We start from the raw sequence: 104,951 nt of genomic DNA, 5'->3' as shown, positions 1-104,951 counted from the left end.
AAGGCTTGTGTCGGTTAGTACATTAGAAAGACATCAGATTTTGTCATTAAAAATGCTACATTTCTGCCGTGTTCAACCCCAGCCCCCTAAAATGCGAAAAGCTTGTGGTCCCGGTGGCAGGGGAAAGTAAGAGCAGGGGGGAGGGGGTTAAGCGGTTAAATCAGCAACTGCTTCGTCCATTGCGGATGTCGGCAATATCTTCGTGCTTTTCCACCACTGGCTTGGCGCGTGAGAATCAACAGTAATGGTTTGTGTAACAGGGACAACCGCTCTCCCGCCAGAAAGCTGTCTTTCTTCTTCAGGATGCTCCACATACTCTAGATATAATCAAGTACATGTCGCATTCGACCAGATATATATCAGCAGTATTTTAGCATTTCCGCCCTCAGGGACTCTGGTATAAAATCACATCAATTTCTGCCGCTATTCTTTACAGACGCGGATGCCACTGCCACACCGCATTCCTCTGCTTACTTGAAAACACCCCAAGTTCACAAAATGCAGTGAACTTCTAGAAAGACATATTAGCCACCTACATCCCCAAATGAGTACGTATTGTTTCAAAGGGCACGACATTGCAGTTAAGGATCATGCTTTGATGGTGCCACTTGGCGTAGACACGATGACTTGGTCTGACCACGCTTTCGTTTACGTGTCTCCTGTCGGTTACATGCACGAAGGGTACATAATTCCACGTATGAGGGTATGTGACTGTACATGATCAGACTCAGTTCCCAATATACGGACGGGTCCCCTTTTCTGCGCAGATTTATTTGCTAAAATGTTAGACACGCAATTAATTTTTCGGTTCAGACCTCACATCATAAGCATAAAAGGGCGATTCGTGGGCATAATTGCTGTGCGTCTTTCGAAAAAAAGAGTCGCTATGTGCATGCAATTTAGGCACCGAAAAGACTGAATACCTCTGACTTCCTAATATGGGTTAATGCCGGGCCGGCACGTTGCGGAAAGAGGCACATGCAAATAAGATACGCTTACCTTGAATCGCTAAGAGGTTTAGTTTCACTTCGCGTGTATGCAGTGTTACTCGAAATGACTGGGCAACTCACCGACTTGTGGAACGACCGGCGCATGCCATGGGAGGGGGTTCTGCAGAAACAAATGTCGGAACATCAAACTTTTTGAGGATATCTTCGCCAAACGTCCATTCGCAGCCCCCTCCATACCCCAACTCCCCCTCCATCCCTTGACTTCACTCATATCTACTCATATTCTGCATTGGCTCTGTATGCAGGTGTGTTGTAGTCGGACCATCACCTTTTTTGAGAAAGAATGGCACAACCGACTGGCCCGGGTCTAGATGCAGGACTGCGTACAGATGGGTTTACAGGCATGTCACCATCATACTATTGGGCAAACGAGACCTCTTTCGCCCGACTTGCTGGGATTTCCATCTGTACATGGGAGAGTGAGACACGGCTTTCATTCCCCTTCCATCATTACGAAGCTATTACGGCCGGTCGCTCATCATGATGATCATTTCCTACACCAGCCCTGGAGCATAAAAAGGGCTACTACGTTACAGGTACTACTATGTGAGTAAAACAGATCCAAACACATGATCTGCTCTAGTCGCGCCCGGGGAAGCCCACTGGGATATTAATAGTCGACGGTTTTTCCTCTGCTTTAAAACTTTAAAACCTGGCCTCTCTGGAACTTCTTCGCCATTCCAGTAATTTCAATTGTCACTTTCAAAAAACCATGGTCTACCCCGTCGGCTTATCCGAAAAGGCTGCCGGCGAGCACACTTCTGTAAGAACGCCTTCAGAGAGCCATGACGACGCAGAGGCAGCCCACGACCATGTCATCGATCCGAAGGCCGAGGCCAAACTAACTCGAAAGGTGGACCTACGGGTAATGCCAATGGTGTTCGTCTTGTACTTCTTCACATTCCTGGACCGGACGAACTTGGGAAACGCAAAGGTGGCGGGCATGGAGGCAGACTTAGGGCTGGGGAAATATGGCTTCAACATTGGCGCGTGCCTGTACTTTGGCATCTACTTTTTCGTCGATATTCCCGCGTCTTTGAGCGTCAAGAAGTACGGGAACATCGTGCTGCCGCTGAGCTGCATCTCGTTCGGCATCGTCACCCTCTGCACGGCTTTTATCAAGAACGAGGCAAGTTTCTTCGCGATGCGGCTGCTCCTTGGCATCACAGAGTCGTTCCAGCTCCCTGGGCTCAACTACGTGGTATCGCGGTATTACCGTCGCGGCGAAGTGACAACAAGGATCTCTTTCTTCATGCTCTGCGCTGCTGGTCTCTCTAGCGCCTTTGGAGGTCTCCTGGCATCTGGCTTGTTGTCTCTTGGGAGCATCGGGGACGTTCATTCGTGGAGGAATATCTTCTTGGTTGAAGGGTTTGTCATTTGCTCGAGAGACGTGGTTTGTTATTGACGTTAATTATTTTCCAGTATCATCACGATCGGTACAGGTTTCATAGCGTTGTATCTCTTCCCTGACGACCCGTCCAAAACACGAATTTTCAACGAGGAAGAGCGTGCCCTTGCCATGGCCCGCATCTTCCACGACCAACCGGGCATCCGAGAGCACAAGGAGCGCATCACCTGGAAGTTGGTCAAGAGCGGCGTTCTCTACGTCAACGTCCTCGTCGGTGCCTGGATGTACACCTGTAACCAGGTCACCGTACAAGGTCTCTCCATCTTCACGGTCACTATCCTAAGGCTCAACTACCCTGGAAAATCCACTGTCGCCATTCAGCTTCTGTCAGTGCCGCCGCCGATCGTAGGCTTGGTCTTCGGCTTCTCCCTGGCGTACGTTAGCATGAAGACGCGCAGGCACGGTATCGGCATTGCCGGGTGCGCGGTGATGAACGTCATCGGGTACTCGATATGGCTCGTCTCGACCAATGTACAAGCGCGCTATGCCGCCATCTTCATCAACACAGCCGGTGGTTATGGCACCGGGGTGTTGGTCATGAGCTGGACGCTGGCCAACGCCGCACCGGATACCGTGCGCAACGTTGCGAGCGCCGCTGTATCTGCGATTGCTAATATCGGTAAGTAATGCCGGTTGCGTTAGTTTTGGCGCCATGCCACAATTTGAGCTAACGATTCTGATTATCAAGGTTCCATCGCCGCTACATGGAGTTACATCAACACCGATGCCAAGACTGGATATCGTATCGGAAACAGCCTGAACACAGCTACGGCGGCATCGGTAATTATTGCATCTCTCGGTTTAGTTGCCTATCAAACATGGGAGAACAAAAAGCGCGAACAAGGGGGCCGTGACTATAGGCTGCAGGCGCCTGAGGATGAGGTTGCAAATCTTGGGCATCGTCATCCCAAGTTCAGGTACATACACTAGGAGTCATGCTTATGGGAGAGGCTGGTCAAGAACGTTTGTTGCGAGGGTAAAGATATACTTGATGTTTCAACTAAGCTATTCCTGTCGCCGTTTCCATACTTCATACATAAGTCCAGCGAAAGTCTATCCGCTGCCTGTGGCCTCAGAAGCCCTTAACCTGTCTGCCAGCTTGTATTCTCATCCCGCAATTCCCATTGACCCAACAATATCACACCAGTTTCAAGACCGATATCATAACCTGGCATGTATCGTGTTAGTTTCACTGAGTGGCCGCTGCGAAGGCGGGCTGAGGATCCGTATTTGTCAATCGACCGTCTTTTGTCTACAGAAACACGACGACTTGATAGGGACGTCCGATACAGCCAGGGCCAGGGCCAACTGCGGCTTCAGAATCTTGGCTTCATCTGTTCGACCCAACTTCGTGAGACACTCGTAGAAACCGTGGAGGGCCCAAACATTGTTCGGATGTCTTAGGGCACGGGGCAAAGTCTCATCGATCCCGAGATCCGCACTGTAGACAGCAGCAGCCTCCTCTACGTGTCCTTGCTCCAAGAGTAACGCACCAAGCGCGTGGCGCGTCGGCTGCATCCAGCCCCATGGCTCATCATAGGGTAGTGCATCGTCTTTCTCCACAGACTTCCGCAAATATGCGAAAGCGGTGTCGTAGTTGCCCTTTCGATATGCCAATTCGCCATCTAGCATTGCCTCTGCAATGGCAAGGGTTTCTTGGCAAGGGTTGTTGAACACAATCCGTGAGGGAGGGACATTTTTAAGGGCTTTTGCGAAATGAGCGCGCTCTTTCTCAGCCTCTTCTACCCTTCCAGTTGCCGCAAAGGCGACACCCTTTGCGTAATGCGTCATAGCAGTTGTTGTACAGTAGAGAACAGGGTCGTGAGGAAGCTTGAGGGCGAGGATATCTTCCCATTTTCCGAAGCGGATGAGAGCGTGCATGCGCATGCCCAAAAAGCCTTCCAGCCAGTCCGCCATCGGCGGGGATCTGATCCGTAACAGGTCCTCCGAGATTGTTGACTCGAGCTCATCAATAGTCTGAAGGGCGACCTTTGACTGTCCGCACAACATGGCGGCATACAGCCTGAAATGAAAGTCGTGTGAGCGATACAGCGTGTAGAAATTAAGCGGTCCTTCTTTAGCAAGAAATTTGGAGTCAGCTCGGATAGCGTCGGAGTTTGAGGCAATAGCGCGGCGGTAATCGCCACACAGTATGTCAAGATGAGTAGGCATGTGCTGTAGGTGCCCGGCGTCCGGAACGAGACCTCGCAAATTGTCTGCTATTGTGAGTGCAGCCTCAGGGGTCGGTGACATCTCCATCAGATGGATATACAAGTGGAGGAGGCCTGGGTGTCGAAGGGAACCCTCAAGCTTGAAGGTGCGATCCATCACATCTTTGATTTCAAGCGTCCTAGCTCCAGGAGTGGGCTTTCCTGTCTTGTAATTCCACAATTTCCACGGTGTAACATTCATCGTGGCATCTGTCCAGATAGCGACAACATCAAGATCGTTCGGGTAGGCCTTTAGAACGGTGTCCATGGCCTTGGCGTAATCTTCATTCCATTTCGAGCAGTCATCCGCAGGCTCCTCTTGCGGATACCGGGCAATCAGGGCATTTATCATGGCGATCTCGACGGGTGATGCATCTGCAGAGTGGCCCTTTGCCTGCATAATGGTGTGATGGGCTCTTTTCGCTGTGGCGGCGAGGTCCTCTCCGTCAAATACTTTCCACGGCTTGTTGTAATTGGGGCCCAGGACGAAAGCAAGTCCCCAGTACGCCATAGCGCAGAAAGGATCGTAATTGATAGCCCTTTCGAAGCATCGTGCTGACTCTTCGTGGTTGAAGGCATATGCCCAAGTTAGGCCGCGATCAAACCAAAGCTGAGCATCCTTACTTTGGGTAGTCACTGGACGGTGGAAGGAACCAAGATTGTAATACACGGCGGTAGGAGAGATGACCGCCGAAGATGTCCCCTTGCCCCTCATATTTGAACTGCTCAGCGCTGAGTTTACGAGTAAAGGTGATCTTCAGGTGTGGTGGTGGTGAGCGCCCCCAGGATCTTTGTTGGGGAGGGATGACAGGGCAAGAGTCGATTGGCCGGGTCACGCAGTAGTCAGTGATGTGTTTTAGTTGACGTTATACACCGGACTATAGTTTGGCCGCGGGTTCCCCTCATTTCACTAGTTCCACCATACTGAACCTAAATCTTTTTGGCCTAGAAAAACCACTGAAACCTCCGGAAGTCAAAGCCCTGATTTGTTAAGCGCAGTCGTCCGAACGCATTCCATGCCATCACGAATGGCTTCTCCTGAGCTCAGAGATGAAACGAAGAGGACAGCTGCCGTGGCACTGTCAGATTCTATCACATTGCACGGAAGTCCTTGCACAATTTTTAGGGATTCTTTCCCTTTCTATCTGTGATCACAGATGGCCATTTCTTCCGGGGACGGGTCTCCGATGTCACCGGAATTATCGGCGACATAGTGGAGTAGAATGGCGGACTTTGGGCCGAAATGGAGTAGGTAGTGGAGCCAAAGAGTACACTTGAAGTAGACAAGCCACCGTTGACTACGGGTATTCTTACATCTTCTATTAGACGTCATTGTGAGCGGCAAATCTTCGCACAGCTTGTTGCATCGTGAACAACCGCATAGACTGTAAAGTAGGTCGCCGATCGTATAGTGTGAGCTGATCTAGTGCGTGTCTCATGATCAACCCCGCTAGTGTCAAAGCTATACATAGAACATAAGGCAAAATAACACTGGTTTAACTTCTGAGATGGTCAAATACCTACGTCATCTGCATTTAAGAGGCCAAATAGCTGCAAATGCTTTCGCATGCTCACGATGGAGATTTAAAAGAAAAACCAGTTGCGACAGCTGCCTCAGATCTTCGTAAAATCGTTGCTATGCTTCACAACTATATAACAAAGGATGATCAAGTCCTCGTTGAGCGTAACTACGCATATATAATGAAGGCATAAATTTACTAAATGACATTGTTTTGGAGCATCAATATTGCCAATTAGATTATTAGCTAGTTACTAGCAACAGCCCAACTCTTTGGGGCCACCAGTTTGTGAAACGGCTTCGGAGGAGATACACATTGGATATTGGTTTCCAGGGGTCTAGCACGTGTATGTTACTCATGTCTTATTATCAAATTCGCAGCGGTAAAGAGGCAGCGATTGATAAATGGTGCCTGATATAATATGCTGCAAAGACCCCTGACAAAGATTAACAGTGGTCTTATGGTTATGGGGCAATCTCAGCTATAGTCGAGTTACCAGTCTTTGTCTGGCCACTCAGCCGTAGCTCGTACCTATCTATGTGTAACGCAAGCTTGTCTTCGGCAATCGTTCCGCAAACTGACCCATTGTGGGAAGTTATACTACATCTTCTAGCCTAAGTCGATTGCCATCGTGGAATACCTGGGCACTGGCAGGACGCTTAATTCCATCCATATACTTTTCATGGTACATTGCTTTTCAATATTTAAACGAGAAGTGATGCTATTAAACAACTGTATATTGTTTGACTGCTTCCACAAAACAATGATGAAACTCCAATCCATGCCGTACAAGTCTGCCAACGAATCGAATTGGGAAACAGAATGTCACTCACTACGTCTGGACTTTGCAACCTTTTTCTTGTTTTTATACACCTCGCCACATCTAGGCGGACAAACGCATCGCTTCCGTCTAGTCTCTTTGCTCATTTCATTCGGTTAAGTCTCACGTTAAATAGACATTCCAAAGCGTCATCTATAAGCCTCTCTAATCCCCAAAGTCAACGCTAGTCTCGAATTTCAGACTCGACGCCATCTAGAACACTCGCTTATGCGACTCGGTAAGACACCTTACTTGTTCCCTTGGATCGAGAAATCTTCTTCACCTCGATCTTGCCCACCTGACTGCAATCCAAAACATGCGTTCCACCGCAGGGGTAGCTTCCCAGGCCCTCCATCTCAACCACGCGACCCAGAGTCTCTCCCTCGGGCAGTGTGAACTCCTCGCTAACGTGGCACTTCTTCAAAACCTCCTCCATGGGCCACCAGTGGATCTTGACGGGGCTGGCTGACTTGACAAACTCGTCCGTCTTGGCTTGGATAGCATCCTTGTGCTTGGCCTCGAGGGTGCCAATGAACACAACGGAGGCGGAGTCAGGGTAATGAGAGGCTTTGGACTCCTTAAGGGGAGGGAGCACGCCCTCGCGAGAGAGCGCATGAATGGCCAGACTCATGACATGTCCCGCTGTGTGCAGACGCGAGTGGAGACTGCGCTTCTCTGCATCGACGTGTTGCTGGAGTTCCTCCCCCGCATCGAAGCGGGCTGTGGCTCCGTTGGTTTGGATGAAACGGCCGAAGTGGAGGATTTGGTTACCCTGAGCCGGCTGACGCACCGACTTGACTTCGAAAGTTGAGTCGGCTTTGGCGGCCGTGGAATCGGAAGGGGCCATGGATCCGGTGTCAGAAGGCTGACCGCCGCCTTGGACGTGGAATATGGTAGAGTCCGTGATAACGGCGTGCTCTATCTCTGGCGCATCCTTCACGAGGGCTTGGTCAGGCGCCTCTAGATCGGCGACCGGGACTACGGAGAGAATCTTGGCGGTGTGAAGTAGCTTCTGCCCATCTTGTTGATAGACAAGTTGTGTTGAGGCGGCCATCTTGAGGAAGGAGAGGCTCGGTCAGCTGGTCTTGGTTTCCATGATTTCAGTGTCAATTTGGGGAGGCCTAAACGTACCTTTAAAACACGCTGGAACGCAGAACGCATTCGATTGTAAGAGTAGATGGATACTTGGGTTTTGTTTCGATGCAAGGTCAACAGAGGCTGAGCGATGTGAGATCCGAAGTCGAGGGTGGTGGGCTATTTATGCGCTTGTACATTGTGTAGAAGGTAGAAGGTACCCCCTAAGCGGGGCCGTCCCAGATCCACATAAAACTGTCACCCCACAGTTCACAGTGGAGTGAACGACAGTGGCCTTCGGGCAGTTCGTACTTTTTTTGTTGGTGTTGTCCAACGCCATTTTCGGTGTGGGGCCTGGACCCTTTCAGGGGCTAATAGCCATCCATAGGCCAGTAAGCACAGTTGGCAGCGTTGTGCATGAGCAGGGCCCAGGGCCCTATGTCGCCATTAATATGGTGTCTGCGGCTAGATTCAAATCTACTGCAACTCCCTTGGGCAGGGGGTTTTCCGTATTTGCCACTGAAATACGCAGGCAAGTGGCACTTTGGAGGGACAGCAGAGCCCAGAAGAGGATAAACGGGACCACAAACATTGAGAGTACTGTTTTATTCTGGAGATCCTAAAGAAGCTACAAAAGAAATAAGAGGCACTCCACACAATGGAGATTTCTGGATTTCAAGCATCTCCGCCGCCCCCACCCCCGCATTCCCCCCCACGCCATACGGTTAAATCTGCCAGATTGACTGCTGTGCTCGCTCCCAGTGGTCACGATCCCGAATGTAGCGAGGGTTCTGCGCCACGATAGAGCAGGGAAGGAAACGCGATTGATCGATGTCATAGGTCACGCTGCCGCTGACGCCTTGCAAGACGGACGTGATGGCAACGTCGCACATGGTGTGCAACTTGCCTCCCCAGTGGCCGGCGATGGCTTCCCGGACCCATCTCTGCTCCAGCTGTTGCTTCAGCTCCAATGTCTTGGTCTCCAGCGAGGCGATCTCGAGGTGGCGGAGCGCATCCATGATGATGGCGGCCGCCGGAGCCTCACGGATCTCCAATGCCTTGTCGTCAGTCGAAAGGGGCTCGAGTCCAACAAATCGGCCAAGACCGAATTTGCCCACTTCCTTGTTCAGCAGCGCAATGGCTTCAATGAGGGGGAGCTTGTCACCATCGACTGAGACAAGGTTGCCATTCTCGAAGCTGAGAGTGAGCTTCTGGCTAGGGTGGTCCGCGTAACGGCGTGTCCACTGGTAGGCATCTTCGGGGATGCAGAAACCCTCAGGATCACCGAGAGGACCATCCTCGAACTCCCTGCACCACAAGTTCTCATCACCGCTCAGCTTGCGCTCAGACATGATGGTCAGTCCGGCCCCGGCCAGTTCTTCCGCCTTCTTCTCTCGAGAGACGACAGAACGAGGGTAGGGGCTTCCGAACCGTCCAGGGAAGCCAAGGAGCTTGATGCAGTTGTTGAGACGAGGTAGGCTGTTCTGCGACAGGTTGGCCGTGTGGAGCAGTAAGCCTGCACTCACGTCTTTGGCGTAGTCCGTGATGAGGCGAGCAATGACCGGACGAGTGAGCGAGCTGCTGACGGGGAACAGGCCCAGGTACGTGGCGTGAGCACGGATGGCGGGCACGACACCTTCATTGACAAAGGCCTCGCGGCCATCAAGGAGCTTGAACTTGGCGCCAAAGTGAGCGGCATGCTTGGTCAGGCCATTCTCGTCTACAGGTGACCCAACATCTACGGCGACAGCGTGGATGTTGGTGAAGCCGAGCTGCTGGAGTCGGAGGAGCAGGTAAGTGCTGTCCAGGCCACCGCTGAACATGGTAACGACGGGAGTATCTCTGTTCTCGAATTTCTCAAGTTGCTCGAAGCTTTCAATGGGCCTCTGCGTTTGCGAGTGAGCGCCGTTGGCTTTCAGGACGCCATTGCCATTTGCTTTCAAGACGCCGTTGGAGACGCCGTTGGAGACTTTATTTGAGACGCCGTTCGCAACGCCGTTTACTCTCAAACCCTACTCTGCTTTAGCATGATGATTTGAAGATCGAGGAGTATGCACATACCATTTTGTTGGATTGTTCTTGACACAGGGTGTGAAAACAAAGTAGTTAGTCTGTATCGTAAGAAACAGAGCAAAGATGAAAAGTAAAGTGTTTTGAATGGACTGCGAATGAAGTTGTAAAGCGTGTTCGGAATGCAGATTCAGTTCATTATCCAGACGACTGACCAGACTATATACTTTGGAGAGCAGCACTTCTTCTTTGGACAGATATTGCTCTTTCTGCTAAGATCACGACGAGCCAGTGATCAGTGTCTCTCACGTCTCCCCAGTATGTTCGTGATGCCAAAGAACGTGCATGCTTTCCTATGGGTCACATTCAGCAAGGATACAACATCCGTAAAGTCCTACACCCCCTCCCTCTTCCCAGAATACTACTATACAACCGAAGAATGAAGGAGATACATCCAAATACATCAAGATACATCAAGAGACTTGGAGAGACATTATTCCTTCACGATCCCGCTGCGGCTCTTGGGACAGCTTTTCCGGCTGTGAAGTCGTATAGTCGGCTATAACGATACGGCGTTTCAGAAAATGACAACAATCACTTGCAAAAGAACTCGGCTTCATCTCCCCGAGAGATGACCTGCTGCATCATTTTCGCCACTCATTGCGAACACAGTTGCTGTTTCTGGAGTTATTCTTCACCGAAGATGTAGTATTGGCCGTTGATGCATCCTGAAGTGCCCTGTCGCAATACTGTCTAGATCCACGTGTGTGGTGATATGTTGTAGCAGCCGATAGCCTAATGCTGCACGTCGGCCTACATGAGTTTGAGATGACAACTAAAGCTTAGCTTAGCCTGCATTAAGGCTTAGGACCCTGTATCACCCACCATAGTGTTCTCTCTCTCTCTCAAATTACCGGCTGGCGGCCCAAGTATCCCCGAGACCCACGCCAAGCAGTAAGGCAGGGGGCTCCGTCGCCTATAGACCTGCTGGCTGCCCGGACACAGCATCCCCGGGACCCACGAGTAAGCAGCTAGACCAGGCCTGGCCTGGCCTGGCCAGAGGAAACTGAGTTTCGCAATACAGACAGCCTCGGTATGCTGTGGGGGGTTGTGCTTTCCTTTTCAGCCAATCATACGTCGACACCCTGCGCGGCCCGCGCGGGCCGCCCCGTTGGCAGCGGCTACCGCCAATAGCAGCGCAAAATCCTTTGGACGAACGCTCCAGCGAAACTCCACGGTTACTACAGCTTTTTAAGTAGTTTTATTTTTATTTTATTTTTTGTCAGAGAAGAAATCCTCAGGAACTGTAAATGATTGCGAAAGTTCAACAAAAACAGTGCTGCGCTCTAAAACGGCGATTAATTATACCGATTACATGAGCTTACTGTGTTTTACTCGTAATGAAAAATGACACCTTGTGCGACTCGACATGGCGGCGCGTGGGGGTACAGGACGCCGGAAGCTATACGCGCGGCTGAAGTTTCGTTTTTACGGCGGTTTGATTGGCTCCAAAGCGTATTACTGTCCGGAGAGAAAGCGGTGTTTCCCAGAATGGATAGCCGGCTTTTTTTCTTTTTTTCTTTTTTTCGGAAACCGGGGAATCTTCCTGTATCATTGGGCTTTCCCCCCGAAATAAGCTGACTAGTCGGGCATTCTGCAATGTAACGCTAAACAGCAGAATCTAGATCTTGCACCATTGTCGGAGAAACTGACATCAAGATCCTTCAAGCACCAAATACTCTGCCTGCTTATCCGCCTCGCTTACCCGCACCGTTTGGGCATTCTTGGGTGTGCAAGTCGGCTTGTTTTGCTGCAAGGCTTATGGAGCGCCTGGGCTGGCAAAGAGAGGCGGCCGATCCTCTTGGACTGGCGATGTAACGAACTCGGGGTCCAGATCTCTCGGGCCAAGGCGTGGACCTTCGTCTTGCCTCTCTGAAGGATTCTTGAACGTCACATCAATGGGTTGCATTTAGGGGTCCCTGCAAGAAGGATCTCTGCACTTAGGGTATCTGCAGTTTGGGGTTCCTGCAGTTACGAGTCCCTGCAAGTCACCGTCGCTGTGCCGCTGGTGCGCTTATACGTGTTGAGATGTTGGGCGGCTGACTTAAAGTTTGTACGGACCAATCATGCACACCATCACATATGTTGAAAGCCTATACTATACTGAAACGACTACTGTGGTCTAGAACATCCTATACACCTCGCTTTTTCAAAAGATCTTTTGTAAAACTAGCAATGGCGTGCGAGTATACCTTTGGCACGACAGAAGTCGCAACTTGGGATAGAAATTAGCGGATTTGGGAGTAGGCGCGGGTAGTCCCCTGCAAGCTCTCTTCGGCTAAGGTCTCACCCCAGCCTAACAGTCGTGCTGAAAGACAGATGTGAGGACATGTACTTACCAGCTCCAAGGCTTGGTGATACGTGTGATACAGGCCTCACTTTCCTAATTGGGAAGTAATATCACCGGTGGTAGTCAGCAGCGGATATTATCACCTGCATCTGTTGAGCTGGCCATGCAGAATATCGCCACTCGGAAACCTTCACTCTCTCAAGACTTCATCGGAGCAATTCTCTACTCACAAGTGACAAGGGAATTGAGAAATTAGGATTCAGAGTGCGTTTTTCATTGTAGAATCATACGATGTGTAAGAAACGATATTTTGAAGTATTGAGCCTCATGAAGAGAATGCCTTCTCTCTGGATATATAAGATGCATTGAAGCCGCAGATATTTCCATCTTCAAACTCACACTTCAACACAAGCTTCCCTTTCTACAAACACATTCCTAGCAAGCATCATTTCAACCTCCAATCTTTCACAATGGCTATCACTGAAAACATTATCGTTTCCAAGTCTCTTCCGACTATTCACCTCGATCTTCTTCGATCTGAGGACGTCCAGGAGAGCAGGAACTTGCTTGACGCTTGCCGAAGCCATGGTTTCTTCTACCTTGATTTGACCAGCGATGCTGAGCTTTGCCAACTTTGGAAAGACATGCTCGCAAACATGGCGCAGTACTTCAAGCAGCCCCTTGATGTCAAGATGCAAGATGCTCGTGGCAGCGACAACTTTGGGTGCGTATTCTTCTACATATCACAGCACGGTCTTTGATATCAATCGCTAACACTTTACCAGCTACGAGCCCATGGGCACTGAAGAGGGTCCCAACCCCAAGACAAGAGATGGATACGAATCCCTCAAGGTAAAGATGCATTCTTTTGCAACATGAAAATCCAAAGTTAACATTTCCCACCAGTTCTCCCGCCGAGAGTTCCTCAAGGGATCATCTGACCTGACCACCTCGGTCCGCTCCAAGGAAGACTGCTTCTTCTCTTTCATCAACCAGTCTCACAACATCACCCTGATGATTCTCTCGCGCCTCTCTACCGAGCTGGGTCTTACCGGCACCTCGCGCTTTGAGGCTCACCACGCGGACCCTGGTCCGTCTCTGTCGACCCTCGGTCTCCTGCGCTACCCCAAACACGACAAGAAGACTGACGTCACCAACGTTGGCCACAACAAGCACACCGACGTCGGCTCCCTCACCTTCCTGCTAGCCGCGCAGTGGGGTCTTCAGTACCTCTCGCTGACGAGCAAGCGCTGGGAGTTCATTGAGCCCCGCCCCGGCCACGCCATCATCAACGTCGGCGACAGCCTGCGTTTCCTGTCGGGTGGAGAGCTCGCTAGCGTCGTGCACCGCGTCGTCCCCCTCAAGAAGACGCAGGAAGAGGACCGCTACAGCATTGCGTATTTCCTGCGCATGAACGACGGCGGCATCTTCAGCGACACAACCGGCAAGGCCTGGACGGCGACCGAGTGGCACGACTTCAAATTTGGTGTCTTCAAGAACCCGAGTGTCTTGGACGCAAAGGGCAAGTTCCTCACTGGTATGATGATTGAGGATAGCGAGAAGTTCCTCAGGGGCGAGGGTCAGGTTGCTGTCCCCGCATAGAGGATCGGCTTTGAGTTTGTTTGCATAGTGTGTCCTAAAATGGTGGTGTTTTTTCCTTAGACGAAATCTTCCTTTTTTATCTTTACTAGTCTTTCAATATACAAGTTTGCTTTAAAAATTCTTCACCGGAGACAATTATGTGCTGTCACAATGGGTTTGGTTCATTAGGTGGTTGGTTCATGGTTATCATTATAATTGGCTCCAGCTCTGACTACCTTACCAACCAACATTGAGGCTTAAAAGATAGGCATGTTTAAGATTGTCCAAATCGGGGCTTGTGTAGGAAAATCTGGAGAACGACCACGAGCCATGTGTTCGTGATCCTAAAGTTCCAACCGTTTCTTGGCGTCTATTCCCCCACCAGCCGACCTGGGGTAAACGGCGGTGATGCAGAACAGGGTACGGATACAAAGCGGATTTTACACTACGACGGTTTAGTCAAGGTCAAAATGACCAACCAATCTGTAAGGCCCCCCCATGCAACACAAACGGGATTCCCAGGCGCGTTAGAGGTCTCCGTTAGTAAACGGAGTTTGATCCGATTAGGACACAAGAGTCGAAGTTGAATGCGACCCACTTTATTATTTGCGGGTTCTTCTGCTACAGGGTACAGGGGTCTTTATCACAAACTTAGCCTATCCTATTAGAACAAATCCATTACAGCAGGCTCTGCCTAACTCGATATGATATGATTGGTTAGATGGTACCCCCACGGATGAGTGGCAACGACCGTTTTGCTAAGGCGTTGGAGCATGGTTAGCCGCGCAAAACGGCTTGTAGCTTCCGCATCCTCTATTCTCAAGCAGAGCAGAGCCTTTTCCGTTCCATACAACGACAAATGTAGCCACGGTAGCCTATTACAGCAGCACTGCATCCCCCACGTCTGCTCAGAGGTCGAGCTAGAGCTGATCAACACTAGGTCCTTGGTCCCCAGCAGCGGGCCGGGCCATCATTAGACAATCCTACAGGATGGTCATGTAGGTCTCTGCAAGTTAATGCGGGTCCAAGATCTTTTGAAGTAGAGATGAGAGATACATGCATGGAGTAGGATGGAGTAGGTTTTCAAGTTCATAGTGTAAAGCCCTTATGATGCTACCGTCTGGGTGCATTAGTGCGCCAACAGCACCCTCCCTCGGTGAGAAGAGTGGCTTCTCATTTCCTAACTCCCACAAGTTGTATTTCCGATTAGCGGGCGTGCTGCTCGGCTGTCTGGCTTGTCACCTTCCACAGGGGGAAATGACCCTGTCGATCTTACGTAAATTAAGAGTTGAAGGCTTACGGTGCAACTGCTTACGCACCTGCTACACGCACACACAAAGCACAACAGAGAGACTGTATGGCTAAGGTGAGCCTACGAATAGGCGAGGCGCTTAGATGGAGAACAGCGTGGGGGGAGGGGCATCTATTGTGAATTGCCAATGCAACCTCAACCTCGTGAAGATGACCGGGCTTTAAGGCAAACACGTCCCCCCTTAGTTGAGGACTCCGGTCTAGATGCTTATCCTAGGCGTTTGCTGATGTCCACCTCGTTCTCGACTGGCCAGGATTTGATTTCGCTCAACAGCTAAGCCACTAGGATCACGCATACCAGAACGCGATGTGGAGCGCATAAAATCATACATTGGCGGCTCGAATTCCAGACCGCGACGGACGGACTTCTTTGCACCGCCTAATTACACGTCGCAAGCACGTTTTTTTTCTTGTCTCCCCCATTCAAACTCGTTCCCGAAGATCCGAACACATATCGTTGGCCGCCTTACGAGTGCCTCGGTGTGGTAATACCCCGGTGAATGTAAATGACACCTTTTTAGGCCGTTCTAGATGGGGGGCCCACCCATCTTGGCTATTGGCTAAACGAGCCCCGCGGAAGCGTCAACTTAAAGGGGGCATTCTCTGCGCTTGTCGGTGAGGAAGACGACGAAATTGGATCAGAACCTGCCCATGCTCATATGCGGGTTATGCTGCAGAAAGGGTCCCCTGGCCGCATGTGAGTAGAGCTATGAGTGCAGCCTTACCGTCCATGTCACCTCGCATGTTGCATTTGCAGCCTCCTTCTCCCCCGTGGGAAATCTCCGTTCGCTTGCGTGTCCCTTGGGGGAAGAGGGGTGTCGGAAATGGACGCACCATGTCCGGAGCAGGCTGCCCGTCTGCGTGTAACCAACATTTCGCCACTATGGGCTGAGATGTTGTTTGGGTCGAGGCACCCCCCGGCGTTGAGCTCCACAACAAGGGTCCAAACACGTCCTGTACCTGTTGGATCTCACCCTGAAGCGACATAACTTGAACTTCCTGATTACCCGATTCGGTTAATACAATCGGGAGCCGCGCCAGTATTCCAAAGGACCTCCTGCGCCGATGTCGGACGTTGGCAACCAATCTTGAATGAGTGGTTGACATTGATCATTAGGATTTCTGCATATTGCAATAATGCAAGCAAGGTCACTGGTGCTGGAAAGGAATGGAGATGTCTCTACGGTGGCGCAATATGCTGGTGAATAATGGGGTGTCCATTGAAAAGTAAATCAACCTGATTTTTCATTCAACGTTGGTAACTAAGAGACAACGATGTAGGGCAGTTTGAGTCACGATGAGTGATTGATGTGTGATGTTGATGGACGGTTCATGCTTATTATTCATCATCATATCACTAGCCGAGTATTTCTAGTAGACAAGACATAGCAGCAAAGGGCTCAACAATCTTGTATATTTCATCATCTTTTCTGAGACGTCACGCTGGAGCGTGTCCCATTTAAAGCTACTATCGTTGAGACCAATATGTAAGACGATACCAATACGTATTCAGATAGGGGGGTTGATATCAAGCCCAGTGACGGTCAATTTGAACGCATCGTTTCTTTGCAGCCATATTAGTGAAAATGCATCATAATCCCGATAAGGAGCATCAACATACCTCGAATAGCTCCCAGCGACATCCAAGTCCAATCTTCCTCTCACGCAATCATCAAAGTTGACCCCAACGGTCAACATGCCATCTTCATTCTCCCACAAGGGCCCCTGAAGGACTTCACCCAGCGGAGACACAATGCAAGAACCGCCACTGGACACAAACTCCTCACTCTCAGACTTCTCACCGTAAACCCAAGCCGGCTGGCTCTGCTTTTTGAAGCATTGATTGGCGCTCAGGACGAAGCATCTGCCCTCACAAGCTACCGTTCTCATAAGAGCAGACCAAGTGTCACGCGCATCCGCCGTCGGCGCTAGATAGAGGTTGACGTTCTGGCTGTAGAGAGAATGACGCAACAGCGGCATATAATTCTCCCAGCAGATTGCCGCTGCGAGGGTGATGTGAACGCCCTTAATGGTGGTCGTCACAGCACGGAGCGAAGACGGTTGTCCTTGACCCCATATCAAACGCTCGCTTCCCGTCTGCAAGGGTAGGTTCAGGTTAGAACATTCGCCAAGGAAATATATAGGGAAGTACTTACTGGCATAACCTTTCTTCTTTTGCCAATGACTAGCAGAATCGAGTTAGCTCCTGTCACTTCCATTTGACCCTCTTTCAGTCGGGGTGCATAGAGTACTCACCTCCAAGCTTGGGACAGACATAGACGACAGCACAGTAAAGAGTCCCCCCAGATCGCTCAACCAATCCCGTGACGATGAAGATGCCAGTCTCTCTAGCCACTTTTTCAAGCTGCTCTCGGGTACCGTCTCCACGTCGGACCCGGGTTGCATCACCTCCTTCTTGCCCCTCCAATTCTCTCCTCACCCACTTCTCCCCCGCACCCTCGGGAGTATCCCCCAAATCGACAGCATCCTTGAAGTAGTTCAAGAACTGCTCTCTACCTTCAGGGGTGCGACCTCCCACAGCAGCGCCAAAGGTAGCTCCTCGGGGATAACCACCGATGTAGGCCTCGGGGAAGAGGATCAGGTCTGGAGAGGGTTCCTCCTTGGAGGCTTTCTGGCATTGTTGGGACAAGGCCTCGAGCGTTTCTGGAGTGCTGGACAGAGTGTGCTTTTGGCACACTGCGAGGTAGATCGTCTCTGGTGTAGCTGCCATTTTGGATAATCAAAATACGTGTGATATAATGCTTTGGATAGTACAGATAGGCTGGATATGAGGAAGATGTCCCTCATCAAGCCAACGGGTCATCGGTTTATATGTATGCGCTTCTATTGGACCGTGTTCTGTAGCTCCGCAGCTCGGAGCTGGACTTCATCTTGAAACCCTGATATTGGACTACTTGATGTACCTACCCTGCTAAATGGCTATTGTAGAACCTCCAACACGTATACTTGATCATGAAGGACTGAATAGGGGTTCAACAGCATCAGAACGCACCCACGTTGCTCAGCGAGGGGGCAAAGTAGTACAGCTACGGAAAAGGAGAGTTTCGGCTTACCTCTAAGGGGATACCCCGGGGTCCGATTGACCCCTGGTCAAATGTGCTACGACCCAACTATACCCGACGAACTACAGCCCAAATTGGAATGATCACGGCCGTGGACCTTTACGAACTCTTCTAGACCCTTTTCCAGGGTCGCATATCGGTCCCCAGGGTCCATGTACCCTGTGTCAGATCCACAATGAATGGCGAGCGGTCAACTCCTTGGCGCCTTGAGTCACTGCAAGTACAGCCGACGGCGGAGCTGGGTACCTCTGTACTTGTCAGGTATCAGCCAACACGTTGCAGTTTTTAGCGCTGGTCCCCAAATCAAATGTCCCGCTAGGCCCGAACTCCCATTCGTCTGTATTAAATGTGCACAACAGGTGACGATGATGTATCTTGATTGGCTGAATATTTACTCCTACATATGTTTTACTCAGTGAAGGATAATGAACATGTACTAAGCACGGGGAATGAAAAAAGGGTCCATTAGACAGTCATATCCTAGTTCTCCTCCTTCGCCCCTTCTCTCCCATCTCTTTCGCATCCCTCATACGAGTCCCAAACGGATTTACGACTCCTACTTATCCATCGTGCATTTGCCACTAGATAGGTTGGCTGGATTTTCGTGAAAATTCAGGAAGAAGACCGATTTAGCCTGTAAGTTTCTTCATTTGGTCATCGCCAGACTAACAGACGATTGACGCTTTGAGTGCCTCGGAGTATTCAAGATTTAAAGTGCCTAATTGGGACGGGTTCGTCGACCAACATTCGTCAAGATGGCTGAAAAGAACGGCCTTGTTGAGGTGTATCCAGAGGCTGTGGATGACTCTCAAAGCGAGACTCTCCAAGAAAGAGATCGCGGAGTACTGGGGCGGCAGAAGAGCGCGGTAAGTTGGAAGGACCCGGGTCCTCCTCCAGATGGCGGAGTCCTCGCATGGAGCCAAGTCCTGGTAGGACATTTGGTCATCATGAATACCTGGTAGGTTATTCTCGCATCACGAGTGCTTTCACTGGCGGCAAGATTATGGAATGACGCTAATGTTGACAAAGGGGCAACATAAACTCGTTTGGTATCTACGAAACCTATTACGTTGATTTCCTTAACCGCTCTCACGCAGATGTGTCCTGGATCGGGAGTGTGCAGGTCTTCCTGGTCTTCTTCATTGGCACCTTTTCTGGTCGTCTCACCGATGCAGGCTACTTTCGTCCGGTCTTTCGTAAGCTCCAGTCCCTCTAACCCTCACTCCGCACTGATGACAGCAATGACGACAAAGCGCTTATTCATTCCAGTTTTCGGGACTGTTTTGACTCTACTCGGCGTGTTCATGGCATCCCTAGCTACGCAGTACTGGCACCTATTCCTAGCTCAAGGAATTTGCGTCGGACTTGGAGCTGGGTGTCTGTTCTGTCCAGCGCTAGCAATAGTATCAACATACTTCGCCAAGAGAAAAATGTTAGCCATAGGTATTTGTGCGTGCGGTAGTGCTACAGGAGGATTAGTCTATCCGGCCATGTTTCAACAGCTGCTCCCAAAGATCGGCTATGGATGGACCATGAGAGCCTTGGGCTTTACTACTACGGCCTGCTTGGTTGTATCTAATATCCTGGCAAGACCAAGACTGCCTCCTTACAGCACAGGACCTATCGTCGAACTCGCTGCCTTCACGGAAGCATCGTACAGCTTGTTCGCGGTTGGCATTTTCTTGGTCTTCTGGGGCGTCTATTTTGCTTTCTACTACCTGAGCTCTTTCGGTGTCGACATAATCGGCATACCTCAAAACGAATCATTCAACCTGTTTCTAGTGCTCAACGGTGTTGGTATAATAGGCCGCACTCTCCCTGCGTATTTGGCAGACCGCTATACTGGTCCTATGAACATTCTGCTCATGGTAACCATTGCGTCGATCATCTGTGCTTGGGCTATGGTTGGTGTCACCTCCCGAGGAGGGCTCTATGCGTGGACTGTGGTTTACGGTGTTGTCGGAAACGGTCTTCAGGCCATGTTTCCAGCCACGCTGAGTAGCTTGACAACCGATTTGAAGAAAGCGGGAGTCAGAATGGGGATGATATTTGTAGGTGTTCAACCAACCCGCGGAATGTGAAGGAGTAACCAAGACTGACCCACAATTAGACGATCGTAAGTTTCTCCGTGTTGACGGGTCCACCGATAGCCGGTCTATTGATCACGAGAAACGATGGCCACTATGTGTATGCGCAGATCTTTGCGGCCGCATCTATGGTTGTCGGGTTCGTACTACTCTGTGGAGCTAGACTTGCGGTTACTGGTAAAGTCTTGTTTTACAAAATCTAGCGACACGCTACGAAGATGTTTGAGGAGTATCACACGCCGGGACGCAGGACCACAACAACACATTCGACCGTCAACCTCAAATATGAAGAATGGAAGCATAAGGGAATCTTGTTTTCAGTACGGCTCCATCAAAGACTCCATCAAGGCCATGTGCGCGGCTGCTAGCGCCTGCATCCCGCTGATCGAAGGAGTCGTTAGTGCTTGTCCCCAAAGTCAAGTGAGATCAATACCAACTTTGGCTCAGAGCCGTTGCACCCGATGGCAACAGCAATACAAAACAAAAACGGAGGATACAGGCTAGGCATCAACAACTTATTGGTGTAGACCTGAGAGCGAAAGAGCCAGCCAAACAATATACATGTTTGGCTGCGTACCAACTTTTCTTTTAGTTAGAACGGATTCGTGGGAAACATCATAAAACACAGTCGCTACCAATACATTTGTTTTGCTTTGTTGTTGAAGTCCTTGCCTTAGTAACAACCTTTACATTTGGTAGCACTTCTGCTTCCTATACGAAGTACACAACGTATCAGTATAGTAGATCGCGCAGTCAGCGAACCACGGATCGTTGTTCAGCTGCACAAAAGATCAGAGTGAGAGAGTATTAGATGAACATCGCAAGCAATAGCTCATTATAGGTAGTTCTTTTCACGCTTCGTAACTTCCAGTTGCAAGTCGGTTCCTTTCGAAGGCTCGGGACCCACCTATCATAACAGCTAAGTCGGAGGTGTTGATAGAATATAGTAGCTGTTGGGCAACGTGCAGACGACCATTCTAACAAGTCGCCTGGATAATGTCCGTTAATTGCTCCTTTCTTTGGGGTATTATTCGCAACGAAACATACTAGTTACATTGAGAGAACAAGACACTTTTGCAGTGGAATAAGATGACTGGGGAACACGATGTAGTGCGGACGAAAATGTTTGCCAGAGAACGGACATGGCCGTCAAATATAACAAAAGCGTCACTTGCACGGTCTGGGGTTGAGAAGAAGAGCGTGTATAGAAGTTCTCTGGCAATCCTCATAATCCTCTCCCAAGCTTCATTTTTGGCGTCAAAAGAAGCATTGTACGAGTTGCAGGGAAACAGTTGTTGAGTTTATGGAGGGCAAGGGAAGCCGGAAGAGTTACAAGCGCTTTTGGGAAAGGTGATGGAAGTAGATTGATACAGATTTGGTACTTGATCTTTCCTCTTGATATGTCATCTGGTATTTCCTTTTTTGAACAAAGATAATAAACTGAATACCAACAACTGCACTGGATCGTTGCATTTTCCATACTTGTAGTTAACTGTTTTTGAAAACATCGAAAGCCTTTTGAGAAATGTTTCGTTTATTGATGAAACTTGACGTTGACGATAGTTCCCTCTTCGAATCAAAATTTCAAGGCCGTGGTATTTATGTCAACGACAAAAGAAGGAAATTGAACAAAATTTTAGTGTCTAATAACGTGTAAGCGCAGGAAAAAAGCTAAGTTCTTTGCTAACGGTTTACGGGAGAAAAGAAAGGTGTTCAGTATGCAAACATGTACTTGAGACATGTAAGATAGTAAAATGACGATACAGTCTTAATTCGTATATACTCTTTTAAACGTCGAAGACACTACTGCTAATTGACAGTATCAAGCCGCATAGTGATGATGACCTGAAGCCCCTTCAGCCTCAGTTCCACCTGTAGTTGTAGGACCTTGGTATCCCTTCCTGGCACCAACGAACCACCATACTCCAACAAAGAACGTGAGACCACCCCAAATCAGACACGCGTAATTCATGCTCTGAGCAGTGGTAGGGAGGGCAAAAGGGAAACTGTAGATGACAAACCACACAAGCATATATGTGCACGCCACACCGTTGATAACAAAGCCGACCCATCTACGCATGTGAAAAGGCCCATAATGAACTCGCTTCCTTCCTGCCAGGAGATTGGGAAGAATAGCTGCGAGGTACGAGCTACTAGATAGAAGAATGAAGCTGCCGACAAAGGCGTTGAAAGCCGTTGTGCTGCCCACATAAATTGCGCCAAGAACGGTGACTAGTAGAGCCGATGACACGGTGGACCACATAGGCATTCCTAGCCTGGGGCTTACCCGTCCCAATATTTCAGGTCGGGGACTTGCACCGTCACGAGCAAGAGCCCAAAGTGTCCGGCCACAAGTAATGTAGAGTCCCATTATTGTCAAGCCAATGCACATTAGTACGAGGGCAAGCAACCCGGTTGCGCCAGCAGGTGAACCAGTGGCCTGGCGATAGATTTCGGCAATAGGATACGGAGAGCTGAAGAGTGCATCGTAGTCGTTGATCGCGTACATGATGGTAACCAAGTAACAAAAGCCAGTCATGAAACCAATGCTCATTTGCAACCCAAGAGCGATGGGAACGTTGCGCTGCGGGTTGGGGATTTCTTCTGCCAAGTGCGTTGTGGCGTCAACGGCACCAACGCTGAAGGCGCCGTTAAGCATGCCAGCCAGAAACACGAAGCCATCCGGATAGCCGACGTCGGCGGTCCATTCAGCCCAGACGAAGGAGGAGGATGCATGTGGTGGTCGTCCGTCTCGGCCGGGCATGACGGCCACAACTATAATCGTGACGAGGAAACCTGCCAGAATCGCAAACACCCCGAAATCATTGATCCGCGGCATCGCGCTATTAGCAAGGCATACCATCGCACATGCAAGCCACGTCACGATCAGATAGACGACGAAGACGTGCCAGGGCTTCGCTTCAAACCCAGCATGGTTGAGCGCGTACATCTGCACGACTGTATTGCCGAAGATGGAAGCCATGCTGGCCGCGCCGAGGATCCAGGCCAGGTAATTCCACCAACCTGCGAAGAAACCGACGGCGCGACCCCATCGCCGACCAGGTGTAACGGAAGCCCAGTGGTAGACACCGGCGGAAGAGGGAATGGCACTAGCAAGCTCAGCAATGCTGGCGGCGACGGTCCAGTAGCAGACAGAGACGGCGATGAACTCGTAAAGGACACCTGGTGGTCCGCCGTTAAAGATTGCGACGAGGATAGAGCCGCCGATCGCGGGCCAGACGTTGCCGACGACGAGACCGACGCCGGCAAGGGAAAGAAGATTGAAGTTCCTCTGAAGCTCCTGGACGTGTCCTGACGCGTTGATCACGACATCCTTTTGCTCAGCCGATTGCGACGTGATTGCCTTGTTGATGTCAGACGTGCCAACATCATCAGCGTCACTAAGCTTTTTGGAACCACTCATGGTTAACTCCCGCGCGAACTCAGATGTACGCCAAGAATAGTGTGAATAGAGAAATAAGTTGAGGGAGTGATTGTACGCATCATTATCGGAAGGACTTGTTTCATTAGACATATGGAACATGTGCACCGGCCCGGTGTTATTTCGTATCAATACCAAGATAACGCGTAGGCCTGGTCTTTACGCGGCCGATTATCTCATACCCATGCTGCTGCATTTTCCTACGTCGCAGTCGGCGATTGCAGCCTTCTATCGCCTAGATGCACGTCGGCCTCTAGTATGCTACTCCTGCAATGGTGCGACCTTTTGCTGGGGAACCATCTCCTTTTGATACCCATCTCGCCACTAGCTCTGTAAAACCCCTGAGCGATCCCGGCCCGGACAGTGATGGCCATCGCGCAACTGACAACCTCTCCCCTGAGCTCAACACGCCCAGTAAGGGCATTTCCTCGTCAGGTGTCAGGATGTAGCATTGAGCTATCTGTGTCTGGTTAGAAATTTGGCCAAGCTTTTCGAAAGACCGGCAAGTATATGCCGTCATGAACAGCATTTACGTACAAGAAGTATGAAATGCCGTCCCCCGCAAACCTCAAGTCAATGGAACTACGTGTTGAGCTGGCTCGATCCACTGATTGCACCGGACGGGAAGAAAATCTTACGCAACAGCTTGACCAAGCAATGCGGGGGAATTGATACCCCAGGTTACGACATGTTATGCTCAATTACATACTCACCATGTATTTGTGTTGTGGGCAGAATCATTTACATCGATTAACCCCTTTCTTACATAACCTCACTACAAGCGTACATGCATATACTCACATCTCAAGGATTTGCAGAAGTAAATGTGTCAGGGCGTTTTGTTAGCCGACTCCGGAGCCGGTAGTCATGGGTGCGTTACTAGGCGCTTGGTCCATTTGATCACGCTTGATTTCTTAAGTTGCCGGTTTGTGGAGTTTCTGACAAGATTGGGGACAAGATCCGGCCCTTTCCTTTCTTGGGCAAAGTTGCCGACGAGAAGTTATCTCCGGCGAAAGAGGGCTTTAATTTTTCAGATAAATCCTTCGGCCACGAGGCTGTCTTGAGAATAATATCAATTACAACGACTTTCATGGAACGAACCAAACATCAAAACTTTCTCCATTAAGTAGCTAGTGTCAGGTTACCGAATCTAGTTTACCAGTCATTTCAGCCAGGGTTCCATAACAGCATTCACCAAGTAAAATGGGCTCCCAATAGGTTCACGGGTACCCGTGCGTGTAAAATTTCACGGGTACCCGTGGAAATGACTAAGCAACCTGCCCACGTCAATGAACGCGTCTTGTGTCATACACCTTTCACGCGTTATTTGCATCCAGCACTTCAGTCATATATTCTTAAAAATGGAAATAGCTCTCAAAGACTCAATACTCACATTCCCAGACGACAGTCTCCCCCCTGAAAGCGATCATAAATCTCGCGATGAGCTTTTTATGTCAATCAACAACTGGGCGGCGACAAAGGGATACGCATTCACTACCGGGAGATCAACAAAGGAGAAAAGCAGACGACGGACGATTACATATTCATGCGATAGGTCGTGTCATCCGCCAAGCACATCAATAGCGCGGCAAAGGCAAACTACTAGTAGGGGGACTGGTTGTCAATTTTCCGTCCTTGCTAAGGAATCTTTGGATAAGAGCACATGGAGCTTGAGACACCGGCCCGATAAGCGTTTTTCTTCTCATAATCATCCCCCAAGCCAACATCCGTCTGCTCACCCAACGCATCGCAAGCTATCTGAGGAGGATCAAGCCAAGGTGGCCGGTCTTTCAAACGCTGGCGTCGCACCCAGGGACATCAGAACATACATACGACAAACGACAGACTCTATAGCGACCCAGCAGGATATCTACAATCATATTGCAGCTGCTAAACGAGATGTTCGTGAAGGGCAGACCTCGATCCATGCACTTGCTAATCAACTTGATGAGGAAGGCTTCTGGAGTCGCATGCAGTTTGCACCAGATGGCCGAGTTACGGCTGTCTTGTTCGCTCATCCAGATTCCTTAGCCCTTCTCCAAGCCTACCCAGACATCATGTTACTAGACTGTACCTATAAGACTAATAAGTATGGTATGCCACTTCTTGATATAGTTGGCGTCGATGCTTGCTAACGGTCGTTCTGTATTGCGTTTGCATTTCTTAGCGGCGAGGCAGAAGATGACTATACCTGGGCTTTGGAGCGGGTCAAATCCTTGTATAGTCAGTGCAACGCTAGCCTACCTGCGGTTATCCTCACAGATCGCTGCTTAGCATGCATTAACGCTGTTGCAACCATCTTCCCCTCTTCTGCATCTTTGCTTTGCCTCTGGCATGCGAACAAGGCCGTTCTTCAACATTGTAATCCAGCTTTTGACTCTACTAAGCCAAAGATAGTCAACAATCCTGCAGCGCTCAAACCTTCAACTCAGAGCTGGGAAGAATTCTATAACTCCTGGCATTCGATCATCAGCTCGCCATCTGAGGTGGTTTTTGAGGAGCGCGTTTCCCAGTTTGAGGAACGCTATCTTCTGGACCATCTCGAAGAAGTCGGCTATGTTACGTCCGTTTGGTTGAAACCATACAAGGAGAAGCTAGTGAAAGCCTGGGTCGATCAGCATACCCATTTTGGCAATGTGGCTACTTCGCGAGTTGAGGGTATTCATGCACTACTTAAATCGCACTTGAAACGATCCACATTAGACCTTTTTGAAGCTTGGCGAGCAATGAAGCATGCTTTACTAAATCAGCTATCGGATCTAAAGTCAAATCAAGTTAAACAGCAAATACGGATACCAGTTGAGCTTTCAGGGTCAATGTACGGCGCAGTGCTTGGCTAGGTATCGCATGAAGCCTTGCGCAAAGTAGAAGAGCAACGGAAGCTGCTCACGAAGAAAGACACAAATCCTTCCACAGCCTGTACGGGGACGTTTTCTCGAGTATATGGTCTCCCATGCTTACACAAATTGAAGACTTTACAAGAACAGAATCTTGTTCTTCTACGTGAGCACTTCCATGCACATTGGCATTTGAGGCGTGATGGAGCGCCGCAGCTATTGCTGGAGCCTCGCCAGCGCATAGAGCCCAGGTTGCAATTAGAGAATCCCAGTATTCCCAAATCAAGCACTAGACGAGAGCCTAGCGGGTTCGAAGTTGTTGAAGTTGCTTCACGGGCCCCAAGCAAATGCAGTAGGTGTCATACAGTTGGCCATACTATGACTTCAAAGGCGTGCCCTCTGCGATACACGCATTTATTGCCTGAACCGACACCTACTCCAGATCCAGCTACAGTATCAACTGCGATATTTACCGGGACGACGACAGATACACAAGAACCTCCTTCAAACGCCGTGCAGGACGTACCAGAGTTGGTTCAACCGACTATTGCTATAGTGGTAGAGACCAGTATATCACCACCTCGGGTATTATCACCATTTGCGCATTCGCATTCACCTTCGCTGCCAGGATACGATTCACCTCAGGCGATATACGGACGGTACTGTGCAGCAAGAAGCGCCTGGTACGGTGCTCAACCTCGTGGGAGTGTCAAAACAAACCAGGAGTATCGAAGGGCAATGGGACTTCCGCTACGTTATGACAAAAAGTGTTATGAGTAGTGTCTTGACTATAAGCAGATGAAAGGACGCTGCACTACCTCACACGGGTCAAGGGATTGGACGAAGGAGGAGATGATGGCTTATCTGGACTGGGATAGGGCTGAACACAAACGGGTCGATGAGCTGATTATTGCGGAAGATGGACAAAACCCCTTTAAAAACAGTGAGAGAGGTATGAGCGAAGTCTGGAAACGAGTCGAGCAAGATAAGGCAGAGCAGGAGGCGTTATACGCTGGTAGTAAGCCCGAAGAGTGCATCGTAGTAAAGTCGTAAACTTTCCGGATAAGTTTGATGCAGGCCGTGCCTCTCATTGGCTCATGAGCCCCATATCAGAGTTGCTTAGTCATTTCCACGGGTACCCGTGAAATTTTACACGCACGGGTACCCGTGAACCTATTGGGAGCCAGTAAAATGGTTGGCCTTAGGTAAGCGTGAGCAAAGGATATGAAGAAGGTTTACCAAAACAGTGATCAAGTATTAGGTTTCTTTGTCAGAAACAATGCTTCTGAGACGGAAGGATCCACGAGAAGACTGAGAATTACGACACCAAGGCTGTCATCACAGTCGAGGGCATAAACTTGTGACGAGTATCTGAACAGTTTGAACTAACTTATATTAGTAAGAGGGTAAGACCAATAATAACACACAGATAAAATGAAACTACTTCGTACCAGAGATCTTAAGCTTTCAACTGTTATCTCCTGCTATTGCTGCTTCGGACATTCGACTGAGTGTTACTCCGTTTATTATGAACAAGGGCCTTTTTTTACAGGGTTGATTAACGGCCACGCGCAGCGGCGTGTTTAATGGAAGAAATGATCTGATATGTCATGTTCGAAGTATCGTCCGAGCCAACTACATGTAGCTAATCACATAAATGCTTGCGCTTAGGACTGTGTTTTGGAAACTCGGAGGAACCCGAGGAGAAAAATTCGCACCATCTTGTATCGGGTCGGTGGGATATTAGCATTCAGTGCTGGCAGCTACGGAGTTTTACATCCGTGTGCTTGCTCGACGGCTGAGCGGTCTGAACTTGACTTTAGTACTTCTAAAGCCCTCTACATATATCTGAGGGTATCAAATCGCGAAACTGAGAGACGAACTAGTACTCAATAGGTATGTCAAGTTTGGGGGGTGCGTTGGGTGATGACATTAAACTTTCATAGCGTAAACTCACACAGAAGTACCTATGGGATGGGTTTTAAGAGATCAATTAGAGAATCATGTGGAGCTCCTTTTGAGAGAAAAAAAGAGCGCTTAAGGTTGAATAAGCTTTTCGTAAGTGGACCAACCTCCTTCTTTAGAGCATTCTTTTACCGACGTAGACCCTGTCAAAGTCCCATGTGTGGCCATTGTTGACACATTGTAGTAAAGACATCTAGGTTGCTTTGAACATGTATGATGATCCCGATCAGTAAACCAGGTAGAGCCGAAAGTGCTTTTGAACAGGCTGTAATAAATAACCAAGAGTGCTGGGATTTAGATGACTGACAGCCTAACTCGCTTTGAAGATCACGTATATGCCAAAAGAACATTAGGCTCCTTTAAATAATGTGTACTAATGGAATCTTGCCGATGCGGAATGAGCTTGACTACCTAAATAGGCATTTCTTTTTGCGAGCCCCTATTTTACCCGCTTGGGATGTGCTGACGGGATACGTTTGTGTTGTGGCTTTGCACTATAATATCGATACGAGTCACAATGAGACGGTTTAGAGAAGAAGGATCCCTGCTAGCGTGACAGGATACTCAGCTGGCATATTCAGTTCAGGGGCTGTATTACACCGAGAAATAACCTTTCCGTCTCGAGAGTGCTAGCAACACTAAGCACGATCTCTTCACACATCCCTGAGCTCTACGACAGCCTTATTTAATTTACTTTGAGCCAATAGGGGGCTTCTGATGTTCCGTATTGATATTCACTTGCCCACGAACAAGCCACTCTGACTGTATACGCTCCAAACCCATATGATCACACAGTTATTCGCCAATAAGCTGTGTTCACTCACTTAAACCTCTATCCCCTTGCCGCATTGCTGTGGAAGCCCCCTGAAGCATGGGTAACGTAGGCTTGTCCACAGTCAGGGGACTACATAAATCGTTTGCAAATGTTCAAAAATCGTGTACTAGTATTTAGACACCAAACTCGTGGGCTCCTGATCCGGTTAAAAGTTGAATCAGGCACGGAGTACTAGGGCAAGGTACCGCTGACAATTCGGGGATGCGTGTCATGGAAAAAGCGGTGGTTGAATTAGCGCTAATTCTATAGTCTACACTCTATGCATTTTCCGACCCAGGATGATCGAAAGCTGATGCTTCTCGTGGACCTAGCAAGCTTGAGCAGCAGGAAGGTAGCCAGGGTAACCAGCTGGTAATTTCGGTTTTTCACAAGCATTCTTGAAATTTTCAAAGTTGTCGGTGACGCAGCACTTAAGATTGCCTTTCAACTGAAACTGAGGGTCGATATTCCCCTTTACCGTTTTACAGGCGTTTATCGTCAAGGTGGCCGTCAGAGTTCCGGAGGGCTCATATCGCAGTGTGTTGCCGTTGGTTCCTGCGCACTGGAAGCGCCCTGCTTGGCTGCCCGATTCATTAGCTTCGAGTGGCGGTAACGCTAGTTGAGGATAACCAAGGCGTAACTTACGCGAGGACAGCCAGACTTGACAGAATGATGGAAGTTAGGGCAGCTTTCATTTTGATGATAGAAGCTAATGTGATTCTGAAAATCCGCTTGATGTAGTTTGGTAGACGTAATCTTCGATCTAGACAGCAGTACTGACTCTTAATAAACCTCAAGTAGGAAGAATGAGCTGCTCAAGGAGATGATATCGTTTGGATCGAGCTATAGAATGCTCTTTAAATAGTGAAGCCTCACTTACACTGATCCGGTGTATGCAATGTTGACTAGAGTAGACTAGAGTGGGCCGGAGTAGGCCGACGGTAGTGAGTTATCTTATTGGTCAATTCGGTACTACTGATTTAAGTAAAACTTTAAGCGTCTCGCCTCGTAAACTTGCACAATGATGCCTGACTCGTACATGAGACGAACTACTACTGAACTATCTTACAAATTATGGTTCATGAGACGAATGAAAAAGATCTAGCCTCTCGTAATCTAATTTACTTCTGTTAGAGTCATGCTGTATGCTTAAGTCTAAGTGGCAATTTCTCTATTTCCTGAATGTTATTGGCTAGGTACGTATGTTAAGGTTTCCGTAGATTTCAAACTGACTTTGGCTGACTGTGATGCCATATTTCCGGAACGGATGTAATTACTTCCAGTTAACGACTCTGTACAGAGGTAAGAGAATGGCAGCCTCAGCAAATCACTATATAATCCCTCACGAGCACCTTTTGCACCTAAGGGACTCAACAACATCTTTGACATTGTAGTTGCCAGCTATCTCTCGATTCCTCATAATGAAGTTAACCGTCATCCTGCCCATCATCGGCGCAGCCCTAGCTGTTGCATCTGCCATTCCAAATGACGCACTAGGTATGATACGACGCTGGATAACGTATTCTACAGCATCCGCTGACTGGATTGCAGAAAGTCGGCAGGCCAAGAGGTGCAAGATCTTCCAGATCTTCAGAACACCGGATACGACTGCGGGTGGCCGGCCAGGATTTGTCGGCACACCCCAGTGCTGCTGCCAGAATGAGCAGTGTCATGTCATTGATAGAGGCAATGGCATTAATACGTCAGCGAACTTGAACATCTTCCTTACCGGAGACTTCACAATTATCGACGTCCGCAGCCAAGACAAGGGGAAGGTTGGGTCGAACGATATTCGGGGTGCTACTTACACTGTCGCGTCACAGGGAGGTTGCACTAAATAAGGGTGGGCTGTCAACAAAGCCTGTCATCATACAGCTGCAGACCTCACCAATACTCGGAAACTATCAAGTTACCATAGCTAAGTAGTCAATAAGGATATCAGGTCACTATACTTAGTTTATATAGACCAAACGATAACAGTCAAGGTAGCAGATCAATGAGCATCGTTGCGCGTTAATTCACCTTCTTTAGTGACTACTTAATATATATCCGTACTTAAATCGCCTGGCAAACACGCCCAGAAAATTGCACTGATATTTCCCAGTGAGCTATAGCCTCTAAGCAGCAGGGGGTAGCCACACATACACTGCCACGCTGACAGGGATCCCTTCTTAACAAGCTGTTACATCGTGATTCGCATTAACCCCATAGCGATAGCTACGACATAGAGACATCCGACCGTCACGAGTAATGGACGAGACTAGTTTTCTTGTTATTACATCAAGCTTATGTAGGGAACACCGGACAAAAGGTTTATACCTCAGCTATGATAGACATTATTAGCTGTCGAGTCACCTTCCACAGCTACCTTCGAGCTGTTTTGACAATTTACGCTTATATTACTCTTACTCTACACATACACTGCATACTGGGTATGGTGCAGGAACAGACACTGCAGTTACTGTTCTTTCCTCAGCTGTAGAGGTTGTCGTCCCTGCGGAGAATGCGTTAGTTGCTGCAATCAGTGTTGGGGATGAGCTTATGTCGGGAGAATGCGCGTCCAAATTCTAGTAGTTAGATGTCAATGATCAGTCTGGTTCATCTATGTTCAATTAGCAAAAGCCTTCGCCGCTGCATTTAACGCGAGGGGCGGAGGAGCAGCACCAGGTATATCCTTTACCGTCTTAGGCCGAGATTTTGGTATTAGGGACATGGGTTCCGAGATAGACTTGTGCACAAACATAGTTGTGTGTAACTTGATGCGTGTATCGATTTTAGGTAAGGTAAGAGAAATACAAAAACTAAGTATGACATATCGGGCTATCACCACCACTGCGCCGACGGATGATCAAACCCGCCGCCAGATAATATAAGAACTCGTTGCCAACAATTCTGGACCAAACACCAAAGGGGTAAGCTGTCCAGCATAGGCATAAGGTAAGGTGGGTTCGGGTGGTTGTGGTAACAACAGAATGAGTGCCAGGAATGAGCTATCGCCATTGCAATAAGCGGTTACCCCTTACTTCTAAGAAGAACGAACGCCAGAGAGGCAAGCTCAAGGCAGGGCGCCCTTCCGTAGGGGGCACGGCTGAGCAGAGCCGGACCTTCTTTCTCAGGAGACCCGTCAGCCGTCTCAACCTGACAAATATGGAATCTCCGTTATGGCTGTTAGCTGCTAGGTGTTCTGAAATTCGTCCTGTTGCTTTCTTTCCTGCGTTACTGATGTCTCGTTTCGTGAGCTACAGTCGACGAGTCACCCGGAAAAATGTATAGAATCTCCAATGACACTATGATAACGTGCCCTTGTTCAAACGCATCCTCAAAGGCAACATGTGGATAATTGAGGTTTCGTCTTCGAGGTGGGCACTCGGAAGGAAAGGAGAAATAAATCCCAAATGTATGCAATTCAACGCCTCACTAGTCCATAGTCTATCACCCTCTTTCTAAGGAGCCTTACCTTGTATCGACACTGATGTTCCGTTGACGTGGTACAACCTTTCCACCATCCATTTACTTACTCTGACTTCCGCCCGAGATATCAAAGAAGCTGACGACAAATCCGTAGAATCCTGATATATCACGAGTTTTGTGTCTTTAAGGATCTAAAGGTCCTTAAGGCGGCGATAAGACTTCAGTACCAGACATTCGATTTGCGATTGATTGTTTCTTATTCAGAGACAGATAATAAGTATGATGCAACCTCTTGGGAACTTGTCGGGGAATAATAATGATGTCAATCTCCATTCTGATATAAAAGAATTACATCGGGGACAAGCGCTAAATTAAAGGCGACTTGGTTATTATCAGCGATAAAACGCTTCTTCAAGACAACAACGAACCTTGATTATTGAAGGATTGAAAAAGGCGCGAACAAGAATATTACTGAATCGGTCTGATACGTAACTGCTGGAGGGAACGTGGCATCTGGCAGTGATCGTAGGCAAATAAATGGTTGCCAAAACATCTGGAGCAACGAAAACAGAACTAAAGGTCTCGAATCGCCGATTTCAACTTTGACTACGGTTTCTTACTGTTGGTATCACAGGATACCCGTGAAGGGGGATAACTGATGGGGAAACTCTGTCTGTTGTTCTGTATGTCTATGGAAGAAGTTCCAGCAGAAGTGCTGGAGGAAGTGGCTGTCGGTCTTATAGCCGTCAGCCGGCGACGGAGCCACTTCAACCCGGAGTTCCAGAGTTCCGGCTATTCCACCACTTATCTCATAGAACAAGTGGCACAGTGGAGGCTCATGGCAGTCAACGAACGGAGATGCGGCATACTGAGTTTCTGCCTCAAGTCCGCCGCTGATACTTGGCAACAAAGCCTCTGATCCTGAAGGATGGCACTTACGTCCCCTCCGGCACAAAAATGGAACTTCCGACCAGCGCTATCAACTTTGATCCGTCTATATACCCAACTCCACAGAAATTTAATGGAATGAGATCCTATCGTCAATAACAAGAGGAGAAAAAATAACAAAAACATTCGTTCGTCAGTGTACATCGCACAGAGCTTGGCTGGGGCTTTGGGAGGCACGCTTGCGCTGGAAGATTCTTGGCTGATGTTGAGATCAAACTCATATTTGCCGAGTTTCTTCTTAAATATGAGATCAAGAATCCTGACGGTGAACCTCGTCACAGAAACGTCGAATTCGCAACCAACGTTCTTCTAGGCCCGACAAAAGATGTTTTAGTACGATTGCGTAAATGCTGAACATATTCGTTTTCAAGACTTCTTCCAGCATGCATAATTCGTATCACATGAAAACGAAATGTCAACAAGTCTCTCGAACGAAATTAAATCCCTCGAAAATATTAGATATGAACTTTTGGACTGTTTCTCTTTTATGAAGATATCAATTTTCTTGCTAATTTAATTGCTAGGTTTGAATGCGCAGATGTTAGCTCTTGACTTGTTCTCAATTCTATGACTCTTGTGAATGTAAGTCCTCGTTCATTCCTTTAATCACATCGATTCTAATACGACAACAGTGTAACAAATTAGTCTTTGTCGCATGGAAGATCTTGAATTGAAATAGCAGAAGTTCCATTTTAGTTCAGACCAAAAGATGCTTCTTGAGAAACCTTTCCTGTCGCTTGGTAGCGAATTCTGATCTCCCACAGCCATGCTCGCCTCCAGGAATGAAAAGAAGCTCATATTCCTTGTCAGCATCATTCAGAGCCTTAACCAACTGTAGAGTCGAAGCAGGGTCAACATTGTCGTCTAGATCGCCCACTATTAGCATCAAAGCTCCCTGTAACTTGTTCGCATGAACCACGTTTGAAGAGTCTTCGTATGACTTGTCAACCGGGTACCCCATCCACTGCTCATTCCACCAAATCTTGTCCATCCTGTTGTCGTGGCATCCTGAGTCCGCAATCGCCACCTTGTAAAAGTCGGAATGGTGAAGAAGCGCAGCGACAGCATTCTGTCCACCAGCTGAAGCACCCATCACACCAACCCGAGATGTGTCCATCCAGGGACGCGTCTTCGCAGCGGCCTTTATCCATGCAATTCGATCCGGAAAACCAGCATCTTTGAGGTTCTTGTAGCACACGTCTTGAAACTTCTTCGACCTCCAATTTGTCCCCATCCCGTCAAGTGCGACGACAATGTATCCTTGATCTGCCCATTTTCGATACCTAGAGAGGCTAGAGAATTTCTTAGGAGTATGAAAGTCGTGGGGACCGGCGTAGATATCCTCAAGAACAGGATATATCTTGGAGGAGTCGAAATCGGATGGTCGGATAATGATTCCGTAGATCAATGTCCTGCCATCGCGCCCCGGAGCTTCGAATCTCTCAGGAGCTACCCAGCCGTCCTGGACAAGCTGGCTGGTGTCATTATTTTCTGCCCTTAGGTGCAAGACTAACTCCCCGGTCTCCATGTCTCGTAGAGCGGATTCTGGGACAGAGTCCACACGTGACCATGTGTCAACAAAGTACCGTTTAGCTGGGGAACATGCCCATATATGTGTTCCGTCACCTTCAGTGAGAACTTTAAACCCACTCCCATCAAAGTTGACATGAGCCATGTGTGCGTGGTACGGATCCTGACTAGCTACCATGCCGTATCCTTCAAACCAGATCTCCCTTTTATCTTCGTCAATAGATGTCACAGAGTGGACGTTCCACTCCCCTTTTGTTATTTGATTTTTCAGTTCTCCGGTCGTCAAGTCAAATAGGTACAGGTGGTTAAACCCATCACGCTCGCTAGCCCATATCAGCTCGTTGGTCTTCTTGAAGAATCGATGGTAGAGCTTGGAAGAATAATCGATGAATGTTCCGCTGCTGTCTTCAACAAGAGCCTTTACATTGCCAGATATGTTGATGCCGATGACGCGAAGGGTTTGATGTCCGCGTTCATTGAACACGAAGTAATATTCGGAGCCGTCGGAGTTCCAGCCGATATTCTGAATTTTGTACGGGTTCTTGAATACGGCGTCGTCGGTGGGGACTTCTGACTTATATTCTAGGCTGAACAGCCGAGGCCTGTCGACCCGAACACGGTCACCCGGTTTTAGATACCGAACGGTCCGCACTTTTGGCTGAAGCTGGTCGGCGGGGGCTGATTCCCTTAGATGCAGTTTGTGTTCCTCCTCAGGAGTGAATTGCCAAACAACAGCAAACTTCAGATCGCGGGACGTGAAAATCCTAGAGCCATCGTACTGATTTTCCACTGTGTCATTGGAAGATACTGGCGACTTTGTACCATCAGGATCCGTGGCCCATAGCTGATAGTCTTGAATAAACAGTAAGTCGGAAATTTTCGGGTTGGTCTTTTTCTCCTTCTCTTCTTCTTTTTCCTCTTCTGTGCATTCTTTCTCATCTTGGCAAGCTGCTTCTGCCATGGTATTGTCGTCAATTACAAGAGTGTCTTTGCCTCCATCAATCGCAACAAATATTGCTTTCACATCTTCTGTTTTGTCATCGACTAGTTTCCAGACATGTTCTGTTATGGTCTGCTGTCGATCAACTTTTCCTGTACCTATTTTGTTATAAAAAATGGGCTTCCCATCCCAGCCGATCCAATACTTTGACAGAACTCCACCAGTCTGGTTGACAAAGTTTACTGCTACATGCTGATGTTTTCGCCGCGAGGGACGTTCCTTGGTCAGCAACTGGCGTTTTGATTGTTCGAAGATGCCATCCCATTCTTTGAGAGTGCAATCGGACTCGTATGCCCATTTCTTTCCATTGCAAGTGAAACGGGTTGACGTTCCATCAGGGGAAAGGTCAATCCAGGTGAAAGGCAACTTATGAGATTCGACATCTTGAATGCCTTGTTGTCTTAATGCTTCTGCAAGCTTGGTATGGTCGAAGGCGGGCTGGCGCTTCTTACTCGCAGCATCCACGAACACAAATTCGAATTCTTCGGGTGACAAGTAACGACGATACCAGAAAGTGTTGCCACCAGGAAGCCAATGAGGTGAGACGGTTGCCCTGTTGGTGTATATGTCCTCTATTTTAGGATTATCCATCTTGCGGTCGGTTATAGAGAACAATAAAAGAGAACGGGAAGACGCTGTCAGCAATCACAGTTAAGGGCATAGGTGAGATTTAAGTAGCTCTTCTGGTAGCTCTGCTGCCTGCAACTCCGCCTTACATCGACTACCTTACCTACATGTGTGCCGATCAAAGCCGATAGGTCTATTGACTTGGACGACGGAATGCACGTTGCTAAACCGAGTTACTCGTATCATATTGCAAGAATTGAAGGCGTTGAGTAGACCAATCATATCACCAACACAAATCGACAATTCCCTAAAGGTTGTCGCATGACTTCAGCCATGATGCGATCCTCCAATATCCTCTGCAGGGATCTTTAGTCTAATTGTAATTTACCGACTGAGCCGTCCGCTCAGCGGAGATCGGCCGGTTGCGCGGAAAACAGGGAGTGAACGGCCCCGCATTTGACAAAAGTTTCAAACAGGAGCCCAATGACCGGCTTGTGGTTGCCTCAAACCTCTTCCTGGTGCAGAACTGTTACGCGCATAATGCCGTTGAGAGGAAACAAACGCGCTGCAAATACAAATACTTTGGCAGCAGGATCAAACCCCCAGAAAGGTACAATCTTTGCTACACTCCATACTGCCTTGAAGGCTGACATCTGGCAGGTTGCGCAAACTGTGAGCGACGTCGAATCCGTTGTGATTTGAAGCGACCAACATGCCACAAATGCTCTAAGAAGGGCCTAGAATGCCCTGGCTACAACCGTCAGCTTCGATGGGTAAACGGTGTAGCTGCCCGAGGGCATCTTCGGGGCCAGTCGGTTCCAACTAGACCACCTCGCTCCGAACCCTTGCAAGCACCAGCTCTCGCAAGCCATTATCCACCTGGAATGAATTTAGAGCGCAAAGACTCAGATGGCGGATCCATAATATCCTCTTCAGGGCCCGGTCCAGTTGGCTTCACAAAAGCTCTGGGCCTAGATCTGCCAGCACCGAGTATGCATTTCGTGGATTACTACAGAAGCAACCTAGCAGGTCTTATGGTCTGGTTAGACTCTGAAGAGAATGATTACCGAAAACGTGTTGTACCACTCGCCCAGCTAGTTCCGGCCATCGGATTCGCAATCATGGCATTTGCGGCGCAGCACGGGGCGACGACCTTTCTTCATGAGGATATTGCAACTATTGCCCAAGGCGCCCGTGACAAATGTCTGCAGCTGATCCAGCACCGTGCTCAAGAAATGACCAACAGACTTATCGGAGGCCAAGACTTGAATAATGATTCTGATATAGCGGATGCTGAATGGATGTTGGCATCCATTCTCATCATCACCAACTATGAGAATGCTCGGTGCTGTCCTGAGGTCGCCGACGAACATAGGCGAGCCGCTCGGACAATCGTTAACTTGTTTAAGGGCTCTACAGCAGTAGAAAGCCGGGAACTCTTTGCTTTTCTACGCAATCAGCTTGCAATTGACGGCGTGCTGGCGGCCACCACCTCATTTAACCCTTCTCTCATCAGGGACGCAATCACGCCTGGTCCAGGGTCAGATTCTCTGTTGTTTTCCAAGTATCTCACCTTCCTTCACAAAATTACGCTCACGACCATCGAGTCTGCGGATTTGACCTGGCCTATCCATCCTGGGAGAGACAGCCTCACCTTAAGGATGGTTCAATCCGAGTTTGAGCAGGCACGAGGAGCGACGCTGATAGCGGCGGGAAAACTTGGCCTGGAAAGATCCTCATTGACTTCCGACTTCATTCGCCTGGTGGGGGTGTATCATAATGCTGGGCTCTTGTACTCGTTTAGATGTCTTGGATGTACAAACAAAGACAGTGCTGAGTGGACGACGGCATGCAATAATTTGTTCGACCAGCTTACAGGGTTCGAGGATCAAACCGCATTCATTCAAAACCTGCCCTGGCCGGCGTTCATCGCCGGAACGGTGAGCCATGGAGATGAGGAGAGACAAAAGACAGTCCTAGCATTGTTCACTGCCATTCATCAGGCGACTAAATTCAACCATTTCCTTGACGCGGTCAGCTTTTTGAAGGACTTCTGGTCCGGAACGAATGATGACTGGCGTCCTCTTGCGAAGGATAGGGAAGTTTCTGGCAAAAGAATTATTGTTTCTTGAGTAACGACGGAATATCTTGGTTCGCACATACGAACAAGCTGTCTTGCACAGCCCTCACGTCAATCACCTCAAAAGTCGACGGTCTCCTCATCCTCAACCCCAAAAAGGACTCTCATAGGGTCCTGATACTTCATGAACCCAACACCAGGCTCACACAAACCGTAGCCTAACAGTCTCTGGGCCTGGGGTTTCATTTTTCTGACCTTCTCTAAGGGAACCATGAGAAACTGGTTCTCCGCGGGGCGTAATGTTGGCTGGCACAAAAAGATCCCAACAGTTTCCCGGTACTCATCTCTATCAAAACGACGCATCGATCAGTACATAACTTGGAGAAGCTTCGCCGTAAGCGCCGGTTTGATTGAGGGAAAACTCACTTGGTGATGTTCCCGCCGCCTGCGTGATAGGTATTTCCAAGGAAGATCAGCGCATCTCCGGGCTCAAGCTCAGCTGGAACAGTCTCGGAATCCAGCGGTCGACGTTCCGGCCCCCAGAGGTGCGATCCTGGAATGACAACGGTAGCACCGTTGGCAGCTGTTGTCTTGGTCAACGCGGTTACGCAGCCAATCATTACCGGGAGTGTCTTGTCATGGGGGTGGTAGTCGCTTCACATCACATCAGCCTCTTGCAAATCTCCAGACGGGGATGGGTCGCTTACTTATCATCGCGGTGCAAAACCTGTTGTGTTCCTCCCGGATTCACTCTGAATCCAACTGTAGAGGAAATAATCGGCTTTCCGCTAACCGTCTTCTGTTGATCGCCTCTCCAGAAGGTATATGACGAAGAGACGAGCATGTTTGCGACGTCGGTATAGAGCTTGTTACAAGCGAGTTCTACACATCCATCTGAGATACCCAACAAGCCGGATGCCCTTTGGGTGGTTGGCGGAAAGAAGCCGTACTTATCCGGAATGTCCTCGTCGAAATATGGTTTCAGGTCTTTTTTAATGGACGCCGCTAGCTCGCGGGGGATCAGATTCTCGACAATGACACCACCATCACGCTTGATGATATCGGCCAGCGCCTCAGGAGTGGTTGCAGGGTCCGTAGCGTCGTAACGGGCAATACAAGGATGAGCGCCGGATTCTTTCATCATGGACATGATGTTTGTGGTTAGTTGATATGTTCGGGCGAAAAAATCCTTCATGAGCTGCTGGAATAGTCTCTTTATATAAGTATTGATCTCGCCTTGGATCTGTTATCTTCATGTTTGTATCTGATGAACCCTAGCACAGAAACGCGTTTCAATTCTAGATTCTCAACATAATGCCCATCTTGGGAAAGTTTACTGGGGTCACAAACACACCCGTGAGTGGGCTTCGCCGCTTGCTGTTAGTTCAGGGAGGCCCCCTGCAAGTACATTGGCAACGTCAGGGCCACTACAGGATAGTTCACCTCCACTCTCTCATTCGCACCTCACCCACTCAGTCACCGTGAAGTGGCTGCTTGGTTCGATAAAATGATGTTGGACGGGAGCTAAGGAAGAGAAGGGCGAGCATGGTAAACGAAACAACTGTATGTTCACCCGCACTACCTTCAGCTCGAGAGTCCCAATAGGTCTTCTTTTGTACTAGAGTGGTGGAACATCCTGCTCTGGTCACCTGCTACAATAGTACAGGGCGAGCTCATAATAGGGTGCGACCTGGGATCAGGGGCTAGCAAACTGTTGGACTGCTTAGCTTGTTGAATGACTGGTCTTGAACATCAAGCCCTCTGCACAATGGTTCGAGTTCGACTTCATGCTGCCATAAAGGACGTGCACAGCCAGCAGCAGTGCTTCTGTTGCTAAATGTTCTAAAGTTTTCCGTTGGATGCATAGGCCTGAGACTATTCTTAGAATCTGGTACCATTACAGTCCCCAGATCCAAGGTGCAAAATACCGGAGGATGAACTCGGTGACGTTGCGGATGCAATCCACAACGACATCAGTTAACCACCTTGCGACAATAACTACGACAAAAAATGGCTCTCAGCACCGGATCTCAAATGCAAGAGAATCCGGTGGACAATGCAGTGGAGGAGACAAGGAACGGTGAACAGTTTTGGTTAAAAGGTAACTACCACGAAAAGCTGAGGTCACTGATTCATCTGATATCCACCCCTCCACCCCTGCTCACTAGCCTTAAAGATGTAGCTGATTGCGCACTAACCCAATATGGGCATTATTTTGAGAATTGTCCAGCAACGTGGATCCTGTGGGGAGCCTGTTCAGGTGCATCTCAATCATCCACCAGTCGAGGGTCGTACAATGCGAGTTAAGCAGGGTGAGCTAGGCACTTCTACAGAATACTGGTCAATAAAGCAGAACTTTTATTGCTATCGATAGATATTACTAATGCATTAGTGATTTGTTAATTTAGCATTACTACATATTTACCTCTCACAATTAACAATGAATTGATTTGTATGTTCGTGTAATGGGCGTCCGAGTCGAACGACACCATTATCGTCACCCGGATTCGCTTCTTGAAGGTAGTGCAGAGCTCAGAGGTTACGTCAGTAATTATTTGATGTAGGTTAAGCAGTAACTTAAGACAGTCTCAGGGATGATTGGTTCCTACCTACCTAAAGTAACTATTATGTCAGTGTAGGCAACATTTCAAACAATCTACATTTGCACGAAGTATCAATTCTCTCAGGCTTTTTACCAGCGTCGACTTCGACAACGAGGTCTTCCATTTACTTAAACTAGGTCCGAGTATCGAGTCCTACGATATCTGTCGCCGTCCCAAATCCACTGAGACGGGAAGTGTATTGAACGAAGTGACCTGCTTTGGGCACATCAGAGGGTTCTTAGGACCAAAAGTTGCTACAATCAATGAATCATGCTGTAGGTTTCACAGGGGGTGAAACGGAATTCCGTTCGTCAATAACAAATAACAGTAAATTGGTTCTAATCGATGGTTCATGATAGTTGAAAGTGGTGTTGTTGACTAGAAGGTGGGGATATTCCCCCTTGGCCTGTCACGTGGGTCTGGGAGGCTTGGGCCTCTCAGCCTGGCGGGCGTGTGGCTGGAAGTGCCACACGACTCCGTATTCCAACTATCGCAACACATGCCCTCCTTTTACTTGGACCTTCTGTGTTGTACTTTGAATGAACATCCGTCCTACATCTAAACTGGGCAGCGGCGAGTGCCGCAAGATTCTTTGTTCCCTGATCATAAGCTTTCCTTACTCTGATTTGAACTTTGTCTTAATGTGATCAGACTAGAATAGGATGATTGTCCCTCAATAAATCTACGTGGGTGTCACTTGATTAAGAAATCGAGGAACATTGAATTGGACGAATAAAAAATCGTTTACTTATATTGAAATACCATTTCAGTCTCTGGGTTTGTGTCGAAAATCTTGAGAAAATTGCAATGGAGTATGACTCCATTATGATGATTACTGAGAGGGCATATCTCTCCCATTCACTTCAACCTTTACCTCTACAGCCTTTTCACGAATACACTCACAAGAGAAAACTCCTCAACAGTTGGAAAAGAATCCTTCTTTTCTAAGTCCGTAAGGGTATCTCGTGATCCCAACTTTGTGGTCGATTCATATCTGGTTAAACATCTTACATTTTACCACCTGAGAAAGTCATGTGTTTAGGGCCTGGGAATTTTCGAGGTGAAGAATAAAACAGTAGGTGAGGTTCTTCATTCATGGCTCTTATTCCCTCAACGCCCCCTTGATTGCCGTAATTTCGTCAAAGAAGGCATAAAGCTACTACGTAGTACTAGGTCAGGTATTCTTCGATTGAAGGCATTTAGTTTGCGGACAGCGGAGCGAGCGCATTGCGCACAGCCCAAAACCTTAACAACTTGGGCCAGCACGCCACCAAAGTCCGCAAAGGTGGAGAAGACCTGCCGGCCATTATTTCCTGAAAGAAAGTCCGCAGAACTCCCAAAAAGGCAAGTCCGCAAGATTTACAGTGTAACAGGGCCTGCAACACGCTAAAGGCACTCATCTTGCTGTAAGTATCCAAGATGTTGAAGCACGTGGGAACTCACTACCATCGTTTCGCATAGGAATACCATTTTTCTAGCGGAAATCATATTTCAGCGGAAAGTAAAGGTGGGACTTGACGTTTGATCTAACCGGCGTCTTAGCGAAGACAGCGAAGACTGACATATGGACCCTGTTCAGCCCCCTTAACCTCAACTGACAACTAAGTATAAAGAGCCTCGACAGCCAGATGAGATGGAAATTCTTCTCAATCTCATCACTTCATAAGCAAACAAACATCTACAACTACTTCTTCCATGCACATCACTTATAAACATTTCATTGTATAACGTCCAAAAGCAAAATGTCTCCTTCTACCCCCATCCGATTTGATAACCGCGTAGCCATCGTCACTGGCTCTGGTCGTGGCCTTGGGCGCCAGCACGCGCTACTTCTGGGTAGCCTTGGAGCCTCCGTAGTCGTCAACAGCACCACTCCGCTTACGAGTCAAGCCACCGTCGATGACATTGTCAAAGCTGGCGGTAAAGCTGTCGCATGTGTTGGTAGCGTCTCGGACGAAGCTGTTGCCAAAGCATTGGTCAAGAAGGCCATCGACACTTTCGGTCGAGTCGATATCATTATCAACAATGCTGGTACCTATGAATCGATACCGTATGATCAAACTACTTCCGCTGGGCTGCGCAACATGCTTGCCATTCATGTTGAAGGATCGGACAATTTGACGCGTGCAGCTTGGCCCTACATGCAGAAGCAGAAGTATGGCCGAGTTGTCATGATCACGTCTCATACAATCTTTGGTATGGCTGGCACCTCCGCCTACGCTGCCGCCAAGCTTGCCGTTGTTGGTTTGGCCAAGACCCTTGCTGTCGAAGGAGAACCGTACAACATCCACGTCAACGCTGTTGCTACCACAGCCTTCACGGATACGACTGAAAAGAACTTGCCCAACGAAGAGTTCCGACAATTCATGAAGGCAAACTTGCCTTCTTCGGAGCCGGCACGTGCAGTAGTATGGCTCACACATGATGATTGCAAAGCAAACGGGGAGACCCTTGGTGCCCAAGGGAAAATTATAACTCGCATTTTTCTGGGAGAAACCAAGGGTTACCAAGGCTCGCCTCAGGATAAATGGGATGTCGAGACTGTCAGGGATAACTGGGATCAGGTGGTCGATGAGAATGAGTATGATGCACCCCCCAACGGTAATGCCCTTGGCACGGTGCTCTTCCAGAGATTCTCTGCTGGCTCATCCTAAAAACGGGATAATTGCTTGAACTTCACAATGGGGTTGTAACTTTTGTCTGTAGCCATCATTTATGAGCTATCTGTATCAACTGAATCGATATAAACATGAAATACTAAGCTGCCTTTTTTGTCCTTTATCAGCCTTACGGACTAACAATCTCAAAAGACCGTGACACACAATGAGTTTGATTAATTCCAATGGCACTGTCTCTTTAAGCTGCTTAGTCATCCCTACTTTGAGCAGATACTCCACCCAACTTCAAAGACAACTGTGTTGATAGTAGTTCTCTAAGACGTCCTTGGATACCTCTCACCTCAGATGTGTTGTAATGCAGCGTCACTTCCTGTCAGCGTACTTCATCCTTGTTGCTACTACAAGCTAGTCTTTCAGAAGCAGGGTCGCACACTCTGGGCATGGGCAGTCTCTGGCGCCTTCAGTTGTTTCGAGATCGCAGCAAATTCATTATTTAGTACTAGGGTAGTAAGAGAAAGCACAAATTTATCTCACCTCCTCCCAACATGGAATTTAAGTAAGATTTCCTGCATCAGCCAAGTATATGACGAAGGGCCTTGGACACCTCCTTATCAAGATAAAGAAGGATGTCTGAGGCATCTTTGCGAGTTTCCTAATAAGATCTGATGCCAAAGTAAAAAAAATTTGGTGAGCCACCCGAGTTGCAAGAATTCACTGCAACAGGAAGGAGCCACTGCCTCCTCATTTGTACGCCCCTTCCTGCTCAATAACTTACCTGGGGGGCTTCTCCCAAGCCATTTTCATTTGGCATTTGAAAGAAAAAGACAAATCACATTTCCATGTCACATCACAAAGTAATTTGGGAAAGAGCAGGCTTTTACAAACATCGTCACATGCCGTTTCCATAATTAGCAGCAGCCCAAGTTAAGTGTGTGAATTTCTGTCGCAAATGTGCTTGATTAATTTCACTAAGGTATTAATATCTATTCTTCGTGAAAACTGATTCATTCTGTTTGTACCTAATTTCCAGTAAGACGTGAATGTAGTAGTAGAGTGTGCACCCGTGAAGAAGGTAATTATGGGTTTTTGCGTCTACCGTATCACTTCCGCGGATCCTCAAACGCCGTAAAGTCAACCAAGTTCCAAACCAATATCGACAAGTCTCTCAAACACGGGTGAGATCTAGTTATCTTTGGCGTCGTCCAGCCACTCCTCGACAAGACGAATCTGTTGAAGTTCGGAGAGGTCTTCCTGGACATCGTCTTGATGCTGGCCACAAAGAGCAAGGAGGCGGGCCCGACACCAATAAACAACAGTTGTCCAGTTCCACTTGCCAACGCGTTCTAGCTCGTTGGAGTCATAGTGGTCGGCGACAATTTCCTTTAACTCTTCTAGGCTAAGGTCGCCATCGTGATCAACGGAAGTAGCAGGGATCTTCTGGCCTTGCTCATCGATCCAGAAGAAAGCCAGTTGGCCATTAGCCTGGAAGCTAGCTTTGAACATAACAGGATGGCCAGCCCGTCGGTGAATAGGTACAGCACCACCTTTGGTTTTGATGGGCGCATCCTCATTCAGAGTGCCAACAAATACACCAGACTCGTCGTTGGTGCGCTTGGGAAGAGAGGCAGGAGCTGGATTGGCCTTCTTGGTGGTCCAGCCATTCTCAAAGACCTTGACCCACAGGTCGGCTCGAAGTGAATCAATGGTGGGCGCATTAAGAGGGTAGTTTCGCTGCATAAGCGTAGTGAGAATAGCATCACACATATGCTTCTGCTCCTTGGTGAGGTTTGCAATGCAAGTAATTACAGCCATTTTGTCTGTCTGTACCGGCGTTAGCCTTCGGGTATTGTGCTGTATGCAAAGGACCGGACAGTTGTGATTGAATTGAAGGACAGCAGAGGCGGAGAGAAAGTGTGTGATGAAGATGGTTTCTCAGGTGTGTAGAATGCTGAGTTTGGTGTTTTTGTGACGTTAACCAATTTGTGAAAAGGCTGGTATTGGTGTTTGTTTGAATTGTGAGGAAGTGAGTGCGAATCCGTTGAGTGATGGATGGGCCTTCCGAATTCGAGAAAGAGAAGTAAAATGGCCAGTCTTTATACTAGATTTGATTAAGGCTGCCTGGCATGAACTTCTGTGAGAACATTAGCAACATGAAGGTATAACGAAAAAGAGACAGAACAGCAGCCATGTCGGGTGCAGAACTGTCAGACTGTACCATCACAACGAGGTTCAATTAGCATTACAAGCACATTCTATATCAAACCAATGTTACAGAAGATGATTCTCTGTGTTCTGGTTATTACATACAAACTAATCAATAGTTATATGCTTGTTACGCAACAATACATGCTATTGATCAGCCCTTTCATGATCGGAGCAAGGCAGCCCTAGCAACACAAAGTCAAAATCGTGAATAATGTCTTCTTCAAATCGAACCTGAGCTTGACAATCTAGTCTTCAAACTTCCAACACAATATTGCTGTCCATTGATTAAGCACAATATCTTGTATATACAACTTTTCCAGCTGTTCAAACTCCGTCGTCAGATTTGGTGATGCCCGAGCGGAGCGATCGCAAACAAACCTCGTGATGCCTGAGTGCTGCTGTGGGATCAATCAAATTTTCATCCACCCACTGGGCCACGAATAGGGCCCGCGGGGTGGCTGTTGACTTGGGAATTCCCTACCGACAGTCAGATGGCTGCCAACATATCACAAACATGGCAATCTGGTATGGAACACATTTTTTTCATAGTGTCAATGAGAAAGGTTACTCAGTTCAACCGAGGAAAGGAAAGCGGTTAGTCAGTATGTATGTGCTAGTATTTGGATCCAAATAATTCGTGGTTAGCTTGTCAGGTTGCCGCATTACGAATCTCTGAAGCACCACGACAATCTGAATTATGGAGGGAAAGTGTGTTGAGCATGTGATATAAAGTTTTACATTGCATTACTGCCATCGTTTTGCAACAATTCTAATCGATAAAAGACTGCAAAATGGTAGGCAAGAGCAATATTGGAATCTCTCGTGAACCAATTTCGCATCTACTCGCTGGGCATTTTGGCATAATGGGGTGTGATGGTGATGGCCCTATCGCTGCACAGATGTTCTTCTTCAAAGGAATCGGTAGCCAACCATTAGTGACGGAATAAAAAGCTGTAATTACGCTATTATCACGTAGAAATCAAATCTTATATTTCTATAGTATCCAGAACCGCTTTATTTTAATATTCTTTCGCTTCAGAAGATCATTGACTTAAGCACTCGGAGAGCGATATCGCCGGGCACCCACTATGCAATCTCCACGGACAGCATCAATTTATCAAAACACTAGATGTTTCTAGGGTAAAAAGATATGACTTCATATTGATTCGAGTCTTTTTCAGATAACACTTTTGTTTGTGGGCAGAACACTGTCAGCACAGGCTCGTAAGTGGTCGGAAAATGCTTGATTCCACTATGGCTGACCACTTAAACAGAGAAATCAACAGAATGGTGAGATCGACATGTCCCTGAGTTCATTGATAGACGTTCTTTCAACAACATATTGTAAAGTCCTGCCTTTGTATTTCACAACGGCAATGTAACCTTTATCCCCGCCCGCCTCATTATACGCCCTGGCCGTAGAGAGCCATATTGTACCTTTGAAAGAATATTCACTGAATGAACTTTGCCTTTGTTAACTCGCTCTTATTTCTTACTAAGAAACCCTTTTGGATACCTCATGCCACAATCCCCAGCCCTTTCGCCATTCCCGAAAGTATCTCGTACAAAGCCCACGCACCAGGATCAGGTAACTCCTGCCCCGCCGCCTCTCCGACGTAAGTCGCCCGGCCAAACCTTGCTTTGAGATACCTCGTGGCCTCCGCCTTCTCAGCCGCCACCTTAACGGAAGCCCCGAAGTCTGCAGTTTTTGCAAAGCTGTCCGTAAATGGGATCAAAACATCCATAACGGTACGGTCACCTTCTCTCGCTGGCGTGTGGGACTTCAAAGACTCCACAGCTGATGCGAGAGACTTGGCGTAGAGGGCAGAAGACGAACCGGCAGCAACATTGCCATTTTCTTGTGCGTTGGCCCTGAGGGACGAGGCAAAAGCAGACAGCAGGATTCCTAGAATGGCACCCAGAGTGCCTCCCATGTCGTCTACGGCGTCGATGGTAGATTCCAAAAAGTGAAGGACTGAACCGCTCTTCGCAACGCCGTTGTCCAGGTTACGAAGCAGCGACTCGCAGAGACCCTTGACAGCCTCTCCGCAGTCGCCATCGCCCATAACCATGTCCCACTTTGTCAAATTCGGCTCTGCTGCAATCGCGCTTTCGCAACCTGATCTCACTGAGCTCTCAATCAACTTAGGATCAGCCTGAATTTTAACAGTCGACTTGGCGTCTGCTGCGTTGTTCTCGTCTGCGTGACCGTTAACAGCAACGCCATTCGTCTTCTCGTTGTTCGCGGTCGGGCGAATGATATTAGGCCATGATACAGCTGTCGTTTGGCGGTCAAGAAGGTTCAGCAACTCTTCTGCGCTCGTTTTCGATTGCCTGGCTGCCGCCGAGATGTTCACCAGGGAAATAGAGAAGCCAGGCGCGTTCAGGGAGGTCTCGAAAGCACCGGTTAGTGTACGGCTAGGCTTGATGTTCCACGTTGAGGCCAACTGTGTTTGGACCTCGTCCGTAAGCGCGCCTAGTTCCAGGACGGAGAGACCGCCGTAGTTGTTGATGAGTAGGGTGACCACGTCATCTTTTTCAAAGGTGACAAATGCCCTTTCAGCATCAGCCGGGTCGCACACCAACTTCAGCATTTTCTCAACCAGGTCCTTCACAGACGGGAAAGGAGACAGCAGCTGCTGCGCAGGTTCATTGTGGATTCCAGCACCGAGGGCACAGGAGTCCTCCGCAATGGAGTGGAACTGCCTGCCAGGCACATGGCAGTGGTCCAAGGCAGAGCCTATCGACACAGTCTGGTCATTGACTGCCCTGCCGATGTCGACGCACCTCTCGAAGGAGTACTTCTCAGCTGCTGCTGCGGACAGAATCTTCATGGCTGCAATTTTATCAGACTCGGTTTCTTCTTGCAGAGAGGCAAAGTAGGAGAATCCTTACTGAAGATGTGGCCGGGCATTCCTCTTCTGCCCACCCTGCTGCTCCTGCTCCTACCAATTGATACATCGTCTGTGGCGGGGAGGACGACAATGTTATCCGAAATTCCAGCAGCCTTTGCCCTTTCGGCGGCGAGGCCGAAGTGTAGGCGATCTCCAGTGTAATTTGTGATGAGAAGAATAGTACCGGCGTTTGAAGGAGCTAGCCTCATGGCCTCCAAGACCTGCTTCGTGCTCGGAGAGGCAAAGATGTCACCACACGCAACTGCCGAAAGCAGACCCTCGCCGACAAATCCGCTCCATGCCGGCTCATGCCCGGAGCCGCCACCGCCGATAATGCTAACGGTTGCAGGGTCATTGTGGGAATTTGCGACAACACGGTCAGCCTCGCTGAGGGTAAGGTGAGGGTTGGCTGAGACGAGAGCACGGAGGGCTCTCGGGACAAGCGTATTCGCTGCGGTATCAGGGAAATAATGCTTGGTCGCCATGGTTACGTGGTATAAGGGAGGAAATTATCAAAATTGCCCTTCAGCTATTGCTAGAACGGCTGCAACTCCTGGATATAAGGAGTGCGATGGGGATACCGAACCGCATGGCATCGTTGCGAGGTTTCTCGCATGCCGTCCATAGGCGCAAGACATTGAAGCGCAACGCGCCTCGATTCCATGCAATATTATCCATAGGTAGTCTTCGTCTCTGCAACGTCGCGGCTATTCTGTCGATATGTGAGTCCGCTGGCTGGGGATGACAGTGAAGCTGGGACGTGGCCCCGAGACGCGGGCTTCACCCCGAGCCGCGGACTACCCCCTTGTTTTACGCACGAGACATCCAACTTTTTCGATTTTTCTGGGGGTGGTTCGTTTTCCCCGCGCGCAGTTCCGATCAAGACCCCAGTTCGACTCCGCAATTAATGAGTAGCACAACATAATCGGACAAGTGCCGACTACTAATTCACGAACTACAAGCCGAAAGGGAGTTAGGGATGTCAGTTACATAGTATGCTCCGCTTCTAACGGAAATAACCGCCACGACTTCGCATTTCCTCTGGGTCACGAGTGATCCCCGGTTACACCCCAGACTCCCAGACTCACACAGACTCTACGGTGACTGAAACTGTAGATCCTAAAGTGCTGTTTCGTCAAATCTCATCTCTAGCCCCAAAGGTTTAACCAATTAACCCCCCCAGTTGAGAGCCCGCGTCTCGCAGTCTTTATGCTGGACTCCCGCATGCAAGGTTTCTCTGTACATTTGGGACGACCGCAGCCTGCCATGACCTCATGGACGGAAGACAGAATGCACCCGCAGCACCAAAGAAGCGCGTCAGAAAGCCCAGGGGTCGCGGTTTGCGCACCAAAACGGGCTGGTGAGTTGAACCTAGACCTCCACCTCCAGCGGTCTCGAGGCGCGATCACTGACTGACCCGCGCGAAATTTGCAGCTTGACATGCCGCGAACGGCACAAGAAGTGTGACGAAAAGCAGCCGGTATGTGGCCCATGCAGCATCTCGTCTCGACATTGCGTCTTTCCCCAGATCGCCCAAGATGCAGGCGGTAAGCAGGCGAGCCCAGCCGCCCCGGTGGTGGCCAACTCTCCTCGGACGCGGTATCGTCGCGCTGCGGATGTACAATCTCGCGTAGATCAGGATGCAGCGAGGAACTCAGCAGCCGAGTCCACTACTCCTGTGTCCCTCGTGACGCAGACCTCGGTGCCACCGTTGACCCAGTCACCACGCGACTTTGAGGCTACCCAGTCGTTGTACGCGAGCCAGCCGCCCGTCTCGGCAGGGCTGACGCTCGGCGATGTGTACAGTTACTCCCCCGAGACCGTCGCATCCGAGCTGTGGACCACCGACCTCGCCTCGACCCGATGGCTCGGCCTGCTCGCTACGGACGCCGCGCAGGCTGACAGCGGCTTCTCGCTGGCCCCCAGTCCCGCTCCGGAAAATGAGGAGCAGCGACGTGCGGCCTCCTTGCACGGCCCACCTGATGCGGGCAACCTGGAATCTCGTCTCAACGATGTCTCCGACCCGGAAAGAAAAGCCTGGCAGGCGGACAGGGACATCAGCTTGACCAACCGCGAGGCCGTTCTCTTCCGGCACTTCACCGAGCGATCTTCGCGTTGGCTGGATTTCTTGGATCCTTTCATGCTTTTCTCCACTTATGCAGTCCGCTTGGCCTTGCGGAATGCAGGTCTCATGAATGCCATCTTGGCTTTGTCGGCCAAGCACCTCTCCAAGTTGGAAGGGGCGCACTCGGGCCGGGATACGGCTGGTGGTAGTCCTGCACAGGAATCTGGCGGCGAGTGGATTCGGTACTACTATGAAACCCTCCGCTACGTCCAGGAAGCTCTAGCTTATACCAGCTATACCAATTCGGAAGAACTAAACGCCACAGCCATTGTCATCTCGGCTTACGAGATGCTCGATGAGTCGGATGGCCGGGGAAATTGGCAGAGACACCTGAAAGGCGTCTTCTGGATCCAGCGGTCTCAGGATGTCAACGGGTCGTCCGGTGGCCTTCGTCAGGCAGTCTGGTGGGCTTGGCTCCGTCAAGACATTTGGGCCGCCTTCCGAGAGAAGAGACGATGTCTAAGCTTCTGGGCTCCGTATAAAGAATACCATGAACTAGATCAGAACGGCCTCGCGCACATGGCCATCTATCTCCTCTCTCAGGCTGTAAACTTTTGCGCCGACTCCCGCTTGGCGGATGCGTCACCTGCGCCAGACGCGTCTGCCGTGGCCAACAGATCTCGCACTGGGAGCGAACTATTGGCCAATTTAGAGCGATGGAGGTCATATCTGGGCAGCGAATTTAAGCCTCTCCCAACGTCGACTAACCCTTCTGACGTCTTCACTCCGCTCTGGGTTCATCCTCCCCAATTCGGCGTTGCTCTTCAGGCTTACTGTTTCGCACGTATACTCATCCTTCTACACAGTCCTATACCCTCGGGATTCAATGGCTTCTTGAAAATGCAGCGGTCTCTCTCGGAAGCCGTTGACACGATATGCGGAATAGCAATGGAGCTGAACGACGAAGGCTGTCAAATCCTTTCTGCACAATGTCTGTATGGCGCTGGACTATGCGTCCAGGAACCCGTAAAAAGAGAAAAAATATTATCCCTCATCGAAAAAAGTGAAGCAAGAGTTGGCTGGACGCCGATGGCGACTTGGCGGGAGGATCTGAGGCAGGCGTGGGCGGATGCTGACACTAGGAGCCCGGATGCTACGCGTTGACGATTTCCGCGCGGTTTAACATATACCCATGTCTATTTGGTATCACTACATCTATTTCTAAGATAAATATGAATCATGAGGGGATTATGCCTTGCCAGTCGATTTGCATACATCCATCTGCCACTCCATTAACTTCTGAGCTTCCTTGACACCCTGCTCCATCAATGTCGTCAAACTAAGAGTCGGGGCGTTCTTTTTCAGATGGACCAGGTAATCGTCTAGCACCAACTTGTTGACGTTGACCTTTGACACACCCCCGCGGATGCAAGTCTGCATCAAATCCTCGGGGAAATCGTTGGTTCCGTGGAGAACAATTCGCACCCTACCAGCAGCCTTGGCCCGGATCTTTTCTAACCTGTCAAATCGAGTAAGTAACCGTGCTACCACGTCAAAATCTGATATCCTTACCTATCAAACTCCAAAACGGGGCCTCTAGCACCGTACTCGCCGTGTACGTTTCCGAAAGCGGGTGCCAGGAAATCAATTCCTGTCGCGACAAAGTCCTCAACCTGCTCCTCTGTCGTCAGAGCGCCCTCCAGGTCTGCCGTGTCTGCGATACCATCCTCGCCGCCCTCGATCCGCCCCGGTTCCGCCTCTGTCGCGATGCCCCTCGCATGGCAGTATGCCACGAGCTCCTTTGTCTTGGCCAAGTTCTCTTCCATCTCGTAGTGGCTCATGTCAACCATGATGGAGTCAAACGGCAGGTTATCAGCGGCATGACGGATCATCTTCTCGTCTTGCGCGTGGTCGAGGTGGATGGCCACCGGTACCGAAGCCGCTTTCGCGGCATGTGCGGCGGCATGCACGAGGAGGCCATTGGAGAAAGTAATGGCCCAGGGAAACACTTGGATGATGAGCGGGCTGCGCTTCGCCTCGGCGGCGCGGATGAAGGAGAGAATGTTCTCAATGTTGTAGGCGATGGGTGCGACGACACCATACTGACCCTCCTCGGCGGCCTTGAGGATTTGATAGGTCTTGTTCTTGGAGGGGTCCCAGCTCGCCATGGTTGCTATAGATCAACTTCTAGTATTTTTGAAATGTCGTTCCAGAATTGTCGTCGGTAGAGATCCTGAGATAATGCGCTTGATGGGGTGATATCTAAAACCTGAGTATTCAAGTACCATGACCACCTTTCTAATACCGGAGAGATTATTGGCAGTTCCTATGAAACCATGCTTAATCAGGTATCACAATTTCTGTATCTAAATGCCTCCCTACGACCTCGCGACGCACTTTACCCCGCGTCACGTCTGATACTTTGAGTGTGGCTCACAGCATTGAAGCTCAATTGCGGAGGTTGACCGGGGCACGACGAGGGTGTGGTCAAGGCGACCATTGGGGGGGGGGGATAACCTGACCAATTACCCACTTATTTTGTGATTTATGGGGCTACCCTGAGATCAGCTGACCATGGTCAGCTAGTTAGCTATGGTCAGGTTGAAATTCCTTAGCGCGGTTTGAAACCTCACCCTTGACATACTTTTTGTAAGAACATACGACATTTAAACGCTTCCAAATCCGTTCCGAATCGATTTACAATGGCTCTTCAATCGATTGAAAATCTCTTCCCTCGCCTAGAGGGAATAAGTCCTCTATTAGAACCTACTAGTCTTGATGCAGAAGCTGAAGAAGACTTAAATCTTTACTATCAACTACCAGCCCAGGCCCAGTCTGGCTTACCAGTAAATGAGGAGGTAGGGATATATGAGAACGACTTTGGAATTAGTTCTAAATCGATTCAGGATCAACTCGAAACCGATTCAGAAATACCTCCAACACTTGTTTCATCAGAGGCAACCCGTTCTGGGCATAATAGCCTCAGGGATGTTCATGTACTTGCTCAAAAAGTAATCTTTCTACCTACATTTATAGAATATCCAGAAACAAGTGAGAATGGAGTCCTTTATGTTATTGATATAAGGACTTTAAATGAGGAGGATATTAAATCGCCTTGGAGAATGGTAAACGAACTACTTTTGAATCGATCCGGGATCGATCCCGAACTACTTCAGAACTAATTACATCACAGATTCAGTACAACCATGCCCGGCAATTCCCACCAAAACGGACGACTTCAGCATTCCTTCAAAATGCTGTTTGTTTACGTTCAACTTACACTTGTACAGGTGGAAAGGCATGCTCTTATTTCGATCAGAATCTTCCATGCTGGAAGCATCAGAAAGTTACCCCAGAAATCTTGCAAAGTATTGAAGCATTACGAACAGAGGTACTACAGTATGATCTCAAACGGAAAGCAGTTTCGTAAGCATTCAGAATCGATTCCGAACGGGTTCGGAACCCTTTTAGAAATAATATACTAATACTTATAAATAGATGGGCACAAGCACAGATAAAACGTTTCCAACAACATACCGCCTGCCGACCGTTTACAGAAAGATGTAGTCTTGAAGTAGTTAATACAGAGTATGGGGTAAGAAGCCTTTCTGAATGGATTGGGAATCAATTTGGAACTGATTCGGAATCACTTTAGTATATTCCAGGAACTTCCCAGATTACAGCCCGCTGCATCTGCTGGTCACAAAGTCTCCAAGGAGAAAACCATTATATTGGCTTTCCTCCAATCGAATTCCAGCTATATTTACCTCTAATCAAAACTATACTTCAAGGGGGAAGTATAGAAGAAAGCTCCCCTACTGATAGCTGTTATCTTTTTGCTAGCAATAAGAGGAGAATTACACGATGCGGTAAGTAAATTAGTATCGTATCGATTCCAAATGGGTTCCCAACTGATTCTGAATCAATCTAGACGCTAATCATATCGTTCCTGAAACAATTCTTCAAATTACGTGTTCAGTAAAATGGAACTTCTGGGTCCCGCTTGATCTAGAAGCTACCCCAGTTATTCTTCTAACTTCTCATGGGGTCCATTTACATCCACCACCACCACCAGTTAGAGCCCCAGCTGGTATTATATCTGGGCTGCAACAGGTAGTCCAGAAGATCAATCAACCTAGAACGGGGTTAAGTGAGAATCCTTTTAGAATCGTTTCCGAACCGATTCAGAACTAATCCAGTATTGATTCTAGATGCATTCCTACAATCTCGCGAACTTCAGGAATTCTGTGATACTTATAATAGCCAGACTATTACAAGCGTTCATCAAAGTCTAGCAAATACAGACTTCTTACGCTCAATTATCCGTAAACAAGAAGCAATTAGCTTTCCAGCAGGCTGTTCACGTCTAGCGATTTGGTATGAATACCAGTATGCTCAAACTAGGCGTCAAATTCGGGTATGAAGTGATTCTGAATCGGTTCTGAGCGGGTTCAATACTAATTTACTTATAGTATATTCAGTACTTTAATGATGACGGCAATACATACCTATGTATTGTATTTCATGCAGAGCAAGCTGAATTATGGAAGAAAGAGGCTTTTAATACTTTCCAGGTAGATACAAACTATAAACATCTAGCTGGAAAGGAGGAAGTTGAGGTTATTTGGGGATGGTATAATTCGATATCTTCGAAAGGTGCGTAATCGCTTCTAAATCGATTTAGAACGGATTCTTAACAGATTCCTAACTATTTTAGCAATTCCACTTATCCGAGTTTTTACCAATTCTGAAAGTACAGAAATGTATCAGCAGATGTATACAATTGTGTTTAAACTACTTTATAAGAAATTTGGATATAAAGTCAAGTGGAAACACCTTCATGGTAGGGGTCTACTAGGTATTACAGTTGATCAAGACCATAAAAACCTTATTGGTATGGGTTCTTAATAGTTTCTAAACCGATTCAGAACCGATTTATAACTAATTATCTAGGGTTTGGGAAATATCTATCTCTGGAATGTGACCCAGAGCATAGACCATGGGCATGGCAGGTTGAACGCTCTGTACGCTTCTGTTTAATTCATTTCCAACGAGGGATTGAGGCATACTGTACAGAAGACCGTAGCCCTGACTCTCTATGGAATCAAATGCGCAGCCTACTATTCTGCCGTTCCTCAGAAGACTACTTCGCTTTATGTCAGGCATTTGAGAGTAAGGATCAATTCTATATCGCTTCCGAATCGCTTCAGAATCACTTGGGAACTAATTTACTTAGCTGAACCTCAAATAAAAGCATGGGCTCAACATAAAGCCCGAAAAACAATTGCAGCTGGACTTAATCAGAACTGCTCTAAAATCCCCTTATCAGATTGGAGTCAATTCATACCTAATACAAATACTGTTGAGGTTTTACATGAAGCCTCATATACTTGGAGTAATCGGTATTTACCATTACTTACATGTATCCAGAAGTAAGTTTGGAATCCCTTCTGAATTGATTCGGAGTTGGTTTGGAATGCGTTGAGAACTAATTCAAAAGTACTTAGATGTGCAGAATACGATCGCCATCTTTTAGAGCAGGATACAGTGTTTACAACACTAGGAATCCGGCTTTCCTGGAAAGATGTTTCTATTATTAGCCGTTATAATACAGCTGCAAGCCGTTTACGTAAGTTAAAAATACTTTAATATTTATTAATAATTATTTCTAAATTATTTTAGAACTTAAACGCCAACGCCAGAGGGAATCCCGTGAGCAACTAGATAATGAACGTGTTGAAAGGCTTTTATCAACCCGACTCTTTACGTCTAGTCCCTCAAGGGGTACTAATTCAAGAAGTCCATCCTCAATTCCGAATCGATCCCGAAGTCTTTCAGAAGCGATTCGGAATCGATCCCCTCGTCTTTCCCATGCTTCATCTTCTGGGGTTATTAGGTCAAATACTCTCCAAAGAACATCTATTTCTAACTTAAGAAACGAAATCAGACAGGGACAACAAGATGACTTTGACTTACAGAAGCAAAGTCTAGAATTAGAAGAAAAGCGATTAGAATTAGAAGCAAGAAAACTTCTAGTTGAAAAACAGAAGCTTGAACTACAAGAAAAGGAACTAGAGTTAGCAGAGCGGCGGAGAAGGTTAGGACTTTGATAGCATATAGGATAGGTAGAGAATCGATTCTAAATCATTTCTATATTGATTTAGAAATGCTTTTTTAAAAAAAAGCTTAAAAACCGAACGCCCCGGGTATCTATAAAGAATTGATTCTAAAGCGGTTCCAAATCGGTCCCGAAAGAAGTCCCAAACTGGTTCCAAACCGATCCTGAATTGATTCAGGCCTCATCTTCTTCATCATCCTCAAAGCGGGCCCAGACCTCACATTCCTGATCGCGAAGGGCGGGAGGACATTCTGAATCGATTCGTAATTAGTTCTGAACTGCTTCAAGACTGATTCTAAACTTACTAGCATTGCGGGCAGTGGTGCAGTAGGTGCACTTGCCCTTGGCAGGGAAGCCGGCGGCGCGACGCATTTCGGCGAAGTTGATCTGTTGCAGAATCGATTCAGAATGGGTTCCAAAAGGATTCTGGATCGATTGAGAATCACTTACCACAGTTTGGTTGCCCCGCTTGCGCGTGGGCACGGCAAGAAGGGGGGGAGGGGTCTGCGCCTTCCGTTTCTTGGAAGGAGTCTGCAGCTCGCTGTCATCGCGAGCGCCGATGGCGATGCCGTGGATGCGGTCGTAGAATTCTATTCATAATCAGTTTAGAACTAGTTCAGAATCGGTACAGAATCAGTTCAGAATCACTTACCAGCTGCATCATCGTTCTCCTCGACGGAGTTCGCGCCGGACTTGCGGCTCTTAACCTTGGCCGGGACCCCGTCGAGCTTGTGCTTCTTGATGTGGTTCTTGAGGTTCGACTCGCTCGAGAACCGCTCCGTCTAATCGATTCGAAATTAGTTCTGAACTGATCCGGAACTGATTCTGAATTACCTTGGTGCACGTGATGCTGCTGGATCTACCACCCCAGCGGCAGTAGAGTTGACTTCGCCAGCCTGAATCGATTCAGAACTGTTTCTGAATCGTTGTGGAATCGCTTCTGAATCACTTACCTCGTTGAACTCGAAGGGAGGAAGATCCTCCATGCGGTGGTTCTTGCCGCCCTGGAGAAGACCTTCTTTGTAGGTCTTGTAATCGTCCTGATTCTGAATCAGTTCTGAATCGATCCTAAACCGATTCCATTGTACTTACAGAATCCTTGTATGAAGGCATGATGTCGGACTTCTGAACTGATTCGGAAGTAATTAGGAATCGGTGCGCCAGGGGGGGGGGGGGGGCGCATACGATTTGAAAGGGTTACGGAGGGAAAAGGAAGAGAATCAGAATAGAATAGGGATTTAAATATTAATATGGGGTATGCACCCTAATCAGTAGTGGGACGCAATCAGTAACTGGTCCGTGCACCTGACCGATTAAAAATTCCATGGTCAGGTGGACCCACTTCACCTCAATACAGCCAATCATAAAATTGGTCAGATAGACCCATAATTCATTTAAATAAGTGGGTAATTGGTCAGGTTATCCCCCCCCCCCAATGGTCGCCTTGACCATACCCTCGGCACGACACGCGGCCGTCGAGCCTGCATTGGCCCCACTGGCCGCGATGCGCGGATGGCTGATCCCTGCCTCGCAATAGCGGTATCTAAATCGGGCGGATCAAGGAAACTTCGTCACGAACATTGGACATGGGCAAGTAGAGCCTGCGGGTGCGTTTATGTGGCTCGCTAGATAGATTAACATAGAAAAATACATGAACAAGAGCTATGGATTCAAGTTCCGCCATACCAGCTTTAAACTAAGATAGATCAAAAACTCCCACCCACGATTCTCATACAATTCTGCCAAACAACCCCAGCCAATCCTGTACAGCATTCGATCTTTTTGTATCCCCCATCTTCAAAATGGCTGGTCTTAGAATTGCCCTTGGAGGTGACGACGCCGGTTTCAACTACAAGGCTGTCATAGCCGCAGACCTGGCCAAGGATCCCCGCGTCGCCTCCGTTGTCGACGTTGGTCCCTCCTCGGAGTCGGACAAGACAGCCTACGCACACTTCGCCCTTACTGCGGCGGAGAAGGTCGCAAGCGGCGAGGTCGACCGCGCCGTCCTTATCTGCGGCACCGGTCTCGGTGTTGCCATCTCCGCGAACAAGGTCCCTGGAGTCCGGGCCGTTACGGCGCACGACAGCTTCTCCGTCGAGAGGGCCGTCAAGAGCAACAACGCCCAGGTTCTTTGTCTCGGTCAGCGTGTGATTGGTATTGAACTTGCAAGGAGGTTGGTCGCCGAGTGGTTGGGTTACCAGTTTGACCCTGTAAGTTTTCTCTACCCATGCCGAGAGCAGGCCGGATGATACTAACCGAATCATATAAAGAACTCGGCTTCAGCAGCCAAGGTCAAGGTTATTGATGACTACGACGCGAGGCAGTCGAGTGGATTGAAGGCTTCTAACGGGATTGCGCAGCAGGCATAGCTTGATAAGATAGGCCAAAATGAAGTAATGAAATGAATTTCTTTTTTTTGTAATGTTATGTCCTCCATATTCGTTTTCGCATGCCGACTTTGACGTACTGCTTGTATGCTTCTCGATTATTATCATACAATGGCCACGAAAAGAGGCAGAACACTGCCTCTTCTTCATATGCTCGACGAATCTTGTCGGAGTTAAGACGCCTAGGAAGGACTCAACGTCGAAACCATAAGTTATTTGAATATATTATGAGACAAGATTATTAAGATGGTAATGCCAGCTATCTAAGGTGCTAATCCACGGAACCCATCGCTTCTTCGATCATTAATCTCTCTTAATCCTGAGAATTCACCACATACACTCTCTTACAGTCGGAGAAACTATTTGAAGTATGTAGAAAATAGGGATAAGAAGATCAACGGCTAGGAAGTTCGCAGGAGTAGGTACACTATAACGAACAGTTACAATATCTTTACCTCACTCAACCAGGACACCCACTGGGCTACTTCTATTTGCTGAGAAGAGCGGGACATCGCACAACCTACTTATGCTTGATGCGCTAGGGTACTTTCCAGGGTGTGTGCCACGTGGGTGCCAAGCAGAGCCCTGGCATATTCAAAGCTGGCCGGCATCTTGTCACTGTTACTCTACCTTATAGTGGTATGATTAGAAAGGATTCAGAGACATAAAAGTCACAGGAGCAGCAAAACAACCATTTGTTCTGCTAACATCGCTTTCAGAGTCAATCTGAGCATGGTGATAGACGCCATGAAAATCCGCTACCCAAGGAAAGTTGATATGTTCATGGGAACAAAGCTCAAGGCCCATTGAATGATGTCAACGATAACTGTCATTTAGTCTATTGATTTCATGTCTACATTTTTTTATGCCTCCAGCCCCATAAGTGGTATCATTAAATTCGTTTACCAAGCGCCAACAATACCCGCAATCGGGATATCAATACCGGTAGTGTAAGTAGCAGTCTCGCTCAACAAGTAAACGTAGGCGCCGCCCAGCTCCTGGGGCAGAGCCAAGCGGGGCATACCGCCGTAGTACTTCATCTTGGTGTCCCAGTCAGGGGAAGTCTCAACGTAGTAGGTCAATGCGGTCTTGACAAAGCCGGGAGAGATGGAGTTGACACGGATACCGTGTTGCGCCCACTCCATGGCAAGTGTGTGGGTCATGTTGCGAATGGCGCCCTTGGTAGCGCCATAAGGTGCAGAGGGGGCAGCCTATCAAATAATACCGTTAGTCCCATAAGCTTCTCGGATACCTAGTAAGGAAGACCACTTACCCGGTTAGGTCTGTAGGAAGTCATGCTAGCAGTGAAGACGATGCTTCCCTTGCTGCCGAGTCTGATAAATGTCCTCGCGGCAGCGGTGGCGCAGTTCCAGGAGCCGGTCACGTTAAGCTTGAAGAGGAAGTCGAATTGTTCGGGGGTGAAATCCAAGGCGGGCTGATGCTTACTTTGCAAGCCGTCAGCATCAAGGCTCTACCCAATTCAACCAACAATGGTACTTACGTTGCGCCGGCGTTGGCAACCATGCCGTCGAAGCGGCCCTTAGCATCAACAATGGCGTTAAGTGCGCCTTCGACGCTCTTGTAGTCCGTCACATCGCAGTGCTGGAAGTCAAGCTTGCCTGGGAAACGCTTGCTCAAGGCAGCGAAGTCATCGCCAGGCGAAGAGATATCCAAGCTGTAGACAGCGGCAGCATCGTTAAAGAGGCAGACCTCAGCAATACCCAGGCCGATTCCCTGGTTGGCACCAGAGACTTTCGCAGGTGTTAGTGCTTGGGCGCTTGGGATTGGTTTGAGTAATCTTACTAGCGATGACCTTGTCCTTCAAGGAAACCTTCCAGTCATGGTCAGGCTTAGGAAGAGTGCTAAGGTATGTCGAGCCATTGGCTTCGCCGTTACCGTTCTGCTCACCGGCCATTGTGAAAATAGGTTTTTGTGATAGGTATAAAGAATTGCAAGCTCTCTAAGTGATTCAGGCTGCTTATTAGAATTGCAGTCCGTAGCTTACTATGGGCGTGGGTACAAAACAAGTATTGTTTTCGATGTAGCTATGCTTCAGTGTCACCATCACTGGAAAGTTTTCCGTGTCTTAAGTATGCAATCGTAGGTTCCTAGAAACACCCGTAATCCGCAGTCGGCGTTTATGCCGTGGGGCGATCGCATAATGGAGGGCCCGAAGCCGTATGGCCCGCGACTCGCGATTCAGGAAGAATGGTAATATGCCATCGGCACCTTGGTTGCGTCCAATGTGACACGCCGCTGCATGTGGCTCCCTAGGTAGTCAGTTCAGATAGAAATGTTGGCTCCACGTCAGTTCTTCAAGCAGCATCCGTGCGGGTAAATGACCGCGGCTCGCGGCTCAATTCCTGCAACGGCATCTAAGCGCGGCCAGCCCACGAAACGCGGTTTCTCATCAACTCCACGTTCAGCCCCTGCTCAACTACCTCACTTGACGGAGAAAAAAATGACTCTTGCAAAGCCCCAATTTTCCCTCTAGCCTCGACACGCGGTAACACATTCCCTTCAAAAACTTGCCAGAAACTTGCGCTACTAGATACTAAGTCCGGATTGACTCCCCGGACCCCGCAGAAAGTCGAAAGTTCAGTCAACCCCAGTTTCCCCCAGACTGGGGGGTTCGGGAGAAATTCTACCAATTACATTGGCCTGGCACCCAGGATGCTCAAGCCCGGTTGGGTGGTACGATCAACGCGCATAAGCTGGCATAAGAGGTTGCCTCCATGTTATGTGCAAAGCAAGCATAGCCGGAGACGTACAACACTCTGACCAAGGCAGCAACCTCGCCATTACGAGCACCTTGTATCCGGGCACCCGTACGTAATACACTCCTCGGCCGAAGGCAGAGCAAGTTCATCAACTCTCTTCTACTTAAGAACACACATTATGCCAATTGGCTCCTGCGCTTGAACCCTTAGTTCTCCGTTGACAACCCCTTTCTTGCCAGCGCGGTCCGTTGTTTCTTCGACAACTACACCGATCTCCAGTCCACGGTTTCCATCATCAGTGTTCACTCATCCCTTTCTCAGCTTAGCCCACCATGGAGAAGAACGAGACCTCCAGCAATGAGCATGAGCATGCCATTGGCAAGGAGATGGAATATCCGGTCGACGACTACGTTCCAGGAAGTGACGAGGAAAAGAAGCTCGTGAGAAAAATAGACATGGTCAGAAACCCCAATGCTCTATGCAATCATGACTGACTTCTACCAAACAGTATATCTTGCCCTTGATGTGGGTTATGTATCTACTTTCCTACATGGACAGAACCAAGTATGTTGAATCCAATCTTTGTAGAGCTCTATGTTTGGCTGCATACTAACCCCTTTTCCCTTGTCTTCAGCATCGGCAACGCCAAGATTGCTGGCATGGACAAAGACCTCAACCTCGATTCTGGAAGATACTCCATCGCCCTCGTCGTCTTTTTCATCGGATACGTCGTCTTCGAAGTCCCCTCCAACATGATTCTTACTCGGACACGACCTAGTATTTACCTACCGGCCATCATGGCACTGTGGGGTGCGGTGACAATCGGCATGGCTTTCACCCCTAGTTATGGAGCTCTTGTTGGCTTTAGGGCAGTCATGGGTTCACTTGAATCAGGATTTGCTCCTGGTGTGTTACTTCTGCTCTCTTCATGGTATAAGAAGGAGGAGCAGAGCAAACGTTTCGCCGTCTACATATCCGCTGCCATTCTGTCGGGCGCTTTCGGTGGCATCTTGGCCGGGTCAATCACCAGTGGCCTTCATAATGCGCACGGCATCGCGGGGTGGCGTTGGCTGTTTATAGTCGAGGGTGCTGCCACCGTTGGTGCTGCCATAGTTGCATCTTTTATCCTTCCTGATTTCCCCGAGAACACGTCGAAGCTTAAGTTCAATGACAGGGAGAAGGCATTGGCAATCCGAAGACTCAAGAGCGATGAACAGTCTAGGCGAACGGAGGAAGAACCACGACTTGGCCACTGGGCAGCCTTCAAGCTTAGTATGGTCAACTGGAGGACGTGGCTCTTCGTGGTTGGTTACATGGTAAGTCGGACAATCGACATCACCCACAGTGTCGTCGCGATAGCAGTCCCAACTGACCATCGATTGCACAGGCTATTGTCGGATCCTCAACCCTGTCCTATTTTTACCCTACTCTCGTCAAAGGCCTGGGGTACGAGTCGACGAGTGCACAGTATATGACGATTCCCATCTTTGGTGTAGCGTTCGTGTGCACCGCTATTACCGGATACTTCGCCGATCAGCACAGCAAGTGGCGCGGTCTGATACTCGGTGCTTGGATGACCGTGGCTATGCTGTGCTCCATCATTATCTGCGTCGTCTACAACTTCAAGGCCCGGTATGCCCTTCTTGTTATCATGGCCTCTGGCCTCTGGGCTTCCAACGGTTTGGCCCTTTCTTATGCTTCCGTCAGCTTCGGAAACATGCCTACTGAGACAAGGGCCATTTCCCTCGCATTCGTCAACGCGATGGGAAACCTTGCCCAAATCTATGGCGCTTATCTTTTCCCCTCCACAGATGCCCCCAAATACCTCATGGGCTTTGGTGTTATTAGTGGTCTGTGTTTCACAGGTGTGGCTTCTTACATTGCCCTCCACGTTTTCTTGAGGAAGGAACGGGAGTAAGAGCGGTTCAGATGTGTAAAGATCATTCAGAATCAAACGCCGCTAATATAGTCTCGGGGGCTTCATTGTCATTATTTAAGTTGATACCCAACTGCAAATACCAGCAAACAATCATAGCTGAATCAATACACTGCAAATTTACTCGTCAGGGTCGTTATGTATGTACCTTATCTCACGGCGCTTGCACTGATCAACCACACCTGGCTTCTGTCTGGCGCATTTCGGAGTCAAGCTACTTGTCACATTCGATTTGCGACATGAGATTGGGAGGCTGCGCTACCCTCGTCAATAATAACCGCCTGGCTATGGAGGTGAGACTTTGTCTGCACGGTCTTTCAGACCCCTCAGCTTTTCGACCCAACCGCCTACCTTAGTCTCCGTTGAGGAAGCGAGGCCAGAGTTAAGCCCAGGCGGCCAAGATATTTCGCGTTGCATGCGTCGTCAACTGATATATTCTTTTGTAAATGTATTAAATCTGAAGGCCGTCCTTGCTGTTGTCCATGGAGGTTCTGATACAGCTCTATGGCTCAGTAACTGGGCGCTGCTCATCCCTTTCCAAAACCGACTCATTCACCCTCTGGCGATCCTGCGTGCCCTTCCTTTTCTGGCAGCATCTAGGAACGGCCAATACATTTTTTCCTGTGTAATCCAATGCATTGACCGAGAAAGGTAAGTATGTATTCGCATACTGGCCATCGTCATTGTCAGTCTCTATAATATTAATTTGCAGCACTTCCGGATCGGCATCGTCGGTGGGAACTAGGTGATCGAACGTCACGCCATAATAGTCGATGTCCCTATTTAGAAACACGTCTTTCAGCTGCAAGCATGCAAGACACTAGATTCAGTCAGGAAGATACTCATTCTTACTCTAATATTCCGTTATCTGATTGAACCCACCCCAGGTATTCGTCTCGCACGACCATATCATCACGGACGTCTGGGCGGATGTCCATGCCGTAGATGTGGCGGAACGTCAATGCTGCAAGTGCTGGGCCAGCTGACTGGGGGAAAATATGGGAAAGCAGACTGGTTTTCCATACAATAGACGGGAAAAGCTTTTCAATTGATTCACGAGGACCTTCAATTTGGACTCGAAGGGGCTGCTCGATATGCGGCGGATGGAGACTGTTGGCAGGGGTTTCAATTCAGGGTTGGATATAGAGCTCAAGAGCCATGACGATGCGTTTGTGTTTTTGGAAGTGTTGATGTTCGTGAATGCTGGACTCCGAAAGAGCAGTAATGTAATTGCTTTAAGGATAATCTTATAATCAGGACTTCGAAGTAGGCGGCTGATTTCCTTGATTTAATTGCGCGGACTCACACCGCCTGGCGATCGGAATTACCTTTCCCGCGTTGTCCACTAATATTCTGCGTACACATAAATCGGTTCCTATGTGCTTTCCTAAGCAAATCCCCTCTTCCCAGATTAAGTTACTATTTTACACCTTTCCTAGCCTGATTGCTATGTACCTAGTTCGTCATACATGTCAAGATACTATGCGGGGACTCGGTGAAACAATGACTTTCTTCAGAATCGGAAGCTGGTACTCATTGATGACGGCAAGAAGCGGGAGCCGATACTATTCACGGTCTATATCTATTCTATTGCTTATTGAATGAGAAACTAAATTCGCTGCGGCCCGGCACTTTCTACGTCACCTTTCCGTCGTGGACCATTGTATTACGTGTAGAGTCAACCTCGCTGGTAACGACGAAATTGGTAGTCCGCATAATACCCGTACCCTTCATCAACTCTTCATCCGAATCATGCGGGAACGGCCCAGTATTAGACCGTACCTCAGTCTGGACCCGTCTTCCACTCATATTATTCATCCCGATAGAGTCCCCAGCATCCGGCACTGTGCTGGGACCATCGGCTGTTCTTATCCAACCCTGCTGACCAGTGTGGTATTTGCGGTTATAATACTCGTAATCTTTCGTAGACTTAAGTTGTGGCATCCATCGACGGACGAGGGGCCATAGGGCAGGGGCGGAAGCGGTGATAATAGCCAGGCTGCACTCGATCTGTGACACGCAAAAGCCAAGGGAGAAATTCTTATCTGGGCTCATGTCGGTAAAATTTACGGCGAGGAAATAAAGACGAACGACGCTGACGGCGGTGACACTGTGATGAACTTTTGTCAGATGGAGAGCCAAGGGCTGGACTAGCTCTAGAGGTTGACTCACGCGATACCCAATGCGAACACTACCATCAACCCGATCTTCTTTTTCTTGTTCATGTTGAGCCCAAGAAAAACATAGAACGGAAGTCCAACAATGATGATGTCAGTGAGGACTGTCAAGCTTCCCGCTGTAACAGCGAAAGCGAACCCGTCAATACACTTGCCGGCGATTGCCTTGTTCCAAGTCGCCTCAACTGGCGTACATTGGAAGATGAGGACCAAAAAAGTAGCAATCATCAGCGCAATGTTGAAAGTTGCGGTGGCCCAGATGACATTCCGGACCACATTCTTTACTCCAGAGAATCTCAGCAGGAAGATGAGGACCGACTGCTTCGCAAGAGCCAGTATGGGGTTATATATGGTGCCGACGATGAAAATCCACAGCATACCCTTCCTGGGGTCCATGGGCTGTGGGACATCCCAATAGTGTATGCCGATGTAAAGCTCTTTTATGCCTGGAAGACGGTAAGCATTCTTCAATTTGGGATTCCGCACTGCCAGTTGGACATACATATGATGGAGCCGACGCCCAAACCAACAGTTAGGGCCACTGCAACGCAAATGCACGCATCATCTACGAAATAGATGTTAGAAAACTGCCTCGAATGTTTTTTAAAAAGACCCACCCCATCCAAGATTCTTCGTGTCGATTCTGATATACAGCCTCAGGGCAGTGACGATGAGGGAAAGGGCAGGACAGAATATCTCAATGGCGATGCCCAAGTTTTGGAGCCAGCTAGTCGGTTCTCCGGCCATGATGGGACTGCGGATATGTCTGCACTGACCAAAGGTTAAAGCAATTCACACTGAAATTGAAGAGCGGCAGTTGACCGCCTAGATATCGGCCGGGCAGATAGCCGTGGCCCGCCATATATGATATCTTTCAGGGCCAGACCAGATGTAAGCGACCGGGTAGGTGGCGGTGGGCTAGAACGACCGACAACAGCGATTTACTTGATATCGAACCAAGACGTCCATTTCTCAAAAAGACATCAGGGAACCTAATAATCTTCAGCTCCCAGGATATTTCGAGATGCGGCGCAGTGTGGCACGGCTAACTAGCAAAATTTGATCCCGGAGACATGGCTCGGAGAAGGAAATTTCCGCCTGTTGCCTTCAAGAAGGGTGTACCGACTTCGGGAGAAAGGTCAGTAGAGAAAACTCCCCTGTCCTACTCGTTTAATGCCCAAGGCCTGGATATTGATGTTCAATTTCGTTGCGTGGCATCCCTGAGCTCATATTCTCGCCGCAGCCCCTCGACGGCTTTCCGGCCTGGTTTCCACTCACCCTGACCTTTTTTGTGCCTTTCAGCCTCGTGGATTTCTGTGTATTCCTAACGTATGTTATTCAGACTTCTGTTTGTGTCTCTGGCTCGATTGAAGATGAAGCAACAGAGCCCCACCTGATATGCTTGCGCGTCTATTTAACTCAGATCAGAGAGGTCACTCAACATGCCATTCTCTGTAGCACTATTACGATTGCCTTGAGCCCTAGATGAACACCCACAGTGTGAAATATCGTCTACACAAATTTGAAAACATTGTCCGCTTCAGTAGGGCTAGAAGTTCTTTATGGATAGTAACAAACTCCATTGGAAGAAAAAGCAATGAGCATCGGAGGACTTTCCCGGATCAAAATGAGGAATTTTGTGGAGATGCTGGGGGGATTCAAGACTGAACCAACATAATTACGAGACGAATTGTGAGGGCTTTTGAAAGGATTGAGGTCAGTTCCACTGCCTTGACCAATCATGCCCAAGTTGGTGTGAATATCAACGGCCACATCCGCACCTTTGAGAGCTTTTAACCTTGCGCTTTATCCATGGGGTTCCGTAAACGCATGGGTCTGGTCGTATGAAACTCCATGGATCTCCTCCTCTTAATCTATTACCCATGGCATATGTTCCTTGCCACTTGTTGGTGCAGCACTCCGTAGCTAAAGGTAACCCTCATCCGATTCCCCAGCGGCCCTGTTATTGTATGGGGACTCTCCATATCCTTGCTCCAAGCCGTACCGAAACGGGAAAGTCGAGCGCTGAGCCCCACTGATGGTCTTGTTGGCTCTTCGATGTGCAAACACAGGAGTCTGTCAACCGAGACTTGTTGGTACGAACTCTGACAGAATGTTGTTGCAAGAACATGGATCCCGAGATGAAGAAACGAATGCAACACAGCGGCGCAGTGCAGGACAGCAATTTCCGACTATTGGGTGCCTCAAAAGCATTCTTAATCCCCCTTTTACGACTTGTGATGAACAGGTATGTGCTGTTGGTTAAACGAGATCGACTTGCCAGCATTCAACATCTCGGCGGGCGGTAGGTGCGTCTGGTTCTGAATTGGGAGGTGGAGTCTCTTCGGCCTGTTTACGGAGCGAGCCTCCGACAGTGGGCGGCTAATCCATGATGAAAGCCACGCCAGCTCATAACATTGCCAATGAGTCTGTTTACTATTTGCGCTCAGAACCCAGGCTCTTGGTCAGCAATTTTGCATCTCTAGACCCTGGCGGATCATTGGATAAGGAGTGGGCTAGGCACTCGTGAACCACCTCATAGAGGAAATTGCCGGAGTCTCGCCCCTCGGCAGCTGTTATTTAGCCACCTTGCAAGGAAGACGAAGTTACGTATAAAGATCATGGGTTTCTAGCACCAGAGGTTAGCAAATTGGTTTTCGCTTCCTCAGCCATCCTGCTCCGTGCCGTCTGTCGCCTGGCCCAGTCATTCGTTTCAACGTCTTCCATATTGATTTACGATATTTGGACTTCAGGACATTCGCCACAATGTCACGAGCTGCGATTCTCGCGGCCCTGTCGCTTACCAACCTAGCACTTTGCCAGATCATCCAGGGTGACGGTATGTTGTTCTTGATCTGTCACATGCTGCTGCCCATCTCCTTGCATCTTGTCTAGGACTTCTGGGCTACAGCTGTATGCTTATGTGTCACGCCAACTAATCCTTGTGCCTTGCAGCTATTACCAGCGACACGGTCGCCCCTGCAGTTGAAGAAGTTGCTACCACGGCCGCGGCGTCGGGAATCAGCTACTTCGACTTTGAGGTGTCTCAACTTACCACGGAAGTGATTGCCAACCTGACAAACTACAATCTCAGTGACGTGAGCCTCTTCGAGTTTGGCGATGAGGATGCTGCTGTTGCCAAGAGAGCTGCCCGCTCGTGCAAGGTCTTCCCTGGTGACCGTGCCTGGCCTTCGCCTGCCACATGGTTCTTATTCGACTTGCTGACGGGTTTGGCTTTAATCGACGGTGTCCCTTCCGCGGCTGTGTGTTACAAGGACTGGCCTCAGTACAACAAGGCCAAGTGCGATGAGGTCACTGCCAAATGGTCGAGTCCTTTCTACCAGTAAGTTACGAAAGGTATAACGTAACAAACATCCCTCTGTTAACCTAGCACAGGGCATCTGAGCCTACTGGTCTGGACTTCCCCATCTATGAGGGTGTGAGCTGTCTGCCTCCTAGCTTTGCTCGCTCCAACGCCACCTGCACTCAGGGTGGACATCCTTCCTACGTCTTGAAGGCCACCAATGTCGCTCAAATTCAGCTCGCTGTCAACTTCGCTCGTAACCTCAACTTGCGTCTGAACGTCAAGAACAAGGGCCATGACTTTAACGGCAAGTCCACCGGTGCCGGTGCTCTATCCGTCTGGACCCATCACCTTCAGGGCATTCAGTACCTTGGCGCCAACTACAATCACCGCGCCTCTGGCTACCGGGGTCCGGCCTTCAAGATTGGCTCTGGTGTCACCATGCTTGACTTTTATGAGGCGGCTGATAAACAAGGCCTGCAGGTTGTTGGTGGAATCGCCCGTGTAAGTCTTTTCCGACACCCTTTTCACCTAAAACATCAATTAACCGTGAGCAGACTATTGGAGTTGGAGGAGGCTACATCGCCGGTGGCGGTAACGGACCGCTGATTTCCGCGTACGGTACAGGCGCCGACCAGGTTCTTTCCATGGAGGTTGTCCTCCCGAACGGCCGTTTCGTGTCTGTCGACGAGAAGAACTATCCTGACCTCTTCTTCGCTCTTCGCGGCGGTGGCGGCAGCACCTGGGGTATTGTGACCTCTCTTGTCGTCCGAGCCTACCCAAAGACACCTATCACGTCTCTCAGCTATAGCTTCAAGACCGGCAGCAACGTTTCTGTTGAGACCTTTTGGTCCGGCGTCGATGCCGTCTTCGCCGTGTTTCCCGAGTACGCCGATGCCGGCATGTTCAGCCACTGGTCCCTTATGTGTGCCGGTGCCTCAGACTGCACCTTTTCCATGGCCCCCCAGCTGGGCATCGACATGAGCGCAGACAAGCTCCGCACCGTTTCGGCCCCTCTATTCTCCAACCTCTCGGCCCTGCACGTTCCGGTCTCGAACGTCAAGTATACTGAATTCAACGGCGTCCGCGATACCGTTCTCAACACTTGGAGCGCGGAGGCAGAGGCCGGCGGTGGCTGGGGCTTCCACACTGCCTCTCGTTTCTTCCCGCGTTCCAACTGGGAAAACCCCGCTAAGCTGGCTGCACAGACAAAAGCAATCCGTCAGAGTGCCGAGGAGGCCGGCTATGTGCTTGGATACAACATTAAGACGGGAGTCAACCCCTCCGTCAACCAGACCAATGCAGTCAACCCGGCTTTCCGTGCCACGCTGGCACACGTCATGTTGGGAGCCACTTGGGGCCAGGAGGCGACCCCTGAAGACATTGCTGCCGCGAGCAAGAAGCTTGTTGATCAGCTGCAGCCCTGGCGGGAGGCCAGTCCCGGTGCGGGAGCGTACTTGAATGAGGCGGATATCAACGAGCCCGACTTGCAGCAGGCTTATTACGGCAGCAACTACGACTATTTGTACCAGCTCAAGCAGAAGTATGACCCTTGGGGAGTCCTCTACGCCGCCACTGCTGTTGGTAGCGAGGACTGGTATATCACGGGCCAGATCGATTACTACCCGACCCAGAACGGTCGTCTCTGCCCAAAATAGGATAGACCATAGATGAGCCAGTGGGTTAGCAAGTAATCAAGAAATTATATCACAGAACTTAAAAACAGTTTTTGATCAAACGACACAAGATAAACGTCAAAACTTATTCCAATACAGTAGTAGTATCGATAATTGGCATGGTTCTTTCCATTTTTGGTTTACTTATAAAGTGGGAAGCGCCAACTAAGCCGCATTCCAAGGTTTGCCGTTAGAAACCTGGAAAGACAATGAGACCAGCTTCTCTTAGAAATAAATTCAAGTGTTATATGTTAGATAGTGTCTTTCGCATAGTAGTTGATTGTATTGGATATTCGGTTCTCTACACTCTTCGTTCCTTTATACCAGCTTCCCAGCTTCTTTCCTTACCTTAGTCGACTTTAGTCTGTTCCTACCACCCTTAACACTATCTAGCTTACTACGTATCTTTAAAATAATAAGTAGGACATCACATGTTACCTTTAATATTTATGCCATCACTTTGTGACATGATGAGTCTAATACTGTGAAAGTTAGTGCGGCAAGTGCTTCTCAAGATGTAACCATAGTCCGACAATGCATCAACAGATTGCGATATTACTTCTACTTCTGATGCTAGTAGCATACGGGGGGGGATAGGATAAAAGTTGGAAGGTATGGCGGGTCAGTTAACTACAACGATTGCATTAAGCCTTCATGTTTGACCACCCAAGAACCATCTTTAGGGAAGCCAGGCGCGTGGCCTTCGGAACCTTCCCAACCGGCCGCCATGTAACTGATCGCCAAGAGAAATCCTCCGTTTCCAGGGAAATACGGGGGCGGCGATGGGTCTATAGAGCGATTCTTGTTAGCTCACGTTGATCCTAGAAAAGTATTGAAGATATCACTAAGGATAATGCGGTTGTGGAGGAAGATTGTAACTCACTAGGACCCGAACGATGGGCAAACCCTTCATCACCAAACTTCCAGTAACCAAAGTTTGTGAGATGGTAGATAGCCCGTTCGGGATTACCAATTCGTGCGGCGTGGATAGCCAAAAGATTACGGCCCCAGCCTCTGATCTGCTCATCACCCCAGACCTCCCAGACTTTGTCAGATGTTTTCAAACCTACGGCAGGGTCCACCTGTTACCCAGATGCGTGATTAGCTGGCTTTCAATTGTAGTTTTTAGGACGTTTATCGATCAAATAAGAGATAGGAATCCTTACCAAGGGCGTATCCGGAAGGATTCCTTGGAGCATGATCACACTTCGGGGATCTTTCCTGAGCGTCGGATCATCCCACCAAGATGCATTCAAGCCGCCTCCTACCCAGGGGGCGTATAATCCGTTGAATTGTGGTGGAGGAGCAAGGTTGTCCGCTACCATCGTCCAAGCTTCTGGACAAGATTGTCCCAGCTTCTTCTTCCACTCGCAGGCGGATTTGAGAGCCCACTGCCAGTAAGCAAGTTCGTAAGCCAAGTTGGATATCTCCGTCGGTGACGAATTCTCAGTCACACCTTGGATCGGTGGACCAATATCGTATTTACCGGTAACGTTATTCAACCAAACAAAAGATGCCATATAGTCAGCAGTTGAAGTCAAAACACGGTCCCATCTTTGGAGTGTCTCTTTCGTTGGTGTAGCTTTGTATGCCAACTCAGCCAGGTATATTGGATGAGGTTGCTGCCACTGGAGAAAAGCGCGAGTCTCGCCAGGCGCAATACCCTTGGTGACAAGTTCTGTCATTTTGGGCCATCGGGCTCCTTGCCAGCCCATCCGTCGAGCCCTTTCTACCGAGCTGGGGAGAAGGCTTTCATAGACGGCTGGGAAGATTCGATCAAAGTATCTCTGTCGCCCCCAAGTCGCCCACTGCGCGCAGTGCCAGACAACCATCTCCAAGTGAAACTTACCCCACCAACCATTGTATACGAGTCCGCTTTCTTGTGGAGGCTGACCAGTCGCTGCACTGTTGATCCTCATCACATACTGAGACAGGATGATACGACGTTGCAGCTCTGTTGCGTTTGGATTTGTTGACTCGGTGAGATCCACAAAGCCCCCTTCTTCCCAATACTCATTCCAGCCTATTCTGTTACGTCGACGGATATCCGATGGAAGTGATGGCTTTGTGAGTTCCGGGCTGTAATGAGCGGTAAACGATAGGGTTCCGGCGCAGGTTTGATTCTGTTGACTGACAACCGGAGAGAGCGTGTAACGATGTGCTGTAGTTTTATTCGAACCATCAGGTTCATTGCGCCTCAAGGACAGCGGTCGTTCTTGGGGCCATCTTAGGTTCAAGTAATAGGCTGTGTCTTGCATCTCGTGATGAACGTGTGCAGTATCTATCCAGGGGCTTGGATGTTGAACAATGGAGGTGGTATGGTTTTGCGGGAACTGGTATGTTCCCATAAAAATCTCAAAATCGGTTGATTTCTCAACTTTGTGAATGGGAGGAAACGGAAAATCAAACACTACTTCGAGGTCCCCAGACGCAACACTGTCTGATTGAATGTTGAACGTGACCGAATCAGTTTCAAAGTCCCCTTGCGTAACGACTTTTACGTCGTGACCGTTTATTTTGAACACTGAAGTGACGATGCCATTCCACAAGTCCAATTCCTGACGAGGGTCGGTTATCTCTGTCAGCAAGCTGTTCTTGTAACTCAGCGCGATGCGACCTAGGTTAATACGGTTAGGGTTTGCGCTGAGCCATTTTGATATTTCAGGTAGTTTTGGGTCTTCGATATCATAATTGACCTCTCTTCCGTGAGTTTTAATTGGAACACCTTTGTAGTCCTCAGGCTTCTCTCTGAACGTTCCCATGTCAGCTGTGTCATTTGACGAATTGCTCGAATGATTGACAACCATATAATGAACACAACCTAGGTACTCACCCATTGTCAGGCAATCTGTCTTTGTGCCAACCCCAGCTAGACAAAGTATTGAACGGTATCAAAGACTGCGTGCCAGTGATGTCAAGATTGAAGGCAAAGTCTCCATTTCCAACCTGAAGTGGTGTTGTTGTATTATCAATTACTTTAGGTACCTCAGTTCGCACAACGTTGAATGATTGGACTATAGCACGCCTGCGTAAGAAAGCGTCAGTCGGACCTTCGGAACTTTTTGCTTTAAACAGTTGCATTTCTCTTAGATGCCTACTGACCTATTGATGGCTGCCGCTGCCAAACTTGGCGCCAACAAAAGCGTCGTCCAGAGGTACATGATGCCACAGGGGGTGCTGTACTCCCTAATGGTCAAGTAGAGCTTCATGTAATGGTGAGACTGAATAGTGTATAAGTACTTTTAATTATACGAACGGATAAATGCCAAGACATATCCGTAGGATTGGGTTTGCACTACTGATGCTTCGGTCGAAGAATCTACCGAACGTGGGGTAAACCCCCGCTTCCCACTATCGCGTTCTCGGGCCCCGAGCGAATAGGATGGCTTGGGCTATGAGGATCACCAACCCTGGATGTTTAGACAACTATACAGAGTATCTGTCCGGCATCTCGGTTCCGGCCAGTCGATCGGTAAGCATAATTCTCTTTGATGAAATTGTATGGGCCTAATCAATCTCTTCACAAGGTAAAATGTCGTTGGTTAAATGAGTTTAGTACGCCCTCGTATGCCCCATGAATCATCAACGAACTTTAACCAGGAAAGCTGAGATCCTCAAGTTCAATGCATAAAGAGTGTTATAGAAACAGGTTGCTCGACTTGAGAGTGAACCTCACTGCACTGCACAGGATGGAATTGAGTGGAGACAACGCGTTGCTATCCTCCTCTTATCCTATCGGCTGCAGCATGTCAACAGGCACAAACCAGTCCATTTAAAGAGCCATATTTCTCAGCCGATGGGATAACTGTAAGTTCTAAACTCTGAAATATCTGGCATTGGTGAGAGGAAGGTATCCCATCGGCTGCGGTATGGCACCAGGTACGTAGCCCGGAGGGGGACTAGCTAAATGAAATACGATACTGTAACTTTCGCTCAAATAGCGAGCATTAAGTGATTCAGTATTGAGAGAAACGTGGGTCTTGAAATAGATTGGATTATAACTATTGCCATGCCGCAGCCGATGGGATAAATTTGTTTCTTTGATCTAAAGGTTCGCACTTTTGTAAATGAATTCGGCAACGCGGGTGTTGAACTCTGTTTCTCTCTCCCACATTGGTATGTGTCCACACTCCTCAAATACATGATACTCTGGTCCGTCGCCGAAACCGACCTTGAAAAAATCAACGTGTGAGAAGGCAATAGTCTCATCATGAGTGCCATGCATTACCATGATCCTCGACCTTCCGACTAAATCACCTATTTTGCCCAACTCTTCTGAACTGCGATGATGCCACCCAGCAGCGATAGCTTGCAATACGATTCCTTTCCTGCGTACCAAGCCATCGGATTCCTCTCTCTCTGCTAGATCTTCCGCCACGAATCGATCGTGGTTATTTGGGAATCTGTTGTTTGGATCCAGAGACCCGTTGTCCGGAGCCTCTAGAAAACTTTTGGAAAATATTCTGCGGGCTTTGTGATCAAGTTCCGAGTCCACTCCAGTGGGGAGGAACATCAAGATACGTTGTAACACGTGTGAATGAATCGGAGCTGTCCGTATCAGCCTCGGTGCGGTACCTATCAATATCAAGGACTGAACCCGTTGTGGTATGAGTAAAGCGAGCTCTTGCGCTATCATGCCACCTAGGCTGATGCCCGCAATATTTATGTCGTTCGGATAATGCGGAGAATCTGAGTCTAACCAGCCAATCTGTCTCAATAAGTCGAGAATATCTTTGGCCATTTCTGTGGTGTTGTATCTGCAGTTAGGAGTAGCTGTCTTGCCTACTCCACGGTTGTCGAAAACAAGGCAGCTGTAACGGTCACCATTCTCATGACCAAAATAACGAGTCTGGCGTTTCCATAGATTGCGTGTTCCTCCGAGGCCCATAATCCACACCACTTTCAAGGGTCCATGGCCATGAATCTCGTACCACAGAGGAAAGGGGCCCCCAGGCCTGGACTCTGCCACATTAACGAAGCCCGAACTATCCGGCTGGAGATTCCATTTGGTTGTCGCGTATGCGGGGTGCTGGGATATCTGTAATGCTGACAGATTGCTATGACGCTCAGACATTTTGGAGTGATTCTAAGAATTGTGAGGGCGGTTGAGTGTATGCGGCCTGCGTTTCCGAACCAGCCAGTAGTCATTCGGTTGAGGGTGGCCGTCTCCTGTTATGTTTATTTTGACGAAATAAAAGGAATTGACTTTAAGTAGACTTCTTCGGGCTCTTGACAGCTTGCTTCTTATGCCTGCACGGGGCACAGTCACATGAGCCGAGGTCGCAAACTCTTTGTAGCATGATTGTATCAATGCCCGCTTTCCAGATTTCTTTGTTAACCACACCGGTGCGTGATACAATTGGGCGACAAAACTATTTCAGTGTCAACTAATTTATGGTAGCAATTATCTACTGTCCCGGCTACTTGTCACTTCGTACGTAGCTTATTAGACAGAACCACGGAATGTCGTTATGGCTTTCGACAGCGCGTCAAGTTAAAAAGCTGCTAATTAATAGAATCGCGAAGCTGAATCTCTTGAATCGGCTTTCTGTATTTTGTTTCGTTGTTTTCAAAAACTACTAGGGGTATCAATTAGGTTGTTTAGTTTGTTCCTAATGTTTGGTAATGGGCCGTAACCTGGGAGTGCTCGGTTCCGGCCGGTAAGCCAGTTTAGTCTTCATTTACCGTGGCCATTTCTTTTTGGCTCGAACGACTAACTAACTTAAGTAATGCAAGCATTCTAACTTTCCATAAGATCGGCTTATAAGTTGGAGGTAGGGAGGTATTGAATTGCATTTGCTCAGGAGCTCTGCCTATTCGAGTCTTCAACTACCTTGAGATTAGGACTTAATTTCTTAGCATCATTCGGTTTGATAATCGTAAAGTCATACAAAGTTAAGATTCACAGTATTTTTACGTAGTTATCAAGTAAGTTATCTGCTAATTTGTGATGTGACTGTAGACTCCAATCTCCGTCAAGCTAGTCTGTAGCAGTAACAAGCTCCTCCAACCTTCACAGTTAAAGCAAAGCAACTAAAAGCAGGCGTCCAACAAAATGAATCCAAAATACATCAAGGCTGGCTAGTTAACCACAGCAAGAATGAAACCGTCAAGAATCGTTCGCCCTTCCAATTTCGTGTGGGCAGTCGATATCATCGGGACCAACGTAGCTTTGACCCTGTCGTCCTTGCCAACATGCGTCAGCAGAGACTTCTTGCCCTCCTCTGCCAGGCCACTGTCCAAAAGGGGCCAAATAACATTGTCAATGTAAATGCATCCCTTTGGCCTCGTCAACTTCACTGCCCAATCGAAGTATGTACCCTGCTCTCCCCAAGAAGCATCCACAAGGACCATGTCGAATTTGCGACCCTCCTCCGCCAGCTTAGGCAAGACATCCAGTGCATTCCCCAGGATGATTTCGACATCGAGACCAGCGACATTTTTTAGCGCAACATCGCGATGCTTGGGGTTGATCTCGATGCTGGTGACTTTGGCGCCCGTCTCTGCGAACCAAATGGTTGAATATCCCCCGAGCGTCCCAATCTCGAGGACTGTCTTGGCGCCAATAAGTTGACACTGGATGGCAAGGAAGTGGCCTTGGAGGGGAGACACAGTGATGGCGGGAAGTCCGTTCTGTTCGGAGCTGATGATTGCCTGATCGAGCTTCTGGTTAGGACGCAAGAGGCTCTTCTCGGCAAGTCTCTCGACTGCAGTCGCAGCAGCAACGGTAGCGTTCTCAGTGGATGACATTTTGGTAATATGCAGAAGGTCAAAATGGTATGATGGTAGTTTCAGTCGATCTTTCGTTTCTTAACCTGATTAACAGTGTCTCGTATTGGCACGTACTGAGCATGTTTATATAGACCATCATGCTGCACATGTCTTTGTCGGATTACGAGTTTCTCAAGTTATCATGAGGGGTTAAGCTCGGAAAACGAGGTGGGAAGTAGACGCTTTAACTTGGCTGCCTGAACTGTCTTAATGCTGTTTATTGTGCTAAACTCAATCATTGGCTAAGGCGGATGGGCAACTGTGTCGTCATCCCGAGAACTTAGTTCGGCACCGAAAAAGCCGTCCACGGCTGCTGAAGGTATTAAGCGAAGGTTACCATTTAGGAAAAGCAGGGGATGGATACTTTAGCTGAAGAGGGGAAAGAAGTTACTGTCAGCCCAAAAGTGTTCCCATGGAACTTGCCTGTAAAACACGTCTGGCTTAGGCCATCAGCGATGGAGGGGCCGAGACCGGGGAAAGTCCGACACCGATGCCGGGGCCGATGCCGAGGCCGACAATGCCATCTCGCTCCCTTTTGTTGAATTGGTGTAGTTATGGTCTACAATTGAGGCTTTATGAGGTATGATCCGCTCCTTCCTAAGCCTCTTTGTCGATCAAGGAATACTTCGAGCTGGAGTGCCAGGCGATGATGGTCCGAAGCAAATCAGACTCGACGGGAGTTATTCAGCTGATGTGTTATAGATTGATGACTTTATTGGTGTCTATCATACTGCAACGAAAGAAACCTCGTTACAAAAACAATTCTTTCTGCTTCAAGACTGCTCTTTGTTGTACCTAGAATATTGATAACCAATGGCGGCTTCGCAGCCACCCTCGCCATACCGCGAGGCATTTAAGCTGGTTGCTAAGAACCAGGAGAGACCGGCCTTAAGCTGTAAGTCCTACTGTCAAACCTGTAAATACCATAAACCCATTCGTATATATTAGAGACTAGTGCAGACCTTTGGTTCCCCCCTCGTGTAAGATACCTGAACCGACTGCAGCGGACGAAATAGACGTAATCAAACAGACAGATGGGTAAAGAAGATTTTCTTTGGTTCCTCTATATTGAGCCTGCTGGCACATAGCTCAAAAACTCTTAAACCTGCCCACCATAAGTAATTCGGTCTAGTACAATCCACTGCGTCCCCGCGGCTCAAGCCATCTTCACAGATGCCCTCAGTGACGAGCTTATCAACGCAACTCTTTCAGTGCCATCTTTCTATGAGATAACCAGCGCATCAAGGCTGCGAGAAATAGGACCATCAGACTCCCCACAGGCATGTATCTGGACGTCGGCGGAGCGCTTGAGGTGAGTCATTCTAAGAAATCTCTCTCATCCGGCTTCCCGTCAAAGAGCCTCTCGTTCGCGGAAGCACGGCAATATGTACTCAGCTCCTGATAATTCCGTATTAGACCTTGTCCGTAGGTCCCTACGCAATGTCTGGAACGAGTGAAAATGCAGAGGTTTGTTGTCTTTGGCTTCGTAGTTTGTGTCCCGTTTCCTCCGTTGCCTTGTCACATTCTAGTCTAGCACTTGGAGTTTGATGTCGACCATTGAACCTATTACAGACTATCCTCGTGCGCGACGCTCATTCTTCCTAACGTTCTCTACATCTACTCTTTAACCTTCCCTGGATTGTGATCTATGAAGACACGGCTTTGCAATAACTGTTTTGCTTCCTTACACCGACATGCCTACGCCGACGTAACACATATTTATGAACCTCATTGCACAAAGCATCCCGTAAGACGTAAAACACAGCTCTGGGCCAACCCTAGAAATTCTCTCACGGAAAGGCAAGTCCAATGCCACACCAATGCGCAATGCCGTAGGGCTCATAGCTGGTCAACAAAGGGGGGATAATCCCATCGCAAACCATCTCAACTCTCACAGCACACGAAAGCCCGTCACTAAAGCCATAAAATGAGGTGTCGAGAGCCGACAAATCCCAGGTACACCTACGCCGCACGCATCCCGGGGGAGCCAAGCAACGATACATACCTTGCAGTATCCACACCCTAGCCCAACGACTGCTTTTCCCAACGCGCATGCGCGGCGGGACCCGTAACTCAGCTGGTTAGAGTATTGTGCTTATATCATGTGATCTCACATCCGTATGCACCACAAAGGTCGAGAGTTCAATCCTCTCCGGGTCCATTTTTGCCTGTTCTTTTTTTTTTTTGTTATTCTTTTGCTGCTTTTCAAAGCCCCTTGACTTGCGACGACAGTCATAAAAATGCCACGTTTCGGGGATGTTGCAGTTGTGCGGGTTGGTATAGTGCATCCCACAGTGGAGAGAGTGCCACTAACGGACCCAACTGACTGCAATAACGAATGCCTCCAAGAAACGAATACCACGGGCCCCAAGGGAACTGTAACCGGGGGGTGTGGTAGGAAATATCATCAATATGACACGGGACTACTTAGTTTTACGGCGTCACAGTAGACGAGGGGGAGAAAAAAAAGTGAGCGGCAGAGGAGAATACGCGACTGATACATGCCAAACCTGCTCTACACAAAGGATTGTTGCTCTAAAAACAACGCTGCGAGAGGTGGTATGCCGAGCAGACGTGGTGGAGTGACAATTTCATCCTACGCTTCCATGTAATTCAACATCCTGTCGCGTAAAGACCTGAGAGTAGAGTAGACTCAAGCAAAACAAACAACCAACATGTCCCTGTCGAGCCCGTAAGGCATCATCACGATACAGACGGTGAGAGATACATAGCTGCTGTCTAAGATTGATATGAAACAATGCTCCCAGCTTTGTAACATTGCTTCTTGTATCAAGGTCCTCGAAAAACCAGCCGGATAAAGAAAACCTAACCACCGACCAGAACTCTTCGGTACAGGACGACCCAACAGACAGCACTTAAAAAGATTCAATGAAATTCGCATATGCTATTCCACCCAAGCCCTGTTTGCTCGTCGGCAGCGCTAATGAATATGCTACAATGATGACAAAAAAGAATAACACGGTGTGTAGTGTCGTACCTGACTTTCTGCACTTTTGCCTCCCGTTTTTTGGGTATTTCCTCAACCGACTATCGGCTTCTTCTTATCCATAACTCCCTTCAACACCTTCAACTTCTCCTCCGTCACCTTGATCGCCTCTTCAATGTCCCTCTCATCCATGCGGTCCTCTCTCAGCCTCTCCTCTACCGTGCTCGGCTCGATCGCCCTCTTGCGGGTAGGGATGCTAGACTCGTGCAATCGCTCCAGCCCAACTCGCTCTTCCAACCAGTCCCACAGCTCACTCTCCTCTCGTCTCCAAATCTCATCATATGCAGCGAGACGGTCGGGATAACCGTACATGCGCACGTTGCTCGATGATTGTCGCCCGGGAAGACCGAAACCAAACCACGTGGCAACAAGCAGGCCAACCAAGAGTCCATACATCATGTTGCCTGTCATCAGGGGCTTGAGAATATCGAGGATCGGCTCTAAAATACCGCGGACGGGTTCCAGAGGCCCCCAGTCCTTCTTGGGAACATTTTTAGGCCGAACTTGCTCATCCTCGACGTCAGTCGACGAGCCAGTGGCCTTGCCCTTCTTGCCCCTCCTCTTGCCCTTCACACCACCTCCGCCTGCACCATTGGTACGAGTCTTGGAGGAAACAGCCTGCTTCAAACTAGCAAATAGGTCTTTGCAGTATGCGGTTTGACCTTCGTTAGCACCCTTTTCAATGGGACCTGTCACAGCGTTAGTTGAATTCTTCCTTATGCACCTTGATTGATCCTTTGACGTACCTCTCAACCAACTCTTGCCCGTCCACTCAATTGTGCAATTGGTCTGGACTCGAGTCGAGTTGTTTTCCGCCCAAGACAGACAGTACTTGGTCTTGACGCTGAAGATGTTGCCGCTCGGAACGTCAGGTGTCTGGGTGACGACGTTGAAGTTGATGGCCTTCTCAAAGTCGAGATTCTCCAACGTTTCAGTAACAAGACATTTCGTCTGCTTCGGGCCGATAGCTCCGTTCAGAGGCTTGATATAACTGAAGAATCGCGACTTGTTTTCCAGGGTCAGGCCCTTCTTGTCTTCCATCTGCAGCTCGGTACATTTGCCCTCGACAGTGAGCCACTTGGACATCCATGTGACCGAGGCCGGGCCAAAAAGCAGGTTGTAGACCTTTCCTATCGGCGCCGGGATGACATCGTCTCCGACGACCTTTTCATAGTGCGTCGCCGAGTCTCCACAGTCCGTGGGTGCGTGGGTAGCTGGTCCTGGGAAGTCGTCTCCGCCGGCGGGTTGACCAACAGCGTCCTTGACTACCTCGGAAACGGCGCCGTTCGCTCCAGCGCCAGATACCTTCCGTGAGACGGTCTTCTCGGTTTCAGGCTCAGCGTTCATTTCTGTTGGCTGTGTTACTTCCTGGAGGTCCTCGTCGTCGTCGTCCTCGTCGTAAACGTCATCATCATCGCCTGAATCGCTTTCTTCCTCGGTGCCGGACAGGCTCTGGTCGTCTACTTCTGGGACCGCCGTGTCTACGTCAACTTTCTCCGTTTTGTCGCCACCTGTGCCCTCAAGTTGCACTCCATTCAAAGAGCTGCGGAGAGTTGGGTGTCCAAGTTTCCAAATATTGACAATTAGGTCATAAGTGGAGTCGCGACTGGTGAAACTGGCAAAGATGTGTTTCGCATGCAAGGTTGATATCATCAGGCCGTTCTTGAAAACGAGGGCCGTGCTCCGCTTCTCGACGCTCACGATCTCGTCAAAGCTCATGACGAGGGTCGTCGACCAGCCGAGGATGTTGCTGCTAAAGCAAAGGTGGCCTTCGGATACGTACAGCCGGCCGTGCGCCAGGATCTCACGCTGCAACGCACAGCTGTAGTCTTCTATAAGGTAATCATCGTCGGGCACGCTCTTGAACAATGCGTGGAAATCACGGTTGCGCTTCTTGCTCGCAACGGCGAATCCGGTGAGTTTCGGCACGCTCGCATTGGCTTGAGGATGAGCGACTGACGCGTTAGCCGCAGTGATTGCAGCGCCTACTGTGGTTGCCGTACCTCCAGAAACAGCGGAACTTCCCCGTTTGCGATGGCGTCCAATGGCGCTTCTAATACTTCCGCTTCGATGGATGCCGGAATTCTTGTCCTCGTTGATACTGCTCGTGGGAGGCGTGCGGTCGCCTCCACTTCCTGGGTCGTACAGCGACTGGGGTCTCGTAGCCTGCCGGTCGTCAGGTCCTAGGTCACGGGTAGCGGCTGCGTATGCGTTATCGGTGGGAGCTGATTCTGATCTGGTGCGCGAGTCGGAGGTATCGGGGAACTTGGCCGTGACGGGAGTTCCGGCGACGCTGCCTGTATCTGTTATACCGAGCTGGCTGAGGCTCAGCTCGCCAGAGCCAATGGTCTTGACTGCTGGTTCCTTCTCCATGGCTGATCCTGACAGGGACGGCAGGGGTGGTTCGACTTCGGGATGGTCCTGAATCCTGATGTCGGGTGGTTTTTGGATGTTCTTGTTCTTAGGGGGGTTTGGTCCAATGCCGGTGTTTTGAATGGTGCTGCTGAGCTGTGTTGCGGCGTTCTGCGCGGCAGAAAAGACGGATGAGAAGAAGCCACCTCCCGCGGCGGGGGTACCCGGGTTGCTGACGGTGCCGTTCTCGGGGGTGGGTGTCAAAGGAGCGTTGGTGATGTTGGAGAGCTTGCTAGGCCCGATACTGCCAGATCCTGACCTTCCCCTACGGTGAGCAATCATGTTACCCGGGGGAGAGCCACCATTCGCGTCGCCTGGGGCGGCTGCAGCTGCATCAACAGCGGGCTGCGGACCGGGCCCCGGCGAAGAGCGGGCAGAGGGGTTTTTGTGATCGGTCGGGGTGGGAGGGGTATTGACGATAACGGGCGTGCCCTTGTCGGCGTTGGGCGGGGTTTGAGGCACGATAGAGGTGTCGATTTTGGAAGTTGCCGTGGAGGCTCTCGAGCGACGTCGCTCAGGAGAATGGGAAGAGGTTACACGGGAGGATGCATTCGTGTTGGTTGTCGGATTGGGTTGTGGCGTCGACGCAGCTGACACCGGTGGCGGCGGGTCTTGGAAGTGAAGTGGCTTTGTGGTGGTCGAGATGAGGTCAGAGGTCGACGCTGCAGCTCTGCCTCGGTAAGGATTTTTGTGGTTGTCTCGGTCAAGATCGGTGTCGTCACCGGCCACACTTCGCTCCGGACTGGTGGTAGCGCTGGGAGTCTTTTTTGACTTGAAAACACCCCTAAGACGGCCGACGGGCGAGGGCGACCGCGTGGTGTTTTTCTTGGGTGGTACAAGACTGGTCAAGCTGCGCTTGGGACGCAGAGACGAATCTCCCGACTCAGCTGATTGCGTCCGTTGAGCTGGCTGTAAGGTGGATCGCGCCGAGGCGATCTCGGTGAGTTGTTCGTCCAGTATCTGAGGTTGGGGTTCAGGCAAGTGAGTTGCCTGAACGATCGGAGAGGAAGTTGTCAAATAACCTATTTGTGAGGGATGGGTCGAGATTGCATTTGGGCGGGAAGATCTAGAATTGGAAGAGAAAGGACAGAGTCAGTTTGGTTGGAGTCGCCGAGGGTTCGAGACTGTTAAGATGCGAAACGGAGGAGTCGGGGAAGACATGGACGACCCTGTGTTTCTCCCCCTCTCTCGCTTGAAATGGAACACTCGTCAGGAACATAAACGATGCTGAAGGGACCCCAGGCAGTGTCATACGGCGATTGCCGCAGAGTGGATGAAGGAGCCCAGACCCAGCAGAAAGGGCGCGGCGGTCAGCCCCAAAGACCCCGGACCACCAGTCAGACTGTCAAATGCCAGGATAGGTAGCCTACTGCGAGAATGGGAGACCGAGCTTTGGTTCGGGGGGGGTGGGTGGTGGGGTGAGTGCTGGCTACTTTGTGCATTTCCCCCCATAATCCCCCTAAACCATAGAAGGGGGTGTAAGAAAAGAGAAGATGGCACGCCGTTAGGTTTGTCCAGCAGGCTGGGACAGAGCATGACTGTCCGCCTCGTCATTTGATGGAGGCACCCAACGATGGCTTTTTACTAGTAGGAGATGCGCCACGCCATCCATAGACGTGGCCTTGCGAGGCAGATGATGATGCAGCGGCATCAGTGCGCTCGGATGCATGTGTACGGGACCGGTGCATATGAAGCCGACGGGGGAGGGGAATGGACACAAAGGTAAGATGAATGGATGATGAGGTAAGGGAGGTGGGAGGTAAGCAGGTGATGATGATATGCAAACAACAAGAGTGACACTTGTTTGTACTGGATTGCAGCTGCACCTAAAGAGCATATAACGATATTCAAAGGACAAAAAGAAAAGAAAAACAAGAGAAAAAAAAAAGGATAGAATAAAACTCACTTGTCATCAACCTCTTCCAGCGACACCATACTCGTGGCTTCAGTGCTCGCGTCGTCGAGGCCGCTGGGTTCGTAGTCTCGGATACTAGTGTCGTAGTCGTAGTCTGGGTAGGGAATGCCTGTCGAACTCTGTCTTGTGAGGCTGTCCGTGCCATCAACGTAGGAGCCGCTGTCGCGTCTACTGGACAGATGGCTGGAGGCTTTGTCGTGTTGGTCGTCTTCTGTTAGTGGTGCAGCTGGGGCTGTGACATCTTCTCCCTTGACGCCAATGAGCAAGGCTGCCGTCGCTGCTGCTGCGTCCTCTTCTCTGGCCTCTTGTTTCCTGCGGCGTCGCTTGGCTGCGATAGACTTTGGAAGTAATTTTCCCAGCGCTCCTCCACTTCCAGCCGTGGTGTCCATTGTGGTTGGCCCGGTTTTGCTGTCGTAACGCCGTACCCTTTACGAGGATATGCGGGTTCGTCAAGTGGGCAGGACCAGTCACGACAAATACGCGCGTTGGACCCGAGATGGGGGCATGAAGATCACGTTTCCGAGGGTTCAGGGGAAATAAGGAGATTAAGGTCGAAGAAGGTAGGGATTTGACGGGGTGGTTGGTATTGGCGGGAGGTCCGTCTTGTTTGCTGGATAATTCGCCGGGTTTGTCGTTTCGTTTGAGATGATACCCGTAAGTAGTAATGTTGCTATGCTCGTAATATCAAGGTGGAGAAGATGAAAAGAGTAAAAAAATGACTTTTGCAAGTACCGATGCAGTCAGTCACCAAAAGTAGTGGTAGTAGTAGTGATAGTAGTAGTAACAGGTAAAGAACTTGTTTTTTTTCCTGTCAGGCACAAAACACGATACAGCTTGTCCTACGAACTTGATTTACGGATCTCGGGTCCCTAAAAAAGGGAGTCTTAGGGGGGGCAATTGCTCCAAGGTAGTTCCAAGGCAAGGCAAGGCAATGACCCAGACGAATCCAGTCCCACCTTTTGCTCGCTTGGAAGCTCAAGCTTGACCAACCCAAGCCGGAGTTTTGTCTGCTCCCCATAATCGTCATCGTCACTTGAGGCAAATAGCTTGTATGGGCTGGGCCGGCAGGTTGAGGGCTGGCACCTGGCTGGGGGGTAGGGGGGAGTGAACGGCCACTACGGGAGAATCCTCTTGGCCCAAAATGGGAGGAGGAACGCACCAGTTTACCAGTGAGAGAAAGGGAGACGGTGGGAGAAGGTACTTGTTTGCGTTAGTGGGTCCTTTGCGACTGATACTACGTATGTAAGGGCGGAATAATCAATATTCGGGAGTTGCTCTGCCCTGCCACAATGCCGTTGCACCCGATGGAACAATCACAATCTAGAAGGATGCAAACATATTCCCCAGCGTGCTCAGTGGTGGTTTTCGTTTCGTTGGAGCCTCGCTGGCTTTCCATTATTACGAGCGCCCTAGCCTCTTGAAGATTTTGGGTATCTGGGGGCCCATCGACCACGCCAAATGCTATGGGTCTTTGTCTGACTGTCCATGTCAGGTGGCTTTAATTACTATCTGCCTATCCAGTACCCCAGGTCTAAACTGCTATTTTTGTTTGATAACTTCTTTCGCTTACGTAGATCAGGACGCCTATTGCCGCGCTGGCCCCTTTTACCCAAGTAGCAAATTCGGTTTGGCAATCCTTTCCATAACTAAGATATTCGAATCTTCCGAGTAGTAGCTCCCCCCTTAACGAGATCATGTACCTCCCCTTGTCTTTCCTTGGATGGCCATCCCCCACCTCCTCACCTTTTTTGCCAGGCAGCTGGCTTCCTCCGCTCCCTGCCATTCGAGGGAACTCAACCCACACACTGCAGCTTAGCTGCAAGGCGCTTGTTGATTGAGCTAGCTAGGCACCCAAGTACTCCTTAGCAAACACACACCAAATCTAGCCTTCAGGGCCGACCATGCACTTATCTCACGGCTGCCTCGGGAGGCCGCTGCACAGCGGTCATCCCACCTCGCCACGTTATCCTTTCTGACAATGTATCAAATTTTGTATGTGTGGCAGGCGGGCAGGCGGGGGGATCTCAAGTATGATTTCGATGGCTGGCCCGATCGAGGTCTGCTGTGGCTGGTGGATTACCTCTTTAGTCCAGCTAGTCCGTACCCGCGGAGGAATCCAGACCACAGAACGAACCTACTACGTCAGGGGGTGCTGGGAGCTGCATTCCTCGCCTCTGTGTCTTTGGCCAAGCGACCCTCCCGGAGCTCGTATGATAGGTCAGTTCCAGCAGCGACAAGACAAATAAGACGCCGCGCCGCTGGGCATTGGACAATGCTTGATTGAATCTCTGGGTCCTCTGTCGCCCGACCACGACCAAGTTAATCCCGCGCGGTATGCATCTTCCGTCATTCTGTTGGCTTTCCCGGTGACGATGACTTAAACACTGCCGTTTGCCATCGCCGTTTTCCATTTGTCTCGGCAACTGGTGACACACGACATCCAGGGTACCGCTACCGAACTTCTCGGGGCATCAATCAATTAACGAACCAGCGCTACCCACCGCATGACAAAATTACCAGCATCTGCCTGGGCGTTGCGGAGGCGTCGGTTCGCTGAAGGGATCATGCTGACTGCCCCCTCATTCCGGGTAACAGATGACATGCCTTTTTTTCCCACGCCTACCAAAGTATCAATTATACACCAAAAGTCTAGAAGCCTGTCATTTTACCATCTACTGTGATTCAATAACTTGATTCAGCCTTTTTGGCATAGAATCGATCCATCTATCAATCGTTTCCGGCTTTATAGTCTGCCACACAGCCTCTGTAAGCTGTTTAAGGGTTTCATAGTCCCAATCGGGTGTGTTACGAACCCAATGCTTAGGTATAGACCATGCGTTCTCGATAGGCGATAGCTCTGGGTTTCGAGGGCAATCAAAGAAGTAATCTAAACCGTTTGTATCCTTCCAGGTCCTCGCTTTAATAGGTAGGCCAGGGCCATGGCCAGACTCATCGTCTTCCTCAAGCACAAAGTACTGGCCTTCTGCCTCTGCCTCTTGAAGCCGCTGCTTAACGTGAGGCTCTAGAATAGCCTCGATAGCGACCTTTTGGTTCATCTTCCCATTCTGGTTGGTAGGCACCTCATACCAGACAAGAGAGCTCTTGAATCCATAGCCAATAGCAGCCCAGCAGTATATAGCCTTTCGTTCGCTCTCATCTGGTTCCTGGCGTTCCTCGAGGTTGGAGGGGTCGCTGCATGTATTAGGCGTCCTCGCAATATGCGATGGGCGCTCGTCAGCAAAGCCAAAGTGGCACTCGTCAGAGAAAACAACATCATGCCAGTCAGAGGCTAAAGGTCGTGCTCGAAGGGCACTTTCGGTGTGCTGTAGACCCCTTGTAGCGGTCTCTTCATCGATATGGGCAACTTGCTTAGCAATTCGCTTAGCCCTCCCTCTTGTATGGCATGCCTTCTGGGTATCTCGGTTTGCAGGCATAGCCTCCCTTGGTAATCGCTTTGCTTCAAAGCCCTCGGTATCAACCAATTCCTCACTTGAACTAAGAGCTTCGTTACTGGAGAGCTTTTTGCGGCCACGAGTCTCTGGAAAAGTTGGGTTGTTATGGCGCCGACGGTCGGCTGTAGCGTCTGAGATATCCTCAGCAAGAAGTCGACGCCCAATCCTCTCGGACACGCCAAAATGGCTGAAAAGCTCTTTTTTCTTGTACTTGAGGCCTTTCGCTTCGAGGAATTCATAGGCACCTCGTAAACGGGCCTTTCTGGGCGTATCGTAATGTGCTGGCATAGTAATGGTATGGTAGTGGTGGTGGTGCTGGATTTGGGAGATTGGGGTGTGCCTGCCCCTCAGTCTCCAAAAGTGATCCGCCCCGTAGGCGTCAGATCAACCTCTTAGTTGAGGCTACATCATCCCTATGTCACCACAAATAATTGACTCTCAGCGTGCAGGTGACGTGGGTTGGGTGAGCACAAACACTACGTAGTGAGGTACCCAAAGCGACCGTTCCAGGCCCTTTTCTTTCAGCCATGTACCGCACTGCCGGAGACTGCAGAAAAATTCCAAAATCATTCTTCCAAAACTCTAGATTTCTCTTTAAGCGAGGAGATAAGTACTGGAGAGCTTGACAGATTGATAATTCAATATATTTACCTCTGTAATAAACGTAGACTTTGGACAAGAGAGCGAGCATTACAAGCAAGCATTATAGGCAGGTAGAGGCCGTTTTCTGCGGCCTCCAACGAAGTCATACAAGTATCCGCCTCCATGGCATTCTCTCTTTTCCAGCTCGTATTAGCGAACTAGGTAAGTACTGGAAATGAATTTCGTAATCCAAATAGATGTTTATTGCTGTTGTAGAGGGCGAGGATATGCACACCATTGACATAAGTGCGCATGAACTTGACCCGCATGCAAAATGCAGCGGTTCACCAACTGAGCCTCAAGTGGACGAAGATAGTTCGACTTGCTTTATGTTTTCTTTTCTCTCTGGTAAAAATCAGATACGACATTCTTCCGCTGGGCATGAGATAGGTCAAGTGTGGTATGAGAAATGAGCGCGAATTTGAGCATGTTAAGGAAGGTATGGCAATGTCATGGAAAATGTCGCTCTTTCTCAAGCCCTAGAAACTGAGTTAACACAATCCCTGTGTGTAATTCAAAAAATTTCATCAGACATCATTCCATCTCGAGGCAACATCTCATTCAAATCTCCTCACCGCACTCTTGCAAAGGGTTGGGCTGGAGACTCAGTAAGCACATCGAATGTTCTTCAACATGAGGCTTCTGATATGAAGGCATTGCAACGCTTCTATCTATCCCTGCAAGTTGACCGCCAACTCAGCTCCCAGAGAACTCGCGATTTACATGGCATACACATCTACTCACTTATTCGCCAGAGCGCCCATAACGAGAACCTTGACTCGTTGTCTCTATGGCCCTGTGATTCTATAAATATCAAGCTGTTGTCGAGGGTCTAAGGCAGCGTACCATTCCTTTTTTACTGTATCTGCAAATTAATAGGCTGAAAAGATCATCATAATCGCAATCACGCGCGTATGGCCTTTCCACAATGCCCATTGCCCTTGGCGTCACGGATGTTAGGCTGAAGGCACGATGGGCCTTCCTAAATGCCCAATATGGGCGGACCATAGCAAGCCCGCCCAGTACAGCAGCATGAAAAGAGTCACAATAACAAAGCTGGTTCGCGATGACTTAACATCGTTCAAGATTAAACTTCTTGGCCTCTTCAATCATCCTGGAATGATCTCATCTTTCTAGTTGTGATGGCACTATCGAGTATACTCCGGGTCACAAAATTCCATCCGCGCCGCTTAAACACTGACTCCAACTGTACTTTGAAGTACTAAAAGTCGTGTATAACCTCATGCAAGAGATGCACCTCTCTCTGTTGCGATTATCCATGGATAATTCTATATTTCTTTTTTGACGGTTCTAGCAGACGGTCCGAAAACTGCCTGTTTCCTTTGCTGGTTCTGTGTCCGTTTTGCGCCTACTAAATCAGCTGCCTAAAACCAGACCATTGAAGTTGGGAAACGGCTAGATCTGGGGGTTATTAGTTATCCGAGCTTATATTCTATAGCACCTAGAGACAACAAATACTTCTCTGTTCGGGTTGATCTCTAGTCTGCTTCATCAAGTCCGCAACCATAATGTTCTTCCCGAGGGAAAAGACTCGACAAAGGGGTGTCTCTATGGGCTCACCCGCCTTCATATGGGTAGCCGGTGACTGAAGGGGGTTAACTGAGTAACATTGCCATGTTAAATCCTGCCAGTACGTAGGAATATGCCCAGTTGTCGTGACTGGAGAAATGAGTCTGCGACACAGCATCTTCAGGGCGTTTGGAAACTAAACAAATTTGATTCGGTGCCAGAACAACATGAACTCCAAGAAACTGCAACTAATATCAGTTGTCATCGAATTAAGTATCCCTCTCCATCTTGGCCTCAACGTCAACGATTGTGGCTTGACTTAGGAATCGAATAGACAAAGACCTCAGGTACAAGGGCGTTCATATTAATTTGTGACATAATGATTGGGTATATGTTGTGGTGAGCATTCTTTAAAGTCTATATACCGGGCTATAGTAAATTTGATTACAGTAGGTATTTTACACCATTAATATGTCACTAGGAATGCTCCCGTCTCTACCCCTGCGTCGAGGACTGATGCCCGACATGTTCTTCCCTTCTAATGTCTCAAACTTCTGCTACCACACTTTGGCTTTTCATTTGCAATGATCTCAGCAGCCTGCTCGGCGAGGGCGAAAGTAGCCACTTGAAGATGTGCAGAGATCACGACTGGGAAAACCGAAGCATCAACGACCCGCAGTCCTTGAGCTCCTTTAACCTTGAGGTCAGTATCCACGACCTTGCCCATTGCGACTGATCCCATGGGATGATGGACAGACCTGAAACCAAATTAGCAAATATCTTGGACACATCGCTGAAGTCTACGTACCGAACAGCAGCGCGAATTCGTGCATCAATGTACTCATCAGTTGAGTTGACGCTGTATGGCTCGTCGAATCCTGCCGGGACAGCCTCGCCGTTAAGAACCTCTCGGCCCAGCACGGTGGCGTCACTGCCGGCAAAAGCAATTTCTTGACGGATACCCTCCCGGACGATGTAGCGGTCGACCGCAGTGCCGAGGTAGTTTGGATCAATGAGAGGAGAGTCGGTGATGTTTGCCGAAGCAAGCTTGATGGAGCCACGGGAGCTTGGCAAGATGAAGATGCCAGAAATTGAAAGCTTAGACCCATCGGTCGAGCCAGAGTAGAGGAAGAAGTGTTCAAAGAATGTACGCTCCTGCTTGAGAAGGGGGTGATCGGGACCTGGAGTAACACCCTCATCCTCTTCGATGGCCTTGGCGAGGCCCTCTTTGGGTACGCTGGAGCAGACAATGAAGTCTGTTGCAGTTCCCCATCTGTACTGTTCAGCAGTGGGGAAGGCCGGAGAGCCAACAGCCCAACCTTCTTCGGGGTTCTTTACATTCCAGGATGAAGGAGAAAGGAAGTGGTCAGCGTAATTCTTTCCAACCTCGGGCGCATCCAGCTTGACATCGATTCCGAGGGCCTCGAGCTCATCACGAGGGCCAATACCTACAGGCTGGTCAGAAAGCGAAGTTCTTCTTGATAGGATATTTACAACAGTCAGCCGTCACTTACCAGAAAGCATCAGAAGCTGCGGTGTGTGGACAGCACCAGCAGACAGGATAGTCTGGCGGCCCAGCAACTGAGTTCCGTTGGCCAGCTGAATGCCTGTCGCCGTCAACCCTCTGGTAGAATTCGAGAACAGGACCTTGGCCACTACGGTCTCCGTCAAAACAGTCACATTTTCCAATGAGTAAACGGCAGCTGCAATTTGTCGCCGTCCATTGATCTTGTTTTCGGTGTACTCGGCAACGCCAATTGGGTTTCCAGCGTTTCCGTCAAGCTGCGAGATGGGCTCGATGCCAATCTCTTGCCAAGACTGAAGGACCTTCTCGCGCAATGGAAAAGGACGGTTAGTAGACGTGATAGACTGGATATTGACAGGGCCCTCGTAGCCATGCTGGTCGGGGTTGATGGTTGTGTTCCAGTAGTTTTCAGTCTTCTTCATATAGGGCAAAAGACCGTCATAACTCCAGCGATCGTCGCCGACAGTTTCACCCCAGAGGTCATAGTCGACTTTGTCGCCTCGGGTCCACAATCCTTTATCACGGCTCAGCATTGTGTCACTTGGAAAGCGGCTTTGGGTGAGACAGCGTACCCATATTAATCACAGTACCGCCTCCCAGAGCTTTACCCTGAGCGAGGGTAACGGATCGATTGTCGACATGTGCCTGGGGAACTGAAGCAAGCTTCCAGTCAAAATCCCCGCCAATGGTGTTTGTTGAATTTGGCCACACAATATCTTGGCGTTCGTTGGCGTTGACACCGGCCTCGACCACGAGAATCTTGAGCTCTGGGCGGTACTCTGCAAGCCGGTTGGAGATAACCGAGCCAGCGAGCCCGCCTCCGACGACGATTATGTCCCAGATCATCTCGGTGGAAGTTGAAGATTGACAGCGGATAGGTCGGATGGGTTCCAAGATGGGCATGCTGAAGGAGAATCTGCAGAGGCGAGGATAAAAATGATCATCTTATGTTGCTTAGCGTGTATGAGGGCTTTAGAGTGGATGGGAGGTCCCGTCTGGGGTTCTGATCCCACGTGCAGTCATTATTCCGGAATACAGCAAAACTCCGCTCCGCGAACCACGCAGGGACGCGCGGGTGGTGGGATGATACCCCTGGCGTTTATCAGCTATCAAGGCGGAGAAAGTGACCCAGCGTTGCATTATCGACGGAATACAGGCTCATGAGCATCCAGATACAGGGTCACGCCGGGTTCGGCCCGTAAGGCGTTGGACGGGTAGCTCCAGCTTTGAAGGACACCACGGATAACAGAAGCGCAATCGAGGCTAATCTTGGTGCCAAGCAAGGGTATGGATAGCGTTCGGTTGTAGCATAGGGAATCTAGGTACAAATTATCCCCGTTTACATAGTACATAAAACCTTTGAACCGGCAAAGGCTGCATTGTTGTCCGGTAACCGAACCAGATGTGAGACCAAGATATCTGCAAAGCTCACTGGCAATCTCTGCAGATAACAGAAAGTCATTCGTTAAATCGCTCCGTCAAATAGCACACATGCGCGTTATCCTCCGTAGGATCCACTTGGGATCCCATGAGCTGCAATTTCCGTGATCAAAAGATCCAAAGTTCGACCAGGTCCCTGGTCCAAACACTGGAGCGAATCTGTGTTTCCGGTGTTCCATATTAAGTCGCCACTTGGTCTTGAGCCTTCTTTTGTCGTGATTGGCTCGCATACTTCAAAGCCTGTTCTTTCTGTTGGTTGCAGACAGGCCTGTTGGTTCTAACGTTGAAGATCCTCTTAAACCGGAGAGAGCCCTGTTAGCGGCCTCCGGTTTTTCCTGAGACTCAACCTATTAAACCATCATACTGACAATATCGATGGGTATATGGGCAGGTCTTTGAAGATTTGAACTCTTAGGGACTTTGGTATTGCGAACTGTTGGATGCTTTTGGTCCCTGTTACCGAGCCCAAAGGATTTATTCTGCAGGCGTATTTCCGGGCTCGTGGTATGGCACCACCTCGCGCTAATCGGCATATCGACCAGTTTTCCAAGAACAAGCGGTGGTGCATAATTTATCAGGTATTATTGTTTGAAGAATGTTTCGCTTTTCAATCCATATGGTAGACATAGGAGGTTGGCATTGAAGCAAATTAGCACCAAGTTGTTATTGACCAATAAAACCGAAGACGGATACCTTATCCAAAAAAAGAAGTTTTCCATGACCATCCAACCATAGCATAAATACCTTTGGGCTCAATTTTGCGGCTGTTTGATTACTTTTACTGATCGAATGAAGAATAATACGGGCTGCAGCCATCCCATGCTCGCGGCACTTCTGCATATGCTACCTGCTGCGTCGATGCCTTGCAGCCAAAGTCCCTTCCGACATCTGATCAATCCCTGCAGTCGATTCAACAGCCGCGTGGGATGAAGGAGAAGAAAGGTGCATAAGAGACGAGAGTCCGCTTCTGGATAGCGTTCGCCTTTGACTTCGTCCCGGAGGGCTTCATTCGTCGATCGTCTGTAGCCACAATGGCAGAAGGACATTTCCTCATTCGAGATGTAGCGACGACGACGCCGACTGTGATTACAGCGGACCATCCGCCGATTTCTTCTGCCGGGGCCGCCCTGATTGCAGTTGATATAGTTATGCTGCTTCTAGCTACGAGTGTGAGTGATCCCAACCCCTTACTTACCAATCCCGTCGGCATCTAATCCTAAAGAGCAGTGGACCGGAATGAGAATCTGGGTTCGCAGATACAAGCACCTTTCAATGTTCATGATTGAAGACATCCTCTGCTATCTCTCCTTAGTATGTCATAGAAGATATATCTCTAGCATGTTTTGGGCTGCAATCTGACCTCGCTGGCTCGTATAGATGTGTTATTGCGGCGCAGTCACCGGTCACATCATCTGTAAGCCCTCAAATTTGATAAATCCCTACGACTATAGGGATTGTTTGTTGACCAGGTGATTTCCAGCCGTCGTCGGCGGTGGCGTCGGCCACCACATCAAAACTCTGTCCAACTTCCACGTCGAACGTTATTCAAAGCTTTCCTTCTTCGCACAAATAATCTACGGTCCAGTTGTTGGGTTGGTCAAGCTCAGCATCATCTTCATGCTCCGACGTGTATTCTTCACGAAACGGTTTCGCATCGCATGCTACGTGGTTATGGGTGTTGCCGTGGCATGGATGACCATGCCTATTCTCGTGGCACTTCTCGTTTGCCGGCCCTTGGAGTTTAACTGGAACAGACAATTACCACATGGCCAATGTGGAAACAAAACGTTGGCGTACGCCCTGGTCGGCGTCGTGGACCTGATATCTGATGCCCTGATTCTGGCACTGCCGATGCGTATGGTTTATCAGCTGAGGGTATCACGGCCACACAAGATCGCGCTAGCTGGTATATTCGGACTGGGAACAATGTGCGTTAACTATCAGATCAATCTACCAACTGCACAATGGAAGACTAACCAGAGCACTTTTCATAGAACCATGGTTTTTACCGCGATTCGGCTTTACTACGTTTACAACCTCGATGTCACTGATATTACCTACACGACAGTCGTTCCGAGCATCATCGGTAGCGTACAAATGGGAGTGGCCATTATGGTCGCCTCAAGTCCCCTTCTGAGACCGTTATTTGACCGTGCATTCGGCAACTTGTTCGGTCTGTCTTTGCGGAGCATTGGCCGAACGTCAGAAAGAACCCCTGCCAGCAAGCCAACATCAGGGAAAGAGCTTGTAACTTTCGGAAGGTTAGGGGTGAAACAGGAATTTCAAAAAATGAATGACAGTGAGGAGCATTTGAGAGGGGAGCAAGCGGGAGCTAAATAGAGCAAGCAAACACAATTCAAGTAACAAGACAGCCAAAGTTTTTCGACCATTACCAAGTGAGGTGACTGCTTCATCATAGAGAACCCAAGTCCTGGTGAAGGTAGGGATGAATTAAGGGCTGTAATAAGAGTAGTGATAGTTTACAGGGGGGAAGTATAAACTGCGTATATCGTTTTGAAGATGCACAAGGCTTTAAGACGCTCAAATAGGCAAGCGAGTCGGAGACGTGGGTACCAAAAGACAAATACAACAGGAAAGCGAAGCCAGCTGAAGATTCCATCGACTGAATGAAATAAATTCTCCCATAGATCGAAACTAGTCAAACAAAACACAAAGGAACAAACTTCTTTCAATCAATAAAGAGAGCAAAGAGTTATGCCAGCCTGCAAGTCCAGTTCCTTTTCATCAAAGAATCTAGTTACACTTGAAGCGATCATGTTTTCCGCAAAGTCTCTCTTTTGGTTCTACCTATTTTAGACGCGAGGCAACTTCAAATTGTGGGCGAAACCAGCACAGAACGCTCAGAATGGGAAAAGTGGTGTTGTTGGTTGAAGAACTAACTAACTGGCTAGAGGGCTGTGGAGGCTGGCTAAGACCAGTGGTGGCGGCCGTCAGCCCACGTGACGGGCCGGCGAGGCCTGCCACCCACACCCCCTCTCAGACTCCTCAGCGAAAAAGCAGTAGAATAATAGGAAATACAGGAAAAGTCCCAAATCCTCCAAATCCGAGGAGTTCTCAACTATTAGAAAACTCGGTCAATTATCGGTTAAACCTGGCCAATAGGAGGCCGTGAAATCCTCCGAATCCCGAAGTCTCAATATCAATAGTCCCACAGTCTCAAAATCCCCCTCTCAATCCAATCCCTCCGCCATGCCCAACAAACGAACGAATTCCTTGTGTTTGACCGCAACCAGTGGCTTCGTGAGTCCATCGGCGGCCATATCAGCGCCCTTGATGAGTCGGAGTTCGATGCTTTTCGCAGTGTGAACCTCCTGTATGATCCATTTGTATCGGACGTCGATGTGGCGGGTTCGTGCCTCGTTGAGTGGGTTCATGACGTTGTCGTAGCCGTTGGCACTGTCAGTGAACATGATAGTAGGCGTGGTGATGGGTTTGCCGAGCAGTTGGGAGAGGCAACGTCTGATCCACTTCACAGCAATTGCCGTAGGTGTGAGATTGATGAATTCAGCCTCCGTGGTGCTCAAAGTCACGAAAGTCTGTTTCTTTGACTTCCAAGCAATCGGCGCACCAGCGAGGAAGACGACGTAACCACCTGTCGAGACTCGTGATGGCTTGTTGTCAGCGAAAGAGGCATCTGCAGCAGCGTAGAGCCCCAACTCGTTGATCGTGGGGATGCCTCCAAGTACAATACCGAGATAAACGGTGCCCTTGAGGTATCGGAATAAGTGCTTAATAGCACGAAGATGGGCCTTAGAAGGCCCTGAATTCGCCTGTGACAATTTACTGACGGTGTAGGCCATGTCAACGCGAGTTCCAGCCACCAGGAAGTTAAGGCAGCCGGTTTGTTCGATGTAAAGTTGTTGTTCGTCAAGCGAGCACTCGTTCTTGTCCCAGGTGACGGGCAGATCGTCAGTGGTCGCCATAGGCGTCTTGACAGCACTCAAACCATCAAAGTCGAATCGTTGAAGCACTGCTTTTGCGTACTTGGCTTGGGAAACGAAAATCTTACCGGCAGCTCTGTCGCGTTCAATCTGGAAACCGAGAAAATCGGTAGCCTCGCCGAGGTCTTTAAGAGAACAGACCTTCTCGAGGAGACGACGAACTTCCATCATGACTTGCTTGTTGGGAGCGGCGATGGCGTTGTCGTCGACGTACATAAGAACGTACGCTTTAATCTTGTGATTGACGAAGAGACAAACCTCCCCATCAACAGCAGTGAAGCCAATTCGTTCCATTTCACCCTTGATAAGTCGAAACCACCAAAGTGGTGATTTTCTCAATCCATAGAGTGCCTTGTGGAGCAGCCAAACCTTGTTGTCTGCAGTGGCGTAGCCAGCGGGGGGCCGGACGTACACCTTAACCCCCTCTGGAATCGAGGCGGCTAGGAAAGCAGTGTCGAAATCATATACTTCGTATTCAAGATCGAGAAGTGCGACAACTGCGAAGAAAAGGCGGGTTGCGGTGGCAGAGGCAACTGCAGCGTAAACCTCTTGCGATGACCAGTCACCTTTCTCGTGGTTTCCACAAACCACATATCGGGCCTTGTAGCGCACGATTTCGTTGTTTTTGTTGGTTTTGATGTCACATACCCACTTGCCGGGCAGGACTTTAGCGTCACGTGGTGGGTAAACGACTTCGTAAGCCCCCTTTTCCGTGAATTGAGTCATCTCTCGTTCGAAGGCTTGTTCCCACTGGGGCCACTGTGGGCTCTTCTGCGCCTCACGGTAGGACTTCGGGATCACCACGCCGTCGGGTAGGACTTTCGAAAGGGCAGTAGCAGAAAGCACGCTGAGAGAGAATTGACGAGAAGTTAGTGAAGCTGGAATGTCAGCAGATAGAAAAGTCTTTTTAGCATAGGAGCGTACGCCACTGGCGGCTCGGTAGTGACCAGGTGGTCGCTGGGCTGAGGCGCGGCGAGGTCGAGAGGACTCTGCCGGTTGACTCGTTGCTTCCTCAACAATCGTGGAGAGGGAATCAGGGTCCTGGTGATCAGTTTCCATTGTTTCCACGGAAGCGACGAATTCGTCATCATTCAATTCGTTAGTAATGCTGTCACGAGGTGTAGCAGTGGTCTCCAACAGGTTCTCTGGTGGCGGAGACATGAGATGTGTATCAGTGGGTGCCATCGCTTTTTCAACGATGGTCTCATCTGGTTTGGGATCACCAGTCACGGGTTTTTCACCTTCAATAGGCTTCTGACGGATGGTGTACTGGATGATGATATCTGGTTCGACAAACGCAGCATCATGTTCAATTTCATCAATGTTGGGTGTGCCAGTAGTTGGAGGCAACACTGTCTTGTGCGGTTCCTCACGAAATCGAACATCTCTGCAGCGAATAACCTCCTTTCGATCAGGCAGGTAAACGTAGTAAATGTGGCCACGAAGAGAACCGTAACCGACGAGGAATCCCTTGATTGCTCGTGGTTCCATCTTGGCAGAGCGCATAGGGCGTCGAGGGCCCTTCTTGTGTACGTAGGCAGCACAGCCAAACGTTCGGAGATGTTCAATGTGGGGGGCCTCACGTTCAGCAGCCAAGTTCAGCTCTCTCGCCATGATCTCGTGAGGGCTCAAGTTACCCTTGGAGGGTGTGGGCAAGAGGTTGAGAATCTGAGTCACCGAATCGATGCTGTAATCCCACAGTTCCTCTGGAAGGGACATGTCAATCAGCTGTGTCCGGGCGCCTTCGACGATGGTACGACCAGCACGCTCAATAGTACCGTTCATGGAAGGCGTGTAGGCAATAGTCGTGTTGTGGCGAGTACCCTCGAAGTAGGGGTCGTTGAAAACCTTGATTAGCTCGGGAGCATTGTCAGAAACCCAAACCTTGGGCTTGAGGCCGGTGAGACTGTAGAATTCAGTATCCCATTTCTTGATAGCTGCCAGGATGGTGGCAAACTTGTGGTTGGGCAGAAAAACAACCCAGTGGTAACCACTATACTTATCCATGAGGTGTAGAACCTGACGGTTCCCTTTTGTTGATAGGGGAAGAACACCAACGAGATCAAGGTGAATTTCATCGCCAATACTCGTAAGTGGAAGTGGGTGGTCTCGACTAATCCGTTCAGTGGATTTGCTGAGATGGCAAGACTCACAGAAGAAAGCGTCAATTTCTGACGTTGTGAACCGAATGCCAACACGGCGGCAAGCCTCCACAACACGTGATGGGTGGGCGTGAACCAGCCGGCGGTGCATCAGTTCAAGAGACGGTCGCTGGGTAGCCCGGAAGGCGGCGAGGCTGACAGCAATATCTCGAGGCACGTGATTTCCAGTATCATGAGTCTCAACGACGCAGACGTCAGAAACCCAATGAACTTTGGCAAGGGAAGTGCGCTGTGTCACGTGTATGAGGCTTGAGGTCTGCCAATCATATTCCACGTGATCACGACGAAGTTTTCCAGGGCTCAGTAAGTTGGCTGGGCTGGAAGGGTTGTACTCAACGTTGTGAAGTGTCCAATCGTGAATAACGTCAGGGTTGGTGGGGTCTTGGGTCTGGAAGAAGACGGTGCCCACGCCAAGTGACCGGACTGGGGCGCCGGAGGCAGAAGTGGAAGGTGTCAAATCGCTCTTTTCAGCGTACTTGACGAAATATCGCAAGTTGTTGAAGGTTGAAGTAGTACAACCAGAATCGAGAACGATATCGTCTCGGGTGATGAGGTCATCGCGGGCAGCAGTGAAAACTGCTGGGCTGGCGATGGAGGCAAGGGCAGACTGACCCAAGATGGCAGGTGACGCTCTGACAACAGTCTGGCGGGTGCCATCAACAGAAGTAGGCTGATCCCAGCGGCAGCGATCGCCACACACGTGCTTTCTCGCTTTTTCAATCAACTTATCCCGGTTGACGTAGTGTAGAGGGATGAGATTGGGGTGGGCGACATAGCACTTTGTGGTCTCGTGATCACAGTTGCAGTGGTCGCACTTCTTCTTTTCCTTGGAGGCAGTGACAGTGGAGGTGACGGTGGTGGTGACGGCTGGAGAGGCAGGACCCCCACTGCCAGCAGACTTGCCTCCAGGTGTGTTGCGAATAGTGGCATAACTGCGCTTTTGATCCTCGTCTTGGGCAAGCGTGTAAATCGTATCAGCCACCTCATTCCACGTGGGATGGGTGGCGCCCTTCGATGTGAAATGCTTGTACGTATCGGGAAGTCGGTCCTTAAAGAAGTTAAGGAGGAAAACAGCGAGGAAGGAGTCTGGCAGACGACCGTGAATGGTCTCAATACGCTTTCTGAGGTGGTGACAGCGATTGAGGGCATCGTGAAGAGTCTTGTGATCGTTGGCGGTGGTCTTGGCAAACTCGTCAACAAGGGCAGCTGTGGCGTCTTGTGAGATTCTCGGAATGTGCTTCTCGAGCGCCTGCCACAATTCGTAAGGGTTTCCATCGTCAACCCAACCCGCTGTGCAGAGTCTGTCAAGAACCGATTCGCTGGCGTTCATGAGGAGACCATTCGTGACGTTACGGTTCTTTCTCCATTCCTCTGCAGCGATAGGGTCAGCAGGGCGAGGGACGTCAGTCTCGAGGAATATCTCGAAGTCGTATCCTCGCAGGGTCGCTGTAACAAGCATGCGCCATGTGTTCCAGTTGGATTCACCTTTCAGGCGAGGAAGAGGCGTGAAGACGGTCTTGAAGTCGTTTTGAGACATCTTGAAGTGAAAGTGAGGGTATCACAACAGTGCGGGACAGACTTATAGTCGCACCTCGATCACAGGCGTTTCTCCGAGGCCGCAGCTTTGGAGGCGTGTCTGTACGTTAGATGGCTTACTTTCGCTGCCACCTACGCGTGCTGTTGGATTGTGTAGGAGGGAGAATCTTGCGTAAGAACACGAGAAATGGGTGGAATTGTGAGATCCGACCGTAGAAATACGGTGAATCGAAGGGAAGAATGAATACTCGTAGAAGATACGAGAAACTGATGGGCTGGTTCGAAAAACCGAAGCTGAAATGGTTGAATTCTCGTGAAAAACGAGGAATCGAAGTAAAAGTTGTAGTTGTGACTGAAAAGTCTGTTGTTGACCGTGGTGTTCGTGAAAACCAGTGGGTTGTGGTGGTCGGTCGCGTGCCACGTGATATTCGTGCGCGCCAGGCAGCCAATGTCGCGTCAGAAAGTGAAATTCGTCAGCGAAGAGGAAGGAAAGAAAGCGAGAAAATCGCACAGAAGGGTAAATAAAGCGAATAAAATCGCAAAAATTCGTGAATCAATAGAAAATTGACAGACGAGTAGAATAATGGGTAAAACGACGTTATTCCGAAAGAATAACGCTGGGCTCATAACCTGTGGGCGAAACCAGCACAGAACGCTCAGAATGGGAAAAGTGGTGTTGTTTGTTGGAAGAACTAACTAACGTCCCACACCCACTTCTGGGCACCCCCCACATTTGGGCACCCCATTTACACCAAAAACGCCGTTTTTCGAAATTCTATATTAAACTAACTACTATACTTACTAAGAAAAGAAAATATATATAAACTATGTTAAGTATAATTATAGCCATCTAATTTTTTATAAAGGTTTAAATATAATAATAGTTATAATATAGAAGTTTAAAACTAAAAGCTTTAAAATGTTAGTAGATACTAGTAACTTACTAGTATTCCTTAACATTAGAAAAATATATTTTCGCTTATATATACTTATTTAAAAAATCTAGGAAATTAATATTTATACTTATTAAAAGTATATAATTATATCTAAAAGAGATTTAAAAGTATTACTTTAGTAAATATAGTATAATTAAGGGTTAAAATTCTATAATAGAAACTTTTCTTAAGGGAAATTTTAAAATATTATTCTAAGCTTAAAGAATTTTTTACTAAGTATAAGAATATATAAATCTACTATATCTTACTTAAAAATTCTAATCATATTAGTTAAATATCTCTACCTATTTTATATATTAAGATATAGGCTAGGTAAATTAGTATTATAAATGTTAAACCTTGAATTTATAATACTTATTATTAATAATACTAGTATATAGCTACTTAAGTATTATAATTAAGTCTTAATCTATTTAATATATATTTATTCTCTTTAATAAGTAAAGTATTTAGTTTAATATAGAATTTCGAAAAACGGCGTTTTTGGTGTAAATGGGGTGCCCAAATGTGGGGGGTGCCCAGAAGTGGGTGTGGGACGTTAACTGGCTAGAGGGCTGTGGAGGCTGGCTATGTTCGAATATTCGTAGGCGCACATTCAGGGGTCAATCGTGATGTGTATTGTGTTTCTTCTTTTCCTAAGACCTGTCCGTATCCCTTACGCGCCTTCTTCCGGCGTGTTCCCTGTGACTAAGCGCACCTAGCGCGGTCCTCGGCCAAACATTCCTCCTAGCGCCTTCCTGGCATCCTAGGCGCTCTGCGTGTGCATCGCTTCCAGCGCCCCTGGCCTACCACCCTTTTTGACAGGCTAAGACCAGTGGTGGCGGCCGTCAGCCCACGTGACGGGCCGGCGAGGCCTGCCACCCACACAAATCAACTCAACTAGACACATGTCACACGGACCACTGCATATATCGGGGCATGCATTCAACCCATGCACCCGGCTATTGTTTCCCATATAAAACTAACGGGGATGTCATTTTGTGCATGAAAACCTTCAAATCGGTAATTACCGAATAGACGGTTATATAATCAACCCAATAACCCCTAGACAGTCTCTAATGAATGGAAGCATCTTTTTTTACCCCATAAGTGGTGGGCAAATTGACTGCGTGACAGTTATGAGCCCAGTACCTCATGGTGACAATTACCAATTGAAAAACCGACTTCCAGAAGGGAGCAGTTCAGACTTATGCCATAGACAAGGGCACTCAATTGACGAAGTTACCGACCCATGAGACTTTGGCAGTCAAGTCCACCAAACAAAACATCAATTCCAATCACACAAGGCTGAACGTTGAAGTGTTGAAACATTCAATCACAAAAGAACTTCTGGTCATCAATTCATATCATCAACACTTATCAAAAAATCACAAAAGGTTCATCTCAACTCAGGGGGACTTACCACATCTGAGGAGTTGAACCCAGGACTCTTAACTTGAACCTTATATAAGTTCATGCTCGACCATACCACGGATACGCAGCCAGGAGGGTTGGAATTACGAAACGGAAGAGACACCTAGTTGCTCATTTTATGCCTCTGAAAGCTTCGGGCAGATAAGACGAACAGGTGGTTCACTTTATAGTCTTCGTGTAACGGAACCGATAAGACTTTTTACAAATTGCGAAAACTCCACAACCCTGAATTGAACCCACGAAGGGGAGCTTGCCAGTCTTACGGTCCTTGCGAATAGCTACAAGTTGGGTGGCTAGACCAACTACACTAAACGGCAGGTTCATTAGACAGGGGGGGCGTCTTGCGTTTTGTTGAGAATTGAGGCGTTGAGATTGGCTATATACCCTCAAACCTCTAGGCAACAATCGACAAAATCACCAACTTGAAACAAGAAGTGTCTAGTCACGAACTCAATCTTGGCCACGGC

At 48.9% G+C, this 104,951-nt stretch overlaps 36 protein-coding genes across 36 annotated transcripts; 12 read left to right on the top strand and 24 right to left on the bottom strand.

Moving 5' to 3' along the window:
* Positions 1 to 1,722: 1,722 nt before the first annotated feature.
* Positions 1,723 to 3,348, top strand: CTRU02_212232 (major facilitator superfamily transporter; the record flags this gene model as incomplete). Its single annotated transcript, XM_036724938.1, has 3 exons — positions 1,723 to 2,378; positions 2,433 to 3,037; positions 3,107 to 3,348. 3 exons carry the CDS (start codon positions 1,723 to 1,725, stop codon positions 3,346 to 3,348), a joined length of 1,503 nt encoding a protein of 500 aa, XP_036583103.1.
* A 303-nt stretch (positions 3,349 to 3,651) lies between these two features.
* On the bottom strand, positions 3,652 to 5,343 carry CTRU02_212233 (tpr domain protein; the record flags this gene model as incomplete). The annotated part of the gene is made up of 1 exon (XM_036724939.1): positions 3,652 to 5,343. The coding sequence occupies one exon, from the start codon at positions 5,341 to 5,343 to the stop codon at positions 3,652 to 3,654; it is 1,692 nt and encodes a 563-aa protein (XP_036583104.1).
* A 1,851-nt stretch (positions 5,344 to 7,194) lies between these two features.
* CTRU02_212231 (uncharacterized protein) lies at positions 7,195 to 8,129 on the bottom strand (the record flags this gene model as incomplete). Its single annotated transcript, XM_036724940.1, has 2 exons — positions 7,195 to 8,022; positions 8,100 to 8,129. 2 exons carry the CDS (start codon positions 8,127 to 8,129, stop codon positions 7,195 to 7,197), a joined length of 858 nt encoding a protein of 285 aa, XP_036583105.1.
* Positions 8,130 to 8,767: 638 nt separating this feature from the next.
* On the bottom strand, positions 8,768 to 10,106 carry CTRU02_212230 (argininosuccinate synthase; the record flags this gene model as incomplete). The annotated part of the gene is made up of 2 exons (XM_036724941.1): positions 8,768 to 10,054; positions 10,104 to 10,106. 2 exons carry the CDS (start codon positions 10,104 to 10,106, stop codon positions 8,768 to 8,770), a joined length of 1,290 nt encoding a protein of 429 aa, XP_036583106.1.
* Positions 10,107 to 12,872: 2,766 nt separating this feature from the next.
* Positions 12,873 to 14,004, top strand: CTRU02_212229 (gibberellin 20-oxidase; the record flags this gene model as incomplete). The annotated part of the gene is made up of 3 exons (XM_036724942.1): positions 12,873 to 13,126; positions 13,188 to 13,254; positions 13,309 to 14,004. The coding sequence occupies 3 exons, from the start codon at positions 12,873 to 12,875 to the stop codon at positions 14,002 to 14,004; spliced, it is 1,017 nt and encodes a 338-aa protein (XP_036583107.1).
* A 2,799-nt stretch (positions 14,005 to 16,803) lies between these two features.
* Positions 16,804 to 18,025, bottom strand: CTRU02_212228 (uncharacterized protein; the record flags this gene model as incomplete). The annotated part of the gene is made up of 4 exons (XM_036724943.1): positions 16,804 to 16,858; positions 16,916 to 17,391; positions 17,451 to 17,479; positions 17,551 to 18,025. 4 exons carry the CDS (start codon positions 18,023 to 18,025, stop codon positions 16,804 to 16,806), a joined length of 1,035 nt encoding a protein of 344 aa, XP_036583108.1.
* Positions 18,026 to 18,826: 801 nt separating this feature from the next.
* On the top strand, positions 18,827 to 18,985 carry CTRU02_212227 (uncharacterized protein; the record flags this gene model as incomplete). The annotated part of the gene is made up of 1 exon (XM_036724944.1): positions 18,827 to 18,985. The coding sequence occupies one exon, from the start codon at positions 18,827 to 18,829 to the stop codon at positions 18,983 to 18,985; it is 159 nt and encodes a 52-aa protein (XP_036583109.1).
* Positions 18,986 to 19,132: 147 nt separating this feature from the next.
* Positions 19,133 to 20,667, top strand: CTRU02_212226 (transporter MCH4-like protein 6; the record flags this gene model as incomplete). Its single annotated transcript, XM_070205796.1, has 4 exons — positions 19,133 to 19,293; positions 19,407 to 19,573; positions 19,647 to 20,428; positions 20,488 to 20,667. The coding sequence occupies 4 exons, from the start codon at positions 19,133 to 19,135 to the stop codon at positions 20,665 to 20,667; spliced, it is 1,290 nt and encodes a 429-aa protein (XP_070060609.1).
* Positions 20,668 to 22,286: 1,619 nt separating this feature from the next.
* CTRU02_212225 (choline transport) lies at positions 22,287 to 24,008 on the bottom strand (the record flags this gene model as incomplete). The annotated part of the gene is made up of 1 exon (XM_036724946.1): positions 22,287 to 24,008. One exon carries the CDS (start codon positions 24,006 to 24,008, stop codon positions 22,287 to 22,289), a length of 1,722 nt encoding a protein of 573 aa, XP_036583111.1.
* A 3,595-nt stretch (positions 24,009 to 27,603) lies between these two features.
* Positions 27,604 to 27,780, bottom strand: CTRU02_212224 (uncharacterized protein; the record flags this gene model as incomplete). The annotated part of the gene is made up of 1 exon (XM_070205795.1): positions 27,604 to 27,780. The coding sequence occupies one exon, from the start codon at positions 27,778 to 27,780 to the stop codon at positions 27,604 to 27,606; it is 177 nt and encodes a 58-aa protein (XP_070060608.1).
* Positions 27,781 to 29,850: 2,070 nt separating this feature from the next.
* Positions 29,851 to 30,217, bottom strand: CTRU02_212223 (uncharacterized protein; the record flags this gene model as incomplete). The annotated part of the gene is made up of 2 exons (XM_036724947.1): positions 29,851 to 30,103; positions 30,168 to 30,217. The coding sequence occupies 2 exons, from the start codon at positions 30,215 to 30,217 to the stop codon at positions 29,851 to 29,853; spliced, it is 303 nt and encodes a 100-aa protein (XP_036583112.1).
* A 726-nt stretch (positions 30,218 to 30,943) lies between these two features.
* On the top strand, positions 30,944 to 31,363 carry CTRU02_212222 (uncharacterized protein; the record flags this gene model as incomplete). The annotated part of the gene is made up of 2 exons (XM_036724948.1): positions 30,944 to 31,019; positions 31,074 to 31,363. The coding sequence occupies 2 exons, from the start codon at positions 30,944 to 30,946 to the stop codon at positions 31,361 to 31,363; spliced, it is 366 nt and encodes a 121-aa protein (XP_036583113.1).
* Positions 31,364 to 34,578: 3,215 nt separating this feature from the next.
* CTRU02_212221 (peptidase s9b dipeptidylpeptidase iv domain protein) lies at positions 34,579 to 37,002 on the bottom strand (the record flags this gene model as incomplete). The annotated part of the gene is made up of 1 exon (XM_036724949.1): positions 34,579 to 37,002. One exon carries the CDS (start codon positions 37,000 to 37,002, stop codon positions 34,579 to 34,581), a length of 2,424 nt encoding a protein of 807 aa, XP_036583114.1.
* Positions 37,003 to 37,518: 516 nt separating this feature from the next.
* Positions 37,519 to 39,110, top strand: CTRU02_212220 (uncharacterized protein; the record flags this gene model as incomplete). The annotated part of the gene is made up of 2 exons (XM_036724950.1): positions 37,519 to 37,588; positions 37,639 to 39,110. The coding sequence occupies 2 exons, from the start codon at positions 37,519 to 37,521 to the stop codon at positions 39,108 to 39,110; spliced, it is 1,542 nt and encodes a 513-aa protein (XP_036583115.1).
* Positions 39,111 to 39,178: 68 nt separating this feature from the next.
* Positions 39,179 to 40,208, bottom strand: CTRU02_212219 (phytanoyl- dioxygenase family protein; the record flags this gene model as incomplete). Its single annotated transcript, XM_036724951.2, has 3 exons — positions 39,179 to 39,404; positions 39,485 to 39,712; positions 39,766 to 40,208. 3 exons carry the CDS (start codon positions 40,206 to 40,208, stop codon positions 39,179 to 39,181), a joined length of 897 nt encoding a protein of 298 aa, XP_036583116.2.
* A 3,195-nt stretch (positions 40,209 to 43,403) lies between these two features.
* Positions 43,404 to 44,315, top strand: CTRU02_212218 (uncharacterized protein; the record flags this gene model as incomplete). Its single annotated transcript, XM_036724952.1, has 1 exon — positions 43,404 to 44,315. The coding sequence occupies one exon, from the start codon at positions 43,404 to 43,406 to the stop codon at positions 44,313 to 44,315; it is 912 nt and encodes a 303-aa protein (XP_036583117.1).
* A 1,146-nt stretch (positions 44,316 to 45,461) lies between these two features.
* Positions 45,462 to 46,091, bottom strand: CTRU02_212217 (uncharacterized protein; the record flags this gene model as incomplete). The annotated part of the gene is made up of 1 exon (XM_036724953.1): positions 45,462 to 46,091. The coding sequence occupies one exon, from the start codon at positions 46,089 to 46,091 to the stop codon at positions 45,462 to 45,464; it is 630 nt and encodes a 209-aa protein (XP_036583118.1).
* Positions 46,092 to 48,001: 1,910 nt separating this feature from the next.
* Positions 48,002 to 49,863, bottom strand: CTRU02_212216 (dihydroxyacetone kinase; the record flags this gene model as incomplete). Its single annotated transcript, XM_036724954.1, has 2 exons — positions 48,002 to 49,320; positions 49,380 to 49,863. 2 exons carry the CDS (start codon positions 49,861 to 49,863, stop codon positions 48,002 to 48,004), a joined length of 1,803 nt encoding a protein of 600 aa, XP_036583119.1.
* A 789-nt stretch (positions 49,864 to 50,652) lies between these two features.
* Positions 50,653 to 52,607, top strand: CTRU02_212215 (uncharacterized protein; the record flags this gene model as incomplete). The annotated part of the gene is made up of 3 exons (XM_070205794.1): positions 50,653 to 50,738; positions 50,813 to 51,114; positions 51,160 to 52,607. 3 exons carry the CDS (start codon positions 50,653 to 50,655, stop codon positions 52,605 to 52,607), a joined length of 1,836 nt encoding a protein of 611 aa, XP_070060607.1.
* Positions 52,608 to 52,691: 84 nt separating this feature from the next.
* CTRU02_212214 (fructose-bisphosphate) lies at positions 52,692 to 53,611 on the bottom strand (the record flags this gene model as incomplete). The annotated part of the gene is made up of 2 exons (XM_036724956.1): positions 52,692 to 52,962; positions 53,016 to 53,611. 2 exons carry the CDS (start codon positions 53,609 to 53,611, stop codon positions 52,692 to 52,694), a joined length of 867 nt encoding a protein of 288 aa, XP_036583121.1.
* A 4,124-nt stretch (positions 53,612 to 57,735) lies between these two features.
* On the bottom strand, positions 57,736 to 58,674 carry CTRU02_212213 (uncharacterized protein; the record flags this gene model as incomplete). The annotated part of the gene is made up of 6 exons (XM_036724958.1): positions 57,736 to 57,812; positions 57,867 to 57,948; positions 58,012 to 58,151; positions 58,214 to 58,343; positions 58,515 to 58,601; positions 58,654 to 58,674. The coding sequence occupies 6 exons, from the start codon at positions 58,672 to 58,674 to the stop codon at positions 57,736 to 57,738; spliced, it is 537 nt and encodes a 178-aa protein (XP_036583123.1).
* Positions 58,675 to 59,363: 689 nt separating this feature from the next.
* On the top strand, positions 59,364 to 59,930 carry CTRU02_212212 (ribose 5-phosphate isomerase b; the record flags this gene model as incomplete). Its single annotated transcript, XM_036724959.1, has 2 exons — positions 59,364 to 59,771; positions 59,832 to 59,930. 2 exons carry the CDS (start codon positions 59,364 to 59,366, stop codon positions 59,928 to 59,930), a joined length of 507 nt encoding a protein of 168 aa, XP_036583124.1.
* Positions 59,931 to 60,850: 920 nt separating this feature from the next.
* On the bottom strand, positions 60,851 to 61,863 carry CTRU02_212211 (putative short-chain dehydrogenase; the record flags this gene model as incomplete). Its single annotated transcript, XM_036724960.1, has 4 exons — positions 60,851 to 61,159; positions 61,222 to 61,393; positions 61,450 to 61,699; positions 61,752 to 61,863. 4 exons carry the CDS (start codon positions 61,861 to 61,863, stop codon positions 60,851 to 60,853), a joined length of 843 nt encoding a protein of 280 aa, XP_036583125.1.
* A 1,137-nt stretch (positions 61,864 to 63,000) lies between these two features.
* Positions 63,001 to 64,586, top strand: CTRU02_212210 (vitamin H transporter; the record flags this gene model as incomplete). The annotated part of the gene is made up of 4 exons (XM_036724961.1): positions 63,001 to 63,126; positions 63,177 to 63,232; positions 63,303 to 64,020; positions 64,056 to 64,586. 4 exons carry the CDS (start codon positions 63,001 to 63,003, stop codon positions 64,584 to 64,586), a joined length of 1,431 nt encoding a protein of 476 aa, XP_036583126.1.
* Positions 64,587 to 65,106: 520 nt separating this feature from the next.
* On the bottom strand, positions 65,107 to 65,542 carry CTRU02_212209 (arginine deiminase type-3; the record flags this gene model as incomplete). The annotated part of the gene is made up of 2 exons (XM_036724962.1): positions 65,107 to 65,383; positions 65,457 to 65,542. 2 exons carry the CDS (start codon positions 65,540 to 65,542, stop codon positions 65,107 to 65,109), a joined length of 363 nt encoding a protein of 120 aa, XP_036583127.1.
* Positions 65,543 to 66,239: 697 nt separating this feature from the next.
* On the bottom strand, positions 66,240 to 67,528 carry CTRU02_212208 (uncharacterized protein; the record flags this gene model as incomplete). Its single annotated transcript, XM_070205793.1, has 3 exons — positions 66,240 to 66,714; positions 66,777 to 67,290; positions 67,399 to 67,528. The coding sequence occupies 3 exons, from the start codon at positions 67,526 to 67,528 to the stop codon at positions 66,240 to 66,242; spliced, it is 1,119 nt and encodes a 372-aa protein (XP_070060606.1).
* Positions 67,529 to 69,547: 2,019 nt separating this feature from the next.
* Positions 69,548 to 71,743, top strand: CTRU02_212207 (FAD binding domain protein; the record flags this gene model as incomplete). The annotated part of the gene is made up of 4 exons (XM_036724964.1): positions 69,548 to 69,620; positions 69,737 to 70,124; positions 70,178 to 70,589; positions 70,643 to 71,743. The coding sequence occupies 4 exons, from the start codon at positions 69,548 to 69,550 to the stop codon at positions 71,741 to 71,743; spliced, it is 1,974 nt and encodes a 657-aa protein (XP_036583129.1).
* Positions 71,744 to 72,391: 648 nt separating this feature from the next.
* Positions 72,392 to 74,842, bottom strand: CTRU02_212206 (uncharacterized protein; the record flags this gene model as incomplete). The annotated part of the gene is made up of 4 exons (XM_036724965.1): positions 72,392 to 72,549; positions 72,645 to 72,843; positions 72,928 to 74,509; positions 74,595 to 74,842. 4 exons carry the CDS (start codon positions 74,840 to 74,842, stop codon positions 72,392 to 72,394), a joined length of 2,187 nt encoding a protein of 728 aa, XP_036583130.1.
* Positions 74,843 to 75,806: 964 nt separating this feature from the next.
* On the bottom strand, positions 75,807 to 76,835 carry CTRU02_212205 (alpha/beta hydrolase (glycylpeptide N-tetradecanoyltransferase); the record flags this gene model as incomplete). The annotated part of the gene is made up of 1 exon (XM_036724966.1): positions 75,807 to 76,835. One exon carries the CDS (start codon positions 76,833 to 76,835, stop codon positions 75,807 to 75,809), a length of 1,029 nt encoding a protein of 342 aa, XP_036583131.1.
* A 1,007-nt stretch (positions 76,836 to 77,842) lies between these two features.
* Positions 77,843 to 78,511, bottom strand: CTRU02_212204 (o-methyltransferase family 3; the record flags this gene model as incomplete). The annotated part of the gene is made up of 1 exon (XM_036724967.1): positions 77,843 to 78,511. The coding sequence occupies one exon, from the start codon at positions 78,509 to 78,511 to the stop codon at positions 77,843 to 77,845; it is 669 nt and encodes a 222-aa protein (XP_036583132.1).
* A 3,061-nt stretch (positions 78,512 to 81,572) lies between these two features.
* CTRU02_212203 (gram domain-containing protein) lies at positions 81,573 to 84,233 on the bottom strand (the record flags this gene model as incomplete). The annotated part of the gene is made up of 2 exons (XM_070205792.1): positions 81,573 to 82,228; positions 82,286 to 84,233. The coding sequence occupies 2 exons, from the start codon at positions 84,231 to 84,233 to the stop codon at positions 81,573 to 81,575; spliced, it is 2,604 nt and encodes an 867-aa protein (XP_070060605.1).
* A 4,305-nt stretch (positions 84,234 to 88,538) lies between these two features.
* On the bottom strand, positions 88,539 to 89,606 carry CTRU02_212202 (HMG box protein; the record flags this gene model as incomplete). Its single annotated transcript, XM_036724969.1, has 1 exon — positions 88,539 to 89,606. The coding sequence occupies one exon, from the start codon at positions 89,604 to 89,606 to the stop codon at positions 88,539 to 88,541; it is 1,068 nt and encodes a 355-aa protein (XP_036583134.1).
* Positions 89,607 to 92,028: 2,422 nt separating this feature from the next.
* Positions 92,029 to 93,918, bottom strand: CTRU02_212201 (glucose dehydrogenase; the record flags this gene model as incomplete). Its single annotated transcript, XM_036724970.1, has 4 exons — positions 92,029 to 92,248; positions 92,299 to 92,938; positions 93,005 to 93,529; positions 93,588 to 93,918. 4 exons carry the CDS (start codon positions 93,916 to 93,918, stop codon positions 92,029 to 92,031), a joined length of 1,716 nt encoding a protein of 571 aa, XP_036583135.1.
* A 1,568-nt stretch (positions 93,919 to 95,486) lies between these two features.
* On the top strand, positions 95,487 to 96,795 carry CTRU02_212200 (uncharacterized protein; the record flags this gene model as incomplete). Its single annotated transcript, XM_036724971.1, has 4 exons — positions 95,487 to 95,624; positions 95,683 to 95,766; positions 95,833 to 95,869; positions 95,936 to 96,795. 4 exons carry the CDS (start codon positions 95,487 to 95,489, stop codon positions 96,793 to 96,795), a joined length of 1,119 nt encoding a protein of 372 aa, XP_036583136.1.
* An 851-nt stretch (positions 96,796 to 97,646) lies between these two features.
* Positions 97,647 to 102,116, bottom strand: CTRU02_212199 (reverse transcriptase domain protein; the record flags this gene model as incomplete). Its single annotated transcript, XM_070205791.1, has 1 exon — positions 97,647 to 102,116. One exon carries the CDS (start codon positions 102,114 to 102,116, stop codon positions 97,647 to 97,649), a length of 4,470 nt encoding a protein of 1,489 aa, XP_070060604.1.
* A 455-nt stretch (positions 102,117 to 102,571) lies between these two features.
* Positions 102,572 to 102,742, bottom strand: CTRU02_212198 (uncharacterized protein; the record flags this gene model as incomplete). Its single annotated transcript, XM_036724973.1, has 1 exon — positions 102,572 to 102,742. One exon carries the CDS (start codon positions 102,740 to 102,742, stop codon positions 102,572 to 102,574), a length of 171 nt encoding a protein of 56 aa, XP_036583138.1.
* Positions 102,743 to 104,951: the final 2,209 nt, after the last annotated feature.

The sequence above is a fragment of the Colletotrichum truncatum genome (assembly GCF_014235925.2).
Source record: "Colletotrichum truncatum strain CMES1059 chromosome Unknown Contig_0008, whole genome shotgun sequence".
Lineage (NCBI taxonomy): Eukaryota > Fungi > Ascomycota > Sordariomycetes > Glomerellales > Glomerellaceae > Colletotrichum > Colletotrichum truncatum.
The sequence above is the reverse complement of the archived record's forward strand: the minus strand, read 5'-3'. Positions and strand labels throughout refer to the sequence as shown.